Below are 143,805 nucleotides of genomic sequence, written 5' to 3'. Positions count from 1 at the left end.
CAGGTGGTTAACACCAGAATTGAATAGGATACCCAGGTGGTGTCTGGAGAGTTGGAGACTTGGTTGGTGTGAGTAGAGCTTTTTTTTGTTTTTGTTTTTTTACATGAAGAGACAGGGAAGGGTAGAGTGAACGTATTAAAGAATGAAGAGCAAAGAAAGCTGGAGGGGGAAACAGAAATGATCTACCCAAAATGATCCTCTCCATCCCTGGTAGTAGTCTTTGCTGCGACGTCTACTCTGTCTTGCATGAATATGGCCACTTTTGATTAGTGTTTGCATGGAATATCCTTTTCCATCCTTTTACTCTTGAATTACCTCCACCATTATATTAAGAGTGAGTTTCTTGTAAGTAATACACAGTTGGGTCTCACTTTTTTATCCTATCTAATAATCTTTGCCTTTTAACTGGGGTGTTTAGAACATTCATATTTCTTGTGGCTACTGATAAATTTTACATTGTTCAGTGCTGGATATTTTTGTATTCTTATAAATAATCTTGAGCTTTGTTTTAAAAATGTGGTTAAATTAGGAACAATAAACTGGGAAAAGCTTTATTCTTTAGGATGTTACTTTTAAGCTTCTTCTGTTATGCTCATTTGCATAATCTTTCTCCCTACAATTGTAATTATAAAAGTAGTGCGTTCCATTTCCTTCCCAACCCCTCTCCCCACTACCTTATCTTAGTTGGTTATATCATCTGTGTTTGCCACTATATCTTTAAAAATATTTATAACTTACTTTATCAGCTTTCAATGATATGTTTCTTCTTAGCTGGAGAAAACATACTGAGGAAATTATATGTAAAATTATCTATCCCTGTTTTATGGAAAGATTGTAATAACAAGAGCAGATGTTGAATTTTATTAAATGCCCTTCAGTATCTATAGAGATAATAGTAGTTTTAATTTATTAGCTCTATAAAAACTTTCAATTTATTAGCATGAATTATTCTATTAGATTGTCTAATAATGGACTATCTTAGTGTTTCTGAGTAACTCATCTTTGATATGATACCTTATTACTTTAATGTCTCCACTATTCTGTTTGATAATGTATTGTTTGGGATTTTAATCAACATTCATAAATAATACTTGCCTATAGTTTCCTTATTTTCTTTATCTTTGTTGGTCTTTGATACCAATATTATGCTAGCTTTATTAAAATGTTTCTTAAAAATCTTTCTCCCTTTCTGCAGTCTAGAACAATAGGAGGATCATTGGAGCTTTCTATTAATTAAATGGTTTTTTTAAAGATTTTATTTATTTATTTGACGGAGAGAGAGACAGCCAGCGAGAGAGGGAACACAAGCAGGGGAAGTGGGAGAGGAAGAAGCAGGCTCCCAGCAGAGGAGCCTGATGTGGGGCTCGATTCCAGAACGCCAGGATCACGCCCTGAGCCAAAGGCAGACGCTTTATGACTGAGCCACCCAGGCATCCCTATAATCATAAAATCTCCCTGTGAGACCATTGTGGATTTCCTCTTTATCATTGTTTAGGGACTCCCTTATCTTATTAAATACATTCCTGGCAAAAATTCAACTTTGATAAGATTATGGCTCTTGCTATATTTTTGTTTGCATTTACTAATAAGCTTTCGTACATTCTTTTCTTTTCAACCTTTCCGAAGAAAAGTCGTGTACTTCCACTATGCAGTAAATTGTTCAGTTTTGCTTTGTAACCAACTGAAGGAGTCTCCTTTTGTCACTAGAGGAGTTGAGCTTCTTCGTGTTTGTTTAAGTGTCAGAAATTCTTGGTCTTAATTCTGTCATTAGCTTTTACATCATGCTTTTTTATTGCTTCTAATGTCTTATTTTCAATATGTGTTGGTTATGTGTATTTTTTTCCTGATATTTTGGAAGGTGTGTACTTTTTTTAACTTTATTTGTTTATTTATTTATTTTCATAATCTATGCCCAATGGCTCAGGTTGCTGTGTAGCTAAGAGATTGGGACCTGGAATATTTCTTAGAAACCATTAGCGTGATGGCATGATGAATAAGAAACCTTACAGACAGAAACAGGAGTTTCAGGAAATACACCAAATTCTAACGAAGGTCAGAATTAAAACTTTCAATAAAGTGGTTAATTACTTTTACAATAAAAATTCTTCATTTAAGACTAAGTCTCCTCAAACAGATGGCAATAAGTACATACGAAGATGCTGAACACTGTCGGTAATTAGGCAAATGTAAATTAAAGTCACAATAAAACCACTACGTCCCAGAATGACTTAGACAAATAAAAAACTGACAATACCAAGTGCTGGCGAAGATGTAGAGTAACGGGGTCTCTCACACGTGGCTGGTGGAATACAAGATGTTGCAGCCATTTTGGAAATTATGCTGAGATTTTCTTATAAATTGAAACACGCACCACATGAACACCCCTAAGTTGTTGCCCAAGAGATATGAGAACATATATCTTCTCCAAGATCCATACCTGAACGCGTACGAGCAGCTATACTGTAATCACTCCAGACTGAAAGCAGTCAATGCCAATGAACTGGCAAGTGGATAAGCAAATCGTGGTACCTCATTCACACCTTGGAATACCACTCAGTACTCGGAGCAGAGCATGGACACCTGCAACCACGCGATGGCCCCCATCATGCTACGTGAAAGGAGGCAAACACAAAAGGCTACGTGCCGTGTTTCTTCGTATACATAATAACATTCTGGAAAAGGTAAAACTGAAGGGAGAGAAATCAGAGCAGTGGTTGCCAGGTGCTGGAGATGGGGCAGGGGGAGACTGACTGCAAAGGGACATGAGGAAGCCTCTGGAGGCCATGGAAATGTCTCCATATGGATCGTGGTGGCAGGTAAATGAATACACATATAATCAAAACTCCGCAAACTGCATATTACAGTGAATTTTGGTCTAAACCTGACTTTAAACAATAAGTCTTCTACACCTGGGGCACATGGGTGACTCAGTCACTGGGCATCTGACTCTTGATTTTGGCTCAGGTCATGATCTCAGGGTTGTGGGACTGAGCCCCCCGCCCCACACACACACAGGCAAGGCTCTGTACGCAGTGAGGAGTCTACTCAAGATTCTCTCTCCCCCTCTGCCCCTCCCCACACTCACATGCACTCTGTCTCTCTCTCCCTAAAATAAATAAATCTTTAAAAATAATAATAATAAGGCTTCTAGGCCTTTTGCTATGCTTATGGAAAAGTACTGTGTCATCCCAGGAAGAGCCCAGCGTCGAGGTCAGAAAGATGCTCTGCCACTTTCTGGCTGTGTGCCTCTTCCAAGTTCTCTTTCCCTCTCTGAAACTCAGCTTCCTCATCTGTGAAATGGAAATAACAGCAACGTCGGGGGCAAAACGGCAGATGTCTAGAAATGCTTTGCGTGTCATCGTATGTGTGTCATTTAGTACCAGTCAGGACTCCGAGCACATTATGTCTCACAGCTGCGGGCTTACTGCACTGGTCGGAGCTGAGGGCTGGGCTGAAACTTGGTGTCGCGCTCCCTGCCCAGGCCTCTCTCTGTGCAGACGCCTGTTCTCTTATGCTTGCCCACTGCATACCCTACGCCACCCTTCCCATTGCACATGCTCTCCCATAATGAGGCGTTGACCCTCTCTTTGAAGCCCACCCCCCACCTCAGTCAGTGTCCAAATGGATGAACCTCTGGAGGAGCCTTGAGGAGCTCTCTGGGAAATGCTGGCTCTCGCTGAGCCTGCCTGGTGCCCAGCTGTCAGTGGTGAGCCGACCACACACCCCCGGCCCCCATTTTGTGCACCCACCTGATGAATGTGGGATACAGCTCGGCGCTCACCAGACACACCATCTGGAACACGATGGTGATTCCCATCCGGCCGACACAAGCCACGGTGATGCTTAGCCAGCGTAGATCTGGACGGGAGACACACGGAGGAGAGGAGCTCACAGGGGGACTGTGCCCACGGAGTTCCCTCCCTCGAGGAGCCACGTTAGGAAGCTTGGACTTCAGAGCCGGAAGAGCCAAAGACGGCCTCGTCTAACCCTTTCGTTTTGGGATAAGTAAACTGAGTCTTGAGAGGTTTCAGAACCTGATGGTGACACAGCAGGGAGACTCCTTTGTGCAGAGGAAAGAACACGCGGTTTGGATCTCAGCTCTGCCTCCTTTCAGCCACGTGACTTACCTTTTTGGGCCTTGGTTTCCTCAGCTGTAAAATGGGAATAATTATAGCCAGCCTGCAAGTTGTTATGAGACTTTGAGATGATACATGTCAAGTGTCCACCATGGCCATTCCAGAAACGTTGGCTTGTTAATTACTATGCAAGAGTCACTGCTAGCACGGGACACAGTAGGTCCACGACAAACGCAGCCCCCTGGGCAGCAGCCCTGGAGCCGATAGACCAGATTTCTAATCCTCAATTTAGTCTTAATTTCCAAACACATTTTTTAAAAATAAAACACCTTTCAGGATAGTCTCAGATGTGAGGACTAGAGAAGCAAACCCTTGCCTCATCTTAGCAGGTGGCTGTGGGGCTCCCGATTACACGAGGGTCCAGGAAGCCCTCCCCCTCCTGAGGACCGACTGAGGAACTGGGCACCATCACCCACTCCACCTGGAATTTCCCACAACTAACAAGCAAGTGGCCCCTGGGACACGCCAGGCGACTAATAACGCCGCTGGGCTCACAGACATCATGTCATCTTGACCCTGTCCCCAGATTCTGGCTGCTCATGGAAGAAATGCTTCGTCTCACTCAGCCAGCATGAGGCTCCCAGGAGAGAGGACACAGCGGCCTTAGGAATGAGCTCACCGCCAGGTCCAACACAGTCTCCCAGCCCCCTGCTGCTCCTCACAAGGTGGAGAGCCCCAGCCAGGCCATTAATCATGGACCCCCGCCCCCCCCACCTCCCTCCTAAGGAGAAAGGATAAGGACATTCACTCAGTATCTACGGGGAGGGCCTCGCATACACACGCTGGGGTCTTCCGTGTGCTGAGCTGCTCTACTGCCCTGGCCCCCCTCGGCGCTGGGGGCACCCCTCCCTTCAGCAGCCAGAGGGACTGTGGAGAGCACCCCTGCCCAAAGCCAGCGCTTCCCTTCCACACTGGGGATACTGTCCGAGGCTGCCTCCTGCTAACCCCCACCTGTCCCCCACTCCTGCCCTGCTCTCCCAATTTCGGGCACAGGGATTCCGGCTGCTCCTTGAATGCTCAGCTCCACCCTCCTCGGGGATCCTCCCACTGCTGTCCTCCTGCCTGGGAAGCACATTCCCCAGAGGGTGCCATGGCTCGTTCCCCTCATTTAGGTCTCCTAAGACCGCTCCTGACCACCACACAAAGGATTAACGCCCACCGTGCTTCACCTTGGCATTTTCCCTCTAGAACGTAAACTCGGAAGCAAGAACTCTCTCTGCTTTGCTCATTGCTGAGATCCCAGGGTCTAAATGTGTGCCGGCCACACAGAAGGTACTTGAAATATTTCCTGGAGGAGGGAGTGAGTGGTTATCATCTTATGTAACAAGGACTAAGTAGAGGCAAGTGGAGAGGGTGGGGGATGGGAGGAGGTCTCTGGGGGGCATGGGACCAGGGAGCATGGTGCCTGGGCTCTGCCCCGGTGATAAATGAACAGTCTTAGACTTTGGGCTCCTTCTCTGCACCCAGTGCTGTTACTTAAAAAAAATTTCTTTAAATAATAATTCTTTTAAAAATTAAATAAATAATTATTTATTTATTTATGATTTATAATTATAATTAAATATAATTATAATAAATATATAATAAATATAATTATAATAAATTTTATTTATTTATTTATAAATTATCAATAAATTTATAAATAAATTTTATTTATTTACTTATAAATTATAAATACATTTATAAAAATTATAAATAAAATTATTTATAAATAAATTTATAAAAAATAAATAATTAAAAAATTTTTTAAAAATAAAATAAAATAAAAAATTTTTCCCATTCATGGGTAAAATCTATTTCCAACGGACTCTGCTCCTTTCCCTGCTTTCTTTGTTCCCTCCGTGCAAGGAGGGAGAAGAAAACTGAGCCGTCTTTTTCCACCTTTTTATTTCCAGCCTGATCTATACAGCCTGGCTCTTGAGAATACAGACTGCAGGAAACACTTCCCACAATACCCTCTCCATAAAAGCGTACCGGAACAACTCGTATAACTCACACAGGGACAGAACACAAGCAATACAAACAGAAAACAGCAAATCTGCCCGGTGCTTGTTCACCGTCTTCCCAAATGTAACAAAGGCAATTTGTGTACTCAAATTAACACTGACGAAAGTTATTGTGCTTTGGATTATCTTGCGTTGTAAGAGCGGTGAACAAAAGCACACACCTGCCAGAATGGCTGGTGACAGAAAGACTGGCAATACCCAGTGCTGGCGAGGATGTGGAACAATTGAACACTCCAGTGTTGTCAGGGGGAGTCCCACCATTTTGGAAACCTGTTTGTGTCAACTTCGAGCTACAAAGATGCCCCCCTCCACTTCCCCAGCAAATGCACACACAGATTTGTACCCAAGGGAAATGAGAGTCTATGCCCATGAAAACACATGTGCCGGAATGTTCCCTGTGGCTTATATCCCAGTAGGCAGGCGCCGGAAATCACACAAGTGTCAGTCAGCAGTGGGATAGGTAAGTAGCATGGGATTTATGTGGTGGAATGCTGTCAAAATTACTTTTCAGTGACGGAGAGCAGGGGGTGGTGAGTACGAATTGTCAGGGAACGTGGGGGATCCTTCTGAGCTGTTGGAAATGCTCCATGTTCCGGGTCGTGGTACCCAGACACGTAACTATGCAAACATTCATCAGCTTGCACACTTATCATGTGCTCATTGCATGTATGTTATACCCAATTTAAAATTTAAAAAAAAAAAAAAAAAGAACCACAGCGGTAGACTAAGGTAACACCCTGTCTTTGTCTTTGTTCTTGTTCGAGCGGCATATCCAGGACCTGAAACACTGCACAAATTCGATTCGAATTTTGGTTCGATAATTCGATTACCTAGAAGATGAGGGGAATGCACGACTCACCATGTGAGATAAAGATCATGGCGAAACAGGCCGCCCCCGCCATCAGATTGGACGCGGCCGACGGGCGGATGAGGCCAAAGCGGTCAGTGGTGGCGAGGATGATGAAGGCCGCCGGGAATTCAACCAGAGCCGAGTAAAAGAAATCCAGGTAGAGGTTCGCCCCGGTGGCCCCCACGTGCATGATGAGGCCCTGGTAGAGCACGGAGCTGGTGAACCTGGGCACAGAGGAGAAGCAGAGTCTCAGGCGGGGGCTCCCGTCTGTGGGACCAGAGAGAGTTAGGATTCTGGCAGCAAGGACAAAGGTCCCTATGGTCCCCATGAGCTGGAGAGGGATGCATGTCACTCGATTTCGAATGTCCTGGAGCAACCTGAGAAGAGGGGATAAAAATCAGGAAGCGTGTCCTAGAGGCGCACTCAGGGAGAAGCTCTCCTCAGGACTGATGGGATCTAATGACTTTCAGGATATAACCACGTGTCCTAGAGACGGCAAAGGAGGACCCTAAGGCCCCAGCGGCTACAAGGGGCTGGGCAGAAGGCGTCCGTGAGTGAGCAGTTTCAGCAATCAGACTGCTGAACAAGCTGTGTGACCTCAAGTAACCTCTGGGCTTCAATTTCCTCATCAATAAATGGAACAAGGTCTTCCGGGAACACTCAGACACAGTCCCATCCTGCCAAACATCAAGATTCGGCCAGAGCGTCCTTTCCCACTGGGCAGCCCCTTGTTCCACCCTGGCGAGGGGACAGCAGGCTTGTCCTAGCAGCCAGCCTTCATTTAGAGAGACTGTCCCACTGCAGTGCCACCTACAGATCTGGTTTGTCCTCAGCAGAACGGTGACCAAAGGTGCATGGATGAGCTGTTTCTCTCCACAACCCTCTCTGCACCCCTTCCCTGTCCCACGGTGCGTGCCTGGTGTGATTCCTGGCACGTAGAAAGCACTCGCTAAAGATGAGCGATCACTGGTGTCATCATCGTCATCTTCCCAAGGTCAAGTACACAGAGCACAGCAGAGCAGATGCTGGCCAAGTCTTCCCAGCTGCACCGCAGTGCTGTCATTAACAGCGCGGTTCCCCTCCCTCGCCCACCCTGTAGCCCACTGCAGGACCCCTCCGTCCGTATTCCCGGGAAGAATAGCAGTGGTGCAGAATATGGCACAGAGATCGATGGGGACCCGCTAAGTCACTCAGGGAGAATTTAGAGTCCCATGTGTCTTTTTTGGTGACATCATGTAGTTTTGGAAGCTAGAAACATTTGATCATTACATTGGTATTTACACCGTGAGAAGAGATTTTGGCTGCTAAGAAGATGCTGTCTTATCCCAGCGTGTGAACTGCCTATCAGCTCCAACACTGAGATCACAACCGACTTCGCATCAATACGCTCCCTCGTTTCAGAAAGCTGCACGCAGGGAAACATTGGGACGCACTTGTTTCTAGCCCTGAATCATTCCTAAGTTCCGAGAGGCTCACCATTCCCTCCCTTTGCCCCAGTTAAATGGGAAGAGTCACCTATTACTGATAAAGAGATTGATCGAAGAGAAAGGAATATAGAAACTTGATTTTCTGGGCAAAAAAACAATGAACAAATGTGCAGGGCTGCCATCTTTTGGCTGAACCCACAAATTGCATGTACATGTTAAAATAGCGGCCTGTGGTTCTAAGCCATTGACACGGATTACCTCATGAATCTGCCAGCACGCCCGGTGAGGGAGGTAGTACGGTACCCCCATTGGCTGAGGAGGAAGCTGAGTCAGAGAGAAACTGGAGCTTTCTGGAGTCACACGGGGCAAGCTGGGAAGTGCGGGGTGTGCCTCCCAAGATGCTGCGAGGAAGGAGCAGGTGGGGGGGGCGGCCAGGAGGAGCAGTGTCCAGGGTCAGCTCCATGTAGGCCACAGAAAGGGACTTGGTTCTGTCCTCAGTGGATTAGGAAGCCAGCAGAGGGTGTAGACAGGGGAGTGACCCTTCAAAATAGAGCAGAATTTGCAGGGGGAGTTGGTGCAGCAGTGTGAGAGCAGAGGAGCCAAAGCACCCCCTGGAGAGGAGTGCATTAGGGGATGGCAGTGGGGGCAGCGAGTAGAAAGGTAAGGGGGGGGCGGAAGGGCACCAGGCAGCTGGGCTGTAAGCAAAGCCTGCCAGGGCCCATCGTGTGGCTGGCTGTAGGACTCGGGCCAACACGGGGACACAGCAGGGGACTGGTGGGGCAAAGGGAGGGCATGGTGAGCCTGGCCAGTGTCTCCTGCACTTGGGATGCATTCTGCGGAACCGCGGTTACTCATTCAACCTTCAGCAAATATTTGTGGGGCTACCATGTGCCAAACATCACCCTATTAGCCTGAACCCTTGCTTCTAATAAAACCTTCCTGGAAGTGGAAACGAGTGTACCAGCAGCAGAGTGGCACCCCTGAAAGGGGAGTCCACAGTCCAGCCACTCAGCCCCAGAGGTTGGGGGGAAGCGACCGAAGACCCACATTCATGTCAAGGACAAAGCTCAGGTGATGGGGAGCTGGCGGATATCCTCCGAGGGAACAGGGTAGGGGACTGCAAGAGAGCAGCCTGGGGAGGGGAGCAGACCCCGGGGGTGGACCTACGTGGGTGAGTCCATATGTGGACACGAGTCTTGTAATCAGTGGATAATAACAGCACAGCCTCTCTCAGGCAGGGTCTCTAAAGTGCCAAGAGGTGGGGAGGGATCTGCCTCTTTGGAAGCACCAGGAGCCACGGAAATCTCATCCACCTTCCAACGCGAAGTCAAGACACGTCTGTTCCCAAAGACAGACCCGTGGGATCGGAGGCAACTCTGGATCCCCTCATCATGCTTCACTCATCTTGCTGTTGACCTCGCACACGAAACGCACGCTTCTTCCTGAAATGGTCTTGCCCCCATTACTCCATCCTCAAGGGAGAAATGAAGATGTCTTGCTAAAAGCTCATTGACTGCTTGAAATTCATTTAGAAATTCCTTTTCATGCGTCTTTTCCCACCTGCACTGCTCCAGCGTCTTTAACTCGTACCCCAGTGCCCGGGCAAGCCCCCCGGTTCCAACGGGGAAGGTACAGGAGGAACCCCTTACCACAGATACATCAGAATGAAGGTGTGCTTCCTCAGCTGTGGTGTGACGAACAGGTCCGCAAAGGAGGGCCTCAGCTTTTCGGTGACATCCTCTTCGAGAAAGAGCATCTAGGAGGGAGTCAGAGGGTCAGCTGCATCCAGGCTGGGGGGTGCAGACGAAGCCCTCAGAGCCACCCCACCATTCCTGGGCTCAGCATGCGTCACCCCAATTCCTCCAGGGCCGTCCTGCTCCTCAAGGCGGCCCGGAAGCATTTTCTAGATCCTAAACACAACCCAAAGTTCAGTGATGTGAGAAACCCCTTGCTAGTGTGTCACCTTTAGATCAGTGAGAGGCAATTTCCCGTTCTTTTGGGCGATGTGGTCCAGTATCTTTACCACTTGAGCGTTTCTCTTCTGCGACAGCAGCCATCGGGGGGACTCGGGCACACACCTGCAGACACAGAGCGGCCCTCGGCGGCGGGCGGCCCAGAGCGCGTCTGATGTTAAGCCCTGCTCAGAGTGATGCTCTCGCTCCGAGCCACCCACCCTCGCCCCTGCGGGACTGTGATGCCTCAAGCAGCTAGTGGACGAGGAGCTGGGGCATCCTGTGCTGGCTCAGGGGGCCCACGAAGGAGCTCCGTGAGTCCCTCCCAGTCTCAGTGCCACCTGAGAAGATTTAGGGGCAAAAGGGGAACCACTGCTTTGGCCTTCACTTCATGGAGGGGGAGTCCCACACTCTGCTGACCGCTGGCAGCCCTTGTCCCCCTGGAAACTCCTCTCACAGAATCGATGCTCCGTGGGCTCCCCAGCCCTTGTGCGCCAGCAGGGCGTCTCCGCGTCATGCAAGGGTGTTGAACAAGTCTCAAAATATCTCCAAAACCAAATAAACAGATAGCATGTGGTCCATTTCAAACGGGGCAAGGATGTCAGAACGTGAAGATTGGGAATCTCTGGCACGAGGTCTTTTGCAAACACTCAGGCATGGGTCCACCCTGTCCAGCCAGCGAGAGCTCAGCCAGGGCATCCTTCCCCACTGGGGAGCCCCATCTTTCACCCTGATGGGGAGAGAGCAGGCTTGCTCGCCCTGACCACAGATGGACCGCTCCTCGCGGCAAGCCCTGGTTGAGAGAGATTGGGTCTCCTTCGGTGCTACCCACAGATAATTTGCCCTCAGCAGAATGGTGACAAAGGGTGCAGGGAGGAGATATTTCTCTCTGCACCCCTTCCCTGTCCCACAATCAAAACTCAAAACTCATCTGTCCAGCTGCTTATCCCTTGGGACTCTGCCAAGTGCTGTCCGCTAGTAAGATTAATACCTCATTGGGACTGGTTTGTCTCACAATGGCTTAATGCGCACATTTCCCGAGAACTTTCATTCACTCACTCGTTCGTTCATTCATTCATTCATTCATTCATTCAACAAACAGCAAATGCCTAAATGTGGCTAGGTGGCTTCTTATCTAACTTGAAGCATTGCCCCTCTATCTAAGGGGACGCCAGTTGAAAGAGGCTCTGTCTGAGGGTAGCTCCCCATGTCATGGGGGCCACCCTCTAATACTAGAACACCCCAAATGGCACAAAGGGCGGGAGCAGCCCTGGGCCCGAGTCTGTGGCCACCGTGGCCATTGGGAGGATGGCCCCTGTGGCCGCCAAGGTCAGCAGGCAGTTGAATTCACTGAGCGTGGTCCTGGGAGGGGGAGAGAGGAGCAAGGCCCCCCTGCAGGACCCACGTACCAGTAGTAGAGCAGGAAGAGGAAGGTAGGCAGAGAGATGGCCAGCTGGAGCCAGCGCCAGTGAGGGATGGCATAGGCCACCCCCGAGAGCAGCACGAGCCCCCCCGTGAAGGCCGTCTGGTAGAGGATCGCCACCGTTCGCCTGTAGCCCAAGCCCACGAACTCTGTGACTGAAACAGGACATGAGTCACCACGGGGGCTCCTTGTGCTCCCCGTGGCCTCCTTCCCTCCTGGCGAGCCCCCGCCCCTTGCCCCCGCCTGCCTGACCCCAGGCTCCCTCCCCTCGTCCTGCCCATGCCGCTCAGCTCAAGGGCCCCCCGAGATGCACCCGGCTGTCGGTCCCCACTTCTCTCCAGCTCTTCCTTTTTTAATCCCCCATTTGCCACCTGTAACGTCCTTCGGGTGCTTCAGGGCTCAGTCTGCCTGAACACGGGTCCCCCTCTCCTCCCCAGAGCTTTGCGCCGACAAGCTCCACACTGAGCTGTGACATTTCTCACACTCACTTAACAAGCATCGCTGGTGCCTACCAGGGACCTGACCCCACTCTGGGCGTTTGGGGCGTGTCGTTAGCCCCATGGGCAGAGTCGTGCCCTCAAAACCCCACATCCTCAGGAGAGGGCACACCCAGCAAATGAGGAAATTGTGTGCCGGGCCGGAACGCACTTTGTGCCACAGGGGAACAGAAAGTTAACTGGTAGAAGGGGATCTGGGGAGTGGAGGGGGAAGGGGATGCAGCTTTTCAGAGAGCAGCGCAGAGGGGTGAGCCTCAAGGGTGAAGTTCCAGGTGGAGGGAACTGAGGATTAGGCTTTCCAGGGGAAGGGGCAGTGCTGGGGCCAGGCCGTTGCGGGGGCCTTTCGGAGGCCGGCCTGGGCTGCAGGAGGGGCGACACGCTCCACGTCCGCTGCTGAGTTGAGACTGGGGACCCGTGTGGAGGTGAAGTGGCAGTGTTGGCTTGGGCCCAGGGGCAGGGGCAGAGAAGAGACAGTGGAGCCGGGTGTGCTGTGAAAGGAAAGCCAGCAGCAGGGGCCCTGAGGGGCCGGAATCGGGCGTAGAGAAATGGAGGCCGTGCTGACTGCCAGACGTCTGGCCTGAGCGCCTGGACAGAGGGCACGTCACAGACTGGGGGCTGGGTAAAGAAGATCTGGGGACAGGGAGGACAAAGTCCTGGGTCCTGCCATGTGGAGGGCTGGGGAGAAGAGAAGCCAATAAGGGAGACCAATGAGCCACCAGCGGAGGCCCCGGGACTGTGTGACCTGCAAGACCATGGGGAAAGCCTTGAGGGGATAGAAGGTGGGAGGGAGGTAGGGAGGTAGGGAAGGAAGGAAGGAAGGAAGGAAGGAAGGAAGGAAGGAAGGAAGGACAGGAGGAAGGAAGGGAGGGAGGAAGGAAGGGAGAAGGAAGGAACCTGTCCCCACGCAGTGCCTTGCCCGGTCAGACAGACAATCACATATTCATAGAGTTAGCACAATTTCTCTAGACACCGCAAGCATCCCCTCTCCCCCCAAATCCCACCTCCATGTTTGGCTCCACCCACTTCCACCTGCCCTCCTGCCCTGGTGGGAATGCAGCCCAGCAGACACTTACTCAGGATGTAGCCAGACGTCCAGCTGCCCTTGCTGACCAGCCCCTGCAGCAGGCGGAAGAGCAGCAGAGACGTGTAGTCTGGCGCCACCGCCATGAGGACGCCCAAGACGGTGCTCATGAGGGTGGTGGCCAAGAGACATAATTTTCGGCCAAACCTTCAGAGAAAAGGAGACAAGGAAGGGAGGGGGTACTGTGGAGTAGGTGGGGTGCAACGGCACCAAGGGACAGCAAGGGTCTCGATCGGGAGGCACGCACCACTGCCGTCCTGAGCGATTGCCCCACCTCAGGGCCCAGCCATGTGCTCCTCAGGGAGCAGCAGCCCTCTCGAGGCCCATCAGCTCACTGTAAGGAGGAAGCCAGGATCCTGATGCTCTCCGGCATCTGGCACCTCAGCCAGCGGGGGATGCTTCCCAGGGGCTCTGCAGGTTCCCACGCGTGCCCCCTCTCCTTGCCGGCAGACTGTATTATTATTAACATGCTAGTCTTATCAGCGGCCTCAGAAACTCTCTGGGGAAAATATTCAGTTCTAATGGTATAACGATTGAGGATTATGTCCCTTGCCTTTTTCGTGAATGAAATGGGGAAATCATCTGCTAACTCTTCATCCCAGTAGGGAGCTTCCTTGACTCCATCTTTCCAACCTCATCTCTCACTCCAGCAGCTACTCAAGGAAGCAAGGGACAGCGACCTGGTCCCCACCCCTAGATCCCTCCACCCCGTGACCTCTGCGTTCCCTGCCCCCTGCCTCCTACACTCCAGCCCGGGCCCCTCACCCCCTACTCCTTGCCTCCTTGCCTCCAGCCCCGTGCTCCTGCCCAGTGCGCCTGCACAACAGCCAATAAGCATCCTCGTCCTGTACTAATGTAGAAACTTCCAGTCGGACGCTCACACCTTGTCACCTCGGAACAACCAGCACTAACGTCATCTGTGTCCACCTCCTCCATCTTTTCTCCTGTACCTCCCACCAAAGGCTGCTCCCCCTACTCCCTTGGGGCCCAACCCCGCCACTGCCCCGTTGGCCCCTCAAGCCCTCCACAATGCAGTCGCCCCCATCCTGGGCCCTTCACCTGTCCCTGTCCTTCCTGGCCCCCTTGCCTTACGGAGCTGTCCACACACACAAACTCCACTTTCTCCTCTCCTGCTTTTCCTCAGCCTTCCCCTGACACCACCCTTGCCACTGGCAGTCGTGGGGCCGTGGCCAGATTTGGGTCACTCCCCCCATCAGGCCCGTCCCATCTGGGTTCTACAGCTTCGCACGATCCCAGGACAGTGGTTGTCTTTCTAAACCCCTGCCATTTCTTCCAAATCTCCTTTGCCAGCATCTCCTTCCCTATCCACCTCCACACATCTCTCTATACACCTGCTAGCCTATCTCAAACATGGCTGACAGCCTGAAATAGCAGTTCCTGCTGACAAATCCCAAATATTTATCTCTAACGCAAACCTCTCTTCTGAGCACAACTCATGTGTCCAACTCCCTACGTGATATCTCTTCTGTGCCTCCCGGACTCACTTAGCACAGCTGCAATGTTCACGCTGCCAGGACAGAACCCTTGATGGCTCCTCACCTCCTTCCCCTGCAACGAAGTCTGCTGCTACCTTGCTCCGTCCCATCTCAAATGATGGCCCTACTCTCACCTCACCCATCTGCTCCATGCATAAACCTCAGCTTTGTCCCCACCTTCTCTCAGCCCACCACCCCAACTATACAATCTGCATGAGTTTTGACCCCTGAAATCCATCCTAAAACCCCACCCTTCCTCCGTCTTGCTGCCCGACCCCAGTCCAAAGCACTAGCTACCGTGTCTTTTCCCCATCAGTGTCTGTGGTCAATGTCAACTGGCCAGATGCTTCCACCACTGTCCCCTATGGTCCACTCTCCTCACGGCATCACAGCTGCGGGTAGTCTGATGGGCCTTCACGTACCTGTCTGCGATGTAGCCGACACCCAGAGAGCCCAGGAAGAAGCCCAGGTTCACGCAGGACTGAAAGAGGTCGACCTTCCAAGAGTCGTCACACACCAGATTAAACTGCGGGTCACACCACGGTCGGAGGGGCCGAAGACACAAGACCGTGTGTAAGTCAAACCACACCTCTGTCTTCTCTCCGGACAAAGTTCAATGTTTACCATGAAGTGTGATACCCACCCCCCCCCAAGAGTTTCACGTCATTTTCTCTTCCCACATTTTCAATAAGAGAAATTCCAGGTTTCTGGCAAATCTCAGCTACTCCCAGTATGATGCCTAATATCTTGGCTTTACCCTCACAACTGCCAAGAGCTTTGACCTTGACAGTCGGTTACTGAAAGACAACACGGCCAACAGATACGTCTTCTAAAAAGAAGTACAGCACAGTAATTTCCTAAAGACAGAAATGTAGCAGAAGAAATCGAACGTGTTTTCCAGAACTGGTCAAAAGTCATCCATTACGTACCTTCTAATTATACATTTAATTATGTGAAGTCCACCTATGATAATTCTGGAGATTCTGTCATGACGGATGTGGCCACAAGTGGCCCAGGGTGGCCGGAGACTCGGAGGGAGCACTGTGCCCAGAGCCAGAGAGAGGAGCGACCAGGCAGGAGGGAGACAGAGGCAAAGGCAGGGCAGATCCGCCTGGGGAAGGGCTGGGCTGTGTGCTGGGGAAGCCCCACCGCAGGGGGCACACACCTGGGCACTGAGGAGGAGGCGGAGGAGGAAGCGGTGTGCTTCTTCCTCTTCGGGGCGCAGAGGAGGGAGAAGTAAGGCGTGGAGCTCCACAGCGGGAGCCCTCACATCGTCCCCGTTCCTGGCACAGCCCTGACGAGGTGGCGGCCGGGGGCACATCCTTCCTTTCTCCCCGTCTCTGTCCCACTCTAGTTACTTTGGATTCATGGTCCCCCACCACCACATGACACTGGGGGACGTGCGACAGTAGGAAAGTCACTTAGCCACTTTGGGCCTCAGTTTCCCAGTCTGAACCGTGTGTGTCTTGTGCCTGTCCCGTCCCACTCACAGAGCTGGTGTGATCACGGAAGTGGAAACGGTTTAGGTAAATAACAAACCCTTTAACTTCTAGAACAGAGGTTTTATTACACACCACAGCCCCAAATCTCTAGGTTGCCAGTTAAAGCCAGGCCCCTGTCCCGGGCTCAGGGGTCGATCCTGAAGGGCCCCAAGGCTCTGGGCCCCATCAGCCTGGGGTTCCCTCTGACTGGCTGCTTACTTTCTGGACATGAGAGCTTTCCAAAATAAAATCTAGGTAGCACTGTGTCACCACCTGACTTTCAGAAACGAATCCTGAGCTTGTCTACACCCGCTGTTGCTGCCCAGAGCCCGTGGTCTGCTCCCCTGAGTGGCTCAGCTCTGGGGGGCACGACAAGCTGTCACTCAGCATCTCCGGCCTTCCCTCTACCAACCCAAACATTCATTCCCTTCGGCTGAAATCACAGCCTCCCCACGGAGCTTCTGCGGCTCTTCGGTTCTCCCGTCTGCCCCGGGCCCTGCCATTAGCAGACGGAGGGACAGATACCCTTGGGTGTTATCTGGCTGTGCCAGGGTCTGCATCTGCAACTGCCCAACTGTCTTTCTCAAGCCTCCAGCCAACCGGCCAAGACCACGTTCTGTGTGCTCCAGATCCCACCAGAGCTGCAGGGCACCGTTTCTTGTCTTTTGTTCTAATCTTCCCGGTGAGCGTGTCTGTAAGATGTCCCCGCCCCTCTTCCTGAACGCCCAGGGCGCCATCTTGTCCCCCAGACTGTGCAGAAGCCAGGGCACGCAGAGCTGGAGGCAGGGCCCTCTGGCCTCACCTGCCACCACGGCCTCCTGCTGAGCTCTCTGCCCCCCACTGTGCTCAGGGTTCATGTCTAGAGTCACCTGCCATGCCCCGTGCCCCCCAAAACTCACACCCAACCACTGCCCCCCAGCACATTCGTGCACACCAGGAAGACAGGCCCAGCCCACAGGAAAGCCTGGGGCGGTGCAGAATGGGGGTAGTGCTCCCACTGGGTTTCCGCCAGGGCTAGGGCCTGGGGTCTCAGGCACACTCTGTGTTCTCCACCCAGAGTCCCTGTCAGAATACAGACTGCTGCGGAGCCTGTCTCAGCAGATCTCTGAGCAGAATCCAGATCTCTAGGATGAGACAAGTTTGGAAACGGTGAATCCCGTGACCTGGGGCTGAGTCCTTTCTCTTGCTCATGCTCTCAGGCCGGGGAAACCGGAGCTAACTGGCCTGGAGGGGGCCCCCAGACCACTGTGGGGCTGCAGCTGACAGGGCAGGGGACCCAGAAGTCAGGGAACAGGCACATTCCTTCCCCAGTCAGAGCCCCAGGCCCCATCCGCGGAGGGGCAGTGCCCGTGGGATACTCAAACAAGCTGGCTCAGCACCCTCCCTCAGGCGAGTTCCAACGTCCAAGGCAAGGTTCAGTTAAAGATTATTTCTGCATAAAGGAATCACTAAGGCCAATCCCCCAAGAATCAGCTTCAGTTTCGGATGAGGAGCGGAGGCAAAGGCCGGTTTAAAGCAATGCGGAGGGAGAGTGCTGAGTCCTCTTGCCCCTCTCCCCGCTACCCCCCCCAGCTGTAGAGCCCCTGTGTCTAGTCAGCACAGTGTCTGCCGCAGACCCCGCTTTCAAAAAGATCCACGAAGAAAAGAAAATCCGGTGGCCTTTTACTAAATTATTCTCGAGGCGCAATGCAGAAGGGACCCACTCAACTATGCAGGCAAGGCCCCTTGACACCATTACCCCGTCCTGGAGGCCGGGAGTGGGGCCGCCACCCACAGCTGAACTTGCCGACCCTGTGGGGCAGCGATGGCCATCCCCGGCTCACCCATGAGAAGCAGAGGCTCAGAGATGCGGAGGAACATACCCGGGGATGCCCAGCTGGTTGGGGCTCAGCTGGGATTGAAACAGTCAGACTCCAAAGCCAGGGCGGCTTTCCAAACCACCCCAGCCGGCACTTAGCTGTCACCTGAGTGGAAGAAGGGGGACCCACCATTCTAATGGCATCCCAAGGAATTCTACAGGCTCTTGGAGAAGCCAGTGGGGCAGAAAGAAGAGGAACCTGTCTCCCCGTAGACCCATGTTCCAACAGTCCAGCTCAGCCTGGCTGGCGAAGGTCTCCCCGACCTCTAGCCTGCTCCTCTAATGCCCAGCGTCTGTGGGGGACCAGAGAGCGGAAGCACGCAGAGCACCCAGGACGGAGCAGACATATCCTAAGTACTAGCGATAGAGCTCTCCTCCCTCTTTCCTGATAAGAAACCGAAACTCCTAGGATTTGTTGTATGTCTCCTCCCTGCCCCTGAAACCCACCTGTTCCCCCAAACACGGGGCCTGCCCTTACCTCGGTCACGATGGACGAGCCGGGCGTGTCGTACACCCAGCCGTGCCGACAGGGCCCCAGCGGCAGGTGGCTCCTGTTGGCGGCCAGGCCGGCCAGCGGCTCCACGCAGCCCAGGGCGCTGTGGTTCCAGTCCACCTCGTAGCCGCGGCACTGGCGGGGGAAGGCCTCACCGGCGGCCCCCGCGCCGGGCACCGTGTAGTTGAGCTCCTCTGCCAGGCTCCAGCCGCATCGCCGGCTCAGCTCGGCCGCCCCGGGGCTCCGGCAGCGGTGATCCGGGGTGAAGGCCAGGAAGACGATGCCCACGTAGATGGGGGCGAAGGCAGCTGAGAGCAGGCATAGGGCCAGGAAGGTTTGCTTCTGGAATCGGCCAAACTCGCCGACCTGCTCCAGGATATCGTCCACGGTGGGCATAACGGGGCCAGAACCTTCATCACCTTGGCCGGACTGCCCTGGCTGCGGGGGCCGGGGTCAATGTTCCACGTGGACTCCTCTGCAATGGGCTGCTCTGAGAGCAGGTTGCCGTCCAAGCATGCGCGACCTGGAAGCCGGCCAACTGGAAGCAATCTTCACCCCGTGCTGCCCGAGTCAGGTGAGGGTAGAAGGCAGGAGGGGACCGGCCACATGGCTTGGCTGGGTTCGAATTCTCCGGAGTCAGAGCTCCCTCCCAGAGAGGACAGAGCTGGAGGCCGCTGGGTAACCGCCCCTCCCCCGGTGGTCTCCAAAAGGCTCTTCCAGAGACATGACCTATTCAAAGCCTTCTTTTTATAATCCCGCTAAATCAAAGACAGCAAACCAGCTTCGGCACAGCTGCAGTGTGTGTAATAGGGCCGCGCACGCGCTCACTGTCCTGTGCCGCACCCCCCCCCCCCCCGGTGCCCCCGGCATCGTCTGGCCACGTGCACCGCTCTGTTGAGCACCCGTCCTATTCTCCACGGAGGGCTCCGCAGGCCAGCACCCCGTGGAAAGGGGAGCAGTGAACGAGCACAGGCCAAAGACCCGGCCGCCAGCCAGGTCAACCGGTGACTGCCAACAACAGAGGCCATCAGCCGCCAATTCAGGGCCCCAACGTGTGTTCTCGAAGTCCTCAGGACCGACTTGCGAGAGGTGCTATCACTCTCCCCACTGCAAAGCTGAGAAAACAGAGGCTTGGGGAGCTAACAGCAACTTCCCAAGTTCACGGTGTCATTGAACTTGAACCTTGGTCTGCTCCAGAGCCACATCCCTTAATTCATTAACCTGTGCTTGGTCCGGCAGCTCCCATGTTAGTGCTCTTGCTCCCTCGACAGGTACGGCCCAGGCCCTCTAGGTTTCAGGCAGTGCCTGGCCCCGGGACACAGAGACGGGGCAGCCTCTAACTCCACGCGGCACACGCTTCACGGGGCATAGACTCACAAAGGGACAGCTCACGCAGAGGGCACTGGGGGGGCCCCCAAACTGGCCCCTTGGCGTGCTTTGCACCGCACATCTAGTGCGCTGACGGGGCGGTGGGGGTCGGGGGGACAAGCAGGAGGTGAGGAAAGGCAGGAAGGCTGTGGCAGGCAGGGGCGGGAAGGTGGCCCCCCATGACCCTGCCTCCTGGTGCTTGCACCGAGACTGGCTTGTGCCCGTGAAACACCGCGAACGTGGCCATGCTCTCCTGTGACTCCATCACGCACAGCGTATCAGCTGCCTTACTAGGAGGCCCCCTTCCCGTTGCTGGCTTTGCTGGAGCAAGTGGCGCCGTGCGGGAGTCCACGTGGCAAGGACATAGGGCGCCCTGGCTCACAGAGACCCTCGGGCCTACAGGGCAGGGACTACCTGGGCTCCGAAGCAGATCTTTCCCCAGACTGCAGAGGGTCCAGCTACACTGCGGCCGCCCTCTTTCCCCCTAGAAACTGGAGACCAGTGTGCGTGGCTTTCCACGGCTAGTTTCGTGGTAATGTGGCTACACAGCAATAATGAGGAGAGCCCGGGGCCTATGCACAGCCCTGCCCACCAGGCCTGTGGCTGCCTGACTGTGCCCCACACACGCCCCTCTGGGACCCTACTTGCCGGGCTGACCTCTGAGGTCAGGGCATTGGCAGCAGAGACCGGGCTCAAGCACTCCTTCCCCAGCCCATCTGACTGCATGCCTGCCCCATGGCTGTTCTTGGAGCGCCAGCCGTTGGTGGCCGGGCCCCTCCAGGCCTCATCCTCGTCCCCTCTTGCCCTCCTCACTGTAAGGCAGAGCTGGGAGCCGGCAGTGGGGTCCTCTGGCCTCCACCGCAGAACCACAGGCAGAGACTCTCACATCCTGCATTTGACCAGGAGGGACCAAGGCTGCGCCTGTGTAACCGGGAGCTGGCTATGAACTGTCATAGTCTTGCTGTGGGCAGGGCCATGGGCTGAACGGGGAAGCAATCTGTGGTTTTCTGGTTAACCAGTCCTTCAGCTTGGGCACATGGTGGTGGGAGAGCCAAGCTCCCCAAGCAAACCCATTTCCCCCTATCCTCACCCCAACATAGGACAGCCAGCTTTCCAGGACCCCGTGGGACTTTACCCAGCAACATCACCTGATCATGCCGGGGCAGTCTCCCAGGTGCTGGATTGTAAAGCAACCTGACACCCGGGACGCTGGGTCAGGACAGCGTCCTGGGGACCCCAGGAGCCTCGGCTCGAGCTGCTGACAGAGGACATCAAAATGCTGTCGGATAGGAAATATCTTCCCCGAGCCCCATCTCAGCCCTGGGATGACCCAGACCTTAAGGGCAGGTCCCTCCTCCTGCACACATCAGAGGCAGATAGAGTGATGTTCATGGTGCCAAGGGTGCCCTTGTGTTTCTGGACTCTCATCTGTTTGCTCCATGGCCACTGGGAGCTGGTCTCCAGCCCAGGGCTATCCCGGGTGGCTTGGTACAAAGCACAGCCCACCTCGGGGGTTTGCAGCTCTGCGATCCGCCTGCCTACTGCCGCTGCTGCCAGTGGGCTGAGCACTGGCTGGGAGGGCAGGAAGGAGGAGGACCAGGGGCAAACCTCCCCAAAGGCAGGACTTCACACGCTCCAAGCTGAAAGGCAGGCCTTTCTACTGGCATGAGATCATAGGAAAGGTGTCTGGGTCTCTGCCCCCAGTTCCTGGCACAGGGCTCCTGAAACCCTTGTAATTTCCTGGGTGACAGGAGTGTCCTTTGTTCTAATGAGGTGCCTCTGGATGGCTCCTGGATGGCTCCTGGTCACGGGATAGACCAAGCCATGCTTAGAAGCTTAGCTTTCAGCCTCACCCCCTTTCTCTTGAGGAGGAAGAAGGACTGAAAATGGAGCTAATGGTCCATTAAGCTGACGTGATGAAGCCTAAGAATCCCAACGTGGGCGGTCTGGAGAGCTTCCTGGCTGGTGAACACATCCACATCCAGAGGGATGGTGCACCCCGGCTCCATGGCCACAGAAACTCCTGTGCGTGGGACCCTCCCAGACCTTGCCCCGGAAGGGACCCTCCAGTGCCGGGGCGCGTGAGGGGCGGCCCATGGGGAGAGTGGCCTGTCAGGGTGTCAGACCCCGAGCAGGATGAGGCGGGCAGCCTCCCACGTCAAGGCCACAGAAGTACAAAGAAGACGGAGGAACTTTCTGGGCTGAAATAAACTCAAAAAGACACAGTAACTGAGTACAACATAGATTTCTGAACGGGGTCCTTCTGAAAAGGGCATCGCTGTGACAAGCGGTGATGCCTGGACAGCCCAAGGCTCGGCTGGTCACCGGGATTGACCTTCGTGTTCTGGGCTGGGTGGTGGCATCGTGCTCCCCGGGATGACATCCCAAAGTGTCCAGGGAAAGTGAGGCATCAGGGAGGCAGCTCACTTTCACATGGTTCAAAGAAAAAAGTTCCTTGTCCTGTTTGTTCAAAATTTCTGCATGTTCTGATTGTCTCAAAATTAAAAAAAAAAAAAAGTCTGTAGCCGAGGGTCCCACGGTTTGCTAGCACGCAGCCCCCAGCTTCTTTCAGGGTTTTCTGGGGCACCGCACTCCCCGCGGCCAGCTCCCCAAGGCCGTTTCCTCCAGGACGGTGCTGAGAGCAGCCCTCGGGTCACCCCAGCATGGCTGTGAACACAGACGGGGCCTACACGGTTTTGCCCGGTCCAGGGGTGACGGCAGCTGTACCACGTGTTCAATCTGGTTTTCCTCTAACACTGTATCAAAATCATATTAGAGGGGTGCCTGGATGGCTCAGTCCTTAAGCGTCTGCCTTCGGCTCAGGGTGTGATCCCGGCGTTCTGGGATCAAGCCCCACATCATGCTCCTCCGCTGGGAGCCTGCCTCTTCCTCTCCCACTCCCCCTGCTTGTGTTCCCTCTCTCGCTGGCTGTCTCTCTGTCACATAAATAAATAAAATCTTTAAAAAAAAATCATATTAGAAGCAATTTTTTACTGACTTTGGTTTGCAAACTGGTCAACACACAGCAAAAACGAGGTGAGGAAACAAGAGTTAATTGTTCACAAGCCTACCTTAGCTCTTTCCACTTTTTAAAAATATTTTATTTATTCGACAGTGCGTGCGCACAAGCAGGGGTAGGGGCAGAGGGAGGGGGAGAAGCAGACTCCCCACGGAGCAGGGAGCCTGATGCAGGACTGAACCCAGGGTCCTGGGATCATGACCTAAGCCCAAGGCAGACGCTTCACCGACTGAGCCACCCAGGAACCCCGTTTCCCTCCATCTTCAGGAAAACTTTATTTCTGCCCGGACTCCTTATTTCCAGGCTGAGAGCCTGCGGCTCTCCAGTGCGTGCACAGACGGCCACGGGGCGGCCCACACGGCCACCTGGGTGTCAGCGTGCATCCGGTCCTTTCTTGCACAGACGGCCACGGGGCGGCCCACACGGCCACCTGGGTGTCAGCGTGCATCCGGTCCTTTCTTGCACAGACGGCCACGGGGCGGCCCACACGGCCACCTGGGTGTCAGCGTGCATCCGGTCCTTTCTTGCACAGACGGCCACGGGGCGGCCCACACGGCCACCTGGGTGTCAGCGTGCATCCGGTCCTTTCTTGCACCAACCCCGCACCCCCTTCCGCGGCTCTCGCAGGCCTCTGGGGCAAGTGCACACTCCTCACTGTGACTTTCATGAGACACTTCGAGTCCCTGGCCCGCTCCGGCCTTAGCCCCTCCATCTGCCCAAAACGCGGTCCCCGCTGAGCCTGGACACGTCACAGGACTGCCCAGCCGGGCGGCCAGCCCGGCACCCACAGCAGCCCACGCCTGCTTTCCGCTGGGACCATTCACTCACTCCACGCTCCTGGGCCCCACAGCAAGGCTAGCTCGAGGGGGAGGCTAACCCCAAGTCAGCGAAGTTCAGCGGGAGAAGCCAGCCCTGTGAACGCACCTGAGTCGTGGGTGTTCTTCAGAAGCTGGTGAAGGGGATTTCTTTAAATCTAACCTCATCCATACCACCTGCCCCCAACACGCTCACTATCCCCTAGTGACTGATCCCCAAGAAGAGACTTAGTTAAGCCCTCCATGCCCATCAGTTCACTCACATGAAGGACTGGATTATCCCACAAGATTGTTTTAAATGCCCAGGTTTTAAATTTTCCTGAAGGGCTCATCGTATGCACTGTACGATTTTGGTGGTTGTGGCAAAGAACCGGTTTCAAATGGTTTGAAATGTTCTAGTAAGAGCAGATCTCCACCTTACTATGGATTTCCTTGACATAGGTTCGCCTACACTGTGCTTATCCCCCCCTTACTCTCTCTCTCTCCCGCTCTTGGACAGTCTTCAACAAAGGGCGTAAAAAAGTTGGTTCAAGGAAATGGAGGGTTGTACTCTTACCAATAAAATCACTTCTCTGAAAACATCATAGTTCCTATTTGGGGTCAGGGCACATTTTCCTAAAACTACCTACAGCAACAGCTGGCAGGGATGGTGACTGTCTGTCTTCAGAGCCCAGGACAGCGATGGCCTAGGTTCTCAAGAGTCCGAGCAAACGCCCGCAAGCACATGGGTCACCTGGCCCCCTCTGCCAGCCGGACATGAGCTGCGCGCTAGGCAGGCGGCCTGGGGTGCAGAAGAACACCCCCGCCATCGAGCTCACCAACAGGGCGGCACGTGCGTGCAAGTGGTCCTCCTGACCAAGGGGCTTTCTGTGTCTTAGAGGAAAGCGGGGGAGGGCTGGGAGAACAGCCTGCTGGACACAATGCCCAAGGACCAGCGACACCTGGGTCATAACATACACTCTTCTAAAACCTGAGTGTCTGTTTCAGAAGAAACACTGTAAAATCCTTAGGAAAAAAAAAAAGGACTCCAACTGGATAATGAAAAAATGAGATAGAGGAAAGGAAGGATGTTGACTCCAAGAAGCCCAAGTTGACGCTTCACTTTCTGCTTCGTCTGCTTTGATGGTAACATCTCGGAAGCTCCAATTACGGGTCAGCGTGAGAAGCGTACAGAGGAACGACCCCAGGCAAGATGGGGACAGCTCCCTGACTTACTCGCTGGCCACGCCGGAATCCGAACTCCTAGGTGGCTGCTTGGGCTACCTGGGGATACCCTGACATCTGCTTTCTCGAAAAGAGGGATGACAGCAGACGTCGAGGGAGCCGAACGCAGGCAAGGTGGCCCCGGCACTCACACCTGCCCACAGGAACGAGTCTAGAGAGAGCAGTGCTCACGGAGCACCAGTGGGACACCCCCCCCCCCAAACCCAAACGCAGACCTCTTCAGGAACTTCTGTCACAGAACACATGGCCAGCAGGCTTGGCAATGGGCTTGGCAACTTTTCGCCATCAAGGGGGAAAAAGCAGTAACACCCGACTAATAATTTATCTTTTATTGAAATTGTTGAATACTTAATATTACAGTAAATTTGATTGAAAAAAAAATGAGGAAAGAAATCAATTTTAAAAAATACACTCATGTTGAAATCAAGTCAGCCAGCCAAACCGAGTACAAACCAAGGGTAGCTTGCTTTTCCGTACATGAATACCACTGAGTCTATATACAATTCTATAATTCGAGAAAAGTCATTCATTAAACACTTCAAGAAAGGTGCCAACAGCCAGGGAAGGACAGTGGTCCTGCCCTCCCGTCCTGCAGCACTGAGAGGCCGATCCAGCACCCCCAGAGCAGGAATCCCAAGTGCAACGCTAGGGCGAAATGCTGGCCCATCGGCTTTCATGCAGTTTCCATTAAGTCACGCACTGTGCAAATTAAGGCTTCTTATAGGTCGAATGGTTGATAAACACTTTTTTTTTTTTTTCTTAAAAAAATAAGCACAGTAAAGGTGGTATCATGAGAACCTGAAGAGGTGAGACCTATATCCCAAATCTGGAAAAAAGTTATTTTCTCTGACATCTCAACTCCATCCTCACACACACACAAAAATAATCTTTGGGTGGGTTGTTTGAATTCACCAGCCGGCGAAAGAAATACTGATGCGTGTGCTCTGTGCACCTAGGATTGAGGACGTCATGCAAAAAGCTGCAGCCGTTACTGACTAAAGGCAGAGAACAGGCGAACCCTCCAGAGCCTGGGCACTCGGGGACCCCGCACGTGCGTGTGCCTGCACGTGCACTTCCCCTCGGGACAGGAAGCAAGAAGGAAGGGCAGAATGGAGCGCTCTAACTTAGAGGATACATTATTGACCAGCTCAAAATCTCGTATGGAACCTTCCTAGCATGCCGACAGCTCCTCCTCCGGACAAGGGAGGAAGCACGACGCTACCCCTGCCGTCGGGGAAAGACTGTTGGGTTGTTTTTTTGTTTTTGTTTTGTTTTTTTTTTTCCTTTTTCGCAAACCTGAGTAATTGTCAAAGTCAATAAATAGGAGGAGAGAATTAAATGCTAAAATATAATGGTCAAAACCCTACAGGGCCTAAAGCAGCAAGGGTTTTTCTCAAATACACAGCCCTCGGTTCCAAGATGCGTCTGGCCCAGGCGCACATTATGAAGCGCACGGCTGCCACGCTTTTAAGTGAGGGCTGGGGACAAAACCCAGGGCCCCGGCTCCGCCCCCGGCGACGGGAGCAGAGCCTCCTTCCAAGGACTGTAAACCTGACCTCTCCACCCTCTCCCCCATCACAAAAACTCTTCCCTTTTGAAACAGTTTTTGTTAAAGGCAAAAATGATAGAAGCATCATCGAGCTGAAGTCTTATTTGGTTGGAGGTACCTGGCGACGCCGGACCCGCGTCTCCTGGAAGCACCAGGAGACTAGATGTGTAAGAGGTCCTCGTCGCTGTCATCGTGGAAAGACGCCAGGCCGCCGGAGTTCACGGTCTTCTGCGGCGCGGGCCTGGGCTTCCCTCTGCGGGCCTGGTCCCCTGTTGCCAGCACCCCAGCGCCCTCTGCGCTCTCCCGAAGCCCCCTCCTCTGCGGGATTCTCCCATGCGGCACGCTCGCGGCCCCAGTCCCTCTGCCCGAGTGCACCTTCACCTCCGGGATGGTCAGGACCTCATCCTCACTGTCCTGCTCGTCCCCATGCAGGGAGGTGAGGGCTTCAGCCTTCACAGACTTCGTGGTTATGTGGCCGTTTTCCTGTCCTTCCTTCCCAGGCCTCGGGGCCGGCACCTGGACCTCTTCCATCAGCCACTCGGTTTCGTTCTCATCTGCCTCCTCCTCCTTGTTTACCTGCCGAGGACAAAGCAGGACCCTGGAGCCGATCTGAGGCTCCACCCCGTTCTGTTCCCCCGTGACCCTCCCTTCCACAACCTACCCCAGAGTCGGGGACCCCCCTTCCCTGCCCACTGCAGTCACCACATTCCCAGGCTCCCCACCAGGAGAGGAAGGGAGGGCTGGCAACTGTCAGCTCCTGCTGAGACCCCACCAAGGTAGAGAGTGTCACGAAGGGCAGGAAAGCAGCCCCTACTCAAGCCAGGTGCCGGGGCAGGGTGGGGGGGTAGGGGGAGACAGGGCAGGGCTGAGCCGTAAGAGAAACCATGACTGAGTCTGAGATAAGCCTTTTAGAAAGCCGTCTGGCAGGAGTTCTCACAAGCCAGGAGCATGTGTAGGCTCTTTAGCCAAATAATGCCTGTTTTGGAGAAATTTATCTGAAAGCATCCATCCAAATGCCAGATGCACAAAAATTTTCATTATTTTTCATTTTTTTTAAATAATCAAAAAAGTAGAAGCAACTTAAGTATTAAACGTTCTAAGAAAATCAGCTGTAACGGCAATGAGAAAAACTCGAAGGAAAAAAACACAGAAAGTGTGTTTGGGTTACAAGCGATGGATGACGTTTTCCCTTTCGTATCTCAAAGTGCTTATGATGGCATTTTTGTAGTCATCACTGACCGAGGTCGTCAGCGTCCGCACAGCCCAACCCTGGGGGGGCCGGGGGGACAGGAAACAGGAAATTACCTTCGAGTATTTGTAGGACACGTCTGCACTTCTTCTGCAGCAGCTGGCCAGCCTGCTCACCACGACCTCCCTGGAAGGCGAGCACACTCACTGCAGGGTGGAACCGGCAGGGCAGGAGGCCCCCCTGGCCAGCCCCTCCCCTGCCCCCACACCTCGAGCCCCCGCCGACACAGACACCTGCCACCCCACGACACAGCCCTCCACGGCCCGGGCACTCTAAGCCCATGGCAACATGGCTATAAACCAGTTCAGTGAAAAGAACACCCTGGAATCAGACAAAAGTGGATTCAAACCCCGCTCCACCTCTTAGGGTAGCAAGGGCAAGAGCAAGTTAGCTGACATTTGTGCTTCCACTGCCCGTGTGACTATAAGGCCACGTGTCCCCACCACTCCAGGCTGCAATGAGATTATGCGTGCCAACCCAAGACCAGCTCCTACCCAGCCCTTCTGCCCTGATTCTTCATCCCCGTGCCAGCCTCTCCGGGGTGGGGTGCCCACTCAGGACGCCCGCTCTCATTTGCCGGGACCGGCCACACCACAGGACTCTCGGGCTCTGTGCTTCCTTCATGCACGACATGGCAATCTACTGGACGTACACCCACACGTTGGCATGAGCCCTTTTACCCAGGAAAGGTGAGCCAAGAGGATGGCGTCCTACGTGCCCCAAAGCGGCATCTCATAAACGCTCCCTTCTGCAAGGGGAGGAAGGGTAGCAGGAGGATAGTGCAGAGGGCTCCACGGATCAGAAGTCTGCTCATGAAAAGTGTTCATTTTCTATCTCTGGACACAACCAAAGACCAACGTCCTAGAAACTGGCGGGCCAGGCTGAGAGCCCACAGAGCATCGGCTACGTGCCTGACTCACACGCCCGGACGGGCTCCACAGGGCCGCTCAGATGGAACACCTCGTCACAGGCACGCAGCCATTTACGAAACACAACTTCGGAGACAGCTTCCATAACGTTCACACACACACACACACACACACACACACACACACACACACGAGCACAGACCCCAGGACGCCATGCTGAGGCGCCCGTCTCCCTCTCCTTACCTCCTTTCCTTCTTGTAAAGCAGCAGCGTCAGCAGACAGCCGGTGAGCGCCACCAGCAGCAGGCTGAGGACCGCCCCCACGGCCTGGCTTCGCTCCGACAGCCCCTTGTGCTCCGGCATGTCCTCGCCTGCACCGTCACCATCGAGGCCCACCCTGAAAAGAAGCCACACCACTCAGGGGCATGCCACCAGAGCGACGACCCTCGCGGTTCCCAACCTGGGACGCAGAGAACGGCAACGAGTCCTTGGAGAGCGAGATCAGACAGGAGTACAGCACACGGGAGCGAGGCACGCAGCAGCGACAGAGACCACAGCCTCAGTCCTGGCTCATCAGACCGGACAGCTGTCAGGGCACAGACGCTCCCGTGAAGCGGAAGAGAGGGACCAGCTGGCCCCACTGGTCTCCCAGGACCACAGGTCTCCTCTTTGGGGACAAACAGTGACTGCCGCCTGGGGAAGGCTTCTCCCTCCCTCATCTCGTCTTGGGACCTTGGGATGGGGCGTCAGTGCGTTGTGGCCGTTGAGGAAACCCCCCAGGACACCGTGCGGTGCGACACAGACAGTCTGTCCAGGCTGCTCATCCCAGGAGGCAGGGCTAGTGACGAACACAGCCGCTATTCAACCAGCGAAGCTTTCACAACTCCCACCCATGCGTGGGGAAAAGCAGTGTACTTCCAGGACCTTAACCATTCAAGGAAAAAAGTAAAAATTAATATAAAACGAGAAGCACCAGGACAGACTTCCCTTTCTACTCAGAGAACCAGGCGTTTGTGGAATGACTCGAACTTCCGATCCTCCGGGCCCTCGGGCCTGCGGTGACAGAACACACCACTGGCAACCCTTCCCCACCCTGAGAAGGCAGAGAGGACAGTGACGGATCGTCCGGCTGCTCGGCAGGAGAGGGCACAGCGACAGGCCACACACACGCAGCAAACTGGATGATAAAAATGCTACAAGTTCAGAAAACCACTCAGTTCAAGTGCGGTCAGCGGGCAGCCGACGGCCCGACCACGTAAGGGTAACCGCGCTGATCAAACTCAGCCCGAGCCAAGCGAGCTGGTTCCGAACCACAAGGAGGAGGAGCTCAGCGTTCCCAGTCACTGTCTGCTCAGGCGGGGACCCCCGCCAGCCCTGCATGCCCTGCCCTGCAAGCCGGGACGGGCAGGGCGTCAGCCGCACACAGGAGCCCCGGGGCCGCACGCCGGCGCTCGGACCAGGGAGGCGCTCGACATCACTCACTTCTAAGTGTGTTCTCGTTCCTACTTCTGGGCTCTCCTGTGAGCCAGGAATTATTCTGACGTGTGCTTTACCGTCCAAATGTGCTTCTATTTTTCGGTTAATTTCTCGTTACTGATTCTTAACTAACGCCGTGTGTGCTGCCTGTACGGCACCAACCTTTAGAAATTTGCTACGACTTGCTTACATCCACATTCCTGGAAAATACAGGACTCCTTTTAGAAGTGAAAGCTGATTTAAGATCTGACAGATGGGATCTGGAACTCCCTCCAATGTCCCTAGCATGGTTTCTACGCACCGCAAGGAAACCCTTCTCCAGGACACAAGGCAAACCACAGCAAGGCAAGAACCTTTCCTCCTGATCTTAGGACAAAGAATGAGAAGCTCCTGTAAGAACCTGACGCGGATGAAACAGGTAGAAAACAAATCCAAGAGGAGAGCAGTGTGTAACCCTGTGTTCTAGAGGAGGGCCTCTAACCGTGGCCGTGGACCGGGCAGAGGAACAAAGGCCGCGGGCCCGAGAAGAGGCAGGTTCCCTGAGGCCACATGGAGGCCCAGATCGCCCTTCCCTCACCAGAAAGCCCTCAGCACAGAAATGCATACTTCCCATGAAAACCTGGCCTACAGCGGATTTTCAAAATCTGTAGAACCAATGTTCGTTCCTTCAAACACAGACGACACTTCGTTCAAGTTAAAGTAACACTTCGCACACGATAATCTGCACTAGAACACATGGAAAAGGGTGCTGGAAACACCAAGATGAGACACCGCAGCCGCCTCCCGCGAGCTAGTGAGGGGACATGTCGGCTGGGAAAGGCCGGGAAACAAAGTGGGGGCACTCAGACCTCGTGTGTGCATGCTGGCGGAGGGCCGACGCACTGGGAGTGGCGGCTGGTGGTGAGGAGGGCATGGGGGACCAGGAAGGACAAGCCTTGGACAGCCACTGAAGCCGGACGGTGGCTACATGGGGTTTGCCTCTCTGGTTCTCAGACGTGCTGGAATATTCCCACAAGACACCCCTGGGGGTGGGGGCGGAAAACACGTACAAGCAGATGCTTCAGCTAAGTTCTGAGGAAGCAGGCTGGGGGTACAGCTGGGAAGTGTGCATCCCGAGGGGAAAGCGACCGACAGGAAGGCCCTGACCGTGCCAGTGCAGCGCACTCACCCCAGAGGACACACAGCAGAGGTGTACCAGGAGAAGAGGTACTGGCAGTCGGCGGTCTCGTGGCTGAACTCGGGGATCCCGTCCTTCACCAAAGGGTCGCAGTGGAAGAAGATGGTGGAAGACACAGACTTCGTCTTATCTTTTCCACACTTAGAGGACGAGGCAAACACCACATCTAGATCGCCATCTGTTGGGAAGGAAAACACAGTACGGCCACACGACATTACCATCATTTCAATAAAGGGCCGAGTTCATCTCTCCACGGTCTGTAAAAAGTTTGCATAGACTTAAAAGTTAAAATCATAGATGAAGGGCCTTCTCCAAAGGTCCCACGTGCTCGTTTTCTCACAGGCTGCCCGACACACGCTACGGAGCCCCTGCTTCACGTCAGGGACCAGGAAAGACTTGAACCTTGCCGCAGAAGAGGTCCAGCCTCTGTCCTCAGCTAACAGTAGGACTTAGAACCGGGGCTGGCCATGTGGTATCAGCGTGTCTTGAGACAGAAATGGATCCAGCGGGCAACCAGCCAGCCGCCAACTAAACAAGCCTCTGCAATGGAGCCCTGGACCCTGGGGGACTGCTGAGATTCCCTGGCTGGTGAGACTCCGTGCATGTCATCACACACTGGCGCTGGCAATGGAACACATCCTCACGCCACAGGGAGAGGACGATGAAAGCATCCGGCTCCCTTCTGGACACAACCCCATGTGCTTCTTCCCTTAGCCAATTTCCATCCTTAACTGTGACCTAAGAGCTCAAGTGAGTCCTGAGTTCAAGCAAATGATCAAGCCTCAGGGTAGCGACAGAAGCTCCCCGAAACCTGCAGCTGGTGTCAGAAGTGAGGGAGTCGTGTGCAGACGTTGCCCTCTCCAAACTCTGCAGGTGGCTCAAAGTTCACAGTCCACCACTGCTACAGAGCCAGGGCCTTTGGCGTGTGAAGCAGCCACGTCCACGAACAGAAGGGAGCCCGGAGCCCCAGGCTCTGCGGGCCAGGCTCGGGAAGGCCCCATGTGTTCTCTCTCACTCGTACCTGGCTGAGGCATGACCTGAACGGACCGCCCCACCAGGCCGCCATGCGGGCACACGCCCCCGAGCTGATGGGGGAGCCGATGGCAGCTCCGAATCACCGCAAGACAGGGCTCCGTGGCTTCCTGCTCTTGCCTCTGGAATGAGGGCGGACTCGGGAAGAGATTTACACTGAAATGCAAAAAGTCGTCTTAAAACTAAACTGACTTTCTAGTGTTGGTGAACCCTGAAAGTAAAAAGGTCTGAAAGGAGTTTAACGAACTACGAATAAATAAACGCACGCGCAGACGTGACCCGAGTAAATCCAACTCGGAATAACTGGAGCAGCACAAAGAGCCACGGGAGTTTACTCCACGATGTGGGGTCATGACCGTGAATCAGGCTGACCTGGTGGGCCTGTCTGCCGGGCCCACGGGGTATGGCCACGTGCAGCGACACCGGTGCTCAGCGTCTGCACGTGGACACACAGACGTCTGGGCTCCTACCACTCGGGGAGCAGCTGCTTCTCCTCGCAGGAAATGTCTCAGGAGCCCTTTTTACATCAGAGTTGATTGGGTTTTTAAACATGTTTAACTTTTTCAAGGGCATCTGTTGTTTCATCATTTTGGCAAATGTAAAGTGTTTTACTCTTCCGTAATAACACCTGAAGTTGCCAAGTAAAGAATCAACATGACGAAACCAAATCGCAGGCAATTCCTGGACGTGCACACTTTACCTTCTGCCATCAACCCCACTTCACAACCTCGGGTTGAGACCAAGTGTTGGTTTTCAGCTGTTTACCTGTGAAGTAAGGTGACTTTTTCCTACAGTGAGATGCTCGTCTTACTGATACTATTCAGTCCGTTCTGATGACTGCGTATCAAAACACAGACTCAGACCGGGCTTCTGCTTTCAAACCGGGGATTTCAACGGAAGGGAGCTTCTTCATGAAAATTTTAAAGCCCCTCCTTCGAAGAAGGTGAACACGGAACATTGACGAAAGCAATTACCTTGAACGTAGTATTTGGTTTTGTCCGAAGTTCCAACTTTCCTACTGAAGTGTTGGTCGTTTGGTTTAACCTGGCATATGTTGGCCCCTGAGCACGCTGGATTTCTAGAGCTTGTGATGGAGGAAAGCTGGATTTCATACAGGTACTTGTCCCCATTTGTTCTCATGTCCCCAGAGGCACTGAATAGCCTGAAGAGACAGAAAAGATGGCAGTGACTCCAGTCCTTCCAGAAACCCGTTTCCGATAGACCCAAACACACACAGGGACAACTGCAGGGCTGCAGGCCACGGCCCTTCTCCAGCTCTGCCGGCCTGGGAGCCTGTGAAGATGCCCAAGGGCACCAACGTCCACCCCACCGTCGTCCTGCCTCCCCACCCTGTGGTCTCAGCGGCATCCCGGAAAATGCCCACTTCAGCCTGCCCCAGGCGTGGCCAGCAGCTCGGGCCTGTCCCTCGGCCACCTGACCTCAGGAACCCCACCAGTGACACGCCCAGGGATTCCTGACCAAAAACGGTTTGAGGTTTCAGCTTCGACCCCTGGGATTATCAGGAAGGGAAGGAGGAGGGGCGCCTGGGTGGCACAACGGTTAAGCATCTGCCTTTGGCTCAGGGTGTGATCCCGGCGTTATGGGATCGAGCCCCACATCAGGCTCTTCTGCTGGGAGCCTGCTTCTTCCCTCTCCCACTCCCCCTGCTTGTGTTCCGTCTCTCGCTGGCTGTCTCTATCTCTGTCGAATAAATAAATAAAATCTTTAAAAAAAAAAAAAAGGAAGGGAAGGGAAGGAGGAGGGGCGACTTTATTTTTACACTCAAGAGAATTCACCATCTTTGGTGTTAAAACTTAATAGTTGAGTAATGCTTTTCCTCGGTTTAAGCAAAAAGGACAACTACCTAGAAACAGTAACTAAAACACACTGCCTATTTACCTCGCAGCTCCTCTGCTAGGGGAAGATCTAAATGGCTGGTTCAATCTTGAATACGCTTCAGTGCTCAAAAGGAAAATGTTCCACTTACTTAAAATAAATATCCCCGAGGCTGAAGCTCTTGCCATTTATAGGGTTGGTGATGGTGCCGTTCACCATGTGCACCTCCTGCGGCTTCACGGCACAGGCGGCCCGGGAGTCCCAGCTGAAGTAGTAAGTGCAGCTGTCGATGTCGAACCTGGAGGGCAAGCGAGGACCGCGGTCACGCGCAGCCAGACGCGGGGCCTCTTGCGCCTGCATGACTGGCTTTCAGGGTTCCAGGCGGTCCTGACCCCCGGGTCCCCAAGGAAGCCCCCTCACCGCCGAGCCCTTGCCACCCCCATGATGGGCACGGGCAGCTCTGGGCTAGGACGGCTATTAGTGACTTTTCTCAACAGCATCACAGGAAGACGATGGGCCAGCACATCAGCCACGTGAAAAAGTAGGCAACTGTTTAACACAGTTTTTCTTTTTTTAATTAAGAAACTGTGTGACATCTAGGGGCACCTGGGTGGCTCAGTCAGTGAAGCATCTGCCCTTGGCTCAGGTGATGATCTTGGGGTCCTGGGATCGAGCCCCCTGTCAGGCTCTCTGCTCAGTGGGGAGTCTGCTTCTCCCTGCCCCCATCCCTCTCTCTCTCAAATAAATAAAATCTTAAAAAGAAAGAAAGAAAGAAAGAAAGAGAGAGAGAGAGAAAGAAAGAAAGAAAGAAAGAAAGAAAGAAAGAAAGAAAGAAAGAAAGAAAGAGAAAGAAAGAAACAGTGCAAACATTTAAAAGCTGGAAAAATTTGCTCCCAAGTTTTTTAACTTTATTTTACAAGTTTTGACTCAGACATTGATTTAAGTCCTTGGACAATTCCCGCATCTCCCCAGAAATTCCAGACCAGCTTCTGGAAGAATCATTGGTTAGGAAACAGCAGCTCATATGCTCCCTCTGTTGGCCAAACTCCTCCTAGCACTGGATGCAGAGTTGCCTGGAAAATTCTAGTGTAATCCAGGAGCACCCTGGGTGCCAGCCCCACCTGCTTGGGGGTCTCAGCCCCCTTGAACAGCTGGCCCTGGACGGCGCCAACCGTTGCCTCTTCGGTTCTACAATGATGCTGAAGGCAGAGGTCAGTGAAACATCGCTTTACATGTCACTTTGGTCACGTGACCCTGCGTCCCGGCCCCTCTTCCAGGAAATCCCTCCCTGTGTGGAGCAACCCTGCACACTAGAGGACAATTAACAGGCCTGGCCCCTCCCCAGGCCCCAAGTCTCAGCGCCGCACAAACACCCTCTCCCTGAACACACCCACAAGTGAAAACCGGGGGAAGAGATGCTGGCGAGCCCCCAGTCCACACTCTCCACAGCTCCCCATGCGGCCCTCGACCCTCTCACCTCATGAACGATGGTCTGCCCACGGTCTTCGCACAGGTCAACTCTATGACGGCAGATGCCGTCTTATTCTCCCCACACTGATAACCTTTTGAATAAGTTACGATGACTTTGTCATCTGAAACACACGAAGGATGGAAGCGACATTATTTCTGGTTATAAAAAGCTTCAGTGTCAGAAGTCAACATCTACGTTAAAAGCCAAGACAGAACGAATGTTCAGCTCTCTCAAGACTTCAGTCTTGGGTTCTCAGCATGGCCAAGTTCAGTGACTGCCTCCCGGTCCGCACCACGCCTTGCACAGCTGGGGAAGACCTGGGTTCACAGCCCCGCCCCACCTGCTCGCTCGCTGCCTGACGCTGGGCAGCAGAGCTTCTGAGCCCGTCTCTCCACCTGTGCGAGAGGAATACCGCCCAAAGCGTCTGCCACGTGCCCGGAACGATGGACACGGAGAGAAGAACGTCACTCACCAGGAGCTGTCACAGCTGCTCCAATTCTGTATAGTCCCTGGGTCATTTCAGGTGCTTTCCCACACACACACACCCCCCGCCCTCTGAGCACCCCAGGAGTAAAAGGGTAGGGGCTAGACCTCCAAACTACAAAGAGAAAAACCAGAAACAAAACTCTGGTTTTCTCGGGTCTTCCGGCTCTGCGTCCAACTTTCCCACTTCTGAAAATATCACCGATAAGAAGCAGCTGAGACCATGACTTGCAGGGTCTAAGAGGCACGTGAGCACTTGCTCTCAGCGGCAAGTCACCCAGGAGCTGGTGTGGCGGCCAGCTCAACGTTGCCACTGCTTCCAGCCACTGAGTGTGAGCCCAGCCTGGCTCAGGGGCACAGGGCGGGGTCCCCGGGGGCAGCCTACACGCTGCAGCCCCTGACTCTCACACCACTGAGACAGGGGAGGCAGAGGAAACAGGCCTCGGTACCAGCTTCCCACCTGCTCGTCCCAGGACACAGGTCAAGATGTGGGGGACTGCTCAGCCGAAGGCCCAGGCCCTCAGCCCTGCCCAAGTTCAAAGCTGTACTATCAGGCTCCTGAGCAAAACTGTGGCAGAAAGAGTTCTACTGCTTACAAGAGAAAGTCTTAAACTGCTGCAGCGTGGAACCCAACCAGTGCAGGTCTTACCACAGACAGCTGACACTCCCGGGCAGTACACTCGACCTTCCCCAGCTCACTGCCCAACCTGGGACGCGGACTCTAACCTCAAGCCCACCGCCACGGAGCTGTGAGGATCGCCCGGGCAGAAAGCACAGCTGTAGATACACCCGACTTCCTGGAGCAGAAGAGTCCTCGCCCCCACCCCTTCATGAGCGTGTGGGTCATGGTGTTTGTCCTTGGACAGCCGTCCTGTTGCAGCCCAACAGTAAGGCCCCTGGTGTGCTGGGGACCAGAGGATCCCCACTAGCTGAACCTTCCGTGAGGCCCTCACTCTGCAAACCTCTTTCCCTGGCTGTGGGAACTGGGGAAGGGCGGATCGGTATCCCTACATGCCCAGCAGACCACAGAGCAGAGGGCCACCCTCAACGCTGGGAGGGCCGCTCCGTCCGACGCTGCCGACCCACCGTCTGCTGTCCCCTCATCCACGTGACAGAATTCCTGGTCTCCCTCTCAACAGCTCGAGCAGACTCAAGTCACCCGTGGTTTAATCAGGACAGCTTGGAGACCCCACTCTACTCCAACAAGGTAAAGGTGTTTTTCTTTACTGGTCCCCTGAACACTGGGCCCCCCAGTTGTTCCTATCTAAAAAAGAGCTGCCTCTTAAATGATGAAAGATAAGGGTGCCTCGGTGACTGAGTCGGTTAAGTGTCTGACTCTAGATTTCAGTTCAGATTATGATCTCAGAGTCATGAGATCAAGCCCTGCGTCGGGCTCCGCACTCGGCATGGAGCCTGCTTCAGATTCTCTCCCTCCCTCCCCCCATCCCCGCCGTGCTCGTGCTCTCGCACATGCACGCTTTCTTGCTCTCTCAAATAAATAATGAAAGACAGACTCTTTCACTCAACCAATTGCAAGATGAATTTTCTAACACTATTAAAAAGAGCCGCAGTATTTTCTAAATTGTTACAATGTTACAAAAACGTACCCCTGAATTATCTTTACCAAGTTCCTGCGTAACTGTTCAGCTTTCCCAAATACACGCCTGTGTGTATGTGCAGACCCCAGCACTCAACCCAGAGCTGGAGCAAGGATTCAGAGGAACCTTAACCACTGTGGCCCTCTCGGGGGAGAAGTACCTTCCCAGGAGAGGTGACCCCTCCATACACACCTGCCAGGACCTGCCATTTCTGGGAATACAGAGTGGTACTTATTCTAATGTTCCAGAAATTACCAAAATGCTTGAGAAACGGTCGTTGGGAATGGTATCTGGCAGCTTCAACTCAAGCCAGTGCTGACCCCCTCCTGGCCATATGAGGACGCCCTCACCTTCCCAACTCCGATGCAACCCCTGTAACCATGCACGACAAGGACCCAGGGCCTTTACCTAAGACATCCAGCTTCTGTGTATGAACGAGCCCCAAGACCTGGACGACACCAGATGCACTCTTTTTGCAAATGCTGGCTCTGTCAGAGCAGTCGAGCGGCCCTTTATATATTTTCTGACAGAGATTTATATAGTACCTGTGAAACAACACAAAGAGATGGAGGGGGGCGCGGCATCAGTCTGCCCTACACACTGGGGTGCACCTCTGTCCGTCACGTTCAGAAACAGGAATCATTTTGATGACCAAGTACTCCACAGCACCTCTGAATGCAGCACCAAACCAGGTTTTCAAATAAATGCCCAGGAGTAGTTGGTTACCGAAGAAGGCAGCGTGTCACCCGGGCAGGTGCGGGCGAGCCCTGAGACAGTGTGGTTGAGGAGGGCTTCTGAGTTGGGACCTGCAGCAGCTCCAACCCAAGCGAGCTGTTCACCTCAGGACTGAAGGCCTCCAAGTCCACGCCCCAGCCCCACGCTGAGGCCTTCCTGACCTGAGGGCCCCTGGCAGAGTCATGGAGCGGCCGCCACAGCCCACGAACCTCAGACCCACACAGCCTAAGGGGATTGTGCCAAAGAGCTGAGAAAATCAACACACCCCCCGCACACACACCCAGCAGCAGACAGAAGCCCCCACAAGCACAATGCTCGAGACTCATTCTATCACACGCTGATCACCAGCTTCTGGTTCCAAAGGCTCCCCTTCCGTCCACCTCCACCTTCAAACCCAGCTCGACACTGGCACCGGGGCTCTCAAGCCACTGCAAGCACCAGGCTTACGTGGCAGCCCCAGCTCGGTAGGGACATGGAGAGCCCACCATCAGGCCCGTGACAAGGACACGGCTGGCACGTGGTGACAGGTACTCACGAGACTCCTTCGTGGACAAAGAACCAAGACCCAGTGAGCGAGGACAGCAGCCGTAAGTCGTAGGTTTTGTGCTTCTGGATGAATTTGCACCCCATCTTCTTTGGAGGGCAGACAACTTTCGTTTTCCACTCAAATGTCACCTCACAGCCACGGACTTCACTGAAGACCTGCGGTCTCCCGATATCGGCATCCTCGTCACACTTGAAGATAACCGCCGACATCCGGTGGCTGTTTGCTGGGGAGCAGCACATGGAAAACTCAGACCGCAGCCTGGGCCCCCCAGAGCCCGGACCGGCGCGCTCCGCTGCGTTCCCCCCCCGCGCCTCCACCTGCCACCACCCTGCCAGAGCTCGGCCGTCTCATTCACACGTCCCCTGACCCGAAACAGACCAAGGCCCCGCGGGGCCCCGTGTCTGTCTCTTCCTGTGCTTCCTAATGACCCCATGGCACTAGCCCCATTCCTCGTGGATAGGTAATCAACATTTGGTCACGTGAACAAGGACGAGAAATAAAAACAGCCAACAATTAGGTACTATAATTACCTAAAGACGGGAGTGCCGTCCTACAGACCAGGCCAACTGTCATAAAAAGCCCCAAAACTATAATAGACCTCTGTAAATTTAACCCTGAGAATTTCCTTATATCCTCTCGTTCCCTGATCATTTCCAAGAATTAAGTAGTTTTTTGTGTATTTTCTCATCACGTTCCTTGAGTGCTCACATCCGTTTGTGCCACACGCGAGCAGGACTGGCTCCTAGCCCTGGTCTCCGCGTGACGCCAGAGCGAGGGCACGCAGCCTGGCTCAGCCGGAAGCCCGGGCCCCTGTCCTGCGCCTGCCACACAGCAGAGACCAGTGAATGAGCCAACCGCTACTCCTGACGACGCCTGTGCCGCCCTGCAGACCCATCACCAGCAGGACTCTGCACGGGCACGAGCAGGCATCATCCAAACTGGCACAAGGGCACAAACCGCTTCAGTTAGAGAATGGCCCCCACTGACCAGCTGGCATCACCTCTCAGCCCTGCCTTACTTCAGTCTACGTACGCGGTCACGTACACATCCCATGGAGCAATTCAAGATGTCCTTTCTTTACAGAAAACAAGCCTGACATGGAAAAACTACATGTAATGGAATTAACTCGGACATCCACAGAGGTTGGAGCACGAAGCCAGCCTGGGAAGGATGCCGGCTAAGCGGCAGCCCGAGCCCGGACGCGTGCCCCGCTACGTACAGTGTCTGCAGAAGCCCCACTCATGGTCTCTGTCGTAGTTGGCCGTGGTGGAGCACCAAAGCTTCGCCCTGCCCTCCACAACACACTCCTCGTAGCTCTTCCCGTTGAATATGAAGGGGAACACACACGGGACACCTTCCTCAGTTTCTGGAAAAAAGAAGAACATCTGTGTGACCCTGATTACCAGCACGACCTCAGCTGTGCTTTTCTTGCCGGGCACGATCACCTGAGAACGCTCGAAAGGATCCCTTATGGAAGCCACCACCCTAAGCCACCAGGAGGACCGCCGGGCCTCTCTCACAACGAGACAAGAGGCCCAGGGCCAGGATGCATCTGAGGCCTGAGCACTCATACTCAGGGCTGTGTGGGTGGAACGCCGTGTGGTCCAGGCCAGGTGTCCGCATCCACAGCATCTGGAGCTTCATGCCTCAATTTCCTCCTGGTACCAGGTCTAACACCACACTCACCAGGAATACAAAAACGCATCCTGCTACAAAAATTTACCTGGAGGACAATTATCTCCATTGGCATAACTTAAAATGACAGCTTCATCCTGGTGCCTGTAATCCAGTCTCATTGATGCCAGCCGTCCAAAAGATGCCCCCTTGCTCCCGGAGAGCAGGCAGACACCTCCGTCCTTACAGCCTCCTTCATCCAGGCCTGCTGCCGCGGTGCACACCCCTATGCTGTAGGTGCGTGAGTCTCGGGTCACCTGGACAGACAACAGCACGCGTGGGTGTCCATGGGTCTCAAGGCGGAGGGAGAGCCGTCACTGCAGGGAGGTGTGTTCCTGCTGGGAAGCAGGGGCCACCTGGGGCCTGGGCACGGGTTGTCTCAGTGCTCCCTTCCTTCTCTCCAATCCTGACCTTCCTCAGAGGGCAATGCCTTACCCACTGTCTGGACATTTGCCTCTGGCCACTGGAAGGATCCACAACTCCATCCACCCCCAAGCCCAGCCTTCTTCCTCCTCCTGGCCCCTAGCAGCAGCAGCACCCGCTGCTAGCTGGGCTTGAGAGCCAGGCCTCCGGCAGGGAGCTTCCTATGAGACCTCAGGCTGCTCCTCCCCCTTCCTGAAGCCCAGTTCCCCACCTGCAACAAAGGAGTGCTGAGGACTGAGCCCCCGCTGCAACAAAGGAGTGCTGAGGACTGAGCTGATGAGCAGAAAGCATAACTGAGCAGGACTCTTGCCTTCCTAGCTGGCCCCGCCCTCTGCAGGCTCACACCTCCTGCACACCTGTCACACCTGTGCAAGGTCTCCATCACAGGAGCCAGGGCACGGGCATCAGGGCTCACTACTCACCAGCTACCATCCCCTGGGAGGTGCTGGGATCTGGTGGGCATCGTCCAAGGTGCATAACTCAGTAACGTCTAGATCACAGGCCCAGAGGTGGAGGGTCCTCCAAACACCAGTGACTCAAGATGCCCATGGCCTCATCAATATCACTAACAGTCCATGACACACAGGCCAGATAAGCTCCCCCTCACCCCCCGCACCCAGCTGTATCTCCAGTCAGAGGGACACGGTAGCTCCCTGCACCCACTACCTCTGCAGTCAGCAAAGAGCTGCATCTGTATCTTAAAGCCAGGCTGGAAGGAGACACAGGGGAAGGACTCGTGGCATCTGTCGGGTGTACCAGACCTGGCCCTGCCCTTATGGGGTACACGCTCACATTCATATCCCTAAGCAGCCTCCTGACCTCTGTTGTGTCATTTAATCTTTACAAAGCCCTAAGGAGCAAAACTCTGAGCTGCGGGGCACAATTCTAGGGTCAGTTAGGCCTTGTTTGCTCCATGCTCTAGAATCCCCAGCAAGCCGATCCTGTGTCCAGGATGGGGACTAAGCCCATTACCCCTCCGTGCACTGTGCCTCAATAGTCACAGGTGCCCCATCACCTACAACACAGGAGGATATCACAAAGAATCCGGGCTGCCGTGTCCCCCAAGATCAGCGGGCTCTAGCTGAGTGGCATTACCTTGAAGGTGCTTTTGGAAAGGCTGGACAGGTTAAAGCTGTAATGCAGCTGCTCGTCCGTCAGGGAGCAGCCGTCCACCTTCACTTCGTCTGGACAGACCAGCGGGGTCTCCCAGCCAAACACAAAGTCACAGTCACTGGTCCTCAGCAGCATGGGAGCTCCCTGTTTGAAAGAAAACGCATGTGGGTCAAGTACAGCGTCTTCACACAGCTCTCCTCCCCAGCTGGCACCAGAGAGACCCCTGCTTCCGGGGCTGTGGCCGCGGCCGGGAGACCGCCAGGTGCTCTGGGTGACCTGCAACAGCCCCCCTCCAGGACGGAGGGGCAGTTGTCACCACCCGCTGCAAGGAACCAAGACTACCCTCTCGGCACTGCCAGGCGTCCTGCCCACACACCTGCAACCCCTCGCCACCTCCAGGACGTGGCCCTGCACTTAGGGACAGTCTCCATGTCTGCACCACCAGTTCTTCAGACGTCATGACCGAGCAGGGTGTGAAAGCGAGACCCTGCTGCTGCAGAGGGGGGCGAGGGCTCGGGTACACCCGCCAGCAGTGCCTCTGCTCCGCTGCTACAAACTGAGGACATTCACGGAGGGTCACCCACACACGGCCAGACTGGGCACAGGCCAAGTAGTCTGGATCACCGTGCTTACGCCCTCCCTTGCTCGGCAACAGCCACAAAAACACAGAGGGGGCAGCTGGTCAGGAATTTCGTTTTTAGTTGCTGTTGAGAATCGGTTTTTCTATAAACTTAAGGGGAAAGATATTCCTGCTAAAGATGAAAACCAAAGGGGAAGAAAATCTCTTTCAAATCTTTCCAAACTTGAGCGCACATTTGTGTGAGATGCCTTGTATCTAAAAGCCAGGCTCACTTTGAACACGCCGCTGCTGCTCTGAGAATCGTGCACGCGCCGTGGACAGCCGACCACATACGGTTAGCAGTTTCAGAGCTAAGCCGTTACACCTTCTCCATGTGGGAGGGTGAGATAACCAGCGCTCGAGAGAGGTGGATTGTCAAAAGAACCCCTCTGAAGAATGAAGTACTACTGAACGTGGCAGCCTCTCTGTAGCTGAAGCCACGCTGCCGTACGCTGTGCGCGCCGACAGACGCCTGGAGAGCCACACCCACGCAGACACACAGAGATAAAAGGAGTTTGCTGATCACAGCTCCGCTCCCCCGATAACTCAGGATTATCCTGACGGCCAGTGGATAATCTGTGAACAGGGACACAGAGGTGGGGTGAGCCACTAGATGGGGAGGCCCCAGGCAGCGATGGTCTGTGTCTTCCCCTGCCCCTCCTCCTCAGGCTGCTGCCACGTCACTTCCCACCGTCAGCATACCCGTCTGGCAGCCAGAGCTCCCTTTCCCTTATAAACCTGCTACAGGCCAAGAGACCAGAAAGTCAGCTTAGTGAATTCACAAGACACATTCTAGAACCAAAACCCATCACCTGAGCTCCTAGGGCCAGATGAGCCTTACAATTCATCATCTTCAAGATTTTAAGAGGCAATTCGAGATACATATTTCTATCACCTCTCTCTCATACACATACACACACACATACACAGTCCTATAATCGAGCACATTCATGTTTCGGCAGCAAAATGTATGAATATTCTTATCAGGTGAGACAAATACCATAAGCAGCCTCCATTCATCCGTGTCAGAGGACTGTGATTTCAGAAGCACAGATGCCGTGCTGTGAGGCTGGGCTGCCTGGAGCAAAGAGCTTGCCACGTGAGAAGGTGAGTCCCAGCGGCCACTGCAGGGCTGTGTGAGTCACAGGTACGTCACCCAGCGCCTCTGAGTCACTGTGAAATGGGGGCCACCACCTACCCATTTATCTCCTATTCACAGACAGAAGGCGAGAGAAAATGTATGCAGACACTCTGTGCGACAGAATGGGACTCATGATGGAAGCTGCGTTATTTTAAATGCACATAGAACAAAGTCGATAACCTCCTTAGAAGGAACATTTGCAACTTTGTTAGAACTATTTTGATTCCGAGAGGCCTTCTTTTGTTCGCTAACTTCTAAATTTTGGGTTGTATCCTGAACAATGATAGCTGCCAAAAGTCTTGTCTGAGTTCCCAAGAAGAATAAAATCACTAATGCTATAGTTTTAAAAAAGGAAAAAGAAAGCTGACACTTTTATACGTTGGTAGACATTGAATACCACTCCTATGCTCAAGTGTTTCATGTTTTTAAATTACAGCAAGCCTCGCTGTGCAAAGTCTGTCCCATTAATTCAGTATGGGCTTACTCATTGTTAAATTAGTGGTTTTGGGGGCGCCTGGGTGGCTCAGTCGGTTAAGTGGCTGCCTTTGTCTCAGGTCATGATCCCAGGGTCCTGGGATGGAGCCCACATCAGGCTCCCTGCTCAGGGGGGAACCTGCTTCTTCCCCTCCCCCCTTGTCCCTACCCCGCTTGTGTGTGCACTCACTCGTGTGCGCGCGCGCTCTCTCTCTCGTGCTCTCTCTCAAATAAATCTTTAAAAAAAATTAATGGTTTTAAATTCTTCAATGCACCCCTGATATACCATAAAACTGCACCCATTTTCAATACAAGCGTCCTTAACTTGCTCACTAAGCCAGGTGTCAGCCCCCAGGTTGTGAACAGGTGCACACTTACCATGCTCACGCCTCTCCTGCAGTGAAATGCGATCAGTGAGGTGTAGTTGAAATGCTTGTCTGCTAAGCAAGGAGTACTACTTTCAAAATTCAAATAAACTTCATTAGCTATGGGGTTGAGTATTGGAGGTCCTGTGACTCGGCCAATATCCTAAACAAAGAAAAAAACAAACAGCGTTTCAGGAAATTGCTCCTTGGGTTGGCAAACACAGGCTAATACACAACTGCAAAAATAATACCTCCTCTGTTTTGAAAATGGGCAGCATCTAAAGAAACCAGGTTAACAGCAACTCACGTGATAAGTCTTGACAATAAAAGCTGCTGCTCAGAAAGATTAGTTTGTCGGCGGTCATCGGTTTCGAGCCTACAATTTCTTTTTTTTTTTTTTTCTTGTTGAAATCCTGTTTTTATTTTATTTTTTTTTTATTTTTTTTTAATTAATAATGATTTTTTATTATATTATGTTAGTCACCATACAGTACATCCCCGGTTTTCGATGTAAGGCTCGATGATTCATTAGTTGAGCCTACAATTTCTAACAATAGGATTCTATTTCCAATCATGGTCAATTTTCAAAGATCCAGGCAATAGGAACTTCTCTCTCCAGGAGTATCAAGAATGCTGCATGGTCTCCTATCACCTGACAGTGAGCGGCAGGAGCCCACGGATCTGCCCCCACGCCGGCCCACTACCTCACTCCCAGCTCTGCCCCGGGACTGCTTGGTTTCCTTGGCAGTGCCCCTCGGTACATCCTTGGGAGGGCACACACTTGCTTCCCATGCCGTTTTATTGCTCAGCACAGCATCTGATGCACACTGGCTGCTCAGTAGATATTTCTGAGCAAATGAACCCAAGAAAAAAAGAAAGATGAATGGCCCACAGTGGTGTATGTGTGTGTGATAAGTGTGAATGAGCGAGCCGAGGGGCTCTCGTTCATCACCGTGGGGCACGTTCACGCCACGATGACACAACACTTGCTCCAAGTAGGGAACTGGCTACCATTTTTAAAATCTGAAAAAGGAAAGCCAGGAAGGAAAACAGAGCAGATCTGACCTCTCAGAAAGGGACTCATATCCAGGGTCCCCAACTGCATGGTCACAGAGGACGGCTCTGAAGTGCTTCCTACTAAGATGTGGTTCACCCAGGCCCTGGGGTCCCCATGAAGCTAGGACTTTGTGAGACTCGTATCATGGCCAACTTCCCCACCCTCTCCCAACGTTTCTCCCCACCAACATTGCAGATAACGCCCATTCTTAAAAGGACATCTTTAGGGATGCCTGGGTGGCTCAATCAATGAAGCGTCTGCCTTCAGCTCAGGTCATGATCCTGGGATCCTGGGATCGGGCCCCAAGTCAGGCTCCCTGCTCAGCGGGGAGTCTGCTTCTCCCTCTCCCTCTGTCCCACCCACTGCTCATGCATGCACATGCACACACGTGTACTCTCTCTCAAATAAAATCTTAAAAAAGAAAAAAAAGGACATCTCCAAATCTTTAGACAGGACTGTGTAACATCTACGGATAGAAGTACAGAAATAGACCCTTTTGAGATGCACCTCAAATAATAAAGCACAGCAAGGATTTGATAAAACATGAAGATAACTCACGAAGACAATTTTCAAAGAGCCAAAGCTGCACTAAAAAGTGCTAGGAGTCCGAGACTTCCACAGCAGAGTATTCAGCAATGAACAGATCTGCTCTTGCCCCTGAATGACTCATTTACCAAAGAAAGTACTTGCATCTCCCAAGCACTTTCTTTACCCAAGACATGCATTTCAAAGAAAGAAATCAAATTCTTATCAGTGTTCTTTCTTGCCACTTTACATGGAAGTTTCCTGATCAGGGTCAACCTTGAGAATCCTAACATGACACCGAAAGTCTGCCTATTCACACACGTTCACATTTTCTTCCACAGCTCGGAGACCTCTGGCTGCCGTCATCAGCCTCTGGCTCAACGCACAAATCCTTACATGTCTTCCCCACCTAGACCCAGGACACACACAGTCCCCGCTCCTTTCACCCTTTCTGCTTGAGTAACCCTCCACTGAGAGCAAGACACACAACACGACAGTTGTTCAAAGTCTTATAAAACTTGTTTCCGCCTTGCATCTCCCGTACTTACGATGGGGGGACCGTCGACGGGAACCTTGCACACAGCCGCTCCCGCGGGACAAGGCACCCCGTGCATTGGGTTCAGCGGCTGGCAAATGTTGATGTAGAAGTCAGGGCCTGTGTCGGAGGTGTCATCCTCACTTTCGTCATACGCCTCGTAGCCCCCCGTGCGGTGGATGAGCGGGGACAGGTCAATAATGGAGCTCCCATTCCTCACAGAGCACTCCGTCTGTTAGACAGGGGCGACCTCACTGGAGTCCACAGTAACATTCTCCTCATCACCACTAAGTCACCCCAGGAATTTAAAAGCAGCACAAAAAAAGCACGAAAGATGGATCAACGTCCCCAAATGCTTGGGCACTTATACCGACCCACTGTTGGGACCACCGCGGGTGGCTAAGCCATGCCGGGTACCCTCTGGGGGGAGCAGCGGAGGACAGTAACTGCAGGAAAGCTGGTGCGCGAACCAGGGCCCACCTGGGCTATGGAGACCCCCGGGCATCAGGGAGGCATTTCTCAGAGGCCACATGGGCCCAGCCCGACTCACCACCTGCTCGCAGGCCAGAGGCGTGTGCCAGGAAAAGAAGAGCGTGCATGTCTGCTTGTCGAGAGAGATGAGCATGGGCCTGTTGGTGGGCCCGGCCTCAGGCCTGCACACAAAGCTGATCACACTCTTGTAGGTCAGACCGGATTTGGACGGACAGGGGGATCCGTCCTCATACACCAGCTGTAAGACCTGGTCCACGTAAGTCAGCCTCTTGTTCGCCTTGCCCACGCTGATCCTGGTCTGCCCGAAGCAGGCCCCTGTACCGAACGTGACGGGAGAGGAAAAACACAATTATGGACTCAGATAACCAGCTTTCTGAGGACTGCTTTCTGCAAATCCAGAGCTAACACTTGTCATGCTGAGTGTCCAGTGTGGTTTCAGCAAGTGTCCTGCATCAACCATTCTGTCACATGACCACGTGTTTCCCCTGCATGAGCGAGATGTTACAGCAGAGAAGGTGATCGATCTTCAGATCTACTCCTCTCTTTTGCCACAGGAACACGGAGGCTGGGGACGGCCTTGGAGGCGGGAGAGCCAGGCAACAGACAGGAAGCCACAGCACTCACCTACGCCAGGGGAGCAGTTTTCGTTGTCGTCACAGACGCTGATGTACACGAGCCCCTTCTCGCTGTAAGCAGCTGTGTGTCCAGCTCTGCCACTTAAAGAGCTCAGATCAAACAGATGTCCTGCAAGGGGGGAGGGGACGGATACACGGTGACGCCAGCAGGCTCGCACGCGGACCACGCTGGCCATCGGGACTTGTGACTTCCTGCCATGAGTCCCCCAACTTGCTCGTTCACTGACCTGGCCCTAAAAATGCTCCTGGCCAGCTAGTCTATATCATGAGGCTGCAGTCTCCAAATTTGTACGATAGCTCATCTTTCCTCAGAAGACAGGGCTCATAGTGTCCTCCTCCTCCCGGGGCTGGGCCACCGCAGCCTCTAGGACTCGCGGGATCCACGAGGGCCTGATGGCACCCCTCCCACTGCCAAGGGATGCCAGCTACAGCCTGCTGGGTCCCCAGCACGTTCAGTCGAGGTCTCCCAGCTGCCCCCACATGAGCACTGGTAGGTTAACACAGAGACGGACTCTAAGCAACTCTGCAAGCCTACAGCTGGTGTGACCGGCACCCTCGGAAGCAGGGGCTATGGACAGCAAGGCTCGCAAGGACATGGATCAATCTCTTCCCCACCGAAGGAGAAGTCCTAGTAAACACAACTGGGTAGCGCCAAGACAGGAGGCCAACATGCACCCATGTGGCCAGAATGCTGCTGCCCCAGTGTGTCTTGCTCCCCAGTTTCATGTTAGGTCCCTCACCATGAGGTACTGGTGACTGGCAGTGTCCTCACTGTGGGTGTCAGTGACTGGCAGTGTCCCTCACCTGTGGCAGGGTTGGTGACTTGGCAGTTGTCGTGCACATTGCTCCTCACAGGACAGGCGGCTGGCGTGGGCCAGGAGAAGGTGTACTCACAGTCTTCCACCGCACTGATGAACATGGGCCTGGAGTTCTACGAGCAAAGGACAGAGTGTTGCCAACAGGGCACGATTTCTGTGAAACATCAGCTTACATCAAGTGGGAGCTTCTCTGCACCACCACATGGAATTTTTGTCAATGTCTTTATGGACTGAGGGCCGACTTAGGAAAGCAAAGGGTCAAGATCTTCCTGGGACTGCACTAGGGCTTTAACACACGCAGGGTGAGACAGACGTGGGGGACCATGCAGATTTTCCTACAGCTACGCTAGGGAAAGACAGGCAGGGGACACGGTGAGGGAGGAGGCTCAAAGGCTCTGGTGAGTCAGGAAAGAGTAAAAAGCTAATAATACTCTGAAAAGCAAAGGAACTTAAATCTGTTATTATAGACAAAACAGCCCCACCCAGACAACTCGTCGTTTATTCTACCTGTCCTTCACTTGCACTGGCTAAGGTGCACTCCGTATATCCCCATGCTTCCTGTCCACCAGAGCTGCTGAGATGGTTCAGAAGTACCTCCTTTCCAGATAACCCCGGACAGCTTTGCCCCTAGCCTCCTGGGCCGCACAGTGCAGAGCCCCTCACACACCACCCTCGCGTTTCCTCCCACGTCCATCAGCTCTTTCTTCCTCTGCCACGACCCTCCGCCAGTTACAGAGGAGCTAGGAAGTCTTTTGAGCCCCGGTGTCCAGTCCCCAGCAGCTCAGGTCTAGGCTAAGCCTCTGCACAGCTTCCCAAGGAGGAAGCCCCAGCTGCGACTCCTGTCAAGAGGGCAGACCGCAAGCTCCCATTGCTCCTCCTACCGCGGCTGGCTAAACACAGCTGGAGGCAGCGGGCGCTCTGCCCTAGAACACTGAGTGGGCGGTCCAGCTTGACCTTACTCCTAAAATTAGCGACAACCCTAATTTTTAATAGCACATGGAGCTTCACCTTCATCTCACATGTGCAGATGTTCCTGTGGGAAAAAACAGTCCAGGGAAACCATTCATTCAGTTCCATACCAACCCTTACAGAGAGGCATGGACCACAGAAATGAGACCATCCCCCACTGACCATGCAGCAACCACACACCAGCAGAGATGCCCACACCTCCCACCACTTCTGTCGAAACCTCACCATGATTTGGCAAGACGGGAATAGCTCGTGTTACTCATGGGTAAACAGCTTAGCGCTGTTACGTAATCAAGCGAGGAAGTAAAGAGCAGCCTGCACCTGCTCTAACCTCCGGCTTCTCTCAAGCCGCATCCGTGAGGGCAAAGGGCAGGCTGTCAAATACGTTTGCTCTACAGTCTTTGGCAGATCTTCAGGGGACCAAACTTGAAGGAGAACCAACTAATCCTGAGACTAGAATTGCCAGGTCAGACGCCCAGGAGCCAGAGAAGAGAGGGAGGTGCCCGCGAGCTGCAGGGCTGAGGTGGTACTGCTGGCTCCGCTGTTGTGCCAGGGCGTCCTGAGCATCGCATCGGCCACTCACATCCCGGGGAAAGTAGGACCGTCTCACTGGCCCCGGGGTCCGAACTGGCCCAGAGCTGCCGCGTAGGGGACGGAGGAAGCTGTGTCACTTACGACTTGGCTCTCGCTACAGGTGAAGCGGATGGTGGTTGACTTTTTCCGAATCTGGTCTGGACACAAGTCACCATCAACATACTTCAGGACAGTGGCGCCATCTCTCCACTGCGGCCCCTCCCTCACCCTGCCGAGGTTCACAGGCTTGGAGCCGCTTAAGAGACACGCGGCCGCTTCCGGAGGGCACGGCTCTGTGAGAGGAGACAAGGTGAAGAGTTACCTTCGCTGAGTTTCCAGCCTAGAATTTATCTGGCAAGTAATGTCAGACGTGCTATATACTTGATTCTAACAGTCACACCAAAACATCTGCTACTTCTTTCACATGAGCTGACAATGATGCCACAGGACTTCTCAGTTAAACACCGTTTTACCACAGAGAGAATGGGGGTAGGCATGGGGTGCGGGGAGAATCCAAGGTTTCATAGCCTGAATTATTTCTGGACCCCAAATGCGTTGAGGCTAAAATACCTAGATAAGCCAACAGGACATTTTAAATGGCCCACATTGACATGCCATCTTTAAGAGTTACCGAGAACTCTGTCGATTCCCCAGACCCCAAAATGTCTGTGCTATCGGCCCTGTGTAAAGAACTAGTCCCACCTCATGGATTAGGAACCACACTCTCACTGATCTTCCCAGCACAGAAAAAGGGGAAGGGGGCCCACGGCCTCAAATGTAAAGGATCACCTGCCCACATTACTCTCCGTAAACACAGAGGGCATGTGCTCTGTTTCACTCCCTGTGTCGCCTACCCTGCGAAGAATCACCTACCACCATGATTCCCTCCACCCACTTCCAACTGTGTTCCCAGCAGAGCCTTCAACAAGGACTTCTGCTAGACCATCCCAGGGATCAGTCATGAGACCCTTAAATAATTCATGGCCAAAAAGCACCTTCATAGGACCCTGTTCCTACTTGATCTTCCCCCAAACTGACTACAAGCCATCAGCCCGCCAACAGTCCTCTCTCACCAGAGCCAGCCTGGGGAGACAGAGACTTGCAAACATTGATGAGGTAGTGCTCGGTGGCTCCTGTCCTCGTGATGGCTTCCCAGTTGTCGCTGTACCTTGCCAGGGACGAGAGGTCGAAGGTATTGCCAGCTGCGTCTCTGGACAGAAGAGAACACTGCAGTTAGGCTCACCTGTACTCCGGGTGGACACCAGGCACTAGAAAGGCTCAACGGTTAAGGCGTGGTCTGTGCCCAACATCCTTGGCCTCAGATCTTGCCCGGGGACAGAACTTCAGACTGGACCTCAGCACCACCTCCAGTAGGAATCAGAACCTGAGCTCAGGAAACTTCAAGACTTGCTTCAACAAAATCATGTATTAATCTAAAAAAGAGCAAAGACCAGGCCTGCAACGGAAGCGCTCCTGTGCTCGGGCCAGTGAGAGGACAAAGGCGAACAGCGGGCCATGAGGAGCGCTCGCAGCACAGAGCACTCTCGGGAGCAGCCCCCCATGTCCAAGCCCGAGGTGACTGTGGCCCCTGGAATAAAAACGAACTCGTGTCACCACGTCTGCTGTCAAGTTTACCTACCACACAAATCCCACAGATAGCTGTCACTGAGAGCCAAGCCCACAGCAGGTGCAGGGCTAATGGTGAGCAAGACACACGTCTGTCCCCGAGGAGCACCAGGTCCAGGTGAAGACAGAGGTGCAGTCATGGACACCACCTCACGAGGTCTCAGCAGAGAGGAGGAGAATGGAAAGCATTCATTCGTTCAAAAACTATGTGCTAAGCTGAGGGTATTATACTGAACCAGAAAGATACAAATCACCCATTTTATGAAATTTACAGAAATTACCAGGAGAAGGAAAACACCATACACAGGATACAAGTTTTTTTAAGTATACAGTATGTCAGAGAGCGATTAAAGCTGAAGAGGAAAAAAGGCAGGGAAGGGAGATATGAAGTCTGGGGCTGGGTGGGGCGGGGAGGTTGAGATTTTAGACGGAGTGGTCAGAGAAAACCTTACCGACAAGGTGACCTCATTGTACACATTTTTGTACTCCCATGAATTTATTACAATACGCATGTGTAAACTTCCATTTTAACTGATTATTCCATTTTGACTTCATTAATTCTTTTAAAAACGGGGCATAAAAATATTTGGCAGGAAATGCTTTATGTATAAAAATATAAAAATAAGACCCTTTGTACACAAATCTCAGAAAGCAGAAGACAGTCTCAAATGGCAATAAGAGAACGGCTAAGTCAATCAGGGCCATCTACTCGGAAGGATCGTGCACACCCGTTAGCAATGCGAAATGAATTTGTTTCACATAAAAACGCTCACGAAGCGTTAGCTGGAAAAAGAAATGTCACAAGACAAATTATGATTCAACGTCACTAAACACAGATTCCTGAACGTGTGCTTTTCCATATGTTACTAAAACTTAAAGAATTATTACTTTACCTAAATAAAAGGAGAGAACACAACCAAAGAGAGCAGGAAGGAAGAAAAACACGGAAGTGACTATACTTTCCCCCAGGACTGAATGCTGTAACACAGCAGAAGAGAGAACGTGTCCTTGAACCATTCCGAACCACAGACAAAACCTCCAGGGATGGGATACATGATGCCTATCTTGTCATAGTTCCACGGGCAGCTCTGCCGGCATCCATACACGGTAAAGACCTCCCTTACCTCAAGAGCTGCCAGCCACCCAATTCCAGGAGCCACAGGTGACAGAGATCAAAAGAACCACCGACAGCCCCTGAAAACCTGCAGTCTGGGGGCCACCTCCCCCACACCATCTCCAACACCCCAGCCCCTCAGCCTCTCCACACCTTCTTCACTCGTGTCCCCAGACACAAGCGGCGTGCAAGGGTGGAGTGGAGGCCAGGTGACCTGTGAATCATGCAAGGTTTTCTGTTCCAACTGCAATCAACTCCCTGTATGCATCTTAACACAAAATCATCACCGAAACCCGAAGTTGTGAAGGATTTGGGAGTTAACCTAGTCTAACTCCTCATCTGAATATGAAGGGACGAAGGCTTAGAGAAACCCCCCAACCTAACCTCCTGTCCCCCAACCACTAATCATTAAAGCAAAGCTGTGCCAAGTTCCTCCATGCAAGAGAGTCAGCAGATGGAGCCCACTTACTTGAATGAGCACTCGGTCACGTCAAAAGGCGCACAGGCATACTGTGTCCGCCACTCGAACAAGTAGGAACAATCTGAAGTCTCCCTGAGAAATACCGGCTGGAGAAGGGAAGAGAGACCGATAAGTCAGAGGGGAAACTTCAGTTGGTTTATTGTACTTTAGATCTTAGGAATGAATACAGTAGAAGACAGTTATGTTCATTAAAATCCATACACACTGATCAAGGTTTCGACATACCTTCTGTAACTGGTGCATTTAAACTAAGCTCCCCAGGGGATTTCGAAACTCCAGAGCAGACAGAGCAGCCGGAGTGCGGAGCAGTGGCTCCCGGCCAGGCAGACATCCCCGCGGGCTGTGAGCACACTCACCCTCTGGGTGCTACGGTCACAGTAGAAGAAGATGGTCGTGGAGCGCTGGTACACCTTATGGCAAGTGTCCCCTCCCGTGTAGTTCATCTTCAACAAGCCATTCTCGTATGTCAGCTTCTGAGTAAGGAGACCTGTTCAGAAAGAACCTGATTAAAATAAAGATGGGTGCCGCCATGCTTACCCTCACAGACACGTCACGTCATGTGCCCCGCATGAACGGCTGCGAGAGCAGGTGTGCCTGGCCCCCAGATGCTGGCACCAGCTCCCTGCAGGCAAAATAAAACCAGGCCTCCTTCTGCCCAAGGTTACGGACTAACGGTGGGAACAACGAGGAGCAGCCGCTCTCCAGCCTCGTCATATAAGACGATGGCCCCTGGGGGTTGCTCATACACTTGTCACGTCAGCTACTTCTTTTTGAAAGTTCTTAAACTTAGGGGCGCCTGGAGGAGACTGCTTGAGCTCCTCTCCCTCTGCCTCTGCCCATCCCCCCCTTGTGCACACGTGCCCTCTTTCTCTAAAATAAAATCTTTAAAAGTTCTTAAACGTAGTATCACTTGCCCAGCCACTAAGACAGCATGATGACCAACCTGTAAGTTTACAGCCACAGCCTGTCCTAGATGCCTCCCCTCTGACTCAACTCTAGAAAGTCCTACCTCAGAACACCCATTACTGGCTACTTCAGTGTGCCCCTGGTTGCAATAAAGAATCAGTAACTGGAATTGCTAAGAACAAACAGAATAAGCTCTAACAACATCTGTCAGTTTGCATTCTGCTTAAGAAAATCAAGTGAAATCAGAAGCATCATTAATATTTCACCAGAACATAGCTTTCTTCATACTCTAGAAAGAGGTCATCCTTCAGTGTAACAACTGAATATGTAATCCCATTCTTGCACAAGAGCAGGAGAAAACCCATGGTACCTGCCACTTTTTGAAATCCTTCAGGTCCGCGCTTCTCCTGACAGGATGAGATCACTTTGGACCTGTCATTAGTGGAGCAGATCTCTGAGGACAGCTTGCCACAGACCCGGAAGTAATAGGTGTATTCGCCGGCACTCACAATGGTGTCATTGACGGCCAGTGGCTTCAGGTCGTACAAGTTGCCGTGCCTTGGGTCCTTCACCTCACAGTTGTCTCCTTCAAGAACACACAGAAATGAAGGGCAACTGTGATCCTGCCTACACTCACACCCTCGGGCAAAAAAAGTCTTCCAATTTTTAATCAGGTGAGTACTGACTTAAAATAAGCATTAAACGCCATTTCCACATTATCTGTGTGCTCGTACACAGTACCAATTGCCTATCAGACAGTCTTCTAGAAAAGCCGAGGTTACAGGACAAAGATCCACTTAACCAATCAAAACCCCAAGTTAAGATTCTTAAATGTGAGAAGGCAACAGCCCATCATCACTCCAGGCAGGTCAGGAGGATGTCACTGGCCAGGTTAGCCGCGCACTGAAGTCAAAACCCACGGATAAGAAATTATCCCTCCACTATTTAGCGTCTCATGATCATGCATGTGGCCATTATGATAGGGTTTTGCATCTAGGATGCTGTTTGTAACGTCTGCTACTTCATCTGTTTACAGCTATTAGTGGGCTGGGCCCCAGGTCTTACCTTCCACTCTGATGACGGGACAGGCTTCCACCGTTCTCCAGACAAACACATACTCACAATCATCCAGAAGCTGAAATGTTGGGGATCCCTATAATAGAAACCAACAACTTATGTTTTCATCTTTTTTAAAAAGTCAGTCAAAAAGACAGACACAATTAATATCCAACTTTCGATCTCCACAAGGAAAAACACAAGGCACTTATTAAACATGTACGACCTGGAGGAAAATCTAGTCAAGTGCTACTGAAGGCCGAAAACCCATGAAAACACAGGCAGGTCTGAACTCAGAGAGAAGACTGAGAGACTGAAGGGAAGCAAGGAATGGAAGCTTCGACAGGCAGGACGCCCGTGGTTCATCAGCTCACGCACCGAGGTCTGAGCACACTCGAGCGTGATCCTGGTGGAGAAGCGCTGGTTGCCGCACTTGTCACCGTTGACATAGACAATACTCAGGGACCCGTTCGCTGCAGCCTGAGGGCTGATCTGCACCACACCCAGGTTCCAGCTGTTGTCTTCTGACACCAGGCAGGACCCCACTGCGCTGCCTGCAAGAGCCAGGAGTTTGTCTGGGGTGGGGGATAGGAGGAAGGCAGATAGACAGAACTCGAGTCAAATGCTCTCAACTCACTGTGGCATCCAGGAATATAAGGGAGAGGATTGCAAACACTCAAATAGAAAGTTCTCTTTCTTCCATCAGCCGAGGTGTCCACAGCAGTCCAGGGCTTCCTGACTCTGCTTAAGCCACTCAGGTCGTACTCATTTCCAGCGACATCTGAAATACACGGAAACACTCCAGCCAGCCCTGCTTTCCGGCTAACGCTAGAGCGCCACCTTTATCACCCTGACTGAAGACCCACGATGCACGAGCTTGACATTCACTACTAAGAAATCAGGAGACCCACCGGAAGCTCAGAGGCTTTTCCTACAGACACGTACACTCGCTCTGCCCCTCGAGGCTGCCCTCTGCAAGAAGGACCACTGACGTGCAGGTGCAGAGCACGGGGCAGCCTGCGGGCACTGCTCAGCGCTCGGGGTGCGCCTTACAGAGCTTTACAGCCTTTCTTTTAGTTCCTCGAATAAGACCTGATCATATTTCTTTCCCCTGAGTTTTCTTCTGTTCTTAAGCAGTTTCTGATTCCAAAATATAGATTAAAACCCTTAATTATACATCCAGATTCTCACCAAGAGAAACATCTTGAGCATAAGGATCAAAGAGGCACATAAGACGAATGTGCTGCCTATAAAACAAAGCACACCACACACTCACGCGCACACACACGCACACCCTCGACCGGCCTCCTAAGCCCAGGCCTCTCAGCCTTACCCGTGACCTGGCAATCCACTGGGGAAGGGACGCAGACCAGTGCAGTCTCAAACTCAAAGAAAGTGTTTCGGATCCCCAGGCCAGAGTCAATGTCCTGATGCAGGAATTTGGGGTTTCCTGGGAAAACGTCATCGTTGCAAACAAAGCGAATGACAAAGGCATCAGCAGTCCCTGCGGAACAAGGAGGCCAGACTTTAAGAGACAGAGCAGCAGCTGCCACTGGGAACAAACCTCACAGTCACCCTTTAAAACGACGACACCACAGTGCTGGGTCTGTTTCACAGGGCCTGATGTCAACGGCTGAGCGGCCACCCTCACGGCAACAGTGACCCACATAACCACGGGCTTACAGGGTGAGCCTAACGTCCTCTGTCCTGATATTCCAGAAAACAGGCAAACACAGCATCCATTCCTCAACCCGCACATGAGCTAACATCACTGGCTTACTGGACAATACTAAGTTCCTAGTATACACAGGAGTGGGAGAAACAGAAGAAACCCTTGCCCCCCCTCCTAGGAGCTCACGTCCCAGTCCAGCAGCCCCCACACTGAGCACGTGACATGTAGTCTAGGGCACACAAGACAGCGAGAAGTGCAAGGAAGGAAAAAGCAGCAGGCCCAGGCAGAGGAAACCCCAAGGTGGTGCGCGTGTTAAATACAGTAGCCGGCCTCACTGAGAAAATGACATGAGCCAACAGCAGAGGAAGGAGAAAAAAGGGACCACGGGACCACCTTGAGGAAAGAGCATGACGGGCAGGGGCAAGATAGAGGACAAAGGCTCAGGAGGGGAGGGCGGGTGAGAGGGAGCCCGGATGGTTTCAGGAGGTGAGCAGGATGGAGCGAGGAGTGGGGGGATCCTGTCACCCCAACCACTGTGACAGCACTGGCTTCTACTCCGGGCGCATATGATGTGATCTGAACACAGAATACCAGGGGGAGGGGGGCAGGAAGACCACTGAAGGGTCCTGCAGCCAGGGGGCCCAACACGGTTGGTGTGCAGGGCCAGGGTGGCACAGCACAAAGGACCTGCAGCAGTCCACAGGGGCGGCAGGTAATGCCATCATCCGGGTTCTGTATGGGAGAGAACTGAAGCGAAGAGGTTAACAAGCCTGAGGTCACCAAGTTTTACGTCCAAGCACCACCTGAGGGGCCGAACGTGAGGAGGCTGGGGGACAGGGCAGGCAGAAGGAGAGCCCAGAGCGCAACCCCGCTAGTTACAGGACCGCACATCGGGGCCTGGCAGAGTGCATAGCCGCGGCCCGGAGGCAGGAGGGCGGTGGTGGGACTGCAGGTTGCTCGTGGGACATGCTCAGAAGGTTCACAGTCAGTCACGGAGCCACCAGGACACTTGTCAGCTGCAAAACAACGTGGTTCTGAGCTCACCTGTGGCAGGGGAAAGAGGCCCTTTGTAGGTTAGAGTTACAAAGCCCTCAGTGGACAGCTGGAGGCTTTTCTCGAGTCCGACCAGCCTTTCTGGCTTCAGATTCCTTAGCTCCTCTGTCTGAGTTTCCGCCTCACAGCCAGAGGCAGGTTTTCCATCGAAGGTCCCACAGACCGGCACTGTGCCACACACGTTCAACTGTAGACCAGATAGCAAGAACCATACACATTAACTTTGGCCACACAACTTGCCACAAACCAGAGCCCTAGCAATGCAAACCTTGCCAGACTAACTAGATGGTATTCAAGTTACTAACCTACACGTTCAGGCGGTTAAACCCTAAACCTAGTACATTGTGCAACATCTAAAGTCCAAAATGACAATGCCCATAAGTTCCTTCTCAAGAATAATAATCACGTTTATTTACACAGCCCGGTATCTCTAAACGCAAGGGATTCGCTGCATATAACCACGCACCACCCATAACGGAGGGAACACACGCAGAGCAGAATTTTACACCGTTGTCGATGTTAGCGAAGGCATCTGTGGTTGAAATGCCAATTACCAGTATCTCTGAGGGGACACCCCTGCCTTCCTCAAAGATGTTGGTATCGCTCTGTCGTGACAGTGAGGCTGAATATGCTCCGTGGTATGAAGACACGAAAAGGAAAGACCTCCACGTCTGCTAAGCGCTCACGGACAGTGTGTACACAGTCAAGGGCTACATACAGAAGCGCTTTTCTTAAAACCCGCAGTTTCCTACTCAGGAAACGGGCAGCTAGCACCACACCCCACGCAGGTGCTCAGCGGCCATGTGGGCTGTGTGCAGGAGGCCTTGGGGATGAAATTCTGGGGCAGGTTCCCTTTCCTTCTTTCACGATCGTGTCTGTAAATTAACAACAGAGCCAAGAGAAGCCCGCGCTTACTTTCTGTGCTGTGGGCACTGGCCATCCTGGCTGCCCGCATTTGCAGGACCCTCCGATTGGGGGTGTTCAGGCACCCCCGGAGATGCCTCACTCGGCAGCTTCAGCAGTGTGGGGAGGCCACTGGGGTATGTGGGGCAGCTGAGCCCGGTAGGACCAGGGGGGAGGGTGCAAAGCCAGGGACCCAGCTGGCAGGTGGCGGTGTCCTAAGCAGATGGCACCACGCTGGCTGGGCCGTCGCCCAGGAGACTCGACACACCTTCTGACGCCCCAGCTGGTGCACCAAGGCAGAGACTGTCTGGCCTGCTTCTAGCATGTTCTTTATAAGGGTTAGCATCTTCCAGCACTTCCTCTATGTGGGTCAACAACGTTCTTGTCTGCCCCTCACTCTCACATGTGGCCACACACACTCTCGCCTATTATAAACCTACTATAAACCAAACTCCATACTAGCAATTTGGGGGTTGGGGGTTGGGGGTGGGTGGAGGACCAGCCCAAGTGCTACTGAGGGACAAACCCTGTCCGGGTGTTCTCTGGGGCTGTGGAACAAGCTGTATGCTCTCCCGCATGAGGTGTACCTACAAAGTTCCCCTCGGGATCAGATCTACAGAAGACGTTCTTATTCCAACTTCTATTTTCAAAGGTTATTTTCTCCTTCCGTCAGAGCTATCAGTGAAGGAAGTGCTCACAGAAGATTCTAGAACACAGCCACCCAGGTCATTTCCCTTTTCTAGGATTAGGTAAGTACCATTTCCTCGTGACTAGTGGTTCTCAGACTCCAGGGGGTATGTTAAAAACAAACTGATAGACCCACCCCACAAGAATTCATATTTCTAACCAATTCCGGGTGACACTGACGCTGCTGGCCCAGGACACTGCTCTAGACACACAGCAACAGATCAGGAATAATTTATTTTCAGAAAAATGGCCCCTCACATGTCACCCCAGCACCAGCTGCAGGTGACTTCAGTGCACACTCTCCTTGTTTCCAAGCAAACTGGAAATTCATCACATAACTCTTACCAGAAAAGTCTTCCCAATTCCTGAAACCACGTATCCTTGAGAACTGTTCAGTGGGTTAAGATCAAACACAAAGCCACTGTTTGGGTCCCTTATAGAACAGGCCTGCAGGAGCAACGGGGGAAAGAGACACCGGAACTCAGCAAATACAGAGCACCTCCAAAGCCTGCGTGTATGATCCTCACAAAACATGCGCTTCGCACTGACTTTAATCCCCTATCAGAAAAGCAGCCCCCTGCGTACTCACCAGCCCCTTCAGACATGGCCCCTGCTGTCTGCCCGAGTGTGAAACTGGGCTCAGAAATATTAAACTTACCCGAAAGCTCTTAGGGCTACAATATTTACCTGGGTGAGAAGAGCAATGCTGACCCCAAGGGAAAAGTGAGGTGGAAACCATGAGCAACACGTAAGGAATTAAAAAAAGCAAAAATAAACAAAAAAAAACTTAAAAGGTTAGTTTAAGTGTTCTGTTTTCCATCCCACTTATTCACTTAAAGGCAACGGTGATGGCAGGCATGACGAGGTACTTCACCTTCCCTTCTCTTTTAGGAGACGTCACAAACCTTCCGCTCCCCGATGTCTGTCTCTGCGCAGTCCCCCAGATTCAGGGAAAGGAGCAGCCCCAACCCCGGAAAGTATGGCTGAGGACCGAGTGCAGCACCCTACCATCCCCGCCTTCCCCAGGCTCATGAGCCCAGGACCCTGGCTGGGAACATTCGTTTATGTGAACCTGGGCTCTGCTGTCAAAGCAGAGAGTTTAAAAGGGGAGGGAGAGAAATCAGTCCCACCATGAAGAAAACACCCAGGGCTGTGGAAACCACAAGTCTCCCTTCAGAGTCAGAAAACACAGCACAGAGCAGCTTGCTGCTATGCTCTACAGGAGAGCGCTCGCCCGAGGGCAAGAGCACAAGCCGCAGCCAAAGAGCAGGATACGCCAGGATGGCAACAGGCGCACAGAAGAAATGGCCGTCGCAGGGCTAGGATCGGAGTTTTAAAACTTCGAGCATCACACTGAAACAGATGGGCCAGATCCTATAGACAACGGGGCCTCGGTATGTTTCAGGTGTTGGAGTGAGGTGTTAACCACTCACTTCTCTGCAGTGGGGGTTCACCAGGATGCCACTGCGCCATCAAAGGGACAGGGGAATGGAGAAAAAGGGAGAAATCTGCGGTCAACGGCGAGTAAAGCTGAGGGTCTGGTTCTCAGCCCAGCATCTGGGAGCTGGAGTAGGGGAGAGCAATGCAGGATGACTCCCAGAGGCCTGCTGTCAACGTGCAGGAAAGGTGACACCAGTAACAGACTTGGAAGCATGAGGGAAGGGTTGAGTGCAGAGCCGGGACCCCCAGGTGGGAAGGTCCAGAGCCAGCTCAGCGAGACGTCCCGCGACAGCACACATACCTGGTCTGTGTCCGTCATTATTTGGATAGGACAGGCAGCCTCTGTGTTCCACAGGAAACTAACCACACACTCCCAACTGAGGGAAAATATGGGGTGGGTATTCTGAAAGATTAAACCCAGGGTAACAGTCAGCATGACAAGATGGAGCCCAATCTCACCAAGACAAACTGGCTCATACCTAAAAATAGGCAAACTCTACTGAACGTTTAATTATGTGTCTGTGATCGGCTAGCTGCTTGCTGTGCGCTAGCTAATTACAATTTAATATCCTCGTTATTCCTATTGAAAAGATGGTACCTCCCAGGACTGGAGGTCACGAAATTCACCTGAGGGCGCATGGCAGTAAATAGCAGAACTGGGGTCCAAATCCGAGTTTGCATGTTAAGTCTGTGCTTTGAGAAACGCTCTACACTAAGAGCGTGCAATGTTAAGAAGCCAGACCCAAAAGTGTGAGTGATTTCACCTATGTAAGCTCAAAACTGGGGAAAAGTGACCTGTGGTGTCAGAGGCCAGCACGGGGATAGCGGAGTGACTGCAAGGGGCACCGGGTGCCTCCCGGGGCACACTCAGTGTGGCTGCTCCAGGTGCGGTCTGGCTGCAGAGCTCTGCTCCACGTGCGAACATGCAGCCAGGTGTCGGTGTAACTTACACCCCGTGCACTCTTCTGCGTGTGTTTGAGTGAAAAGTCCCCCGAACACGTGCGGTGCCACATTCTGGGTGAGCCCTGCCCACTAAGGCAACAGCAGCTCGCACCGCGAGAGTTTACTGCGGCACCAGGTTTGTGAGCATTTCTCAACGGAGCCCCACCAGGACCCCGGGAACCAGGTTCATCATCACCCCCCGTGTGCACACAGACAAGAACACAGGGGCACACTGAGTCAGGACACCCGCCCAGGCTCACAGGAGAAGGAAATGGTGGCCACCTGACCGCAAGCCCACACCTCGCCCACCGAGCGCCCTCTGACCTGAAGTCCCCCACCCTCTCAGCCTCGGCATCCATCACAGTAAAACAGAAACACATCTGTCTCTTCTGCTCCACAGAGTGGTTGTGAAAAGGAGCTGCTTTAGCCGTGAAGTTCTGAAAATTCTGTGGCTTGCAGAACTCTGTGGACGTGACCTCTGCTCACAGTCTCTGGCTGCACAGGGCATGGCCAGCCCTACACAGGCACTCAGAGATATGGTGACCACGGGAGGCCGCTCTGAAAACTGTAACACACTGTCCACATAAGGTGTCACAGGAAAGGTGAAAAACTAAGGACCCCGGAGAACCTCCTGGAACAGTACGGTATCTCCATGGCAACAAGAAACCATAGTGGGAAGCGGAGGCAGGCGAGGCTCTACGGAGGGGACACGGACATGCCCAGGGGTCAGCAAGGGCTGGGCTGGGCTGGACTGGGCAGCCGGGGGTCCTTCCTGAGACTGAGGAAGAAAACAACAAACCCAACCGCAGGCTAATCAAGGAGTGTGTTTGCGGTCTGGTCATGGAACACCTTTCTTGCACAACACAGGCCCAGGCTCATCCAGCTAGTAATTTCATCCCCTTATCAGAGACCCCTTCTTGACCTCTAAAGAAATCATCTCTTGGAAAAAATCGTGTGTTGGCAAATGGCACAAAGAACTCGGGATCTGCAAGGCACCGGGAATGTAGGTGACAAAGTCCATCGGACCGCTCGCACTGGATACGCTGTGCTCTTCTTCCATGAAGCTACAGGAAGCTGTAACAGGCCCTTAACATGTACCTGACCCTTTCAGATAATTTATTTGATAATAAACAAGAATTCCATTATCTCCACTCTGCATTCATCTTAGAGTCTGGCAATTATTCAAAAACATGACCCAGATATAAATGTGAAACTCCAGGTAAAAAAAGAGGAACTCTGGGCCAAAAGCAATCTCCGCAACTTTCTCTATTTCCTGGCCTTCATTTTTTATACTTGATTTGTCAACGTATTACACATGTAACCCTCACTGCTCACCCGTGGCCCTAAGTGGCACTGAGCCCCAGCTTCCTCATCTATGAACATTGGGTTCGGGCCAAACTGTCCCTAAGACCTGTTCTGCTGTCAGGATCCTTGATCAGCTGACAAGAACTAAGGGACAGGATAGCATCCACACAACCCAGAGAGAAAACGCCACCCCCAGACTCATTCGTCTCAATACGAGACACATCGGCTGGTACTCAGTCACAAAAGACCCCGAAGAAACCTAGGTCACAGTCAATGCGCGCCTTACCAGGCTGCCCCTGGAACAGACGAGATGGATCCTGGTGGTGTAGGTGGTCAGCTTCCCATTGCTGGTGGTGCACGCCGAGCCGTTCACGTACTCTATGAGGAGGCTGCCGCTGTCCTCCACCGTAGGGCCTGTCCTTGCGACCCCCAAGTTACTGATGGACACTACCTCAGAAAAGGAACCCTGCAACAAACGTGTCTGTTAGGTTTTCCCTCTGAAGAGAAAACAAGACTTCTTCATGGCTGGTACGTCTGCTCCCTGTTATTCACAGCACTCGCGTTCTATGACGTCGCCACAAATACTGACCTGTCACTCCCAGGGGAAACACGTACCTACACAGAGGCTATCCCACAGATGATGATCTTAAATCCTGAGAACAACTCCTGCTGGCAGATTCTATTTTCTTTATTTTACAAAAGGCAAAAGGAGGTTCAGATGTGGTAAGTGACTTGTCTGAGGCCGTCCTGCCAACAGGCATCCACAGCAGGCCTCAAGCCCTGTCCACCTGGCCCCAAGGTGGAGCCTCTGGTGCTGTCCCACCCCGGCCCTCGTGTCTCCCTTCCACAGTGGTCGATAGGAGAACCCACCCCGCCCCTCGCGTCTCCCACAGTCATCGATAGGAGAGCCCTCGAAAAGGCAGAGCTTCGCCTGGCTACATCTCTGCTGGGATATGCGCTCTGGGGCCACTCCACACAAGTCCACAAAGGACTGAGGGCACCGCAGGTTTTGATTTGGGGCCACAAACCCGTGTGGGCAAGTCAGTGATTCCCAAATACAGAACCCGTGGAGAACGAGGACTGGCTGTACTCTGATGTCATCGCTCCAACAAAGAGCACGCACACGTGTGTGCACGAGCACGCGCAGCAGGGAACGTCATTCTTAACCACCAGAGTGCGCTCGCTAGCTTCCTTAAAGCACCTCCAAGCTGCCACGGAACAGGCGCCAGGACAAGTACATTCCCGACATGCTATTTTTAAAGAAGCACACATACATCTTTATTTTAAGATTCACTGTGTACGAGGAACACAGGGGATCGTACCAGAGGTCTGGCAGTCACTGCGCTCAATCGATGACAAGGTGCAGCCCGGCACCCCAAGTAAGAGCGAATGCTTGGGTCTGCCTCAGCCACAGCAACGGCCCCAAGCCACTCTCCCCCTCGTGAGCGAGAAGCCAGAGCTTCTGGAAGCAAAACCTATTCCTTACCAAGGTCTACTGACTGAAAGACACTTGTGACTCAGGCTAGACAAGCCGTCAGGAGCTTCCTCTGCCGGGTGCCGTGACCAGAGGCCCCCAGCGCCAAAGCATTTCGTGAAGTTCGAGATCTGAACAATGACTGGAGCACGACCACAGCTGAGGGGGCCCCTACTCCTGCTCAGAGGGCTGCTCCGAGGCCCCAGCAGCCAGGCCTACTCTAAAAACGGCCGCCGCCACCCGCTGAGTCACGTGCTCTGTAGGGAGGGCAAGACTCACCTGATCATTTTTGTATTTCATCTGGCACACCGACGCGTATCGATCACAGCCCGGCACCGGGTTCAGAGGCCGACACACGTTTATATAGTATTTCCTCCATGTGCTGTGCTCACCCGCATTGTCCATGGCGTACCAGTTTCCTCCACGACCACCTTCAGATTTTGCTAGACTAAAATTTCAAAGCAAAACGCATGCTTTTGATGCTAACAGATTTCAGTCTGACAATTCACTTCTAAGTAGTTATGGACCTACAGAAGGAAACATGCCCTACCAATCAAACCACGGAGTGTGACTCACTGTGGCTCACAACACCCACGACTATCTCCACCTTCACTGAACTCGCACTCAGCAGACCCTACACTGGCCCCCACCCCACACCCCTGTACTGACAGTCCTTGTTCTAAATGATGCCGCTGAATGCAGACTTTGCTATGGCAAAGAGACGTGGATGTCAAAAAGGCTACCAGACCATTATTAGAATTCATTCTGCTTAAAACTCCCCATCTTGGTCCTGCACCCCCAGAACTTACTTGACTCCCCATTATCCACTCAGTTATGTGCTCACCAGCAAAAGCCTAACCCAACTTAGCACTATACTGGACCCAGGCCAGGGCCAAGGCCAAGGGCAGGCTGACCCTGGCCTCACCTGGAGAGATCGTACTGTTCCAGCGTGGAGGGGTCGGTCACCACACACTCCAGGGGCTCCTCTGGGCAGGCGTAACTGGTGTACCACCGGAAGTTGTAGGTCGAGTTATCTTCCTCCTAATCACATGACAAGGAGAGAAACAGGAGGGACGGCAAAGAGAAAGGGAAATGTTAACACCAAACCAGCATTTAAGAAATGATGGGCATTTTCTGTAAATAAGAACTAGAGGAAAGAAAGTCTACTTTGCCCGTCAACATGTGTCTTATTAAAAGGAACATTTCCCAGTAGTAAATTAATCTAGCCTCAGTTAAGTAGCATTAGGATGCAAGTTTCATACACAAAACCAACACGGTGGTGCATTACCATCGAGGTGAATGGCCCACTGAATAACTGGCTCAGGTGAACAGTGCCTGTGCACCCTGGCAAATCTGAAAAGATTAATTAAAATCATAGGAGATGATGACTTGGCCAGGAAATCAGACTAATAATAATAGCTCTGCTTCCAAATAAAGGGCCCACGACAGGCTCCTGTGTAAGTCTCAGGGAGCCAGACAAGTTGATGGTTTCTCCCCAGGAGAGACTACAGCTCACACTTCATCTATGGTTAGAACCCCATTTCATTCCAGAAAAGTCACAAGCCCTGTTCTACCCACTTTTTTCTTTCCCCCTGCTTTTACGAGACTGACGTCGTCTCCCTCCTCGCTCCCATCAGTGATGGAAGCCCACACTCGAGCGCACGCCGCACAGCTCCCACCTGGTATTCAGGGAGGCCGACTCCAGCCTCTCGGTCACAGAGGAAAGTGATCAGTGTAGCTCTCGGTGTATGCTTTTCATTATTATAGGGCGTGCCGTCTTTATAGTTCAGCTGGATCATCCCGTCATAATATGACAGCTTAGCATTACTCAGTCCCAAGTTCCAAGCCTTGTTGCCACTAAAACGAGCAAACAAAAGTCTCTCAGAAAGGACGGCAAGGCCAGACGCGCTGCCATGCTGTGACGCCGGAGAAGGGCCGCTGCACGGTGGGGTGGGGGCGACGTCCGCGACCCAGGGCTGCAGATCACCAAGGTCTGCAGTGGGGCCGAAGGGCAGCCCCACCCCCACACCAGAACCCAAGGCCATGCTCAGCGTGGCTGGTTTAAGGTACAACCACCCCACCTGAGCTACTGCCACACTGAACAGACGAACGTGCGTATCTAACAACTGAGAAATGCCAGCTACACTGCAGAAGGTTTTACGTAAATTCTAAGGGTGCGGCTGACTCCTTTCCCAGGAAATTAAACTCCTAGCATCCTCTGGTTCTGAGGTCAGGTCTTCTTAGGGCTGAATGCTCCTCGAAAAGCAATGATGTCAGTAGAGAACACACCTATTCCTGAATAAAATACTTGTTAGTACAAGACACCTAAGGAAAGCCCATAACTAAAATGTAAGTTACTTGCCTTTTTGCTACTTGACAGGCTCCGGAGTCCGACTGACAGGAACTCACAGACACCGCACCACAAACATTTATGTAAAACTCGTACTTGTCTGTCTCAACTTTATATGCACCATTTTTCTTTGTGAGAGGTGACAAATCAAAAGAAAACCCTAAGAAAGAATAAAAACGATGCCATTTGTAAGGTCAGTGGGACCACAGTCAAGAAGGGTGGCCCCAAGCCCCCAGCTTCGAAGACAGTCTTCCCAGGAACTGGCCCATGGCAGGGAACCACAAAATGGCAGAAGAGATGCTTTCCCCTTCAGGCCACCAGCACCCCGGGGATGGATTCACCACCAGCTTTCCTGTTGTACTGCGTTAACCTAAAAACCCTATTAAAGCCCACAACTGCTGAATGAATAAACCACCGGTACGGTCAAAGCTAGATAACCACAATACAATGACCTCCTTGAAGAGTCTAAGGGGGGTTTCTAGGCCCTTAACTTATGCAAAAAGCCTTTTCATACACCATGGATTTGCTTGTGAGCCTCACGTTCTGCACTCAGCCCACACCTACCTCCACCGTGCTTTTAAGAGATAGGCTTCTCATTATCTCAACCTCAAACGTCAGGCTTCCAGAATTTTGGGGAAACAACATTAGTATAATTCTGAAGTGGGTTATCTCTAAAATTCTCACAGAAAACATTTAAGGAAAAAAAAATAATAAAACCCTAAGCCGTCCGAGGGCGCACCCCACCGCCAAGGTGCTGTGCGGGCACGCACCTGCCTGAGAGTCAAAGACCGTGCAGTTCTCGCCTTCCGTCTTGGACAGCACGCAGGCGGCGGCTGTGTGCCACTCGAACTCGTAGAAGCAGCCACTATCCTCAGAAGTTCTCAACACTGGAGCACTTTCCAGATCACCTGTCAGCAAGGAAGACAAATGTATCACTAATCAGTCCTCAACTAAAAATAGGCCCACAAATACTGTGATTCTGCTGACACGAGGCTCTTAGAGTAGTCAAACCTGTGGAGGCAAGAAAGAAGGGTGGTTGCCAGGGGCCGGGACAGGGGTGGGGAGCTCGTCTTCAGTGAGGACAGAGTCTGGGAAGATGAGAAAGTTCTGGAGGCGGATGGTGGTGATGGCTGCACAATACCATGAATGCGCCTCATGCCACCGAACCAGACACCCCACTAAGGTCAAAATGTTGTGCATTTTACTACAATTTCTTGAACGTGGCAAATTTTGCATTACATATGTTTTACCACAATTCAAAAAACACTCAAAAACAAAAAATAGTCCTAGCCCTTGACCTTATCCCACAGCTGGGCATTTATCCAAAGAAAATATTTCAACAGGAGGTGGACAAGGGATCTGCAACAGCACAATCTCCAGCCCTGGAAACACGCTACTAATCCAACAATAGGGAAACTTTTAAAAATAGTAAGACCAGGGGCGCCTGGGTAGCGCAGTCGTTGAAGCGTCTGCCTTCCGCTCAGGGCGTGGTCCCGGCGTACCGGGATCGAGTCCCACATCGGGCTCCTCTGCTGTGAGCCTGCTTCTTCCTCTCCCACTCCCCCTGCTGTGTTCCCTCTCTCGCTGGCTGTCTCTCTCTGTCAAATAAATAAATAAAATCTTTAAAAAAAAAAAAAAAAAATAGTAAGACCAAGCCATTATCAACAAGGAAGTCCCTAAAAATTATTAATATATCTGCAAAACACAGAAGAGTATTCACAAAATGCCATGTTTTGAGGAATGTTGAAAAAAGATGTCTGAATATATACAGATTCTGACCCTGTAAAAACAATGTAAACCTATAAATAAAGGTAAGTGAAGAAGAGCATTGTGTTTAAAGGGTGAGATCACGGACATTTTTCAAGCGCTTACGATTTTCCCCCTTTGGAGGAAGTTAAGCAGTCAGCACGGCCGCTCGGTTATCAGTCCCGAGGAAGAGGAAGCCGCGCTGAGACCCATAACTCATTTGGAAAATTGCAACATGACGCTCTCGACACCATATGGTTTCTCCATTTCTGGACTGGTTTTGGGTGGGGGTTGGGGGCTCAAATCCCACAGACCACCACTGAAGGTTCTAGAACCTGAAATGCGTGGCACGACCCCTTTCTACCCGCCCCGCTCGGCAGCGGCCCATGAGAAACAGAGAAACGAAGGACGCAGGCTCAGCTGGGGCAGAAGCCACTACAACAGGTCGCCTCCTCCCTTTCTCAGAAGTGCTCACTCACCTGGCTTGCAGACGAGTGTTATGTTAGTCGTTATTTTCTTGTGGCCACAGTCACTACCGTCTGAATAGGAAAGCTGAAGGTTCCCTCTCTCTTTCGTGGGAGAAGAAATAAACTTGCCTAGACTTTTAAATCCACTCTTATCTGGAAAGAAGAAGGGAAAAAACAAAAGACATAATTACAAATGATAATGACGCCAACGAAGAGGTACGAACACATCAGCCAGGACCCAGCAGGGACACCGAGGCCCCTTCCCCAGCATGCCCAGCCCGGCCCTGTGGCCGGTGGGTTTTTCTCGAGGGACAGGTTCGGCCGGGCAGTGGCAGCCACACTGAGGACACCAAGGCCACCCGCAGGCTCCATGGGACAGTGCAATAATGACAAACATCCTCCTGCTTGGCGGGCACAAGAGGCAGACAGCAAGCATGCACGTCACACCATCCCAGAAAGTAACACTGTTCCCCTATTCCCAGGGCCTTGGCTCCCCTGATACACAAGGTCTTTTGAAAGCACAGCCAAGAGGCTAGCGTTTGTCCCAGCACCAAAGCAGAAACTAACTGAGCCTGTTCAGCAAGCCAGGCAGGTGACTACTTCATTCTTGGGTTAGCTGACTTTCACCATGAAGCCCTGAAACTTTGTCCCCAGTCCTGCTTCCACAGACGCATGGGCGTGCCTGGACCTGGTTCGAAAGACACATCACCAATTCGGAATACCGGGGTAATTTCTAAAACCTAATCTGGGTTCACAAGTCCTTATCTAATGTCTGTAACAGATTCCGATTACTCTCACTTCCTCTCATTTTCCAGGGGAGGCTCAAGTGGCAGACAACTATCGTGTGAAACGTCTGTATCAAACTGAGCAGTCTCTGCAGGAGAACCATGGGACCGAAAGAATTACAGCAAAAGGAACCCCCAAGGGGCACAAGTACTCTTCCACGGACAGTGAGATACCACCTGTCGAAAGCCGTAACTTAACAATTACGGGCACTGAGCTGTTAAAAACTCAAAATCAGTTTTACACAAGTACTGGCAACATTATTCTTCAAGTTACAAAGGAAAAGATAACCAAGTCATTTCCAAGCCGGTTCTTTCTGTTCCCAGTTGAAGTGCGAGCGAACCTCGGAAGGCTCTGGCCAACTTCAGGACAGCGGAGTGCCACGGTTTCTAGAGCACACCAAGCAGTTACCTACATTTGAGTCATGAACTTTTTTCCCTCCCCATTCTGTATGTGCTGAACCCAGAGAGAGGAGACTAACATAAAAACCACAGGAAGATTCTCTAATTCGCTCCAAACTAGATGCAGCCGTGTTCCACACGCCTCTGGGAAAACCACCCCCGCTCTGGGCACAACTCACCGACAGAGCACGCGGCCGCATCTTCAGGACAGCCTCTGGCCGGGCCTTCCTGCAGCACTCTGTGGCAGATATTAATGAAGAAGTGCTTCTTTTCTGTTTCCCTCTGCCTGCCGTCCACGGCTTCCCAATTCTGTTCCGGTTCTGTAATTAAAAAAAATTCTTTTAGCCAAAGGCTAAAGATTATTTCTCTGTGAGTCACACCATAAATGGTGATTAAGCCAAAGGAAAAGGCTCGAAGCTCACCAGGCATGTGGTCCCTAAACCTCAGGCACTCACGTTTCTGGACTCGGGCAGACCAAAGGCACAGAAATCCACCGAGATCCTCAGGCCTCTCACTTCATGTGACAGAAACAAAGCATGCCCCAAACCTCCTCAGAAGAGGCTTCCCGGGGGGCAGAGACAGAGAATCAAACAGCGAAACTTTCCCAAGCACTGGAGTGTGAAATCAGAAATGGAGAAGCACATCCGGATGGCAGCCCGCGCCTTGAACTGCCCAGGCAGAGCCCCGTGCCATCAGTCCCATGCCCCCCTCCGAGCACCAGGAAGGTTAAAGACACCTGCCGCCCTCTTCCACACCAGCAGACTGAGCGCGGGCCATGCTTTGATTCTGGGAGATAACAAGACACGTTGGTCCCCGAACTCAAACAGCTCGTGATCCGGTCATGTATGAACAGGATCAAAACTCCACAGAAGGTCAAGGGGAGCACAGGCAAGTGCTAAGAGCAGGACCACAGATTGGAGGCATCCCACAGCCAGTGGCCAAAGGGATAAAATGGAAATGTGTGTGAGGGGCGTACGGAGAATGAAGGCGCTCCGTTTACGGACAGGATGCCAGGGTTCAGAAGGGAAAACCCGCTGCTCCTCAGGGTAACAGCTACCCTGAAGAGCTATGCGCCAATGTCAACAACAGAGAAGAACCCAGAGGAGGCCATGCAAAGACAAACAAGGACAAGGACAGGGGGAGTGGGGTGGGCTGACAGGCCGTAAGACAGGAGAGCTGCTGAAGCTAGCAAGGAAGGGGTTCTGAGGGCTCATCAGTCCGCGTGAATCCTGAGGAAATGCCCCGGGTCCCTGGAGAGCCCGAGCGGCGGCACACGGTGGCTGCGTGAATGCGTGAGTGCGGTGTCTCTGCAGCCCTCATGGGCCCCCGTGTGTGTCCTGTACGCAGTGATGTTTAAACAACAGTGCTGGACAAAGGGATCTAACAGCACCACCCAGTTGACTGTGACAAAGCCGAGGCCCGCAGAAGGCAGACACCTCGCTCAGGACCACGCACAACACCGTGCTCTCTTTCCACCGCAAAGAGCCCATCTCCTCACAAGCACACGTGCACCAGCACTGAAGCACGGCACCATTCCCAGCTGACCGAGTGCTGAACTACTAACTCACAAAGAACGTTTGCTTCCGACGCAGTTCACCAACACTGAGCATTTATAGAGTTCTCACGTCAAAAAGCAGCTAACACTCCTTACAAGAAAGGAATTCCTTTTCTAATGTTATACTGTCCAAACCAGATGGGGACTCAGAGTACGTGAGTCATCACTCCTACGGCACGGGTAATTCTGCGACTCCAGGCGAGCATTCTCTTTACCTCAGATATTACCTCTACAGATACAATTTGCTTCTACTTATCCCTAATTCCAGGGCTGCTGAAAGGGTAAAACTAAAAATGTGCCAAGTAGGTTCAGCTTCCCTGTTGGAAACCCCGATTCTTAGCACTCAAGTCTCTCGGCCCCCCGTGAAGTTCAAAGGCCCGGGACAGGGGTCATACTCTCCAGGTCTGCTGCCATATCCCTAGGACCTGGTGTGGCGTCTGCCCCGTAACCAGTGCTCAACGACACCTGCTAAAAACAGACTCTACCTCCAGCTCGGCAGGTCTCTACCGTGAAGCCAGGCCTCGGGGACAGACCTCGTCACTCAGACGCGACAAGGGACACAGCATCCAAGGGCTCCCACACCCATTCTTCTTTCAGCCCCACAAGCATCTGAGATTGGATAGGGAACGCTGACCCCACTTTAGAGACGGGAAAAGAGACAGTGAGACAAAGGGGGAAAGATGGGGTCAAAAGAGAGAGTGACCCCAACTGCATCGGCCTTCACACCAAGTGTCCGACCCTTGGGCCCCGACAAGCCAAGGGTGAGCTGGAAACACTACCTACTTGAAGGCTGCTGGAGAACTTCAAATTCCCATTGTTTATTGTTTTTAACGGAGATGTAAGTGACACAGAACACAGCAGTCATTTAAGGCAGACGCGACTTGATCCGCGTGCGTGCTGCGAGATAACCCCACGTTTAGTCACCATCCATCACCACACACAGATACGAATGCGCGTGGAGGGGAGAACTTCCAAGATCGACTTTCTTAGCAGCAAGAATGTGTATCTAAAACAAAAAATGTTCTAATCACAAAGTACAAGGCCTGGGACTTGGCAGTTTTTACTAAACTAGGATAAGATTAGCCCGGGGCATCCCTCTTAGAAGAGTCATGCCAGCCTTAAACTCCGGTATTTTGCCTCCTAATTCAGCATCATTCCTAATAATCTGTACGACTGCTGCGTGAAAAGGGAGAATAGGCCAGGATACACTTAGCTGACAGTTACAGAAAAAAGGAACAGCATTTCCAAATGTTTTCACGGGGGAAGAGGCAAGAAAAGGTTTCCGTGAACAGGCAGCCAGAGCCCCACGGGGCGCGAGAGCCCTACCTGAGTGCCGAGCCAGGGCAGACAGGTCATACCGCTTCCTCCCATCGGTCACACTGCACAGGAGATCCTCCTTCTCCTTCACACAGGCGTACTTCGTGTCCCACGTGAAGAAGTAGGTGCAGTCTACCTCCCCGGTGAATACAGGAGCTCCTCTCCCATCATTATCTGTGCAATTTTAGAAGGGAAAAAACAAACATTCCATTATGTGACCAAAACCTAGTCAGCCCATTGGCCACCAATGCCAACTGGGCCGTGAAAGTCAGGCCCCAACCCCCAGACATCAGAGGTGTCAGAGATCAGAGAGGCTTGAGTTTCAGAAAGTCATAAACCCCTCAATGGCAGGCCTGTGTCCCTTGCTCCTTGGCAAGCTGGTCTCAGTAAGCCATCAGGCCGTTTACAACACATTCACCATGGACATGAGACGGGTGCCTGACAAGGAACGTGTAAGCCACCGGGCAGGACTTGCTGTGCCCAGACTGTGGTCAGCCCCCAACAGGCTCATGAGTACCCTCTGCGTCCGACAACCAGGATTTACCAAAAGGCGGACAGAGACCAGAGCTCGAGCTCCAGGAGCACCGCCGGCTTTATGACGCGATTACGGGCAGGGCGAGTTCCCTGCAATTCATCCCTAAACTGAAAAGCAAGAGTTACAGTGTACAGCCACCCCACCGAAGCGTGCTGAGGCCCACGTCACCTCCCAAAGTCAGAGGCATGCCTCCAGACAGTCCAGCACCCTTGACCCTCAGGCCTTCATCAGTGTGGATGCCTCCAGCCCCTCCTGTAATCCATGCTCTGCTCGCCACACCTCCAGAGAGCCCTGACAGGTCGGCTCCAGTCCGAAAGCCGGCTCTTCGTGGGCCACTTCCCTGCTCCATGTAGCCTGGGATTCGGCAAACTTTGGTCATCTTTCCCTTACTAGAAATACTATCCCCTCGTCTTTCTAAGCTGGTGGACCGCTGGCACAGAGCTCTGTTTTCCACCCCTTGATGGTTTAATAATCCTCCTCTGCACCTCCTACATGATTTGCCTTTCTTGAGGTTTGGTACCCTGAAGTGCACAATGTTCTAAAGGAAAGGGAAATAATATTTTGTATCCAGGGCAAATGATGTTTTGATTGCAATTTCTCTTAAATCTTTAATATCATAAACATTATAATTATAATACCAGCAAGAGCAGCTAGGCTGTACGGAGCACAACCCGAACCAGGCACTGAGCACCGAAGGGCTACAGGGGGACGGTCTGCAGAAAACATGCTCAGGGCTGAGGACTGGAGAGATCTCTGCATATTTAATCCTATGGCTCAGGTACAGTTTGAGCCCCATTTTTATAGATTAAGGGGGGGTAAATAATTTGCATATGGTCTCATAGCTAGAAAGCAGAGGAGCCAGGACTCAAACCCAGACAGTCTGGCCCCAGAGCCAGGCTCATGACCATAACCGCAAGGCAATACTTCTCTACACTGCTGTGGGGTTTTTTTTCCTTTCTTTTTCTTTCCTTTTAAATGTATGTACTTTGAGCCATTCTTTCCAAGATGCAGCACTCCCGGCTTCAATTCCTACCACAAAGCGCCCACCTCTCTGGTTGGGACCACGGGCCCTCCCTCCACGCTGCTACCGCTGGCAGCGAACTCGAGCGCCGCTTCACCCCGCCCACGTGACTGAAGGATGAGTGGCTTCCTCCTGTGGGATCTGTCTGGGTTCGCGTTTCACTATCTGGAAAAATTATGTGTTTCCCATAAACCTGAAGTATTCGCTGCATTACTCCTTCACCAGGAAAGTTTACAAACCATTAAGTCATTCTAGGAATGGTTCGAGTATCCATCCCGACTCTGAAGTTTACTGATGAGCGAGCGCCTGTTTTAAATAATCACTGGCAGACATCTTACTTGTATTCTTATTACTCGGGGAATTTTAGAAGACGGGTGAGCTGCAGCTCCCCAGCTCGGAGAAGAATGGCTTCCCCCGGTGGAACCCAGCCACTCTACCTACAGCACCATGCCACCTCGCTCGGCAAAGACAAAGCCGCCTACTCGCCAAACTGGTTCAATTCCTCTTCTGGCTGCACAGCTAAACTGCATTTCCCAGCCTCCCTGCCTCCGAGGTTGGGCCATGCCACTTAGTTCTAAGCCCTTTTCTTAAAAAATGCTGGGCCCATCCTGCAGAGTCCTCGGAGACCAATTCTACATACAGCAACACCACGGGCTGGGAAGTACGAGATGGGCACGTGGAGCAGAGCCCTGCCACCAGCGCCTCCGATGACCCGCACTGAATTAAAGAAAATACACCTTTAACGTAGTGAGTCACTTAAATTTGCGGGTAGCTTTGTATCAGCCTATTCCAATGTATCACTCGTCAAAAAACAAAACAAAACACAACTATTTCATGTCCTCATCTGACGAGATCACCAACAGTAAGTATCACATCACAGCAGACTAGACGTAAGCTGCTGAAGCGAAAGGCTGTGTGCACGTGCTCACACATCCAGGCTGAAAGGATACATTTATGCACCTCCGTGTCTTAAAAATGCATAAACCCTAGATTCGTGAACATAACTAATTCTAGAACATTCAAGTTAAACTATAAACCACATTATATTACATAACCAATTAACGCCCATTCACATACAAAAATCACATTATTTATCCAAATAAACAAAATCCACCAAGGGATTTTTCTCTAAGAACTCTAAATTTAAGTTTGAACAAAATAATAGTGAAATAACTTCTACAGTACAAAGTTTGCTCCAAAGTTTGAAGGACTGAGTCACAGAGCTGGAAGGAGTCGTAAATATTTTATGACCCAATTCCAGCGCGAGAGCAGGCTCGAAACCTCTCACAAAACATCTAACATCTCCCTGTCTTGTCTTCTTGCCACCATCCTAACTAAAACAGCCTAGGAAGACACAGAGTTTTTGGCATGAGGACATCTCTGTAAATCCTGTCAGGTCTGATCAAGCCCTGAGGTCACATGAAGGAAGGGACGTAGGGCAGAATGTTCTGATCCATCGGTGGCGACACAGAGTTTCTGTGAAGCAAATCTGGCAAAATACTAGCAACTGTTCAATAAAGAGTGGTGAGCGTATAAATTTTCATTGTAATGTCCCACTTGTATGTTTAAGAACCTTTAGTGATAAAGATAAAAGAGGAAAAAATGGCCGTTAGCGCTTTTTTCAAGCCTCGGCATGTTCCAGCACAAGTCTTGAGTGTCGGCGCCTCTTCCTAGCAGTCCCAGACTCTGTACCCTTCTCGATATCCTCCTCACCTGCTGGGACCTTTTTAGATCATTATTCTATCTTCCCAGCATGCCCAAATGAGATCAGTGCGCGCGCAAAGATCTCAGCCAAGTCATTTATAAAAAGCCCAGAACACAACGGGGCCAAAAGGGGTAATGACAAGGTTGGAGGGAGACTTGAACCACAGGAGTCAGCCAACAGCAAAGCAGCTCGGCCATCAGGGGAGGGCGGGCGCCCGGAGGCCTGAAGGCCTGGGGACACAGAGTGAGAAGCAGGGTACATTTCCCAGGTCTGGGGACACAGCGGAAGGGCTGGACTTCAGAGACAGTCCCCTAACAGCCTGAAGAGGTCAGGAGGATGGAAGAAAGACGGGGAGGGCAGTGGGACATTCAAACCACATGCAAGAGGTGCCCAAACTAGAGTCATTCACCCTCCACCTCAAGTCCCTGGGACTCCACACTGTTTCTGCAGAAAACCCAACCCCCTGCAGGACGTGCAAGACCCTCACCCTCCATTCAAGGAGCATCTTTAGCCACGTTCTGAATCCCAAGCTCTGACCTAGACACACCTGCCCACATTCAGGCCTCTGCCTGAGCTGCTCCCTCTACACAGAGACCAGCCCCCACAACCACCCTACTTCTGTGCCTGGCTTACTCTGACTTGGCCCATAGAACTCACCAAGCAGTGCCTCCTCTTTCCCTGACAGCCTTGACCCTCCTCACTGTTCACACCCCAAACCACTGACTTGCTGCCTCCCTCCTGACAAGGTCCTGGATCCAAAACTCGCCCACAGGGGCGCCTGGGTGGCGCAGTCGTTAAGCGTCTGCCTTCGGTTCAGGGCGTGATCCCGGCGTTCCGGGATCGAGCCCCATATCAGACTCCTCCGCTGGAAGCCTGCTTCTTCCTCTCCTACTCCCCCTGCTTGTGTTCTCTCTTGTTGGCTGTCTGTCTCTGTCAAATAAATAAATAAAAATCTTTAAAAAAAAAAAAAAAAAAACTCGCCCACAGCCCTGGTCCAGCCTGGAAATCTGCACTCCAGGCACCGTGCTGTCTCTCCCTCTGTGTTTCTGGTCTGAGAGCCAGGAAAGTGCACAGCCATTATGATATCCTTGGGCCTCACGGGGTCTAAGCAGATAGATAAGGACAAAGCATATGTTGAACAAATCCACTCGAACATGCAAGTTATCAAAAGGGCCAGCAAACAGATACCAGGGTGAGACTGGTGTGCACGCTCCGGGAAAACAAGCAGAGGTGGGGGCAGGGAGGCCACAGGAGTAAAGGGCACTTTGATTTAAAACCTTCCCATCTGTTCTACTCCAGGATCCTTCTTCGCCTGTTCCCTTCTTCGCCTAATTTATTAGGGCCTGGTGCCGATCGCAACCTCCCTGGCCCCCTTCACCGTCACAGACATGAGCTTCTGGAACACAGTTTACGTCGTGTGCAGCTGCCTCTCCCTGAGCCCCTGCTGAATCACAGAGCAACCTGCCTCATGACCACTGGTCAAAGCTCTGCCATAGAAACACAAAAAACAAACAGAACGAAGAGCCAGAAAGACCCTCAGGGGTGGAGCAGCCTCTCCAGCTCCTGCGGCTGTACAGCCGGACTGGGACCGGGCCAGCTCCAAAATGAGAGCTCCATGCAGAGGCTCAGTCGGCCTGCACGCTCCTGGGGTCGCAGCCCGGAGGCCGACGGACAGGACGGCTCTCTGATGATGATGGGATCCCATCACCTCTCTGCAGATGCAAACTGCCCGAGAGCTTCAAGACACAGACAGCGGCACGGCTTTCTGAAATGCTAGTGCCACTGTGACTTCAAACTTCAAGAAAGCTTATCCTAATCACTCAGAAAAACTAAACGTCCCACTTAAACTTGCCCTGTGACCTCTTGCGATCCCCCACGTCCAGCCTCTACCACGGGGCCACTAGTTTGCAAAAAAGGGTTGTCTTGAAACTTACTTCAGAAAAGAAGAGCCCTTTAGTGACCACCCCTCGAGGGTGGGGAGAAAACCCACCCTGCTGGACCGGCACATGCTTTGGTGCGAGCCAGAATTCAAGACAGAAACGCTTTCCCAGCAAGCCCAGTGCTGGGCCCACTCCCAAAACAAACAGAGAGCAGAGGAAAATGGAAACAGGATGTGTGTGTCGTGGGTGGGGTGGGGTGGAAGGGGTACTCCTACCCGCTCCAACAGAGCAACCTAGTCTGGGGACCAGAGGTGGCCACGTCCAAAGAAGAATGTCAGCCTGGTCCGCATGGCACGCCGCTCCCGAGAACACACGTGCCCCCATCTCCAACCGGCGAGGACGGACTGCCGGCACTCACCTGCCGTCTTGCTGCACTCGAAGTTTATGACGCTCATCCGCTGGAAGCCAGAGCTGCATTCGTCCCCTCCAGAATAGATCAAGGTGAGGTCTCCATCAGAGTATCTAAATGTTTGCAACACACAGACAGGGTTTGGGAGAACCGAGAAAGAAACTTGAATCGTTACACGTTTCTACATGAAGCCTTTTGCATACCATCAACAAATCAGTACTGACATAAAACAGCAAGCTCTCTGGCCAGCTGGGGAAAAACGTCTAAAGGAAATGAGTTCCAAATGTATGGGCTTGTCGTCCTCTTACTTCAAAGTAATAGCTGGCTGGAAGAAAGTCCTGAAGGTTTTGCTGTGAGCATGAAAACTCCTCCACTTTTGTTTTGGATTCTGTACAAAATAAATAAGGCCCGAGAAACACACAGTGTATCTAGCAACTGCCATAAACGCAGTCTTACCTGAGGGATCCTGGACAATACTCATTTGCAGAGAGCTACATTTTCATAACACTTCTGTGAAAGTAACTACCAAATTAAGGGTCACCGGAATTGTACTGAATGGGTTTTCTTAGCTGTTTCAAACTTTGATGTAACGCTAACGGCATTTCACGTTCTCAAACTGCCAGAGAAAAATCAGAACTCCTCAGAAAAATCCATTCTAAGGTAGGCCAAATCAACTCAAACTGATTAAATACCTTTCCTACAGTGTGGTTCCATACACACAACAGATGATAAAACAGTTTTCAAAGAAACAGTCTTACTGGAAAGCCAGGATCAATGACAAATGGCAACTCGCCTATGTCAAACTTGAAGGAATGCCAGCTTAACGAACTGGCCTGTACTTTATGGAAAATGGAAGGAGGAAGGAGACAAGGGGAGTCGGTTATGTTTCACAAGAACAGACACAATGCACTTGAAAATTACTGTTTACACACCGGAGGGTTTGATTCTGGTATTTTCCTGCTACTTTGATTTGAGAGGGGTCGGCCTTCTTCACTTGGCAAATGGCGGCTTCTGTCTTACTACAAAATGGTACTTCAATTTCTCCACAGACATTCAAATAAAACATATACTCCTTTCCATCTGAAGCGTAGTAAGAGGGGGATGAAGCTAAAGAGAGGGGAACAGATGAGGAGAGGCTGTGTTACGTCCACAGGTGCTAGAGGGTGAGGGCACCACTTCGGTGAACCCCTTTTGGAAACACCCACCCAGGGGCAGAGCTGAAGTGGGCCCCTCTACACATGTTCCCCTTCCCGCTTCCTTTCAAAGCACCCCTTACCTCCAACCTGTCGGAGTGGCTGGAGGTCAATGGTGATGTCATGCTGCTCGCTGCTCAAAGAGCAGGTTTTACTTTCCAGATAATCTCTGTGGCACGCATACTCAGTGACCCACTCAATTTCGAAGCGGCAATTGGATTTTGCTGTGAGCTTGGGAATGGTGCCCTATAAGAAACAATTTGAAAGGAGCATAATTAATGTTTTTAAATGCAGATTTTGCATGCTTCTGAAAAGCTCAAAGGTACGTTGTTGGGTTTTTAACATTCTTCCGTTCCTGCTTCTGAATGATAACTGCCTCTAACACAGTTCCATCACTTAACGTATAAGCACCCTGTTTACTTGCAACCATTCTTGTCTCTTTCAGAGTCACACTCGAGGTCCAGCCAGTGAGCTCAGCCTGGACTCAACGTCGCCCGACAGCCACAAGCTCTGCAAGCAGCCATGACTTGTGAAGGCACATGGTCTGTTCCCACCTTTCTATCGGAGCTGAAAGGAGCTGGCCTGATGCACCCCCAAGTTGAGTGGAAGTCACCGTGCGTGTGTCTGGAATGATCCGTAACCCCTTTCCTCAGGTTGTCAAAGGGGTCTTGGGCACACCTCACTAGTGCTCGAATCTGCTCCTGCCCCTGGGGGAAGCCAGGGCATCACCCGCCACAAGCCCGAATTCTGCCAGAGCCCGGCTTTTACAGACGTGAGCTCAGACGCTCACGGCTGGTGTGAACGATCACTGCTGACCAGAGTGCACTGTTGCCTTTTGAGCCATCCTTGGGAGAAAGGCCTCACTGGTCTTAGTACCAGGAATAACCTCGCCACTTCCAGAAAACATCCCTTGGCAAACGTTTCCCGAGCGCCTGCCACATGCCGGGCATGGGACGAAGCGCCAGGGCTACACACAGGTCACAACTTAGTAAGACACAGAGCTGCAAGTCCAGCTCTGTCTGACTCAAAATCGAGGCTTTAACCACTTGGCTTGGGGAAGCCAGACAGCTGGGGAGGGGGTGCCGAGCGCCGAGTGAGCGAAATCGGGCACAAAAGGCTCCCCCAGTGCAAGGTTCACTCATCGGAGAAGAAAACCAACTCCAGGAGACAGAAAGTCAACTAGCAGCTGCCACGGCTGGGGGTGCAATGGGAGTGGCTGCTCCCAGGCACAAGGTTTCTTCTGGGGTGATAGAAATGTTCTCAGGTTAGATCGTGCCGGTGGTTGCACAATTCAGTTAATATGCTAATAACCATTTCGTTGTACTTGAAACAGGTCAATGTTACAGTATGTAAATTCAATACAGCTTTTTTAAAAAGCCCTATAGGACAAGGTAAACATTTACTAAAATTCCAGCTCCTAAAGGTATTCAATGAGCTTGCGTAAACACTTAAAAACCCTCAAGAGTTAAGGTGTCACATGTCACCCAGTTCTGTCTGCTGAACAGTTAAGCTGGAAATGGAACCTCTCGCTCCACGAATAACAGGCCTCCTTTCCTAATGCCACCAAGTGCCCTGCAGCCCATGCAGAAGAAAGGAGGGGAACTCCCGATACCCCTCACTGGGGTGGAATGAACCGCTCTCTCCCTGAACGTACAAGCAGGAAAGGGCAACACAAAGACCCCGGCCAGCTTAGAACATGCGTCTCATCGGGCCTGAAGAATTTCACCCCACATCTGCAGGCATAGGCGGAAAGTGTCCACAAACGTTCCCTAACATTCACCTTCAGAACTCACATCAACTGCTGGACAGTCAGGTCTTCACGAAGAGGACGCCACGTGGCCCTGGAAATCTGCGGACATATAACGGAAAGCTGGCCTGGCCTACACTTTTGTCTCCACATCCCCCACACACAAAACGGGCCCGCTGCCAGCACGAAACCAGACCAAATTCCATGTTTGTTTGTGGGGAGGGGGAGCTCGCTTCCCTCGCCAAAGAATTCAGCTCCTCCTCCTTCATTCTATTATGAGGAGACAGAAATAAATGAGAGGAAAGCCCTGCCCTTCCTCCCCGGGGGTTATCTCCCTTCCATCAGCACCCGGCACCTGCTAGAACACTCGAACAGCAACAGACACGTGCAACACTGCTGGGCACAGGCCCAAGGACAACCAGACTCCAGCCCTACCCTCAAGGAGTTTACAAGTGCGCTGGAACCAAGGGAACAGCCAGAGGACAGGGTCAGGGACCCGCCTGTGAGTGAGGGAGGAGGGGATGAAATACTCCACTGCAAGACCCTCGAATAAGAACCTTCCTTCTCGCCAGGACTCTCCTACCTGAGTAGCCCCCAAACTCCAGTCACTGCCTGCACAAGCTCGGCCAGGTCTGCTCACCATCTGTTCCATTCATTCCTTACTATGTTTCTATAAACCAATTAGCTATTTTTACATTGCCTCATCCTAACCAATACTAGCTAGGAAATTACAGGTTTGAGATTATAAATACGGTTTTTCATTCATTCAAATCAGCATTACTATATAAATTTTAAAAATCTTTCCATGAATCGCTTAAAATCATCTCACACAAACTAGAACAAAACACCATCCTACGTCGACACACCATCCCGCATCGACACACACAGAGGCCCCTCCAGGTTGGTGAGAAAAAGCAAACGCCAAGCTGCTGTCCCCCAAGACGCTCACACGTGCAGCAGAGTCTACCCCAGGAAGTGCGTCTTCCCAGATACTCCAGCACTGAGGCTTTTCCTGCCCCCAGACCTACTGCCCTGCCCCAGCCCTAGGTGTGTTCACCTAGACAGCCCACGCTACCGCCGCTGCCGGAAGTCCTGCGAAGACAAGCCACTCACCTCTCTGCGCTCCGACGGGCAGATAAACGTGATCGTCACCGCTGGACTGTGACCGTCACAGAAGTCTAGCTCCCCGGCCCCCTCTTTCACGTAACTCAGGACAAGCCTGAACGACACACGTTGAGAAAAGAGTGTTATAGAAGTGTGAATTACATTCAAATTGATCTGCTGCCCTGAGCGTCCCCTCATTTGGGGGCCAGGTGTAACAGAATGAACACTAAACTTTCATATTATAAAGGAAGCCATTGTACGAAATACCTTCGATTTCCACTAAAAAAAAAAGTTTTTACGTAAACTTCAATGAATGCTATTTTCTTTTTAAAAATAAATAAAATGACCAACATGTAAATTTAAATACTAAGAAAAGCTGCTTGAGTAAGACAAACAAGAAAAAACTATAAACGATCGAGGAAAACAAAATAAACACAGACGACAGGCCGAGTGCATTTCTGTCCACGAGGCTGCACGGCCACTTCTTCCCTAAACAATAACTTGCAAGTATAAGCCAAGATCTTTTTCTCTTTAACCTGAAGACAGCCAAGTGCCCCGGCCGCCGTGACCTCCCACAGCCAGGAAGAGCCCGAGCCGCCAGAGCGCGTGTGGGTCTCCCTGCGGGACGTGCCTGCTGCTACCGGCGCGCCCGCCACAGAGCCGCCCAGAACAGATGACCGTCCTCCCCGAAGACAAGCTCGCGCTCTCTCAATGCCCACATTGTGCAAAGTCTCCTCTCCCCGTGAGGAGTCACCCACATGTCACTCAGGACAGTGTGAGGGGCTGAACTGTGTCCCCCTACAATTCGTATCCGCAGCCCTAATGCCCAGGACCTCAGCACGTGACTGTACTCAAAGACAAGGCTTCTACAGAGGTGACGAAGTAAAAATGAGGCCATGGGAATGCGGGGGGGTGGGGGGCGTGGAGCTATGCAGATATGACTGGCGTCCTTAAAAGAAGGAGAGACTAGGGCATAGACACACAGAGGAACAGACCATGTGAGGACACAGGGAGAAGGTGGCCATCTACAAGGCAAGGAGAGAGGCCTCAGAAGAAACCAGCCCTCCTGACACTTTGGACTCCTAGGCTCAGAATGGAGAGGAAATAAATCTCTGCTGCTGGAGCCAGCCTATGGCACTTTGTGACGGCAGCCCTGGCAAACTAATACAGACACACATATAGAAACCTCCCAAACATTTTTAAATTTAGGCTACGCTCCAGAGTCTTCTGTGGACAGAAGCACCCGCCCTGATATACCACCAGTTCCGTGTTAGAACAAGGCACAGCAAGGCGGCTACCAAAGGCCTCCAGAATCTAAGACGTGATCTAAGACGTGGTCACGTGGGACAGGCTGGAAAAAACATCTCTCCGCTACTTCAAGGTACAAAGGAAGGCAGTAGGAGAGCATGTGCCGAGAGCACGGCATATGGTAAGAAACAAACCTCCCTACACCGGGAATGAGGGTGCCCGCCACGCCCCGGGCAGGAAGCAAACCGCCCCTCCACGACGGTGTTCTTTTTTTTTTTTTTTTTTTAAGATTTTTTTTTTTATTATTGTTAGCGAGAGAGCGAGCGCACACACAAGAGGGGGAGCGGCAAGCAGAGGGAGAGAAAGCAAAAGACTCCCCGCTGAGCAGGAAACCCACTGCAGCTCGATCCCAGGGCCCCAGGATCATGCCCTGAGCCGAGGGCAGACGCTCCACCGAGCGAGCCACCCAGGTGCCCCTCACGATGGTGTTCTCAAAGAACAAAGGACAAGGGACACAAAAGCAACTTCACGCGTGACACAGAAACCATGAGAGCACGCCTGAAGGTAGGGGTTACTTCATGAACTGAACACACGTATGGATATGGGCTGCCTCGTGATATTCATCTCCAACGGCTGTAAAGACACATGACTGGACATCAACAAACAAAGCGGCCTGTGGGACTCACGGCCACCACGAGTGATTTCACAAACACCTGCAGGGACTTGCTGAGGTGCACACGCACCGATGGCACACCCACCTGTCCTTGCTCACGAGCTTCAGTCCCTCCTTGGGCTGGCCGACATCGAAGGCCCGGTCCCCTCTCACAAGGCAGGCGGCTGTGCCGGGGGGACAGCCACGCAGCTGCAGACTGGAGTCCCGTAGTGAGTCTGTAAGACATCGCATGTGACGCTCCGTCAGACTGTACGTCAGGACCGGTAATCCCACTCAACCTTACGTCCCCTTTACGACAATCATCCAAGTTTGGAAAGTCCTCAAAGTAACACAAAGTAGAAGTTTGGAAACAAAAAACGAGCTAGGATCCGCCCCCATTCTAAGAGAGACCGTGGGCGCACCAGGGACCTCTCCAGACGCATGAAGTGCATGCGTCCTGCCCTGCAGGGCTGCTGGGAAGCAGAGGCAAGCCGGCAAGGCGCTCACGCTGCACCTGGTAGGGAATAGATGCCTGAGAAACAGGGACTATCACGTGATTTGTACTCAAGGAACACATGTACCCCCCCCCAACTTTTCTAAAGATACACTAACTTGAGCATTACCCCCTCTCCAAGCTATAAACTAGAAAATGCAGGCACTCCATGGATTGGTGGGAAGATGAGGAGATTCACCGAAAGAACCTACATACAGCTCTCGGTTGAGATCTTAAAACCGCACTTGCTATCTCTGCAACTTTGCTCTAATTACACAACTATCCAATTGCGGGTGCATCCCCCAAAGGTTTGGGAGAGGATTAAAGAACATCCAGATGTGCCCAGAACAATGCTCAGACTTCAGGTGACCCGTGGCTCTGCTTGTACGTGGTGCCGGGTTTACTCACTTCGCAGGCACGTGACTGGTACTGCACCTGACTGGAGCTCCATCCAGGGCTGTGACTCAGGGCCTACCACATGACGGGCTCAAAAAAATATGTCCCCCACGAAGGAGTAACTATGGCCCGCCTTGCCTTTAACTAAAGCCTTATCAGTCAGAGGGGGAGGGCCACCCTATCCCTTCCAGTTCGACAGGGGGCTGCACCAGCTGATGGAAAGGAAAGCGGACCTGTAGGGGTCAAGGCTGCACGGCAAAACCGCACAAGGGGGTGGCTTTGGTCCACATCGAGTACCTGCTGGGCCGCTTGCCCCCCGGCGTCAGCAGATCCCTTGGTTTACTGAAGGCAAAACAGGAGGCAAGAGCCCTGCGTGTGCAGAGGGGACACAGAGCAGCAAGCCCACCACTGCTCGTGAGGTTCTCAGGGTCACTAGCAACAAGGTTTGTGGCCCGAGGCAACTTCCTGGGGATGGAGAATGTCTGGACGAAAATCGGTAAATCCATTTTTTTTAACTTTTAAATTTTAAATTTACAAAATTACTGTGAGTTAAAGTCACTGAAGTTCAACCCAAACTGCCAACAATCAAAGAAAAAAACTTTTGTAAGAAAACCTTCACTGAATTCAGATAATCCTCAAAATGATAAAAGACCAGGAATCTAAATGTTTTCTAAACTAAAATGAATTCAATAATCTGCAAGACTCTTCAGCTTTATAATCAAATTTGAGCTGCGGACCCATTTAAGACACAGGCTTTGTCTGTCTGCCTTCTTCCAAGAGGACATTAAAAGCCGTCCTTGGAGAACAAAGGAATGATGTAAAGAGCCTGACACACAAAAAGTCTAAAATTATCACTGGTCACGTTCAGTGAGGCACGTATGCGGTATACTCACATTTTACAACTGTTTAGAAAAATCATCAAAATGGTACATAGTGTATCTGTACAATTCACCATTAACTCATGTACGTACCACCCAGCCACACCCTCCTGTACTGAGCTTATTTTTAATATTTTTTCCATAGTTTTCTAAGGCCAAAGTCCCATGTATAATGTGAGAAACAGAAACATAAAGAAAACACTAAAAATGATCTTTTTATTTGCTAATTACCAGCAGAATCTACTCATGACACAAATGCTGCTCGCATAGCAGAAAGGCCAATCTTGGTCTACGGGACTAACAACTCCCTGGAAAACACATAAAGCTAGGTTCCAGAAAGTGCTGACAAAACAAAGGCTTAGTAAAAACCTGGTAAGGCCCTACTTAGATAAAGACCATTTACAGCCTTCAGTTAGTTTAGCAAAGACACCCAACGTTCTTACACCACTTCTGGCACGTAAGGAGAAAGCCAGGCAAGAAGTTTGCTAAGGGCAAAATACGCATCACAACCCAGCTCCCAAGGTCAGTTGACCATCCTTCTCACCCTGTCACCCAGCCTGTAACTCAAAGCCCACAGACATAGGTACGCAAAGCTGGCTACAGGCCGTCCTCCCCACAGCCCCTCCCAGGAAGGTTGACTCATCCTGCTGCAGCTGGTTTGGGGCGCCCAGCACACCCACCCCATTCCTTCTCCCACCATCTCACTGGAAGTCAGTTACCCAAGAATCCCGGAATCAAAACGTCTGCCAGAGAGAACTCCCTGAGATGGACCAACGGTCTGGATAAAATCTGTGATGGAACCAGAGCTGACTGGCAGCCCAGGGGTGGGCTTATGCATGGAGAATATCTTCCTGCCTCCTTAGAGGGCCAATTCAGTGACACAGATATCCAACTAGGAATAATGGTGGAAGGGCAAAGACAGCAAAGCCTTCTAAGAAATCCTTCACCACCACCACCCCCAAACCTACCTATGTCTCTACAAACATTGATGAACAGGGAAGAGTCCGGGTCAGCGTCATCCACCAAGTAACCCCCGCTAATCTTGATCAGTGGATTTAAATCATGCTTCTTGAGCTCTCCATCAAATGCGTAGCATGGCACCTAGAAGAGAGGAAGAGAAAAAGGGAGTCTTGGACACCCACCTTCTTGGGGTACCGGCTTGGCAAAGCCTCTGACCAATGTCACAGAACACTAGTCTCCACTGCTTAGGGTCTATCAGGCCGTGGGGTCCCCCGGAGACAAAAGAAACAAAGCAAAGGTCAACAAGTGCTTCAGCTGCTCTGCATTTAGCACCACGTCTTTCCCTCCTGACTGCCCCAACTCCATCAGCACGCTGTAGTATCCACCAGCTTACAGATGACCTCCCTCACCCCTACGCTGCCCTCGGCCCTCATCCCGGAGCTCTGCAACTTGTGGTGAAATTACTTGACTGGTCCATCCTCATCCACTCCCCTTCCTCCCCTTCCATTCTTCCTGAATGGGGGCACAGAAGGTTGCTGTCCCCACTACACCAAAACCACTCACCCAGTCACCATCGACCACCTACTGCAGATGGGACGAGCATTCTCAGCCTTCCCCTGGCCTTGCTCACAGTGGCATTCAAGTGCCACTGACCCTTCCCTACTGCCCAACCCCATTCTTCCCTTTGCTGCCTGGCTCTCCAGAGGCTCCTGGTTTCCCTCCACTCACTGGCTGCTCCTTCTCAGCCTCCTGGGAACATTCTTCAACTCCCTTCTAACTAACTCTTAATGCAGACGTGCTCCACACCTGACTTCTCTGGTCACTTCCCTGTCTACACTCATGCCCCTGGTGACCTCCTGCCCAACTGCAGACTTCCTAGCCAAGTGCAGTAGGTCCTGTTTATCAGCGGACTCTGGAGACAGAATGCTTGCATCCAAACTCCGGCTGCTGACACTTGGTAAGACCGTGAGCCAATCTGACCTCTGTGCCTCCGTTTCCCCATGTGTCAAACGGAAATAACAACAGTTGTTAGCTCAGAGAGCTACTGTAAAGACTGAATGAGTGAATGTATGTAAAGTTCTTGGTACAGTTCCTGTCAAGCCCATGTAAGTGTTACTTGTTACTCTTAGTTCCCATTATCACTGAGATACCCAAAAGCATCTCAAATTTAACATTTAAAAATGAGCACTGGGTGTTATACGACAAATCACTAAATTCTACCCCTGAAACTAATAATACACCATATGTTAACTAAGTTAAATAAAAAATAAAAAATTCTACACCTGAAAAGAGTAATCCACTGTATGTTAACTAAATTGACTAAAAAATAAAAAATTCTACCCCCGAAACTAATAATATACTATGTGTTAACTAAATTGACTAAAAAATAAAAAATTCTACCCCCGAAACTAATAATATACTATGTGTTAACTAAATTGACTAAAAAATAAAAAATTCTACCCCCAAACTAGTAACACACTCTGTTAACTAAACTGAATAAAAAATTAAAAATTAAAAAAATAAAAAAGTAATAAAGTAAAAAAAAAGAACAGAAATGAATGGGCCTTTGATTTCTCGCCCCAAACCTGCTCTTACTCCAGTGTTCCCCACCTCGGCATTCAGCCAGCTGCTCCAGCTCAAACCTGAAGGGCATCCTGGACCCTGACATTCTACATCCAAGACCATCAGCAAGTCCTGTCCGTTCTGCCTTCCAACCGAGTCCCTGATCGGCAGACGGTCCCTGACCTCCGGTGCGTCGCCTCATCATCTGCCAACCTGACGACGGAGCACAAGCAGCACGCGCTCCGTCTCTTAGACGGAGGCCCTTCACAGGCAGAGAGACCTGTACAGCGCAAGTTAACTGCTTGCCGTTGAGCTAACAAGTTTTCTTAGAAAGATGCTACCAAACCGGCAGGAATGCTCTGACCTACTAACCCCTTTCCCAGTCCGGTTCTGAGATCTCACAGAGATCTAATGGCTCGAGTACGCCGGCACCGCCTCGCAGCCTCAGGGGACACATGAACTCATTCCGACCAGACCCCTAAAGCAAACTGTCCCGAGGCCCACAGCAGATGGGGGGGGGGGGGGGGGCTGACGCCTGAGGGGCCGAGTGGGGAGGGCGCAGGCACACACAGCCAGCAAGGTCAGAAGGCCGGCCGCACGGCTCGCACTGCACCCTGCAGAAAAGCACCCAGATCGAAGGTACTCCTGCAGAGCGCGCCCAGGCTCCAGTGAAAGGGACCGCGGGCCGCCGCGATCCTGCGAACGGAAAGCCTGTCACCCTCCAGCAAGGTCAGCAGGAGCAGTAACTCGAGCAGGGAGCGACCCGGCCAGCGGGGGGAGGGGGGCCCGGGAGACAAGGAGCGGCTCCCTCGCTACAAAATGAAGGCCTCTGAGAGAGGGCAGCAGGCTGGCGGCCGGCGGGAAGGGAAGCCGGGGCCACGTCTCAAAGAGCTCGGCGTCCTCAGCTCGCTCAGCGTCGAGGAGACCGGAGAGATTCCCGTCAGCGAGCTCCGCAGACACCCGGCTAGAGGCGGTTTCAGCAACTTCTGGCCGGCTCTCTGCTCCAGGAAGGACTAGAAGGCACGCCTAACCCAGCACCCCACAGAATTGGAGCGTGCATCGGAAAAACAGTCAAGGCTCCTGGGGAAAGTCCTCCCCACTTCCTGCTCCACGGAGAAAGCAATGGAGACATTCATAAGAGCAGGAATGCAGCCGCGGGGGAAGGAGGTCGTTTGCCAGCCTCACACACCACACAGTGAATCAACCTCGTTAGTGCCGGACGTATACGCACCATATTTATGTCGCTCCGGTAAGAACACGAGCACGCCGGTCCTGAACTTGCTGTGCGCCCAAGGCGACGTACATCCAAAATATTTTAAAGACATTATTGCCTTAAAAAATCCCTACCGGAATCCACTCAACGAGCATTGTCCCGGCAGTGTGTACAGGCAGCGTCTGAACTACCATGAGCTTCGCCCCCCAATTACTCTAAATCAGATAAAGCAACTGACAACTAGAAGGACCTAGAGAAATCAAAACTCCAGTGACGCTAAACCAAGTCTGGATTGCCTTCCTGTCTTTTTTTTTTTTTTTAAACATAAAACATTTACTACATTCTCTGAAGTGATACCTTTGCCTGTAAGGTGTAAAGGTGTAATGAAACCTTACTGAAGACAGAGAAGAGGAAACCTGATTGGATTTGCTAGCAGTGACACCGCTGCCTTTCAGCGGCCACCATGCTCGTTCGCTCTTCCCGCCTCGATTTACCTGTACCTGAGGCACAACGAATCCAGGCCACGAACGAGAACCTGCCCTTCATACCCTTAGCCTATGGGTTCTCTAAAAGCAAGAATCCTTTCAAGATGTAATGAAACTCCTACTTCTTGATCCACGACAGGCCCTCTGTAAATGAAAACTGAGTGAATAAAGCCCCGGCTGCCAACTAGACCTAAAGAGAGGATCACTGAGGACAAAGTGCACATTCCTCTTCCATCTTTAGATCAGCTTCTAAGAGAAATTAAATGTCACTGTTTTGAGAAAAAACACAGACTATACTTCTCCCCTCATACATCAAAACTGATGTAGAGCAAGGGGCCGCGCACTTTCCCGTAAGGGGCAACAAAGTAAATAGTTTAGGCTCTGTGAGTCACACGGGTCTCTCTTGTGCTTCTTTGCTTTTTTCACAATCCTGTACAAATGTAAAAACTGTTCTTCGTTCTGGGGCTGTACAAACATGGGCCAGGGCGGGCTTTGGCCCAGGGGCTGTAGTCTGTGACTTCTGACCTCCAACACAAAGAAAATGGAAAACAAGTAGCTATTTATGCATTTATTTTGCAAAGCAATTTTCCCCCAGGTAATGGGAGACACAACATTCAGCTCAGAAACACAAGGCAAGACGCGGACACCCCGTGAAACAGGAAAAATGGGCGTCACTGCTGAGCTGGAGAACCAGAGCCCAGGGGACAACTGCGGGGCCCAAAGAGGTCTGACGTCCCACAGGAGAGCAGGATGGTTCTCAGATGCTTTTCCTGCCACTAACCGCACACTGGCACACAAGTTAACTGAAGCATTAAAATCCAAGGTTTAAATCTGACACTGTCACCTCAAGGTCAGTGTCACTGTATTAGGCCTTTAGTCTTTCCACACTTAAAACTTCTTTCTCACTGAGTGGCCCTTATGCTCTTTTCTGGGAGGCAACATTTTGCCTCTTCCATGTCCATATCAGACTCTCTCTTCTTTTAAAGACCGCCATATTTGAAAAACCACTGATCATTTATTATTTATAGCTTCATCTGGCTTTATTTTTTAAAAACAAACTCCTCTTTTGTTGCCCTTCTTGAATGACACGGTGTTGGGCCGTCAGTGAAAATTACCGATTGCTCCCACTTTCAGTTCCTAGATCCTAAGAGAGACTTTGAACTCAACCCTTCAGAACATAAAACTAATGGAGAGACGTGAGAATAATCAACCCGTGAAGCCTATCGCCCAGGGAAGCACAGAAAACCACGTTCGGACCTGGGGTGGGGGAGGGGAGCAGCAGGGCAGAGCCACACAGCCAAGCCGACCTCAGAGTCTCTGGGCTCGGGGCAAGGACGCTTTGTGAATCACCAAGGATGACTTGACCAAACACCAGAAGAAGCACGGACAGAAGGACAGCAGCCATCTAGTCTCTGAGGGGAACCGTCAAAGAACTGAATGGCTAGGGACACCTGGCCTGGACTCACCTCACAGCATCCAGAAGCCACCCCGAGCCTGAGGAGATGGGCGCTAGGAGGGAGAGTGAGTAATCGAAACACAAACCCACCCGTGTCAGTCCCTGAGCTGCACAGCACCAAAAACCAAGAACTAACTAACTAACCGAGTAGACGGTGAACCAGTCTACTTCTAATCACATCCTGAGATATTTTAAATGCCCTGTCCTAAAAATAAAAACCACCCAGCATCATTTTAACAATTAAATCACACGGTATCTCTGCTCAAATGGAATCTGAAAACTAAAAAAGATTTTTACCCCAGAAGGTTTGTGCCCAGTATTTCAAATCTTAAAGGTCCCAGAATGTCCTTCATAAGCACATGACCTTGAGTCCCCCTATTACCTCTTTATTAGCTTTAAATGTGTCTTTCTTGCAGGCGGCAGTAGTCCTCCACTCGAAGTAATGCACACAGTCTGTTGCAGTTACAAATTCAGGAGTTCCCTATTTTTAAAAAAAAGTAAAAATAAGTTACCATACTGCATATTGTAAGGGTTTTTTTTTCTCCCCTTAAAGTTAGAAACAGTAAAGGCTAATGAAAATTTTAAAAGCAGCGAGAAGGGGGAGGAAGGAGGACACAACTGTTTTAGTTAATCAAGGTCACCGAGAAGTTCCCAAACCCAGAAATTATGAGACAAAAGCTTCGTGAAATCATGTTGGAATTTTGGTGTAACTGGTCCAAAACTGTTCTACTGCCCCAACTATGCAAGCACAGCAAACTCATGGGATGCAGTCCTCAGAGCCCTTCCACTCTCGAACTCCAAATGTTCTCTTAACCAAATGCCAACAAAATCAAAGCCAGAAAATGTGACCTCATACTTCCTGTAAGCTGAGGACGGAGGCCCATCTGGACCCGACCGAGTTCACACACCAGCCTCGCTTTAGACACCCCCACACTCAAGGGCAGCCCCTCCGCACGGACTGTAACCAGGGTCGACTCCAAAATGGTCAACCACAGCGCTGCTGGGTGATATGTGACACCAAATTTACCTCAACACTCCCACGTGCAAATCTAGGGAGCGCTTTGCAATTCTGGTTCTCATATGATGAACACAGAATTTTTGAGGGAAATCAGTTAAAATTAAAGCAGCAGCTAGCTTATTCTGTAACAAAGACCTCCACATTTCATACCACTACAAACAGATCTTTTTCTAAGGTTTCAACATAGACAAGAGTGCATCTGACAGGCTGGTCCAAAATTAACAATGTTAAGCTCTATTTTTAAAGTTCTTCAGAGGAAACATTATGGGCCTGAAGGTGCACCGAATTCTCCAATGGTACCTGAAAGCGATCTGGCAGCCTACCTGAGTTCACTCAACCTCACTTTTCTAAATACTTGGGTTCTTACTATCAGAGAACGTTCGTAGGATCTGTATACAAACTGCTTCTCCTATAAGTTAGCAATTACTTACTGAAAGTCCCTTCCTATGTACCAGAGATTAAACCCAACAACTCACATGCAATATGCAAGAGTAAGAACAAATACCATGCTTTAAACAATGATGTCCCCTTGCAATACTAGTAACATGCAAAAAAGGTGTGATGAATGGCCATTACCTACTGGCCAAGACTTCTCCTAGATAGATGTTGCTCTCTCCAATTTAATGTAAATGAGGAAACAAAAACACTTTAAAAAAAATAATAAATGCATTGCCTTAAAAACTACCAAGATAAAATGCTAGGAAAAGAAGTTTAAGAAAGAAAAAAAAAATGTATGCCTACAACATAAACACTCAACAATGTTTTGAGTTTAAACACACTAATCACCTTGAATTGTAGTTTTTACACAGGATGTAGGTCAAGTTTCACCTAAAAGTTGTAACTATGGGCTAGCGTTTGTTTATATATTGGTTCTTAATGGTGATGGTGTTTTGGTTGGTGGTTTGATGGTTCTGTTTGAGTTTTTAATTTTGCTCACTTACTCTTCCCAGAAAAACCCTATAGTAAGAATGCCTAACAGGGAAACATTTTTAACAAAAGGAACATTATAAAGTGACTTTGTGTGGACTCACCAAGGTTTTCCCACATAAGAAGGTAATGCTACTCTGGATTTTGTGATCTGGTTTTTGCTTACAGCTCTCTGTTGTGTTGAATTCCAGAAGAGATCTGGTTACAGTTTTTGAAGAAGAATCACCTATTTGGAAAGGAAAGAGCATGAACAAGCTATAAAACATTCATAACTATAAAGCCATTTCCAAGCATAAGCAAATTAAAAGTGGTACTATAATTCATCTGAAGGCTCATAAACTTACAAACTGTCCCTTCTCCAGAATCCTCCATCTGAGGAATGGCATCTCCATCCACCCAGCTGCTGTTCAAGCCCCAAACACATTACATTTGAATCTTTTCTTTCTCTCATCTACCACATTCAGTAAATCAGAAAGTTCTAATGGTTTTACCTCCATCTCAAATCCATCCACATCTCACCACCCCTACTACTGCTGGTACTAAAACCACTATCATCTCTCACCTACACTCTGGCAATAGCATAGCATTGGTCCCCTTGCCTCCACTCTTGTCCCTCACCACCATCCCCCTTTTCCCCATCTACCTCAACCAATGTAATCTTTGAAAACATAAATTAGAATATATAACTCAACAGCTTAAGTTCTTCAATAATTTCCCATCATACATGCTATAAAATCAAAATTCTTTAGAATGGCCCACAAGTGGGGTGATTGCATTTCAGTGTGCCTGGTATGTCACTGTAATAATCCAGAATAAAATGTCTATACCATACCAATATGGTGATAGTTGGTATAGGAACAGATAAACTGACAAGCAGATTAGCTATGTATGAATCAAACCTTGATATATGACAGAATAACAGATTAATGGGCAAAGAAGAGACTATTCAACAAAGGGAACTGAAAACAAAATGACAATCCATATGGGAAAAAAGATAAAAATTGGATCCCTATCTACCACGTATATGAAAATCAACTCTAAAATAATTAAAGACATAAACATCCAACTTTAGAACTCTTAGTAGAAAATATAGTTATCTTTTAGGTCTTAATATATACAAATATTTAAGACTCAAAAGCATTAACTCCAAAATATTAATATATTTGACTTCTTAAATTTAGAAGTTTACATTCATCAAAAAATAGCTTAAGGAAAACAAACTAGTTATAAACTGGGAGATACACAGAACTGGCAAAGAACTGGCATCAAGAATATACATACTCACACACAACAAAAGAATAAAAAACTTTTTTTCTATAATCCTAGAAAGTGAAACAAAATAGCTTCTAACTGCAAGAACACACAAAGTGAAGAGGTAAGGGAAAACCTACACCTAGTCATGTCTTGGTGAATTTTAATATCAAAGGCAAAGAGAAAATTCTAAGGCTTCTAAGAGATAAAATAGGTCACATGCAATAGACAACCCAATATAAAATGGATAAGATCAATCAAAGGGAAGAAAAATATGTCAGTAAATATAGGAAGAGATAGATGTTCAACACTACTGGTAATCAAGGAATTGCACGAAACCACATGGCATACCAATTACAACCATTCCACTGACAAAAGTTAAATACAAATGTTGGAGGAGAAATGGTAAAGCTCTCCTTTGTTACTTCAGCATGGCATTAGGTCCTAAAATTGAACATTCATGTACCCCATGAACTACATATTCAACACTTAGGTATCTACACAAAAGAAAACCAGGCACATATATAGCAGGAAACACATGAAACATGAGCAAAAACCCGGAAACAATCCGAATGCCCATCAGTAGAATAGTGGATAACTTACCTTTGGGAGAGCGACACAATATTATGTAAGAGTTTGCTGGAACGAGCCACAGTGGAAAATAACAAGATGGCCAATCTTTAGCAACATAATATTTCTGTTAACACTTTAAGCCCCAGAAAATTACACATAGCATAATATGCACTTTCTATAAAGATAAAAATCTCTCTCTCTCTCTCTCTCACACATGCACACGCACGCACACCGACTTTTGAGAAAGAGACAGAGACAAAGGGAAGAAAATTTTAAATATAAGCTAATTATTAATCCTACTGAAGGGAGACAGGAAGATGGAGAAAACACATAGATAGTGGTTATTCTCGGGTTACTAGATTTTGTTAGGGATGGGGCTCATCACATCCAAAACAGCCAATTAAATAACAGAAAAAGGGCACCTGGGGGGCTCAGTTGGTTAAGTGACTATCTTCGGCTCAGGTCATGATCCTGGAGTCCCAGGATCAAGTCCCGCATCCGGCTCCCTGCTCAGCGGGGAGCCTGCTTCTCCCTCTGACCCTCCTCCCTCTCGTGCGCGCGCGCTCTCTCTCTCTCTCTCATTCTCTAATGAAAAAAAAAATCTTAAAAGAAAAAAAGAACAGAAAAAGGTTAGTCCACGGATTAGTTATGACTGTGTATCGTGACCTCAGGGTTACAACTGGTCCAATTCGATACAAACACCTGAGATCTTCTTTGAAAAAAAGAAATGAAGGAGGAAGAAGAGGGGGAGGGTGAAAATTAAGATGCCAGTGGAGAGGGGGTAATGGGTTTCAGAGCTGCCCCCACAGCACCAGGCTCACAGTCCATTGGTTCTTTCTCCTGACTGCCCGCCTGCCTTTGTGCAAAGGTCTGCCTGGATCGCGCTCTCTCCCTAAAACTCCCGCGATCTGTCCGAAAATCTTTTTTCTCGGCTGAGAGCACAGAAGCCCTGCAGCCTCCGGGACCGAGGACAGCGCCCGGTGGACAGCACCGGTGGACAGCACCCGTAGCCCCGCCCACGGTAGGCGTGTCTAGCGCCGGGAAACGGGGCGGGGCTTCGACGCGCCCCTGCAGCGCTGCGCTCCAGGAGACACGGAGGGCGGGAGAGGACGGCAGGAAGCGGCACTCGCTGCGGCCAGAAGGGGGCGCTCACAGGCCGCGGCCCCCCCACCTTGAAGACCCTCCCCCACGCCTCCCGTTCCCCCCCCCCCCGGACAGCGGCCCCTTCCGGCCCTGTGCCCAGAGCTCCTGGGGGCTCCTCATAACAGCTAGGCCCGCCCTGAAAAGGAAACGCGGAGGGCCCTGGCCTCGGGCTGGGAGGGATCCAGCCAACCTTTGCCGCCGCGGCACGGGGCACCGGCATCCCTAAGCGCCAGGCCCCCATCAGCATCGCACCCGCCTGTTCACCTCGCCTTCTTCCTCTGCCCGCTCCGCCCGGTGGCCGGGACCGGCTGCCAACCGGGGCACTCGGGGAGAGGCCGCAGCGAACCGCGGCAGACAACCGCGGCAACCGGCCAGCCTGGCCGTCCTCCCCGGACGAGAGCCGGGTGAGGACTGTGGGGCCGCGGCCAGCACGCCAGGCCCACGGCCAGCTCCCGAGGACGGCGCCAAATGGGCTGGGCCGCGCTCGCCGGGCCCGCCAGACCGCGCCGGGTCCTCCAGACCGCGCGCCGGGCCCGCCAGACCACGCTCTCCAGGCCGGGTCCGCCAGACCAGACCGCACTGGCCGGGCCCCACCAGACCAGACCGCGCAGGGTCCTCCAGGCCGCGCTCTCCAGGCCGGGTCCTCCAGACCAGGCTGCGCGCGCCAGGCCCGCCAGACCGCGGTCTCCAGGCCGGGCCCGCCAGACCAGGCCGCGCTCGCCCAGGCCCGCCAGGCCGCGCCGGGTCCTCCAGACCGCGCTCTCCAGGCCGGGTCCGCCAGACCGCGCTGGGTCCGCCAGACCGCGCGCTGGGCCCGCCGGACCGCGCACTGGGTCCTCCAGACCGCGCGCTGGGCCCGCCGGACCGCGCCAGGCCCGCCAGACCGCGCGCGCCAGGTCCTCCAGACCGCGCTCTCCAAGCCGGGTCCGCCAGACCAGGCCGCGCTCGCTGGGCCCGCCAGACCAGGCCGCGCTCGCCGGGCCCGCCAGATCGCGCCGGGTCCTCCGGACCGCGCCGGGCCGCACGCGCCAGGTCCTCCAGACCACGGTCTCCAGGCCGGGTCCTCCAAACCAGGCCACGCGCGCCAGGCCCACCAGACGGCGCTCTCCAGGCCGGGTCCGCCAGACCAGGCCGCGCTCTCCAGGCCAGGCCGCGCCGGGTCCTACAGACCCTGCGTACCAGGCCCGCCAGGCCACGCTCACCAGGGCCCGCCAGACCGCGCCGGGTCCTCCAGACCGCGCTCTCCAGGCCAGGTCCGCCAGACCAGGCCGAGCTCGCCCGGGCCCACCAGACCAGACCGCGCTGGCGAGGCCCCACCAGACTAGACCGCGCCGGGTCCTCCAGGCCGCGCTCTCCAGGCCGGGTCCTCCAGACCAGGCTGCGCGCGCCAGGCCCGCCAGACCGCGGTCTCCAGGCCGGGCCCGCCAGACCAGGCCGCGCTCGCCTGGGCCCGCCAGACCAAACCGCGCTTGCCGGGCCCGCCAGGCCGTGGCGAGTCTGCCAGACCTCGGTCTCCAGGCCAGGTCCGCCAGACCGCGCCGGGTCCGCCAGACCACGCGCTGGGCCCGCCAGACAGCGCTCTCCAGGCCGGGCCCTCCAGGCCGCGCTCGCCCGGGCCCGCCAGACCAGGCCGCACTCACCCGGACCCGCCAGACCAGGCCACGCTCTACCGGCCAGGCCGCGCCCGGTCCTCTCGACCCTGCGCGCCAGGGGGCCCGCCAGGCCACGCTCGCCCGTACCCGCCAGACCAGGCCACGCTCTACAGGCCAGGCCGCGCCGGGTCCTGCAGACCCTGCGCGCCAGGCCCACCAGGCCGCACTCGCCCGTACCCGCCAGACCAGGCCACGCTCTACAGGCCAGGCCGCGCCGGGTCCTGCAGACCCTGCGCGCCAGGCCGCGCTCACCCGAGCCCGCCAGACCAGGCCGCGCTCCAGGCCTACCAGGCCTCGCCTGCAACCCTCGGCGTCCCCGGCCGAGCCCAGCCGAGCTCGCAACTCGGCCTCGCTAAGGCTGCAAGCCCTGGCAATCCCGACTTCGCAGGCGGCCTCAGGGCCCACCGCGCGGCCACCAGGCCTCCCCAACACATCGCTCAGAGCCTGTCAGACAGGCAGACAACCCTCCCCGTGCTAGTCACCAATGTGCTCTGGCAAGGTTTCCCTCATTACCCACTTTCCTTCCCTTCTTTATTGTGTCGTGTCCTTCAACGTGTACTATTCACATGTTCTTTCACCAAATGAAGAAAAGAATCCTCTCTACCCAATTTTTCCCTCCAGCTGCTGCCTCCTTTTTCTGCTCCTCTTTATATTAACACTCTTTAAGAGAGATTTCTATTCTTGCTACCACCAATTACCCACCCTGCTCAGATACTCCCCCTTGTCCCCTGCGCTGGCTGCTCCCTGAGCCACCTGACTCACTCCTTCAGCTCCAAGTCTTTGCTTTATTAAATGTCACTTTCTCAGCGATACTTACCCCCATTAAATATTCTCGAACACACACTCCTGAGACCTCCAGCACTCCTGACTCTCCCTTTTCGTTTTTACAGCACTCATCACGTTCTAGCGCACTACCTAGCCGCTGTGTGTTTGTCTATCCCCCACTTCACTGTTAGTATGTAAGCTCCACAAGAAAAGGGATTTTTGTCTGTTTTAGTGACTGATTCATCACGTATTTGTTATAAATAAATAAATGAATATTAAGTGTTGGCTGTTTCAAAATATAATTTATACATATATCTTTTAAGCTGTGACTAAACCAAGTAAAGCAGAATAAAATATACTACAATTTACTGAACCATTCCCATACAGTGAGGCTGTACCAGCATATTTGCCACAGTTACCAATGCTACCAAACCAAAACAAAAACCCAAAACAAACATCTTGTACCAAAATCTATATACAGTGCCAACTCCTCTACTGGTAGGGTTTACAAAAGTAGGTTATGGGAATATAGGTCTTAAAATTTAACAGCTATTGCCAGACTATCAGGAGAGACCATAAGACAAAAACATGAGTTATATCTAAAACTCAACCAGATTATCATCTTAAATATCCAAAAGAATTATATGGTTTTAAGAAAAGGAAAGAATACAGGGTTTAAGAGGAAGAGATTTTCACATCTTAAGAGTCAGAGATGCAAAATTCAATCCAGCAATCAACCTGGACGGCTGTTCTAGATTTCTCTGAGTGCACACAAGAATTGAACAATACAAATGTCATCTGAAGTCAGGGGCCAACCTCCTCAGAGTAAATGAAGGCACCTGATGCAGCAACTACAATGGGATTCCCTGTGTCCTACTCAGGTCACCAACAAGAAGCCAGTCAGAATCCCAGGCTCTGGCGGTAAGTAACCACAATTAACACTCTTTCCTGGTGGGTAGGTTACCTCAGTTCTGTGGGTTGGTAACAGGCTTCCTGAAGCAGAATCTATAGCTTTTAACCCTCAGAAAGATGAATTAAATTAAGACCAAAGAATTAACATTTGGGACAGCACGAGGTATGTGAACATACCCAGTGTTTTTACATACTGGCCATGTTCAACGTTGTAACTCCAATCAGTCCACAGGTTATGACGGAGCAACTGACTGAGACGTGTGACACAGTAGGACATCTAAGAGAATTTCAGGCTTACTACATTTATAAATTTAAACTACTGAATTTATAATTATTAGTGCTTAGGTTCTAATTGTCAGATCAAACACAGGAAGTATTTTAAAAGGAAATCAAATAGGTAAAACGCAAAAATCATTTTAAACGGTGGCCAAGATGGTTCAACTAGGTTGCAAACGTTGTTCACGGGTCCCCTAAAAATGACTGCTAAACTCTGCCAGATTTATACACGGAACAATATCATTTGCCTAAGGAAGAATTAATATATGATTTTTTAATCAAAAATAATGTATTGTTTAAACCAAAGTTGGGGTCTTAATATTCATTTCTAAGTACAAAAGCAGCCTTTATGGGCACCATAAAATGCACATCAACAATTATCTTTCCAAGAGTCACAGACGACCATCTTCCCCATAGCAATACAGGCATGTGCCCGTTTCTAGGCTCCTTGCCAATGCTCTATGATTCAACCATTTAAACTTCTGCCAATTTGATAGAAGAAAAATGAGATTTCATTATTGCTTTGATTTGCGTTTACACCTGGCTTACTAATGAAGCTGTACTGACCATTTGGGATTTCTTCTTTTGTGAACGGCCTGTCTTCAGACTTTGCCATTTTTCCTCGGGTTGCCTGTCTTTCTTATCATTTATTAAGAGACGCTCCTACCTCCCCTACATCACATTTCTATTTTGCTAGGTTTCTTCCCAATGTTCTATTGTCATTTTACTCTTAATTTTAACTGATCTGAAACTTCTGTTATAGGATATGAAGGAGGGGTCTAAAGCTGTTTCCTAATGCATAAATAGCTAAATTACACCCCAACTTTTGGTTATACTTAAGTTCTCTCTTTTTTTTTTTTTTATTTTTTTTTATCTACTGCTACACTAGCTCTTCTGGTCCTCCGATCTACTGGGAGCTCCAGTTTTTGTGGGCTTTCAAAATTCACATTTTTTCCTTTCTAGCAAGTTCATAAGAAGTTAGTTTCTCAGTTGTCTTCTCACAGCCAGGAGTTTGGATTTCCCATCAGGGTTCCCATTTTAGCTCTGCAACTGTCCAATGTGACCCTATGACTCACAAAACAACACGGCCCAGAATAAGTACCCAAGCTCTGGAATCCACCTGTCAACATTCAAATCCATAATCATGCAACCTCTGACAAGCTCCTGTATCCATTTTGTGCTTCAGTTTCTCCATTTATAAAAATAAGGGAAAATGAAGTCACCTACTTCAAAAAGTTGTTGAATGAACTAAATAAGATATTTTAATTAAATAACATAACGCCTGGCACATAAATGCACAACAAATTTAGTTATTATTTAGGTATGAAACCAAATTTATAATAACAAATTCCATTATTTCTATTATGTAACACAAACTGGCAAAATCAGATCTGATTCAAGATTATCTCTGTGCTACTATAAGGTCATTCACATTCATTCAAACTAGTTTGCTTTCGTGAGTTGAAGAACAGGGCAACGCAGAAAGTACCCATCATCTAACACACCATTCTCTCCCTTTGGGAGTGTGGAGCTCTGGGAAAAGTCTGTGTCATATGTGTCTGGGAGTAAAATGAGACTGGAAACTGCTAGTTGACATCACAGTCAACCTGTACATTAGCTTCTAAATCAGCTAGTTACCTTCCGGCCTCTTCCCTTTAACCAACCTCTCCTATTCCACTGCGCCCAGCTTTCTAAAAACACATTTCACCAGATCTCCTCCCCCATTACTGTCACAAAGAATCTATAATGGATCCACTACCCACATCTCAGAAAAAATCAACTCCCCTGCCTGGCTTTCAAAGCCAGCCCAACTTGGTCATTCTCAAATTTTGTTCAGCCATGCCAACTTCACAAATCATCCTCCTAGCGACACTCACTTGTCTGCATCCGGTATCCATCTATTACACTGTACTTTCCCATCAGCCAGAAATACCGTAGTCAAATATTATAATAAAGTCAAGAGGACGACTCCCTTTTCTCTTTCTGAAAACCTGAATAACAGTGACCAACAGGCCCACCTGTGGTCTCCCTGCCCAAATCATGGAAATAGAACAGCAGGAAGTTGGCCACCTCATTGGCACGTTTTTAAGCAGATCACAAAATAAAATTTGTCCAACCCAAGAGTTCAGAACCTGGTGCTTTCTCAGATCTCTGTCCCGAGCCTCAGCTCCCTCCTACTGGTGTTTCTAGTCTAGACAGTGCCCTTGTTGGGAGAGAGAGGAACCAACAGAAGTTGCCTCCACCAGCAGGCCACATAGACCTCACCCTTATCATTCCAAACATCACTTTCTAAAAGCCTTTTTAGCTGTGTTTAGGAATTTTCATTCAAAATGACAGAGCTACCACAGCAAGGCGACCCTCCCAAACTCCGAAAACTTGCCCGGTAGCCTCTCCCAGCTACCACACTGTCCCCAGTCACACAGTCTTTGCTTCATGACTGTCCTTCACCATCACATCTCACTGTTCAAACTGCCTGGTCCAAGGTCACCATGAACATTCATGCCACCAAACCCAGGGAAACACGTGCTGCTTTTAGGTCTGCCTTCCGCCTCTTCCTTTAAGCATCTCCCCCTTTCCTGCTCCATGTGACTCGGCAGGGCTGCCACTGTAGGCCAACTTGAACCCATCATCCTCACCAGAAGAAAGGGATCCTAACCCAAAAGGAGGGCATTTGGGGAAATGAAATGAGCCCTAAAAAAGGAAAGTTTGCACTTTTTTCTCCTGGACTGGCAGTCCTTAGGACTATTAAATTTTTACTGGTCATTTTACCAATGACCACCTTTGAGCACACATAAATACAGATTCAAAGAAACACAGAAGAAAGCAGAAACATAGAAGGGGGCAAAGGGGTTGGGCACTAGAAGAAATTAGTGTGAAGCAGGGAGAAAAGTAAAGACAGGGTTTAAGAAAAACATGAGAAGGCAGAGCTAGCTATCTAGGGAACAGCCTTCCATATCAATAAATACAAATGTGCATAACTCTTCATGATTGCTCATGATTATTATTCCACTAGATGGAAGTAACCTAATTTGATCTCATGTTGGACACACGTAAACTGTTACTTTAAACCACAATAAAACAGAAAATGTGTATTACATATTACAAGCATGCATAAGCATATGTGTAGATAGCTATAGGCATTTTTGCAAAACTGGGATCCTGTACATGCAGTAACTTAAGGGTAGTTCTACTTACCCACGGAATGATAGCTGCTTGCCTTCAAGTCGTACATACAAACAGCACTGGATGGCCCACACTGGGCAATATCCACATTTCCACAGATGCTGATCTTATAACGCATGTTATTTTTGGTATCGACAGCTTCCCATGTATAACTAGAAAAGAAGAAAAACAATTTGTCACTGTCACTGATCTGCCAATAATTAAACTTCTCCCTAGTTTCACATGCAAGCCACATTTACTTAAGACTACCACAACCTAGAAGACATACTTTCATTAGCCAAAAATACTAAAGTCAAACTATGTTAAGTTGAATAGAAGCCAGGGCAGAAACCACTAAATACCACCTCACTCTGGTTCAATCCGCCCTGAAGCTGCCACAAGACTGACCATCATCAAAATATTTAAAAATTCTACAATTTAAGAATATCAGCTCTCAGAAGTAACTGCTCAAGAATCATGGTGAATGTAAGATAGTAACCTTCCAATCACACTGGAATGCTAAAAAGCCAAAGGGACTGTTTGTAACTTTATGTTATACAAAAACTAGTTATAGCATGAAAGACAATTTTCTTCTGCTTTTACCTTTTACAGCTACAGTTCAGATCCAAACTGACAAGATGAAGTTGTGCAATGAATCGACTATCTGACCCAAAATCAGACAAAATTTACTTTAGCTTGATCCACTCCATCAAGCATTTAACTCACTCTCCGTTCAAGCCTCTGGGCAAAGTAAATACTGAGTTAATTGTTCAGGAGTCAATCTGCATACTTGGGACAAAATAATGGTTTGTCAGTTCTGTCAAAACAATTATTCTCAATACTCCACTCTTCCTGGGGAGAATGTTTTGTCCATTTTGTAAAATAGGGGTCATTTCCTCAGCAAGGCTAAAGACAGGAAATGAGGAAAGTAACTAAAAAGCTCCTTGCAAAATGCAAAGATACTGGATTAATTCAAATGCACTGCTGAAGAGAAGTTACATATGAACTGCTTAGCTTCAGCCTACTCAGGAGTTGGTGGGGGGGGGGGGAGGTTGCTAAGCCCTGAGACCACTCAAGTGTAGGAGTGTATCTCTCCAAAACAGTACCACCTTGATGGTAGAAAGCGCTGGCTCACAGAAGCAGCAGTGCTCTTCCCAGAGCCCCCCTTCCCCTGGGCCGTGGGACAAAGACACGCACAAAACACTAGGCAACATGGCTCTCCCTGCCTCAAGGCAGCCCTCCCCTCCCCCCATAGCCCTGTCCAGTAAGGGAGGAGCCCCAAAAGTGGGGTTGTTGCCAGGCAAGGAGCAAGCACTCTCCTGAACCTAGGGCTGGGGACTGATCAAATTTACCTGCCAAGAAGCGAAGGGACATAAGTACACGGAAGCACTCAGGTGGGGTGGCAGAATGCTCCCCTAGTTCTGAGAGCCATGGCTGGAAACCTGAAAAACAGGCTGGTGTGCTCCAACAGTGCTGGCCTGGAGGTAAAGCCAGGCTCAAGCAGTTACCACTGAAAGATGCTTCTTTTTTCAAGTATAGTTGATACACAATGTTACCTTAGTTTCAAGTGTGCAACACGGTGATTCAGTATCTCTAGTCCTTATGCTGCGTTCACCACAAGTGTAGCTACCATCAGCCACCCGACAAGCCTATGACAATATCGCTGACCACATGCCCTATGCTGTGCCTTTTAGCCCCGGGAACTGGAAGCCTGTACCTCCTGCTCCCCTTCACCCACTTCGCCCATCCCCCTACCCTTCTTCCCTCTGTAACCACCCATTTTGAACTCAGCTTCTTTATCAGTAACCCCTTAGAGTTATCTCCTAAAGGCAGGAAGGCTAAAGGCAAAAGAAAATAACTCAAGTACTACCAGGCATGAGAAAATCATCAATAAAGGCCTGTTTCCTTTGACCTTCACTAACCTTTATTCATTTGCTTCACAAATATTTAAGGACTTCCTGCGGAGGCACTCAGGGGTGCAGCAATGATCAAAGCAGACCAGAAAAATCCCTGCCCCGCTGGAGTAGTACTGGGGGGGGGGGACAGAAAATAAACAGGTAAACAAATTCACATACTCGTATGCTGCCTGCTCTAGCAAAAACAAATCACGCGTGCTGGGAAATGAACAAGGGCCTACTTTAGACTTGAAAGTCTTCTGAGATAGTTATTTGTCCTGGGACTCGAACAACAAAAAGAAGCAAGTCAGGGGAAGATATGGAGGGAAGAATATAACAGCGGATGGACTAGCCACTGCTAGGCCCTGCGGATGGAATGAACTTAGCACCCTTTTGGAAGAAGGCAGTGTGGCTGTAGCAAGTTGGGGGAGGAGAGCAGCAGTGGGGGAGGCCCAGGCTGTTTTTCTGGGATATTAGACATCGAATCTAAAGCCTTAATAGTGACGTCATGAAAGTGTTTCACAATTTAAATATATGAGAGAGGTATATAAAGGTATCATTTTAGAATGAATCAACTGCTAGGAATCAACTCTAAAGAAATCCACACAGTACCTAAAATGCTATACTTTTCTTAAAAACAGAAATCCACTGTTGATTTTGCAGAGGTGAGATTTAAACAAGGTAGTTGTAAAGAGTGTGTGTTTAGGGAGCAGAAAAGAGATGAAAAAAGATGAAAATGGGGAATATTGCCTTGATTATCTGGAAATCAGTGTACCTAGAAAGAAAAATGTTGCTCTATTCAATTTTATTTCTTTCCTCCATTTGCATTTCATAATTGCTTTGTCAAGACTTATCAAAACGATAAGTGGTTATGGGAGTGAGGAGTGAGAAGGATCCTATGAAAGTATCCGAGTGCTGGCTTTTTTTCTGGGGGTTGATAGAACCACTTACTACACTGCAGCCCCTCCAGGCTGGCACCCTCAACGCCACTCACAATCCCAACTTCAAACACCTGGGTGTAGAGTCCTTCATCACATCACTTAAAAATGAAGGAACGACCACAGCGTGTTTCTAATCTATACTACACCACACCTCTGGAAGAAAATATTTGCAAGCCATGTAGAAATGCAGTCAACACACACACACACACACACACACACACACTCTCTCTCTCTCTCTCACAACAGTGCATGGGTGCGTGTTTTAAATGTGTCTACTATACCAAGATCTCTTGCAGCAAGATAGATATGAGAGCCCAGAGGGCATTTCCTTGAATCTCTAACACTCAAACCAGTATAAAGTCTTCCAGGTCACTTCGGCTCTACACTATCCCCCACTCCCTCCAAGGGAAATGACGGGATACAAGGAGGTGGAAGAGGGAGAACCGCAAAGGCCCAAGGAAGCAGTTGGTCAATGGGAAACAGCACCCGGCAGCCCTGCCCACAGACCCAGGCTTGCGAAACCTGGCCAACATCCCCAGAGGAGGCAGCCCAGTCCCAGTAGAACTGCTCTTCTGGAGGCACCATCTGTGTGAGAACTTTGGCTTTGAAAATGAGCAAAAGCAAGCAGGTCCTTGCCATTCTACCCCATTTTCCAGAGTGTAAAGCGCAGTAAGTAAGCCAATGGACCTCTCCCATTCCCAAACAATCCAAGTTCATTTCAGTGCACACCTGACGCTTCTAGATACACGTGTAGACCCAGGAAGTCCTCTGAACCCACAGCTGGGACGCCAGCACTACTGGCACTGCCCACACCCAATGCTGGGTCTTCTTAGGTGTCCCCAGCTGCACGGCTCCTCAGGGCAGGCGTGGCCTCCCCGCGCCCAACACTGCGAAGGAAAGCTGCGGTGGGCCAGGACGGCAGCACGGTACAGCTCTCCCAGCAAAGCCACCCTTCTTCCACCATCCTGAGCACCTCGGCCCAGGAGCCAAAGATCCCGAGGCTCTGAAGATCCCTTGCCCAACGTCACACAGTTATGAAACGTGCCAGGTCCAGATATCTGAGTTCCAAGGACAAGTGTTTAACCACCAACATGAACTGCCTCATTTATTTTCAATTCTTAAGTTTTTTTAACTTCCCAGAAAATAGTTTCAGTTACAACACTGCAACTGACAAAATAGTCCACAGAACTTTAGTTTAAATCTTGTCACAATAAATGCCACTAGAATGACAGATCCCGCATTGTGTAGACTCCCAGCGGGAGCGAATCCACCTGAGGCTGGCCCCTGGGGAAACGCCCTGAACCTGTGGGAGACGCAGGCTGCCCCGTGCCACACTGCCCAAGAGACCGTTAACTTTCCAAACTCAAGTTCTCCTCCACGTTTGACACTTCTGCTGCTCTCTAGCCCCGTCCACTTCTGCTGCTCTTTTGCACGCTTCGAACTGCCAAGCACCAAAGGTGCCACGTTCTGCAGATTCTCTTCCCTCACCCACTGGTTTCTAAGGAAAGAGTATCACTCCCGTCAGCCCCCTTCCCACAGCTGCCCTCGCCCCCTTGGTGGATCCAAACTGGTTGAGGACTTCACTGAGAGGGACGCACATCTCTGACTCTCCTTCAAAATGAGTCCTCAGCTCAGCAGAGAGCTGCCCTTTGATACCCCAACCCAGAGCCCAACAGTGTCACCAGCGACTCGGACATATCCCACCGTCACTCCTTCAGATCTGGCAGGGAACAAGGGCAGAGGTCAGACACAGGGCCAATGACTTTAAGACATCTGATTTTAAGTGACTTCTGCTCCTGAAATATGCCCTAAACCTGGGCAATTAGTTTCACCATAAAAACTGAGCACACAGGCCAAGTCCTTCCCTTAAAGACAGCTTAAAACTGTCTGCCCCTGACTGCAAACCCCACGGCCTCCGCCGAGAGTGTCCTGGACGACCACAGTCAGTCTGAGTCTGTTCAGTGGCACAGAGGTTCCATTTTAACCTCATTTGGTTTAAATTTCATAATATCCTGAAAGGTGCCGGCAGATTACCAGTGAGAAGGCGGCACACAAGCAGCGCACTGTCAGCCAAGCCCGAGACAGGACGGCGTTTCTACCTTCCCAACACTGCTCCAGCCAACGCCACGCGCGGGACCCGTCCCGCTCAAGAACACACCCGTCCAGCAGCAGCAACAACACGGCAAGGCCATCTGACCCACACAACTGCCCACAGTCCAGAAGGCTTAAGGAAGAAACACAGGGCCATCTGCGCTGAATGAGGTCGGTACGTCTGTCCGGAAGGAAGAAAATTCAAAAGACAAAGGCAGAGAGGTACAACTGGACAAAATGTGTAAACTATTTGAGGTTGGTGTCTTCCTGGGACACCTCTCTGGTTTTCCTCTCTGTCATCACTGAATATCTGCAAAACTGCAGTATCTTGCAAAATAGAATTTGAGTTTCTTTCATTTTTAAAACATTTTAAAATATTTTTAAAACATCTAAAATAAAGTACATAAAACTCCATTATAAAATGTAGGATATGTCCAACCTCTTAAAGGAAAAAAAAAATCTTAGAAGACTGAGCTCCTTCCCCCAACACAAAACAGCCCCATGAACCCTCATGCGCTCTTTTTCACACTTTCTGCCACAAAGCCACACTCCTGAAATATACCTTAGTTCCGTCACACTCCATGCGTCTTGGGGTTATGGTAATGGTCATGAAGCTATTAAACTTTTTATTACTGGCCTACAATTAATTATTGGTTTATAAAGCAGTATAGAGGTATGATGGAATCAGTAATAAAATTAATAAGCATGTGTGAATCTATAATTTGGTTTCTTAAAAAAAAAAAAAGAACAAAGCTCGGTAATACATGGGCTAAAATCACACAGCACAGTAATTGGCTAGAGGAATGTTTTTCTGAATCCAGAGTGAGCAGTGAACCTAAAATTTTAGGGACAAAGTCTTTCCAACCTGAACATCAAAAAAAGATTTTCCTATTTTTGGCCTGCATCCAAGTCCTCTTGCAGAATATTCAGGAAATCGTTTGGCTCACTTCTGCCCCTTATCATTACCAGAAAGTTTCTCAGCTCGTATATCCAGCTCGCTAACCTTCAAAAATCTGGAACAGTCTCCTAGACTTAGAAAGGGGGGTTAAGGGGGGAACACAGGGGGAAAGGAGGGCGTGGAAAGAGGCAGGATTTCCAAAATGGACATTTGCAACAGAATGTCAAGAGCTTAATGCAACCACTGTTGTCAACAACTTTCTGTGGCTGACGCTACAAGAGAAGGATCCGATTGGGCATGATAAATCTGCACCCTGGTCTCAAGGCCAGGGGACACATGAGTTTGACACAGCATGGCAAAAGCTTATATAGGAAGTACTTCACTTCCTATTCTAACAAACCCACAAAGCTGTGGATAAAGATATGGGGCCTGAACCAAAAAAAAAAAGCAAGAAAGTGCCAGACATTAGTTTTTGGTTTTCCCGGGTGGCTACGCAGGGTCTGGGAGCAAGAAGCCAGGTGGCTAGACAGGGGTCTGCTGGAAGCAAGGCTCTAAGTCCGCACCAGGGCTGAAGGAGCCGGGGGTGGGCAAGGGGGTGGCCCAGTGAAGTTTTAAAACCAGCACGACGAGTGACTCACAGAGGTCATGTGAAACAGAGAGGGGGGTGAGCTTCACTCGGAAAGGTGCCACAGCAAGTGGAAGGAGCCCCCAGCCATGGCTCCGACTCCCGCCCCACCCTGACCCGCTGTGTGGGACACGCTTCATCTCCCGATCCCCGACTTCCTCATCTGTGAAACTCGGCTGCTGCACAAAGTCACTGTGAGGAAAAGCACGACCAGGAACGTTGGAACTTTTGAGGGACTCGGAGTTAAGGCTTTCATCTGATCAACAGAAGGCTTCAGGCTGCTTAAATATGGAGTTTACCAAAAAAAAAAGGTACATTGGCTTAGAGCCTCCTAAAGGAATGTCACGTAACACTGGCCAGGAAGTGGAGGGGGCAGGCCCCTGTCTTGGGCCATCTCCACAGACCTGGGAGAACTCAAGACAGAGACTGGGGGCCGGGGGCGCCCAGGACACACACACACACACACACACAGAGACACGCATGCGAACACCTGCTGCCTCCTGGGATCTCTCAGGACAAGACAGCCACTTTGGGCCTACCCACGCCTGGGCCATGTAGCCACCAGCTGCCACCAGAACAGAGGCCTGACGAATCTGGAACTCCGGCAGAGGAGCAGGGGCAAGAGGACCGGACACACCCTTCCTAAGGAGGCTCCATTGCAGTGCAAGGTGTGGAATTCTTAGTGAACTGGCAATGGCCCCCCGCACAATGCAAAACTCTCAAAAAGGACCGCCTGTCCTTCCTCTGCTCCGCCTGTGGCACTTTTGCTCGGGTCAACCCTACGGTATCAGGATGCAGGCCCGTACTTCAACCCTAAACCCTCTGTGAGTTTTTAAAAATCAGAGTAAATTACCTGGATGTTCACAGACTCTGTTCCTCATAAGCATAAAGAGAAGATGGATTCCAGGCTAAACCTCCTTAATTATACGGATGCCTGAATTCAACTGCTTTTAAAGCCAACCCAGCAGCCCACGGCACAGAATTCAAGACATAATGCTCAGTCCCCTCGTAAGCTGTCACCGGTGTCCCAGAAAAACCTCCCAGCCCCAGTGCCATTCCTTCAGAGACCGAACCATCAGGGAAGGTCTGCCCTCCTAGCTGCTGGGCGGTCCGCTCAGCCGCGCGACAACGACGAGGCTGCCATCCGGTGCCCAGTCTTCACCAGGCCGGTGCGGTTGACACAGGAGAGAAGTCTCTGCTCTGAAGATGCTGGGGTCAAATGTCAGGCTGGCACCTACAGCTCAGCAAAACCTAACACCAGCTGGGAACAGGAAACACACACACACACAGGGCACTCTTTAGTGCCAGGCCAGGTCTCACCTTCATGAATTCATTTCAAAAGAACGGCATTATCTCACCTCATCCTCAAGAGCTTTTCTGAAGAATAAGGGAAACATCTGCTGGGCAACTCTGTGCCCCGCACTTTTGCTGAATGATCTGCAAACACTGTCCCTCAACTTCACCCAACCTCTCCAGGTAGGTGCTGTCCCCACTTCAGACACAGAATGACAGCCCTCTGAGGTCCGTGACCTTGCCTTCTGTCACAAGCTGAGAAAGTGGCGAAGCCGGCACTTGAAAGAGGCCTGTCCTGCCTTAGAGCACATGTACCTCCACGACATGGCCACAGGAGAAGCGTCACCAACCGAAACGTGACCTGAAGAGAAAAGGCGGCCATTTGCTAAACTGCTACCCTCAGCAGATATCCTGCTTCTTGGTTCACTACAGAAATTAGAACAGAAACTTCCGCATTTCCATCAAATCTACCAGTCTACCTGCACCGTCCTCACACACTCCCCTCACTAAGGCCCGCCCTTCGTGGTGCCCTGGCTGCCAGAACTGTCCCCTACCTGGGGACAGCACCCGGGGTTTGTGTCCTCTCTTCTCCTTCCGTCTGTCCCTTCACCCCGGATCACCAATCTTTCTCTCTGGGCTGGATCACTCCCTTCAGCGTACCAACCTGTTGTAAGAGATCCTGCTTTTTACAACACTCCCCCTTGACCCCACACGCCAGCGCAGCACCCACCCATGACCCTGATCCCTTTACAGCAAACACAGCATAGCCATCCTATGCTCTCACGTTCCCTCAAAGCCAACTGGGCTTTCACCCGCCTCTCCACCAAAACCTGTGTCGCCATCACTGAAGACCTCTGCACGGCCAAATCCACTGGTCACTTCTCGGTCCTCGTGGTTCTCCGTGCCCCACGTTTGACACACCCAACCACTTTCTTCCTACAACTGGGCCTTCCCTGGGCTTCTAGAACACTGTGCTCTCTTGGTTCTTGTCCCATCTCCCTGGCAGCTCTTCATCAGCTTCCCCTACGGGTTCCCCGGCATCCGGCAGACCTCTAAAAACAGGGTCCCTCAGACTTGGCCTCCTCCGCTCCCTAAGTACTCACTCCAGTGCTTTCCAGCTACGCAACAGCAGCTCCCAAACTGACACTCCCAGCCCGAGGCACTGCCCTCAACCGAGAGCCAGGCACAGCTCCGGCTGCCCGCTCGACCTCACCACTCAGATGCTACAATGCATCTCAACATCAACATGGCCACACCGAGCTCCCTCTCTCCCCCAAACCTGCCCTCCCCATAGTTCTCCCCATCTCTGAAAACAGCAACTCCAATTACACAGACTAAATCAGAAAGTCCATCAGCTCCACCTTCAAAATATCCCATTTTGACCACTCTTCACCACACCACTTGCTACGACCCTGGTCCACTCTACTGTAACTTCTTACCTGGTCTATCAAAAAGTCCCAGCTTTCCCCTTTGGCCACCCCCACCCTATGTCACTCCTCTGTTCAAAATCCTCCCAGGGCTCCCACCTCCCCTGGCATAAAAGCCAGAGTCACTATAATGGCCTATGGGACCTGGCCCCCAGCTGCTTCTCCATCTTCCCTCCGGCCCTCTCCTTCTGTTCCCTCAGCCACTCCTCCTGCTCCAGCCACAACGGCCCCTCTGCCATGTCCTAGCCACATGAGTGAGCTCCCTGCCAGAGCATGTGATACGTGGTCCCCAGTATGAGACACCTCCTTCGAGGTCTCTGCTTGTACGTCATCTTACAGAAAGGCCTTGGAGGAATGCACCCTTCCTTAAAAAGGGGCCCCGCCCACAGCTCTTCCCACCCTCAGTGTCAACCAAAGGCCAACTCTACAAAGACAGAAAAGAGAACCACCGTGGCTTCTCACTTTGTCTGTGGTGAGGAACACATGTACAGCGCACGGCGGGCGAAGGAGCTCAGAGGCACAATGCGGGTGACTCAGTGGAGACGCACCCCTGTCACTTCTAGGAATCCACTTCTTCAGCACTTCCATTCTGGTGGTTTGGTTTTCTATTTCCAGACCAGGGGCAAAGAGCTGGAGTGTCAGGGGAGTTTTTTGTTTTCAGTACAAAGTATCACTGCACCAAGTGTAACTGGTTTCAGAGTGCGGAACCTACAGACGGCAACAAATGAATTTTACACACAGAATCCAGCGGCGCAGCTCCTCCTGAGCGGGCTCCCTGCGCACACACGCGTGTGGAATGTTGACAGCATTCCTGCACAAAGGCGCTGATAGAAAAGAAGGCTCCTAAGCTTTCTTCCCAGGCTGCCCACAAGCAACCAGATTTCAAAGGCCACTTTGTGCTGTTCCCACAGCCCACAGTCTTTGCCTCCATACCTTAAAGCAAAACTAAGAGTCACACCTTCAAGATCTCTCTAATTTCCTCCAACTCTCCTTGCCCGCTGAGAACCATAAGGCTTGTCAGGATCTGCTCCCTCCACCCCAGGAAGCTGTCCTACGCCCCTTTACTGAAGGACAGTTGCCCCAGCGCATCTAAGAGCGCGGGCTAACAGAAGAATCCCACGGAAGGTCTCTAGCTGTTCTGAAGGGCAAGTTTCATGCTCACGGGACTGGAGCGACCGGCACTCTCCCCGCCCCCGCTGCGAAGGGTTCACACCGACCTGCCCCCTGCACTGGCTAACAGAGAGACGAAAATAGGCAGATGACACAGGGCTTTGGGCACCTCAAAATCCTCGCCAGCAGCTGCTGAAGTGCGGCAGCACGGGGGAGCTGAGGAAGCGCTTGCACGGCCATCCCCCCCACCCCTGGCCTGCCTTCTGGCGCCCTGTTCCACCTCCGACACAGCCTGGAATCCAGCACCCCGCCCCCAGCCAGGGAAGCCCAGGGAGGGCAAAGAAGGGGCCCCTGCTGACCACTGACACGCACGCAGAAGTCAGCCAGGGCTTCTTAGCCCCAACAGGAGATGAACAAGGAGACTCTCTCTCTCCCTGGACGGTGGAACTGCAGCCACCCCGGGAAGGAAGACAAGCGCCAAGAAAACTGCAGGAAGGGGCCCAGGGCCGGCCTGACATATGGCATCTGGCATCCGCCCAAAGCCGACACCTCCTATCATCAAGCTCCTCCTTGTTTGAGGGAATTTGAGTTGGGCTTTCTGCAACTCACAACTGAAGGAATCCTGAAGGATGCATACCTCAGAACCACAGACTTTTGGACGCAAAATGGACCCTGAGAATCACACGGTCCAGTGGTTTCTAAACTTTTTCAAACGATGGAAACGTTACTTTCTCAAAGAGACTCTTTCGGTGGAGTGCCAATGTAGAAAACGGCTAAAGTAGCAACACTCTCTGGTTGAGGCAGAAACCCCAAGGCACTAAGAGAGAACCCAGGGGGTGCAGAGTAACAGGCTAAAAATATCACGAAGATAATGCAGCAACTAGTCTAACTTACAGACAGAAAGTAATCACCACCGCCACCACTGTTTATGAACACTAAGGACGGGACAGGCACTGAAATGCATCTGAATCCTCAAACCAACCCTAAAAATTTGACTAGTGCTCTGATTTGACACAAAAGGAAATTAAGGCCTAGGACCAGTAACTGGCCTGAGACCTAATAACTAATAAAGGGAGGGGTCCAAATTTAAACCCAGGACAGCCACTGCCCTCTCTCGTGGAGGGAACTGAGATCCAGAGAAAGGAGATTTGCCAGAGCCAACTCAGTACTCCAGCTCTCCTGTCTCCAGCTGCAGGCAGGACACACCGCACTTGGCCAACCACAATCAATTCAGGTTTATCAGCTTTCTCCTGGCAGGCACAGGCTGGGGGTGACACCTGTAAGGGCAGTAAAGTTCCGATATTCGAAGAGCAGATGCAGAGACCCATCAGCCAGAGGCCCTGCCTCGCCCATCCCCCAACCTCCCCGGAAACCATTTAGAGCCAAGTGCTTCCAGCCCTACCCTGCACAGCTGCTGCACCAGGACAGGCGACAAATGTCCAAAAGGACACTTACCGCCAAGACCACAATCAAGAATCACCAGTCACCAAAAGGGCGCCAACGCCATGAAAACGAGGACAAACTCCCAACAAAAGAAACCGGGCCCAAGGAATGAGAATTAATAGAACAATCGGAGCAGAGCTTTACAGCCTGTCTTCCTGGGAATGACGAAAGCTGTGGCACAGCCACGAAGATGGGTTCACAGGCAGCTGTGACGCTACATCAACTGGAGACCATGTTGAAAAAAAAACTTAAAAACAACAACAACAGAAAAGTTTAAGACCTCACGAGCAACAGAAGGGCTAAGCTGGGAGAGACGGGAGACAAGTATTTCTTCTGGGACTCTAAGTGGTAGCCAGATACAACGTAGTAAAGACAAGTCAAGCGGGACAAAGAATAAGTTACAATAAAGAAAAGCTGAACAGCGCAATTACAGAAAATTTGACCCAAACAGAGAACAGTTTTTCCAAACACAGTAACACTCCCAACTTGAGCAGGTGCTAGGCCACAAGGGAAATGTCAATAAATTCCACCCCATTCACTAGCCACAATGGGGGTGGAGGGTGGAGAGCCATTCACCTAGGGGAAAACGATTCTAAAAAACTAGCGGGTTCAGGAAGTTGAAACAGTCAGAACTTCTGGGTGCTGAAAGAAACCATTTAGAATTTAAGGATAAAAAACTATGTAACAAAGCTCTGAATGGTACAGTCCTTGGAACAAAGAAACATATAGCTTTAAAATCATCTCATGTATTATGTAAAATGATGCAAAATAAAAGATCTAAGCTTTTCGACTAAGCTACTCAGAGACAGCAGAAATTAATAAAATTGAAAATACACAGTGATAGAGCTGGGAAAAAGGATAGCTAAATCTTTACTGAATATGAAGACAAAAATGCACGAGCATCAGAACTTCTTTAAAATTTACCTGCAGATACAAAGAGTCTTTTCAAAAATTTAAGAGTAGCACACTATATATTTATACATGAATGCAAAATTAATATGACAATTGTCTAGAAAATATAGAATTCTGGTAAACTGGCTCAAGGAAAACTAGAAAATCTGACTAGACACATAAAGAAGGTAAAACTGAAACCATAAGCAAAACTCCCCCTCCACTGTACTCTACCTTCTCAAAAACACCAGGCCCAGAGAGTTTTACTGGTGAGAGCTACCAAAATTTCAGGAAAACACCCATCTTATACAAAACTGTTCCACAGCATATAAAACACTAAAAGCTACCTAGCTTTTCCCACAAAGCAAACATATTCTTGATGCTAAACTCAGCCAAGAACAGCATGCCAAAGAAAATTACAGTCCAATCTCACTTAAAAACAACTATAAGCATCCTACATAAACTGTTAGTAAACACAACTAGATATATTCCTGAAAAAATAAACTTTCAGCCTCTCCTCACATCATATATAAAAATTAACCCAAAAAATTGATCATGTGGCTAAACATAAAAGTTAAAACTATAAAACTTCTAGACAACCATAAGAGAAAATCTGTTTGACCTTTGAGTTGACCAATGGTTCTCAACTGGAGGTAATTTTGTCCACCAGGGTCATTTCAAATGTCTGTTTGGTCACAACTGGGGTGGGAGAAGGGGGTTCTCTTCTGGCATCTAATGGGTGGAGGCCAGGATGCAATTTAACATCCTCCATGCACAAGACAGCCCCCACAACAGAGAATTACCCAGCCTAAATGTCAAGAGGGCTGAGGCCAAGAAACCTTAACATAAGTAAAGATTTCTTAAGCTACAGAAAGCACAACCCATTAAAAAAAAAAAAAAAAGATAAACAAGTTCATCAAAATTTAAAAGTATCTGTTGATCAAAGTACATATTAAAAAAATGAACAGGCAAGCCAAAGACTGGGAAAAAATATTCATAGTACACATTACACATACGTAAGAAAGAACTTGTACTCAGAACACATAAAGAGCTCTTAAAACTCATTAAGATGATCCCTCCCCAAAAGAATTGGGAGGGGATGACAAAAGACTGGTTTTAATAGACATTACTGAAGGCTGTCCAAATGGTCAATAAACACATGGAAGATGTTCAACATCATTAGGCAGTCCAATGAATACATGAAAAGATATTCAACATCATGAGTCAGGGATATGGAAATTAAGACCACACTGAGATGCCACTACAACCCCACTAGAATGGTTAAAATCAAAAAGACTGATAAGACCAAGTGTTGACAAGGACATAGAACTGAAACTCTCATATACCGCTGGTCGGAATGTAAAATGGACATCCACTTCTGAATAATTTGACAGCCCCCATAGTTACATGCTCACCATATTCAATGAACAATTCCACTCCTCCATACCTACTCAAGAAAAAAAGGAATGCACAAGTCCACACAAAATCGTGTGTGCAAATACTCAACAGCTTTATTCGTAAATAGCCAAAAACTAGTTAACATCTAGATTATTTTTAGATTAAAGAGAAAATCAAACCTAAGATGACACTATTTAAAACTAACAAAAATAACGGGAGAAGGGTGTGCATGGTTGCTGCCTCCCTAGGGAGAGCAGTCATGGCCAGCAGTCTTCTGGGATTCCAACAACGTGCCATTCCATTCGTGCTGTCTCCAATTCCAGCTCCGGCCCCTCCCGACTGTCCCTCTGCTTAAGAAATTATTGGGGAATAAATGAATCCTATGTCACCCTGTCAGGATTAAAGATGAGGAAATGCTATCAGCATAAATTCAGGCTTCTGTCCCTCAATGGTCATGAGTCAGCTATGAGGAAGGCACAAAGGACCCACAGGTATACCCAATCTCAGCTACTTCCACCTTCTCATACACCATCAATGACAAGTGGGGGCATTGCCAAGAGAGAGAGCCCCAGGGCTGGGACAACAAAAGGGAAGGAAAAGGAGAAGGAGAAGAAGAAAAAGAATGTTACCTGCAAAGTAATGAGCTACTTTCTGCCACTAAGTCCCAGTTCCGAGACACTACACAATACAGTTTTACATGCTGAGATCAAAATAAAGATGAGAACATCAGAATTATTTTTCTCAACTCCATCTTTTAAAAAAATCCTTCTATGAAACACTGATAAAAGATATGAAATCCCTTCAGGAACTAATTTCCTGGGAATTTGTCAGGACACTGTTCTAAGAATTAATGCATGAAGATCTAATGTACCCATAATTAACAACCTTGGGCTTCTACATGCACTTGTCATTGCAAGAAATGTACACACACAAATGGATGTGGTCCAGGTTTAATATGTGGCCCAAATTAAGCATATAAGCATTGTTCCTTCAGAAAAATCGCAGGGAAAAAAATCTCCTTAGAGACAGCAACTAAACCAACCTCAACTCCCAGCTGGCTTCATTATTCTCTTGTTCTTGATATAATAAAAACTTTCCAGCATTTGTACCCAAACAACTGGGGGAAAGCTTGTTCTGAATAAATTATAAAGTACTTTACTTAAATCAAGCAGCCCAATGCATTATTTTATACTAGTACCAACTGTTAAGACCTCTAAGGATGTTAACACCTAAACAAAATGGAAACTCATCTACTGCATATGACGTAAAATGGTAGTTTCCAAAGTGTAAGTCACCCAGTGATGAGTAAGGCTACTGACGAGCAGAGAGCATTTTGGTGACTTCTGGTGACTTTTGATGACTTTGCATGGCCTGGCTTCTGCCCTTCCCCCACTTGCTTTCACTGTTCCAGCCCCACTGACCTCCAGACATTCCTCACCAGCACTAACACTCCTCCTCCCTCGGGACCTCTGTCTATGCCAGACCCATAGCCAGTCACACTGGCCTCAGGAAACTCGTTCTTTCCACTAGCACACCACCTCCCAAAACAGCTGAGTGACGAAGAATCCACCAACTTCTCCAGCACAGGACTCACCTGGCACTGCAATCATCTCGAGTCTTAGGAAACATACGATTAAGTCGCTCTAAGAAGCGGCACATCAACAACTCCGTACAGCCAGATGCACTTGGGAAACCCCGCTTTTTTCGTCCCTATTTTTTAGTGCACGACCCACAGAGACCTGTTCTCTCCTCCATGTGCACAAATGTACTTAAGGCTAAAACAGTCCTCCGCTGTTTCCTTCACCCCTCCCAATAACTAACTGCACCGGGAACCACATCCCTGCCACCTCCTTACCCCAGGAGAGAGCAGGGCCACAGCTGGCCCTCAGCTTTGCCCTCACCTAGGGGCCTCCCCAAGTGACCTGCAGGCAGCCCTGAAGCAGACTCGACTTCCCTCCTGTTAGTTCTTAGGGACCGCAGATAAAAAGTACCCTCTTTGGTTCTAGAGAGCTGGGTATGAGAGAAGTTGCTTCCTAGGACCCAACTCTTTTATTGACAGACAATGAGAATTTAACTAGCAGGGCTCTAGTTAAAGCTGTACAGTGTCCGGGCACTCCAAAACTGCGGCATGGATGATGGGTTTCTGGTGACTGCCCTAGGCACCAAACCACAGCGAACGAGACAATTTTCAATGGAAAAATTATGTTCTGTGTTACAAACCAGCAATTTACAAATATTTGGGATGTGATCCTTGTGTCTACTGGGGATGTCTACCTGGGGTCTGCTGCCACTTGACCAAGCTACACAAACAGTAACACTTGTAAAGTGCTTTTCATCCTCCTGGGGGAGTGGGGGATCTGGGTAGGTTATTCACATTTCAGACAAACACACTCCCAGAGATAGAATAAAAAGGCAGCTTAACACATCCTGCTTTGGTAATACTAAGTAGAACTTGGGATACTGGATTTAAAAAATTATCAGCTCGAATTAAAATACATGCTGTTCTTCAAATACATGCTAGAATTAAGGAATTTTAGCCAGCATTATCTCATGAAAGTACACAGATTTTTGACACTCTCCCCAAAAAAGTCTTAACAAGTATTTAAGCCAAGGTATTCACTTAAAACAGAAACAAACAGGAAGAATTTCATTTGGCGGAATAGCGAGTTTAAAGTCGAGATTAGAGCACAGCTCTGGAGAAGTCTCAACACAAAACCGCAGAGCACTAACAGACAGGGAAAAGAAATGGGTGCAAGCCCACCCCTGAATGGACGGGGAGATTTGCTGTCCTAAGGAAATCTGGAAGAAAAAGTAAACACGCCAACTTTAAAGATATTCTAAATTTTAAAGATATTCTAAGACTGCAGAGGACACATTTGTCACACTAACAATGCATATTACCCTAGAGCACTCTCTAGCATTTCTGAAGTTGAAGATACAAAGGCCATTTCCTACTGGACCCAGAGGCCATGTTCCACTCGAAAACAAGGTTAACAAATGCAGATTCAGATTCAAGATGCTGTGAGGACTCGAAACTAAGGGCCCCCCACCCCCGCATCAGTCACTTGTATGTTTCTGCCGTCAAAGCCAACTTTAACCTTAACTATTAAAAAATAAATTCCAATTTGCTAACAGGACCAAGACTTCAATACCACTAGCCCAGCTGAGTTCATTTCTCCAGATAGGGCTGGTCACAGCAGCCATTATTCCAAAATCTCCTCCTTTGAATGTTAGCTGCAGCCTGACCTAGCAGAAGTTGACCCCCTTCTCTGTGACCCCCTTTTCTGTGTACCATGCTCACTACTATGTAATATGTATCTTAGGGCAGCCAACTAACCTATAAACTAATGTGCAGTAAACTCTCCAGCCTGCCTTCCTCCCTCCTCCCCAAAAAGGGAAAAGAAATAAAGAACGTGGACCTTGTAAAGAATTTCTATTGTGAGCTCAGTCTTGCTCTCCTTAGGAAACTGATTATCTGCAAGTTCTAAACTCAGGGGCAGGAATTAGACCATGTCTGTCTGATACAAAGGAAAACTAAGAATCCCAATAAACCCCACCACAAACTCAAAGTTCAGCTCAAAGCGGGCTCAACTTCATTTTGAGATGTAACTTGCTAGCGCCAGTTCACTGGTCTTTCTGAACTCTTCATCCTACTTCCTTTTTACCAAAGTTCAAAAAATAAATAAAAGCTGGATTTTCCATCATCCTCAACAGTCCACAAAAGGTTGGTCAGAAAATTCTCGTAACTGGCAGTTCCCCAGCCCTGGGACTCCTATCCTCGCTAGCGTTAAGACACTAACAGCTCTCGATGGGACTAGCGATTATACAATCATGATTCCCAGAGCAAAAGGCTCCACTAGAATAATCCACCCTGGAGACAATGACATCATGTGAGCAACTAGACAGGAAGTTAGGCTCGGAGAAGTGAAGGGTAAAGTCTTGAAAGCCAATACGGGATGACCACCCTCCATTCCCTCAATCAAAAAAAAAAAAAAAAGTCACTTTCTGCAGAAAAGCTACTTTAAAGAGAAAATGGAAAACCTACGTGGAGGAAATCAATCAGCAAATGAAACCAACACACACCCCCAACTCTAAGGCCATTTGTGCGGTGTCCTTCTACACTAAGGGGCCTCTCCAAAGTCCCGCTGGTGTAACTTTGAGGAAAACGTGGAGTGGGAACAAAGCAAAGCTGTAGTTCCTGCGTCCTCCAACTTTCACGGGCGCACCGCTGTGAGAGGGCAAGAGCTGGGCGGAGGGGCGCCCGCAGTGTGACACCCGGCTGGGTCGGGGCGTCCGGCTGCTCGCACACAAAGCCGCCCCAGACTTAGTGACAGCCACAAGTGGCCAGGCAGCGCCCCCCCGCCCCGGGCCAGCGCCAGGAAGACGAGTACCCCGTGCCCCCCGCCCGCGCGCGCACGACCCCTCGGTCTCTCATCCCTCGCCACCACCCGGGCAACTTTCCCTCGGGGCCGAGGGAACCCAAACCCGGACGAAAGGCGACTCGGGGAGCCCAGCCCCTCCCAGAGCGCCCCCGCCCCCCACCCAGCCCAGCTGCGTGCCCCGGGCACCGCGAGCGAAGCCTGCGCCCCGGCGGGCCACCCACCTGCACAGCTCGGGGAACTCGGAGCCCTGGGCCCGCGCGGCTCCCGGGGCCCAGACGAGCAGCAGCAGCTGCACCAGGAGCAGGGAGCGCAGCGGGCGACCAGCGGGCGCGGGCCCCAGGTGGGCGCTCCGGCCGGCGGCGGCCCCCATCGCGCCCGGCCCGGGCTGCGCGGCGAGCGCGGGGCTAGCGGCGCGCGGCTGCCGGGGGCCGCGCCCGGGACATGGTCGTGCCGCCAGGGCGGAGGCTGAGCTGGAGGCTGAGAGGCGGAGAAGAGCACGAGAGGAGCGGGAGCGGCGCAGGAGCCTGAGGGGCGCGCGGCTCGGCTGGGCTCGGCGGCGGCGGCCCCGGAACCGCGTCACGTGACCGCGCCCGGTCCCGCCCCCTCCCCCGCCCCGCTCACATGACTCCCTTGTTCAGGTGATCCCCGCCCGCCCCGGCTCCGCCCAGGCCCGGTCACGTGAGCGCGGCACGCGCGGGGCAGGAAGCGGCGCGGCGGGGCGTGCGGCGCAGGTGCGTGGCCCAGGCCTGCGTCCCCGCGGCGGCCGTCGGCGGGGACCGACCCTGGCTTCCCTTTCTGTCTGCGCACGCTCTGGGTTGCGGTGTGGGAGCTTCCCAACTTCAAGTTACCGTACCTCAACTTCGACCTACGGCCGGGGAGGGGAAAATAAGAGGGTCAGACTTTCGTGCCGAGCTGTGAATGCCATCACAAAGCACCGTTGCTTCGGATCCTTGACGAGTGGGAACCCACTTTTCCTGCTCTGCGGAATCAGCTCGCGGAGCCCTGCACCGGGTTCCAGCGTTCACCCTGCAGAGCCTCTCACAACCTTCCCTGGGAATGCTATTTCCCAAGCCTGGGCTTCCTACATTAGGAAAGGCAGCACAGATAATGGGACCGTGGAGTGTGAAGGAGGCAAAGGTGTAACTGTGAAGTGAGTGCCACCCAACAAGGCTTTATTAATTCCTCTATTCAAATATTCTGTTGACTCCACACTATGTGAATGGCTCTGAGCTACGCACTGTGTGAAAGTAAAAAATCTGAAGTCTTCAACTCAAAAAATTTACTCTTAGAGCAAATAAAAAGGTACAGACTATAGAGGTGACAGCTCATCTTTTCTTTAATGCTTAACTCCGTGTCAAACGCTACTAGCTACCACTTAAGCATGGATCTGGAAACCACGAGATTGGACCCTTACTATAAAAGAGGAACAAATAGAGATGTTAAGTAACTTATCCAAAGACACTTTAAGATGTGGCAAATCTGGGATTCAAAGACATACACATAATCATGACCCAATAATAGCTAACATTAATTGAGCAGGTAATTATGTGCAAAGTAGCATTCTGGTGCTTTGATTTAGCTCATTTAATTCTAACACGATCCAATAAAAAAGGTACCTTTATTGCACCTTTTTTACAGATAAGGAAACTGAGGCAAGAGAGATTAAATAACTTGCCAGTCATGCAGCTAGTAAGAAAAAGCCTGGGTTTGAGCCAAGTCAGACAGTGTCAGAGTCTGGCTTAGTCACCATGCTATTGAAAGACTAATATAACACAAGAAAGGAAAGCGCTGTAGTGGCTCAGAGAGCTCAGATGTCCAACTGTGAGCATCTAGAAAGGGTTCATATTTTGCAACTCCACTGCTATAATTGATAAAGACAAAGATCTTCAAGGGATACTAAAAACGATCAGGTGAAAAATTATTACAACTGGAATATTCACTTTGCCTCAAAGTGTCACCCTCAAAGTGTATTTCCCTAATAAAGGAGAAATACATCTTTACAAGGGAAAGATCTGCTAGAACCACCTTAATCAAGTGATTGGAATTGCTATCACCAATATTTGGAAAAACTAATATTTTCTGCATCCTAAAGTGATGCAATGAAAAATACTGCTAAAGGTAACATTTAAAAGAGAACATAATTATGATTCAGATGCAGATGTAAAATGAACATGTGTTAAAGATATTACTTAACTCATTAATTAACATAAGAACCAGTAGCATGTTACAACTGGCTCAAAGGGGAATCCAAAGAGAGAGTCCAACACATTTATAAACAGTCAGGAATGCTGAAGTTAAGTTGCCTAATAGATGAAGGATTGGTCAATATCCATAAGTCAAAAATGAATTGCATATTCAATGGACACAATTTGCATTTCTAAAAACAAGAATCATATCAACAGTATTCTACAATCTCCAAAGTTTTAAAATAGCTCATAGACAATGAAAGGCACAAAACCCCGTAGAAGGAGATACCCCAGCAGGGGGCTTAGATGGTGCCTAGCCTTCCATTGAGGTTGCTCGATATTATTTTTGGTCCATTTCAAAGCCTTCCATAATTTTCCCCCATAGTACACAATATCACGTAAGTTTAACTTAAGATGCTTAATTTGAATCTAATCAGAACAAAACAATTGAATCCAGGTTGTGGAACATTCTACAAGAAAACTGAACCAGACAATTAAAAAATGTCAATGCTCAGGGCACCTTGGTACCTCAATTGGTTGAGCATCCGATTCTCGGTTTCAGTTCAGGTCATGATCTCAGGGTGGTGGGATCCAGCCCAGAGTTAGGCTCTGTGCTCCATGTGGAGTCTGCTTGAGATTCTCCCTTTCTCTCTCCCTGTCCCTCTGCCCCTCCCCCTGCTCGTGCTATAAATAAATAAATAAATAAATAAATAAATAAATAAATAAATAAAATCTTTTTTGAAATGTTAATGCTCTGTAAGACACCTCCCTCCAAAAAAGCAGGAGTACTCTTCCAAATTGGGGTTATGAACAACACACTGAGAGCCAAATCTGGCTAGAGAGCTCTTTTCTAAATAAAGTTTTATTGGAATATAGCCATACCCATTTGTTTATGTATTGTCCATGGCTGCTCTTGCCCATAATTGCAGTGAGTATTTGCAACAGAACCCACAAAACCTATTCTACCATCTGGCCCTCTATAGAAAAAAGTTTTCAAACCCCTGTTCTGGATCAATGGTTCACAAAAGTGTGGTCCTTAGACCAGCAGCTTTGACATCACTTTCCTGCTTGTTAGAAATGCCAATTCAGGGGTGCCTGGGTGGCTCAGATGGTTAAGCATCTGCCTTTAGCTCAGGTCATGATCCCAGGGTCCTGGGATGGAGCCCCACAGTGGGCTCCCTGCTCAGCAGGGAGTCTGCTCCTCCCTTTCCCTCTGCCTGCTGCTTCCCCTGCTTGTACTCTCTCTGTGTCAAATAAATAAATAAAATCTTTAAAAAAAATGTAAATTCATAGGCCCCACCCTCACCCATTGACTCAAAATCTTCAGCGATGGGCCCCAGAAAATCGTTAATAAGCTCTCCAGCAGATTTTCATACACATGAAGGTTTGAGAACCACTGTCATGAATTAAAGGAGAATAAAGAGGCAAGACAACAAAATGCAATGCATGACCCTTAGTTGGAGACTAGACCACAAACAAGGAAGGTGTAAGGGATACTTGGGATAATTGGAAAAACTTGAATATAAATTGTATATTAGAAACTCTAAAGTCAAATGCTATAGAGCTTAACTCTCCTATATTTCATTTAAATTTTGCAGTAAGCCTTTGAGATGTTAGCTCAAGACCCCATGTGATGGGTTGAATTATGTCCCCTGAAAAGATATGTTGAAGGCCCAACCACCATTACTCCAGAATGTGACCTTATTTAAAAATAGAATCCTTGCAGATGTAGTTAGTTGACCTTAGATCAGACTGGAGTAGGGTGGACTCAATGCAGTCTTATTAGACTGGTGTCCTTATAAGAGGTGGAGTAGAGGAGCACCTGGGTGGCTCAGCTGGTTGGGCCAGTGCCTTCAGCTCAGGTCATGATCCCGGAGTCCCAGGACCGAGTCCCACTCGGGTTCCCTGCTCAGCTGGGAGTCTGCTTCTTCCTCTGACCCTCCCCTTTCTCATGCTCTCTCTCACACACGCTCTCTCTCAAATAAATAAAATCTTAAAAAAAAAAAAAGAGGTGGAATAGAGACATGGAGACACACAGGGGGAGGACAGCTGTATAAGAATCGAGGTGTGAAGCATCTACAGGTGAAGGACAGCAGGAACAGGGGGCAACCCCAGAAGCTGGGAGAAAGGCAAGGAAAGAATCATCCCCTAGAGCCCTCAGAGAGAGCAGGGCCCTGCTGACACCTTGGTTTTGGACTTCTAGCCAACAGAACTATGAAACAGCACATTCCTATAGTTTTAGTTTGTGGTACTGTGTGTTAAAAACAAGACAGCAGACCCAAAATGGAATCACTTATACTAAGTTCCATGACACCAAACTGAGACTTAACTTAATTGCAATTTCAGCCTCTCCCAGAAATGGAATCTTAAACCAGTCAATCAGGAATCAGCTGGTCAACGCTAGTGAGGTAATCTGCTTGATCGACCTCTGTCATCTCCTGAAGGAAAGTGACCTCACCACAACCAATCTCCTTTTTCCTAGTGTAACTTCCCTCTAGTTAACTCCCCCTTTGCTAGTATAACTGCCCCTCCTTCCTTTTGTCTGTAGAAGTTTTCCATTTTGTGCAGCAACTCAGAGCTTCTTTCTATCCCTAGAATAGATGCTGCCCGATTTACGAATCATTGAATAAAGCCAACAATATCTCTAAAAATTTACTCAGTTGAGTTTTGCTTTTTTAAAAAATTGTCACAGCAGTCTTAGAACACAAATACACCTTGCAGCTAACAGGACCGATCTGCGCTTGGAATCCAAGTGTTCCAACCACTACACCATCACGAAGGCTCAATCTTCTTGCACCTGACCCTTGGCCTGGCTTTGGAAACACAGGTTCAGGTGACAGACCATGGACATACGCACGCTGTTGCTATGGGTGTCCCCACTTAGTGTCTAAAATAATAGTAGCTGCAGGGAAATGAGTGGGTGCCCTTCTGGAACACAAACCACAAGCTATCAAACTGATGCTGCTCGGATGTCTCTCTGAAACTCAGGCAGAAGCATGCAACAAAATTCCAGAACTTTTTCGAATACCCAGGGAAGAGCAAAATTCTACTAAAAGACCCCCGAGTCACATTGTCATTTCTATTGGGTATTTCTTGATCCCTACAGTGATAAACAAAGTAATCTGTTTTCTCAGGGGAAAAAACTGAATAGTAAATAGAATTATCAAAGCAATGTTAAACTTTGGGGGGTGAGGATAATGATATCTTCATGTTGTAGGCGAGCATCCTTGTTCTTACGTGATATATGCTGAATGTAAAGTATCATGATATCAACAACTTTCAAATGGCTCCAAAAAGAAAGGATATACGTACAGAGAAAAAACAGGTGTCAGGGTGCCTGGGTGGCTCAGTCGGTCAAACATCTTTGGTTTCAGCTCACCTCAGGATCTCAGGGTTGTGTGATTGAGCCTGGTGTCGGACTCTGAGCTGGGTATGGAGCCTGCTTGAGATCCTCTCTCCCTCACCCTCTGCCACTCCCCCATCTCTCTCTCTCCAAAAAAAAAAAAAAAAAGCAGATGCAAAAATATTAAGAATTGCTGCATGTAGGTGAAGAGTATATCAGCGCTCTGTACTATTCTTTTGGTTTTTCTGGAAGCTTGACATTTTTCAAACGAGAGCTGGGAAAGAGATCCCAACAGGGAGGAAATTGCTTCTGAGATGAGCCTGGAAGGAAGTTGGATGCGGGGGAGGGGAGGAAATATAGAGAAAGGACACGGCAGACAGGAAAACAGCAAGAGCAAGGCACAGGTAGAAAGAGAGAAGCTGTATAATGAGCAAGGCCTGTTACTTGAGTGAAAAGCACATAAGAACAGAGAGAAACTACTCTGGCCAAAGATCATGTTAAATCCTGGTCTTATGAAATGTAATCCTTCCCTCAAGTAGTCCGTGGCGTAGTAGGGAAGATCATCTGTTTTAATGTAAGTTTGGAAAAATGTTATTGGGGTTAGCGCCTACAAGATTTTAAATGGTCACTTAAGAAGTTTAGATTCAATTGGATATAAAGTGAGAACAATAATAGCTCACAAGAACAATACCTATTGAAGACTCACTCTGTGCCAAAAACCAATTTGTATTATATCATTTACTCTTCATAGCATACCTAGGAGATAGGTACTTTTATTATCCTCATTTAAAAGATGAGAAATTCAGGCATAAAGCAATTAAATACCTTGCCCAAGGTCATACAATTAGTAAGAGACAGAACTTCGATGTGAGTTGTATGATCTGGTACAAAAGTCCATGATTTTTTTAATCCTTTATTTTATTTTATTTTTTAATAATAATTTTTATTATGTTATGTTAGTCACCGTACAGTACATCCTTAGTTTTTGATGTAAAGTTCCATGATTCATTGTTTGCATATAACACCCAGTGCTCCATGCAATACGTGTCCTCCTTAATACCCATTACCGGCCTATCCTAATCCCCCACCCCCTCCCCTCTAAAGCCCTCAGTTTGTTTCCCAGATTCCATAGTCTCTCACGGTTCATTCCCCCTTCTGTTTAACCCCCTTCACTCTTACCTTCTTTCTCCTACTGATCTTCCTGCTATTTCTTATGTTCCATAAATGAGTGAAACCATATAATTGTCTTTCTCTGCTTGACTTATTTCACTTAGCATAATCTCCATGATTTTAACCAGAAACTTCCTCCTCGTGAGAGATTTGGAGCCTGAGAAAGAGATGTTCACAGTTACCTCTTCAGGAAACTCCATCTGGTTGCAGGATGCACTGGAAATGGCTTCAGTAAAGATATCAAACTTAAGGTGACAAAAGAGACAGTGGAAAGCCTTTTGTCCTTCCCCAGGAACTGGTTAACACCTAGCCTAGAGTAACTCAGGGCTTGTCACTATCCAGGGCGCCTAGGTTCATGAGGACTACGCAGAGGAGGGGGAACAGGGATAGAGGTGTGAGGCAGGTAGGGTTGCCGTCTTCCTGTAGGCATTCTCTTCCGTGCTGGCAAAGCCCACCTTCCACTGAAGAAGCTTAAGACCCTGCATCCTAGCCAGTCTTACAACCAGAGGGAAAGCATAAGACCCAATCCTGACAATGGAAATTGATGGGACGTCTCCTGGGACTTTCTGCAAAATGTTTTCCCTTCAATAAAAAGTGAGGCAAAGAGGCAAACAAAATAAGATGAAATCAGAGAGGGAGACAAACCACAAGAGACTCTTAACTGTAGGAAACAAATTGAGGGTTGCTGGAAGGGGTGGGGATGGGGGGATGGAGTAACTGGGTGATGGGCGTAAGGAGGGCACATGATATGATGAGCACTGGGTGTTCTATGCAACTGACGAATTACTGAACGCTACATCTGAAACTAATGATACACTATATGCTAACTAACTGCAGTTAAATAAAATAAGTAAAAAAAGAAAGAAAAAAAGTGAGGGAAAGGAGAAAATTCGCCACCACCCCCCCCCATTTTTTGTGGATAGAGTGCTCTCTGTATAAGATACCTGTAGGTGCTTCAGCCCCTTGAAACTCTGATAGAAGATAATGGCCAACACAGTGGGAGAAAAACAGAAAACATCAGGATCTTTGATGACATTGCTGACCACTTCAAGAGAACCCTAGAACTGGCCAGTATCTGATCATTTGCTTTGTGACACAATAAATAAATTTGCTTAAGCCATGTATGTTAGTTAATCATTTATTGTGTCTCAACTCCAAATGCACCCTCTAATATATGTTCTGTGATAAAGAATTTTTTTTTTTACAGTAGTTCTCCTTTAAAGAAAGAATGCTGTTAAGCTTTCTGAGTAGAAGGCGCTCTGGAGGGGCACTGTGGGAGACCAGGTTCTCTGGGCCTTTCCCACACATCCATGCCCCACACACACACACACGCATGTCCCAAAGGAGGACCTATTGCAACTGCAGACCAGCTCCAGCCTGGCCAACCCAGAGAACTTCTCTACTATTCAGTGACCTGAGTCCCACTTTCTCCAATGAGATCTGAACCCCTTCCAAGCCTGTCTTTCCTTGGGTCCTCTCCCTCAGCCCTAGTATACCATATAGAGTTTCTTCATATATTAGAGTTGCTTTTTTTTGTCATAGTTAATAATTTCTATATTAAACAGCCCTGTTTCTATGTGCCTGTTGGACCCAGACTGCCATACCATGGTTAGCAGGCTTTTGTATTACTTGTAGCTAAAAACATACCAATTGACCCAATGCAACACCTTAGCACCTGGTTGGCTAGGACAGACAAATAAGAAGGCATCGATGATGATGAAAGTTTCTAGATGGGAAGATTGGTGGTGTCAAGAACAGAAAGAGGGAACAGGAGAAGAGACATGAACTTGAGGAGAAAGAGGCTAAGTGTCTTTCTGTGCAAGAGTGAGTGTGAGGAACACCCAGAGAAGGATGCCCAGTAGGCAGCTGACAGTACAATGCTGAACATGGACAAGAAGCTGAAACTGGAAGAAATTATGGGGGAGACACTTGCAAAGGAGAATTGGTGATGGGAGAGATAACTGGACAACAGCAAAGTGAATGAAATCACCCAGGGAAAAAACAAAAAAGAGATTCTTGGCATATTAAAATCTATTAAAATGTAATAAATTACCCTCAAATGCGGTGACTTAAAATAACAATCATTATTTATTAATTCTCACAAGTTATTGTGGGTCAGGAATTCAGACAGACCAGTGGGGATGGCTCCTTCCTGCTCCATGACTTCTGGCCCTCATCTGGAAGATTCAAGGGTTCAGGCTGGAGTCATGTGAACACTCATTCGCCCCCATGTCCGATGGTCAGTGCTGACTGTCAACTGAGACTTGAGTTGGAATGCCTGTGTGTAGCCTCCGCGTGTGACCCGAGCTCCTCCAAATATGGTGGCTGGGCTCCAACTCAAGCAGAGAGAGAGAAGAGGGAGAGAGGTGGACTCAAAGTGTAAGTCACATAATCATGTGCAATTGATCAGGGCGGTCACCAGCCCCTGTCCAGTTTTAAGGGGAGGAATCCCAGACCCCAGCTTTCAGAGGGAGAGTGTCAGTCACACCATAGGAAGAGAAAGTCAGTCACAGCTTTGTAACATAGCTTGAAATCACGCAACGTGATGCCCCCAGCTTTGTTTCTTTTTCAACATTTCCTTGGTGAATTTGGGGTCTTTTCTGGTTCCACACAAATTTTAGGATTATTTGTTCCAGCACTTTGAAAAATGGCTTCGGTATTTTAATCGGGATGGCTTTGAAGTATAGATTGCTCTGGGCGGCATAGACATTTTAATAAGCTATATTACAAAGCTGTGATCACCAAGACAACATGGTACTGACACAAAAACAGACACATAGATCAATGGAACAGAATAGAGATCCCAGATATGCACACTCAACTCTATGGTCAACTAATCTTCGACAAAGCAGGAAGAAACATCCAATGGAAAAAAGTCCCTTCAATAAGTGGTGATGGGAAAATTGGACAGCTGTATACAGAAGAATGAAATTCGACCATTCTCTTACACCATACACAAAGATAAAGTCTAAATGGATGAAAGACCTCAAGGTAAGACAGGAATCCATCAAAATCATAGAGGAGAACATAAGTAATAACCTCTTCAACATTGGCCACAGCAACTTCTTTCATGACACGTGTCCAAGGGCAAGGGAAACAAAAGCAAAAATGAACTTCTGAGACTTCATCAAGATAAAAAACTTCTGCACAACAAAGGAAACAGTTAACAAAACAAAGAGGCAACCCACGGAATGGGAGAAGATATTTGTAAATGACACTGCAGATAAAGGGCTGGTATCCAAGATCTATAAAGAACTTCTCAAACTCAACACCCAAAAACCAGATAACCAAGTCAAAAAATGGGCAGAAGACGTGAACAGACACTTCTCCAATGAAGACATACAAATGGCTAACAGACACATGAAAAAATGTTCAACATCATTAGCCATCAGGGAAATTCAAATCAAAACCACATTGAGATACCACCTTACGACAGTTAGAATGGCAAAAATTGATAAGGCAAAAAACAACAAATGTTGGAGTGGTTGTGGAGAAAGGGAAACCCTCTTAACACTGCTGGTGGGAATGCAAGCTGGTACAGCCACTTTGGAAACAGTGTGGAGGTTCCTCAAAAAGTCAAAAATAGAGCTACCCTATGACCCAGCAACTGCACTACTGGGTATTTACCCCAAAGATACAGATGTAGTGAAAAGAAGGGCCATATGCACCCCAATGTTCATAGTCCGCAATAGCCAAACTATGGAAGGAGCTGAGATGCCCTTCAACAGACAAATGGATAAAGAAGATGTGGTCCATATATACAATGGAATATTACTCAGCCATCAGAAAGAACGATTGCCCAATATTTGCATCAACATGGACAGAACTGGAGGGGATTATGCTAAGTGAAATAAGTCAAGCAGAGAAAGACAATTATATAGTTTCACTTATTTGTGAAACATAAGGAATAATAGCATGGAGGACATTAGGAGAAGGAGGGGAAATATGAAGGAGGGGAAAACAGAGGGGGAGATGAACCATGAGAGACTATGGACTCCGGGAAACATTCTGAGGGTTTTTTTTTGGGGGGGGGATGGGTTAGCCCAGTGATGGGTATTAAGGAGGGCATGTATTGCATGGAGCACTGGGTGTTATATGCAAACAATGAATCATGGAACACTACATCAAAAACTAAGGATGTACTGTATGGTGACTAACATAACATAATAACAAAATAAAATAAAATAGAAGAGAAAGTCGAATGAGATAAATATTAAGGAGTGAACATCTTTGGAAAGGGCAATTTACCACCCTTGGGAAGCACCATACTCATGGGGAAGAGAGAATACGCCAGAAAAGGAGCAGAGGTATAGGAAGAGAACAGAGAAGATTCACAGGAGCCAAGAGGGAAGAGAAAGTTCCCATGAAGTTCCATGTTGAGAGTGGCAGGAGTTCAGTTATGAGAAGAACATATGAAAATGGATGGTGACAGCTATGTTGTGGGCAACAGCAAAAATACCACTTTCAGGTTAGTGGTTGAAAATCAAGTCCTTAGATTAGAGACATCTATTCTTTTGATTCTCCTGCTAGGAAGCAAGACAATCTCATGGAAGTGAGAAGATGGGGAAATAGTGCCCTTTTAAACAAACTGTTATCTGGCTGCTGCTCCTTTAGGTTGTAATGTTCCCTGCAAGGAGAGTTGGGACCTTATGAATAAACAGAAACCATTAGATCTGTATTAGCAAGACTCCATATGAGGGCATTCTCTCACAAAGCTATAGCAGGAACAAGAAGACTCTTTGGACCACCACCTTTCTTCTCTCACTATCCACAAAAGACATAATCCCAAGAGAAGACAGTAAAGTTAATCCAACAAACACATATTGAATATTGATATTTCTCAATTGATAACTATAGTCAGCACTGGGGAAGCAAAGAAGGCACCGTCCCTGCCTCAGAGGACCTGCAGATTTAAGAAGAGAGACAAGTAAACAATTTCCTACTCAGAGTGATAAGTAGGAAGGTACTTGCCTGCAGGAAACCAAAGGAGACAGAGTTTCCTCTACGTCTCACTCAGCCTGGAGGAACCAGGAGCAGGCAGACCCGCACACAGGGAGAATGGCACGTGCAGGTTGGAGTTCTGCTGCCATGGGCCAGGGAGCCACCAGAAGCTGGGAGAGAGTCCTAGAGCCTTTGGAGGGAGCATGGCCCTGCCAATACCTTGATCTGGCACTTCTGGCCTCTAGAAACTTCAGCAGCTCCAAGTCACCCAACTCTTTGTGGTAGTTTATTGTGTGGCCAGAGGAAACTGATCTACCTGGAGAGGATAAAGAGTGTTCAGGTCAAGCACCCGCAGTGAGGACAGAGAGCAGCAAGAAGTACTCATCTGATTCGGGGGCTCCTTGTGGAGGTTAGGAGAGAGGAGTTAGGACAGTTCCCCAGTCTCTGTAGGATGACTGGGAATTTGGTAGCGCCATCCACTGAAAAAGAGGAAATCCTCCCAGAACGCAAGCTCTGTGGCTGTGTTTTGCTCAGTGTGACTCCTAGCACCCAGAACAGTGACAGCTCATTACCTAGAACAGATAGTTACTGAATGCGTGGGGAGCCAAATGAAATAGGGAAAAGGGGAAGGGTATCTGTTTCATATCCGCAACACGCACATAGACATTTTCAACATTTCCCCAAGTTTTTAAAGTTCCATACAAATTCATTTTGTGTGCAGCCTTCTTTTCAGTGTTCTCTATTGTCCGGACTTTTTAGCCCTCCTATCTACCATTCCCTCCCTTTCCCTCTTCCCTTATGCTAAGGTGCAAATTTTCTAACCAAAGAAACTGGAGGCCGTGGTCCCCTAAGGACAGCATCCTTACACGAGCCACAGTGCCCGGCACAGGTAAATGCTCCACGAAAGCTACCTGTTGTTGTTCTTATCCGGATAGCGAGCTTGTACTTCTCTGATAAATCCGGACAAGACTTCTCTTTTTTTCCCTTCTTTTCACTTCATTTAATTGCTTACTTGCCTCTTTCTTTGCCCTTTATTTCATGGCTAATCCTTCATTTTGACCTGCGCACCCAATCCACCACCACTCTTTTGACCTAATGTGGAAGAAACGTATATTGCTTCTTTACGGCAGCTTAACGAATCATCCCCAAACTTCACAACTCCAAATAGCAATAAGGATTTATGATCTCCCACGCTTTCTGCGGATGGGCAGGGCAGTGCGGGCTCGGGTCTCTCCTCAGGTTGTCATCATCTGAAGGTCTGACTGAGGACGGTCTGCCTCCAAGATGCGCACTCGCATGGCTTGCAAGTTGGCGTGGCTGTTGGTGGGAGGCTCCAGTTCCCCTCCACGGGGCCCTTTCCCCATGGCTGCGTGAGCATCCTCCCTACACAGTAGCTGTGTCTCCCCCAGAGCAAGCAATGCAGGAAACCAAGATAGAGATTGCAATACCCCCTGTGACAAAGCTTTAGAGTTGCACACCGTCACTCTGGCCATACTCTATGGGTCACACAGACCAACCCTTATATAATACGGAAGGAAACTGCAGGAAAGCCTACATGCCAGAAGGTGAAGGTGACTGAGAGCCATCTTGGAGACTGGCTACCACAGAAAGTCAGAGAGGACAGTGAAGGGCTATTGAAGGCATACTAAAGGAAAAAGAGATATCATAGGTGTGTCTTTTTTATGAATACTATCTTCAGTCATTTCACTGTTTTCCCTTCATTTTAAAACTTTCTCTGAATAAAACTCATCAAAATAACATGAGTCAACATTTCATCTATGTGAAGTTATTTTTTGAAAATCTTTAATTTTAACCCAATGGTCACTGAAAATTTTCGATCCTATTCCAGTTGTTGTTTCTGTATTTTTAAGTGGGGTATCAAGCTTATTACGATGGAGTATAAAATATCCTTTCAATTTTCTCATGCCCAAAACTATTCCTCTATTTATAGTAGCTGTGAATTCATTCATCTGTGAGAATGAATTCATCATTATAAACCTATTTATTTCATCAGACCTATGTCAGTGTTGCTGTGTATAAAAGCTTGCATTGGCACACATCACAAAAAAATGCAAACCTATCTGAAGAAATTCTCTCCAAGTTGCTGGTGGTGGCGAGAGCTTGGGCATATGGGTGAGGATCTAGCCTCTGCCTCTCGTTAACTCTTTGACTTCAGACAGGTCATTTAACCTCAACTCCACTTTCTTCATCTAAAAAAAGGGTCAACAAACTTTCTATTAAGGGCCAGATAGTAAATATTTTAGGTTTTGTGGACCACACAGTCTCTGTCACAACTATTCAACACTACATTTGTGGCATGAAAGGAGCTGTAAATGTGAGCAAAGGCACATGGTTGTATTCCAATAAAACTTTATTTACAAAAACAAGTGGCCAGATGTATTCCGAGGGCTATAGTCTGCCAATCCCCAATCTAGAAAGTGAACACATGCAAAAACATTATAGTTAAGTGCTCGGTATCTATTATATCCCGGCTGATGAGTCTAGGTCCATCTAAGATGTTAATCCCCTGGGCCGTATTAGTTCAGAAATGGGCATGCCCAAGCCATTCTGTGCCAGTGAGACATGAGGAGAAGAGTTTCAGGGAAATCAGCATCCTTGCTCTTAGAAAAATTCTGCTTCACAAACCTAGCCTCTCCTTACCCCAATCATGGACAAGAAACTACAGGCCAAACTGTCACTAGCAGCCATCCTACCAGCCTTCAGAGAAATTGTACAGTGTGGATGGCGGACAGAAACCTTTGTCTAGACTTCTTTTCATGTGAGCTAAAGAAATTTCCATCTTCTCTTTATTAACCCTGGAGTGGATCATCTGTTATTTCAGCTAAAGTCATCCTAAGTGGAAACCTCAAAGGTACTTATGAGATCTAAATGGGACGGATATGTGTAACTGTGGCATTATTAAGTTTAAAGCTCTACTGATATGAATATTGGTAAAATTGAAATAATCACCAAGAACCCCTTCCCCCAGTCATCATTGGGTCTCAGTCACATTGACTGTATACACAAGCCTTTGGCACCCATGGTCCATTGAAAAGCCCTTCCTGTCTCTTCAATAATCAAAACCAAAAAACCCCTCAAACTATCACTTCTCCTAGATTGAGTTCCCAACCCACATAAGAAAAAACTTAGTGGAAAGAAACCAACAATAATCATTAGCTTGTCAAAGTGATGAAGTAGTGGCATCGTGACGACAACCATAGGGGCTGGTGAGGGTGCTTACAAAACAGTCTTTCCTTCTGTCTCTCTCTCTCTTTCTCCCCCTGCCCCCATCTCTCTCCCTCCCTTCATTCTCTGGAAAGTAGCAATGCAGTAACTCGAGTTTGAGGGATGTGGGACTGGAGTCAACAATCGGTCTTCTTTGACTATCCAACTTCTGTCCCTGAGTAGATTGTTACATACGAGATGTTACTAGTCCCCATAAAGAATGTTCTCTTGTATCAGGAAGGGATGACTAGGGATTTCTGGTTATTTATTAAGATAAAAAATGCTGAGTCCCTTACAGAGTGAAAACACAGTCTTATTCTCTCTCCCTCCCTCTGGAGAGCTTCAGCACAACCAGCAGTGTGTTTCTTCTATTTCTTTTTTTATCTTCCCATGATGACCCAGTTCTGTGATGATTTGAGAATTTGAAACAAAGAAATAAATAAATCCAATCTAACATTTCATAACCTGTACTGCTTGCAACTATGTCACAGGTACCGTATACCAGAGGCGGACAATAAAGAGCTGTTCTAGTTTATCCAGTACCGACGCTGTCTGCAGCACTGTACTGAGGGCTTGACAGTCATGCACCTTTACAACCACCTTGTGAGGCTTTATTACCCGCATCTCACACGTGAGGAGAGGGAGGCTCCCCAGAGGGCAAAGGAATTGCCCAAGGCTGTAGAACAAGAAGTGGGGGGCCTGGAGGTGGATGCACGTCTGGGGGATTACAAAGGGGGTTTGGGGAGAACAACTCAGCTCGGAAAGCACGAAAATCGTGAGTCTGCCAGAAGCTCGTGTTATGCAGGGCTGCGGGCTGAGAGACCCCTGCGAGGATGGGCCCGCCGCACTGGCTGGCGGGGTCTGGAGACGCCAACGGGGGGCACGAGTGAGCAAAGAGGCAAGCTGCCCGGCGGGTAGCCTGGTGGGCTGGAGCTGTGCCTGATGTGCCACGGCCCTCAACTGCAAGAAGCCCTACCAGGCTCAGGTTCACACAGGACAGAGCCAGCTAACGTCTAGCTTCTGACTCCTATCCCATTGCTTTTTCCTGCTAAAAACAAAACCAAAAACACACCCCAACAAAACAAAACCCCCCAAACAAAGCAACAACAACAAAAAAACCTTCCCCTTAAGCCCAGCACAAAGCCCTCCTTTCTCCACGGTGTCTTGGTCCGACCCCTCTGGGCCCCGTGGCAGCCCCACCGGGAATGCCAAGGACGAGCCTCTCCGGCATTTGCCGTATACTAATTAACTTGTGTCAGTAGTTAACTTCCCATTTTTGTGCATTCATTTTGGCAGAACTCAAAGGCAGGGGCTCTCTTTTATGATTGTGTGTGTTTGTGTGTGTGTCCACTGCTAGAAAATAAAACTCAACTGAGTAAATTTAAAGATCTAATTGGCTTTATTTAACATTCATGAATCAGGGAGCATCTCATCAAGGGAGTAGAAAGGAGCTCTGAGGAGCTGTTTAAGTAAGATGGAAGGGTTTTTATAGGCAGGAAAGGGGGTGGGACAAGGCAGTTACCGCAGATGAAAGGATCAGGCAAGGTCACCTTCCCTTAAGGAGAAGGGCAGGTGGTCTTATCAGGCAGATTACCTCCCTAATACCCACCAAGAAATTCAGATCTATTGGTTTAAAATTCCACTCCCAGGAGAAAGTGAAACTGCAATTAAGTCTTGGTTTCCCGTCCTGGGACAAGTGACTCCACCTTGGGCTTATTCTTTTTTCTTTCTTTCTTTCTTTCTTTCTTTCTTTCTTTCTTTCTTTCTTTCTTTCTTTCTTTCTTTCTTTCTTTCTTTCTTTCTTTCACACTACATCATATTTTTTGTGCCCTTCCCGGGATCTAGACACCCAGCACACAGCACTCACCTGATGTTGGACGGACACAGCAACAGAGCTGGACCGGGAACATGGGCCTGCATGTGCCAGCCCTTTCCCAGAGGCCCTTGAGTGCACAGTGATTATGAGATACATTGTAGTTCTGTGGGCAACCACCCGGACTTTCAAAAAGGCAGCCTGGGTTTGAAATCCTGCTCTCCTACGTTTCTAGCTGGGCCATGTGGATGATTTACTTCTCCAACCTCGATTTCGTCACCTGTAAAATACAAATAATAATAAATGGCTGTAAAGTGCCTAGCACTGTCCTCAACACACAGAGAGCCCTTGTTAAAGAGCTTCCATATGCCCCATATGCATTAAGTGCTCAATACATGGTATACGTTATCGATGCAAATTGAACACACCTTTTAGCGTCTCTAAAAGTAAGAGAGTTTTATTTGAGCTCGGGTTAGGACAGCTGCCCAGGAGACACAGGGAAGCAGGAGCTCCAGAGAATGAACAGCTTTTACAGGGTCGGGTACTTTTTACATCCTGTAAAAGCTCAAAGGAGTGTAGATTAGCATTCAGGCAGGAATCACGAGTTTTGCTGTAAAGGAATTCAGGGAGTAGGAGCATTGATCCCTATGTCAAGGACAAGATGGTTTTCCTTTACTTTTTAAAAAAGATTTTATTTATTTATTTGTCAGAGAGAGAGAGAGCACAAGCAGGAGGGAACAGCAGGCAGAGGGGGAAGCAGGCTGAGCAAGGAGCCCGAGCAGGACCCTGAGATAATGACCTGAGCCGAAGGCAGATGCTTAACCCACTGAGCCACCCAGGTATCCCTAGACGGTTTTCCTTTAGACTGCTCACTCACAAAGCAGACGTACGACGCAGCCATAAATCAGGCTTTCGGCTTGAACAAAGTTTATCCACAGTCACGTTGACTTAGAAATGTAAACTGGCTTCTCTCGTCTATCAGGCCCTCAGAGAGTTTTTCTCTCATCCGTGTGCAGTGACAGGTTTTAGATATCAGTGACCAAAACACTTGTTGGCTGCACATTAAAAAGTAGACTAAGAACTACTAGAAAGAAAGAAATTTTCTGTTGAAAATGACATTCAACTTTGCTGCTGACTTGCCGTAAACCCTGCCCTGGGGAACACATTTCTAATCCTGTAAAAGGGGGATCTCCTTTCCACCTTGTGCTGCACCCCTTCTTCAGGCTGTAGATTTGAAACTCAATAGCAGGGACGCATGGGTGACTCAGTCGGTGGAGTGTCTGCCTTCAGGTCATGATCACAGGGTCCTGGGATCAAGCCCCGCGTGGGGCTCCCTGCTCAGCAGGGCGTCTGCTTCTCCTTCTCCCTCTGCTCCTGCTCCCCCTCCTCATGCTCTGTCTCTCTCTCTCTGATGAAGAAATAAGTAAAATCTTTAGAAAGAAAAAAAAAGAAAAAACCTCAATAGCAGTAATTGGGTGCTCCCTGTCCACAGACCCCAGCTTTTCAGTGGTGTCCGGCAGGGACGTAGGAGCTGTTCACATTTCTCTATGTCAGTGGGTCTCAAAGTGAGCCAGGGACCCTTTGCGGTGTCCGTGAGGTCAAAGCTATTTTATAAAAATAAGATGTCCTTTGCCGTTTTCACTTGCTGACACGTGTGAAGTGGTATTTTCCAAAGGGTGCCTGCAGTGTGATGAGATGATGTCGTACCTCTCTCAGCTGATGGCAGGAGGGGTTTTGGATCTCTGCATTTTTAAAATTTCTCTGTGATAATTTTGAATATGGTAAACATCTGGGGCGCCTGGGTGGCTCAGGTTAAGCGCCTGACTCCTGGTTTCGGCTCAGGTCACGATCTCAGGGTTGTGGGATGGAGCCCCCACATTGGGCTCCACACTCAGTGGGGAATCTGCTGGAGGTTCTCTCTCCCTCTCCCTCTGCCTCTTCCTGCTCCTGCTCTCTCTCTCTCTAAAATAAATAAAATAAATCTTAAAAAATTGAATATAGTAAATATCGATAGATATAATCCACATTTTAAAAAAAAGCAGTTTGGGGGCCCTCAGTAATTTTTAAGAGTGAATCCCACCCAACACCGAAAGGTTTAGGAATGCCAGATCTAGATGCTTCTGTGCTACCTTTCCAAGTGCACCAGGTAATGTCATCTCACACACATTCATTCCTCCTTCATTCACTGTCTTCATCTTTGTTATAAAGCCATATGAGCAGTGGTAAGGATGCCCTTGGATTTGAGGATACATTTTTCTGATGGGTCTGTTGAAGTAAATGTTGCCAGCATTTCTGTTGAAAATTATAGTGGTGATTACAGGCCTACAGACACTCATGGAAGAGGGGATCCTCCTTTTAGGTTAAGAAAACTGTCCACAGTGACAGGCTGCTGCTTGAGAACATGGTCCCTGCACACCAGCTGTTTCTAACTGTCCCGTTGCTTCTCATTTGCTTTTCCACCTTGAACACTGTGCTTTGCTTTTAAACAATTCTAATCCAGAGTTTGTAAAATGGCCCCATTGAGCAGTTCTTACAATGATTTTCTGTTTCCCAAGAGTATGCTTTTAAGGGTTGCGGTTACAGAAGTTAGAAAAGGCTGGGTGGGGTGAACTAATTATATATGGATTATTGCTTCACGTTTTCCTGTCCCACAGACTCAATGCAGATGGTCTGTGTGATTGCCCACACAGCAGGGGCAGATCTGCCACCAAAGAGACAGGAAATCTTGGCGGGAGGCATACAACCTCCACGGGTGTGTCTCCCATTGACCTTGGCGTCCCTCCAGCAAATCTTCCCTTTTTGGTAAACGAGGGAGACAGCTTGCATGGGCTCTGCCAAGGCTAATCGGACTCTGGTTTTCCCGAGCTCTGGAACTCGCTGGCTTGAGGCTTAAGGGAGAAATTAGACACCTCTTGAGAACCAACAGCAAATGTGCACTCCCCCTTAATCACGCAGGCTTCGTTAACTATCTAATCTCTCACAAACAGGGCCTTCCTGGGGGTATCCGCTCGGGAGATGCCCATTCAGGAGACAAAACAGACCCTTTGAATGTGTTCACAAGAGACATCTGCTTTCTGTGGCTAGTTGTTGCCATTAAATCAAAATGTATATGGAATTTACGGTCCTTGGCAGAACAAGAATATAATCAAGGTTGAAAGGTTGAGAAGGTTACCGGACTGAAATAGAATTTATAAATTCCACAAATGGGTAGGACTCGTTTCCAAGGGTCCTTGAGATCATAAAACAAGGTCCCTGACTTAGAAGCGCAGGGTCTACAAATGCAAAACAAATCCGCCACCCCAGACCCAGTTAGCGTCCGCTCCAGGCTCCTGACTGGCCTTTCTCTGTCCTCTGCTTGTTAGGAGGCAGCCGGCGGCGGGGTGGGGGGGGGCAGGGTGTTGGATTTTAGAATGTTTAGAACACTCTAGAATCAGATTTCAAAGCCCTCGCCAGAGAATTTCCCTTTCAGCTCTCCAGCCCCATCCCCACCTGAAATTCCTTCCCTCATGACTTGGGGCCTCTCCTCCCTGCCCTTGGGTCTGAGTCACCCACTTGAGACCAGGAACAGTTTGTAAATACTTGGCTACTAAGCCCCAGAGCCTGGTGTCTGGACCAGACATGAAGATTCAGATTCAGATTTCCAGAGCTGGTTTTTCAGCTCCCAGAGCTGGGACAAAATATGCAGGAGCTGCAGAAGCAGAGAGGAAGGGGAGGGTCCCTTGGAGGGGCATTAGGCAGCCTGGAGTCTGGAAGAGACAGAGACACCAGCCTCTGGCTGTGCTTTGCTGATGATCACCAGCCTATTGCCTGCCAACTAGCTGGTTTTAGTTGACTCATGCCTTACTCAAGACTTGCCAATTTGTTGTTCGAGGGCCCAGGACGCTCTGACATCCTTTAGAACTTCTAGAATGGAGGACAGAAGTGTTTGTGAAGGTGAGCATCCTGAGGGACTGGACCAGATGAAGGGAAATCTCACTTTTAACCAAGACAGGCTCAGAGGGAACCAGTTTTCAACCCACCAGGTAGAATATACTGACCTGTTACACTTTCCGGGACTGGGTTAACTCTGCCGTCACAGTGAAAAATACACGGAAGTACACAAGAGCCATTTCCCACCCAAAAGGCAGAGTTCAGCCTGCAGGTGAGAAGGAAATTGAGAATCATTCTGGAGATCCCTGGGAAGGGCCCAGCAACCTACTCCTGGGCCAGTACTGGAATAGGAGAGCAAGAAAGCGAGGAATCCCAGGTAAATTGAGGAATGCCTAGCTCTCGGGGCAA

The 143,805-nt window shown here is 50.1% G+C and overlaps 2 protein-coding genes across 2 annotated transcripts in view; both read right to left on the bottom strand.

Moving 5' to 3' along the window:
* The window catches only part of SLC22A1 (solute carrier family 22 member 1), a 23,183-nt gene extending 3,994 nt beyond the window's left edge, over positions 1-19,189 (bottom strand). Inside the window, exons 1-8 of the mRNA XM_045805485.2 lie at positions 18,686-19,189; positions 15,291-15,394; positions 13,365-13,519; positions 11,781-11,949; positions 10,383-10,497; positions 10,069-10,175; positions 7,002-7,216; positions 3,750-3,858 (exon numbers count right to left, since the gene is read on the bottom strand). Of these exons, the coding sequence (XP_045661441.1) occupies positions 3,750-3,858; positions 7,002-7,216; positions 10,069-10,175; positions 10,383-10,497; positions 11,781-11,949; positions 13,365-13,519; positions 15,291-15,394; positions 18,686-19,096 (1,385 nt within the window). The 5' untranslated portion in view covers positions 19,097-19,189. The remainder of the gene's footprint in view (positions 1-3,749; positions 3,859-7,001; positions 7,217-10,068; positions 10,176-10,382; positions 10,498-11,780; positions 11,950-13,364; positions 13,520-15,290; positions 15,395-18,685) is intronic.
* A 6,251-nt stretch (positions 19,190-25,440) lies between these two features.
* Positions 25,441-123,437, bottom strand: IGF2R (insulin like growth factor 2 receptor). The gene is made up of 48 exons (XM_045805486.2): positions 123,071-123,437; positions 104,489-104,628; positions 94,826-94,947; positions 93,159-93,257; positions 88,068-88,200; positions 85,439-85,568; positions 83,442-83,547; positions 80,665-80,827; positions 80,321-80,495; positions 79,398-79,501; positions 73,848-74,012; positions 71,146-71,286; positions 69,795-69,935; positions 68,340-68,477; positions 67,582-67,729; positions 66,899-67,076; positions 66,145-66,260; positions 65,499-65,667; positions 64,032-64,211; positions 61,800-61,901; positions 60,404-60,505; positions 58,460-58,655; positions 57,077-57,247; positions 56,381-56,524; positions 56,122-56,297; positions 55,753-55,840; positions 55,058-55,273; positions 54,138-54,268; positions 53,770-53,867; positions 51,634-51,770; positions 50,663-50,853; positions 49,005-49,131; positions 48,190-48,309; positions 47,624-47,880; positions 47,087-47,305; positions 44,970-45,119; positions 42,340-42,501; positions 40,871-41,078; positions 40,367-40,513; positions 39,136-39,370; positions 38,274-38,410; positions 35,791-35,905; positions 34,465-34,611; positions 33,452-33,639; positions 31,437-31,623; positions 29,037-29,189; positions 27,981-28,050; positions 25,441-27,251 (listed from the first exon to the last, which is right to left on the bottom strand). Exons 1-48 carry the CDS (start codon positions 123,217-123,219, stop codon positions 26,835-26,837), a joined length of 7,488 nt encoding a protein of 2,495 aa, XP_045661442.2. The 5' UTR covers positions 123,220-123,437; the 3' UTR covers positions 25,441-26,834.
* Between the last annotated feature and the right edge of the window lie 20,368 nt (positions 123,438-143,805).

This window comes from Ursus americanus, chromosome 11, assembly GCF_024610735.1.
Source record: "Ursus americanus isolate L20-20 chromosome 11, mUrsAme1.1.p, whole genome shotgun sequence".
Lineage (NCBI taxonomy): Eukaryota > Metazoa > Chordata > Mammalia > Carnivora > Ursidae > Ursus > Ursus americanus.
This window is presented reverse-complemented; position numbering and strand designations above follow the sequence as displayed.

Excerpts from the sequence above, each read along its gene's own strand:
- IGF2R (XM_045805486.2), bottom strand. The coding sequence starts at position 123,219 with ATGGGGGCCGCCGCCGGCCGGAGCGCCCACCTGGGGCCCGCGCCCGCT. Across the intron at positions 93,258-94,825 it reads TCTTATGTGGGAAAACCTTG|GGAACTCCTGAATTTGTAAC; the intron begins GTGAGTCCACAC and ends TTTTAAAAATAG. Across the intron at positions 29,190-31,436 it reads TCTGCTGTGTGTCCTCTGGG|GGTGGGCCTCGATGGTGACG; the intron begins GTGAGTGCGCTG and ends GCTTCTTTTCAG.